At 34.2% G+C, this 117,965-nt stretch overlaps 4 protein-coding genes across 7 annotated transcripts in view; 2 read left to right on the top strand and 2 right to left on the bottom strand.

The window, feature by feature from the left end:
• The first annotated feature begins 564 nt into the window (after positions 1-564).
• LOC138714736 (lopap-like) lies at positions 565-45,405 on the top strand. Of its 2 annotated transcripts, XR_011336070.1 has the most exons (6): positions 565-723; positions 4,695-4,828; positions 11,314-11,396; positions 16,801-16,896; positions 18,339-18,670; positions 45,252-45,405. XR_011336070.1 is itself a non-coding variant. In XM_069846842.1 (5 exons), exons 1-5 carry the CDS (start codon positions 607-609, stop codon positions 18,497-18,499), a joined length of 591 nt encoding a protein of 196 aa, XP_069702943.1. In that variant the 5' UTR covers positions 565-606; the 3' UTR covers positions 18,500-18,854. The 2 variants fall into 2 exon arrangements, 1 of the variants encoding a protein (XP_069702943.1); XM_069846842.1 differs by lacking the exon at positions 45,252-45,405 and having other exon boundaries at positions 18,339-18,854.
• On the top strand, positions 26,597-51,995 carry LOC138714723 (lopap-like). 2 transcript variants are annotated; one of them, XR_011336067.1, is made up of 6 exons: positions 26,597-26,755; positions 29,944-30,077; positions 34,836-34,918; positions 41,951-42,046; positions 49,926-50,055; positions 50,968-51,995. XR_011336067.1 is itself a non-coding variant. In XM_069846812.1 (5 exons), exons 1-5 carry the CDS (start codon positions 26,639-26,641, stop codon positions 45,088-45,090), a joined length of 591 nt encoding a protein of 196 aa, XP_069702913.1. In that variant the 5' UTR covers positions 26,597-26,638; the 3' UTR covers positions 45,091-45,405. The 2 variants fall into 2 exon arrangements, 1 of the variants encoding a protein (XP_069702913.1); XM_069846812.1 differs by lacking the exons at positions 49,926-50,055; positions 50,968-51,995 and adding an exon at positions 44,930-45,405.
• A 2,110-nt stretch (positions 51,996-54,105) lies between these two features.
• Positions 54,106-72,622, bottom strand: LOC138714706 (uncharacterized). The gene is made up of 3 exons (XM_069846782.1): positions 72,051-72,622; positions 66,012-66,090; positions 54,106-62,919 (listed from the first exon to the last, which is right to left on the bottom strand). Exons 2-3 carry the CDS (start codon positions 66,012-66,014, stop codon positions 57,841-57,843), a joined length of 5,082 nt encoding a protein of 1,693 aa, XP_069702883.1. The 5' UTR covers positions 66,015-66,090; positions 72,051-72,622; the 3' UTR covers positions 54,106-57,840.
• Positions 72,623-86,796: 14,174 nt separating this feature from the next.
• LOC138714715 (serine/threonine-protein phosphatase alpha-2 isoform-like) overlaps positions 86,797-117,965 on the bottom strand; it is a 65,053-nt gene continuing 33,884 nt past the window's right edge. The window contains exons 2-9 of one of the 2 annotated variants that reach the window (XR_011336065.1): positions 107,590-107,795; positions 102,620-102,727; positions 97,387-97,475; positions 93,906-93,976; positions 92,861-92,938; positions 90,259-90,516; positions 87,392-87,622; positions 86,797-87,193 (exon numbers count right to left, since the gene is read on the bottom strand). Coding sequence is in view for 1 of the 2 variants with exons in the window: in XM_069846798.1 (XP_069702899.1) it covers positions 87,155-87,193; positions 90,259-90,516; positions 92,861-92,938; positions 93,906-93,976; positions 97,387-97,475; positions 102,620-102,727; positions 107,590-107,795 (849 nt within the window). In the remaining variant the exon portion in view is untranslated. The remainder of the gene's footprint in view (positions 87,194-87,391; positions 87,623-90,258; positions 90,517-92,860; positions 92,939-93,905; positions 93,977-97,386; positions 97,476-102,619; positions 102,728-107,589; positions 107,796-117,965) is intronic. The other variant, XM_069846798.1, reaches the window with a different exon arrangement.

Raw genomic sequence — 117,965 nt, forward strand, 5'->3', positions numbered from 1 at the left:
TACACACAATAAATTTCATCAATAAATGTTGGATAGTTTGTCAGTTATGTGGGAAACGCTTCATCACTGCACAGTGAATTGAATTTTGAAAAAAAAAAAAAAATATATATATATATATTTTTTTTTTAATCGTAATTTTTTTTTTTTTTTCCATATAGCAGAAAGACAGCGTTTTACACATATTAATTTTCATTATTGTACAAGATACAGTAATGGAGAAAAAAAAATGTTAAATATCCTGTATCTAGTGTGAGTTTTAAGTTACATACAGACTTCAGATGTTTGCAACTGCTCATTTCTTGACGATGCAGTCAACATGATGCATAATATCTTGAAATAAAACAAGACAAGATGCAGAATCATGCAAGGGTTCAAAAGTTATCTATCAGGAAGAGCATATCTGTATGCAGCAAGGTGACCCAGTAATTCATCTGCTTCTTTTTTCTAAAAAAAGTGTTGGCTAAGTCCAAGAAACTGTACAGTTATCTCTCTGAACTCACAAGAAGTCAAGGGGATAGTTCTCTATCTGTAACTGGATCAGAAGGTAACTATAAAAGATGAACAGTTTTCAGACTGCAATCATAGCAGCTGCAATCTGCAAATATCATGTACGCGAAATGGGTGGTGGCTCTGCTGTTGTGTTGGTGTGGTGCAGGGGTAGTTGAATCTACTTTGACAGCATGCCCACAACTGACACGCCCATCTGAATACAACATAACAGAAGTAAGTAACAAAGAGTTGCTGTTTAGTGTAGAATAAACTATAAACATTTACACACTGAATTTATCAGTGCATTCTAACAGGGAAAGATAGTATACTCTGCTGCAGAAAAGAATAATACAAATATGTCTTAATAAACCTCTATGACTATCTTTCACAACTGTTGTATTCAGTATTTAAAGTATTTGATATCCGTCAAATGTATAACAATGTCTTATTGAATTTCGTATATAAAAATAAAAAAAAAAAATATATTTAATTTTTATTCACATAAATATAAAAACAAAATATCAGACATCATATGCTTGACAGAATCTAACTATATCACCACTTAGAGTATAATCACAGTAGCAACTTCGGTCCAAGGCTTTGTAACAAGATAATAGCTAAATTCCCGAATATTCAATTTGCTAATGCTCCTTAAAAAAAAAAAATTAAAAATTACTGTATATAGAGAAAATGTAGAGCTCCAATTATTGTGATATCTATGGTTTTCTTTTTTACTTTTCATTTTGTTATTTAATAAAATGTCTTAAAATTATGTGGTATGCCTCCTGAGCATAAGTATGTAACTTACTATTTCTGGGGGTGCTAGAGTGATTTATTTAAGAGATATTTAAGAGAGAGAGAGCAGCCGTTAAGGGGACAGGATGGTATTTTTTAAAACTCTTTTCCTATTTGGTGTAAATTATTAATTTTTTGTATGTAGAGAGCTCATAGCTGTGGCAACTCAACCAAATAAAAATATTTTGAAAAAAAAAAAAAAACTTATTTGGGGGCCCAAATTAAAAAAAAAATATATATACCCAACGTAGGATTGTACTAAACACAATATATCTCAACCGTTTTTAAAGATAGATTCAAACAGTTTTTGCAATATATTTGCAAAAGTATGTTCTACAAACTGTGTGTAACAGAATTTTGATATTAGTCCCTACGTTTGTAAAATAAACAATTAAAATTTAGTAACAATTGTCTGATTTCCTTTCTTGCAAACAAACGGACGTATTTTTAAAATGAAATCAATTAACAAAATTCTGTTACAGAGAAAAGTTTCCTAATAGTCTAAAGAATGTGTGTTCTAAATTTCTTGCATGTATCTTTAATAGTTCAGAAATTATATCCATTTTGTCTGGCAATGTAGCAAAAAAAATTAAGTTACTGGAAACCGATAAAAGCGGGCGTGTGATTTAAAAATCCATAGCGCAGGAAGTTTAAAAATGACGTCTCAACATCCGCTAAGGGCACAAATACCCACAAAATGTTATGCAATGCATTCCACACATATCAAAGGGTATTTTAAAGAAAAAAAAAATTTGAAAATTTAATTTACCGGAAACAACAATAAAAGTGGGTGAGTGATTTAAAAATCCATAATGCAGGAAGTTTAAAAATGCCGATCCACACATATCATTGGGTATTTTAAAGAATTTTTTTTTTTTTAATTTAGTCATTTTACATCAAAAATATCATCCTCTCCCCTTACACAAAATATTGTAATAGGTTCATAATCATAATGATTATTATATAATAAACTATATGTACCTTTGTTCTAGAAATACAGTATTATTATGATTATTTATTATTATTATTATTATTGTTATTATTATTGTTATTATTATTATTGTTATTATTATTATTATTATTATTATTATTATTATTATTATTATTATTATTATTACTTAAGGGAAAATATTTTTTGTAGAAAATTATTCATTTGGTACTAATATGGTATTAGAATTTTTTGTTGTACTCTAACCAAGGAATAAGCTGTTAAAAACTGCACATTATATTACATCCACTCTGTATATATAGAGTGTGACAGTGTCAGTGTATTACTTACTTACTTACTTACTTACAAATGGCTTTTAAGGAACCCGAAGGTTCATTGCCGCCCTCACATAAGCCCGCCATATGTCCCTATCCTGTGCAAGATTAATCCAGTTTCTATCATCACACCCCACCTCCCTCAAATCCATTTTAATATTATCCTCCCATCTACGTCTCGGCCTCCCTAAAGGTCTTTTTCCCTCCGGTCTCCCAACTAACACTATATATGCATTTCTGGATTCGCCCATACGTGCTACATGCCCTGCCCATCTCAAACGTCTGGATTTTAAGTTCCTAATTATGTTAGGTGAAGAATACAATGCGTCAGTGTATTATTTCAATCTAATATTCAGTTACTGTTACAGTAATTTTCTTCAGATTTATATAATATACACTATGTCCACACTAAAAGTATACAGAAATAACAGTTTTACCATGACTTGGATAAGGTTTATAAAATAAACTTATTCTGCATTATATAGAGTGACTGAAGAAGTTTTTATTTCCACTAGTACACTTCAACATGAGCACCATTTATAGCTCGAAAGGTACCAAAACAATACTCAACCTCTCGCCAGGTGTTCACCAACAGATCAGGTGTTATAAGCTCAACTTCGGTCTGTTTCAAATCAATCAAATTACGAACTTTTCTGCTGTATACAAAATTTTTAATAAATCCCCACGTATAAAAATCCAAAGGAGTTAAAACCGGGGATCTAGGAAGTCTGGAAGTTGGTCCACCCCTACCAATGCAATTTCTTGGGAAGGTTACATCCAGAAACGTTTTAGCATTTCGATGTATATGGTGGAGCATCATCTCAGGCGATTTCCCACATCCCAGTTCGTGGACCGTTAGCATTCTGTATGGGTGAAAGTTAAGATTCTGTTGCAAAATTCTCCTAAGGCTGTGATTACTTAATTGCAAAGCTGGTGCATGTTGTGGACTTCTTACGAATGCTTGAGGCACAATTGCAATGTTTTGTGGAGATCGCACTGATCTTGGTCACCTGGTGGTTTCTGTTTTAGTGCTGAAGCCACATTCCGAAATGACGCAATCAACAATTTTATGGTCTTGCGGGTAGGAACACAAAGCACAATGTATTATTACAACAGATTCGCCAGTCTTAAAATAATGTTCCACAATGTAGTTAGTTAGTTTGTAGGGTTTAAAAAGGGCGTGTCAGCGACTATAGCTATTTGCATCCTTATCTAAAATTCTTCACAGAGGTTCACAAATGCAGTTTCAACAAGGTGATGCATTAAAATCATAAAAGTGAGCAGTTCTCAGTCCCTAACTAGTATTTAAAAAGAAACAATAAAATAATAAAACAAATGCTACCAGAAATAAATTATCTGGCGTATTTCCAAAATACTCGGATGTAAAAGGTCCGAATGTTGAGTTTGTTAAAAAACTACTAAATAACATATGTAACCTCCGGATGAAAAGAATCCGGAGGATAGGTAAAAAGGGTCAATAAAAAATAAATAACCCTGTCAAGTCCAGTACTCGATAAAAATCTCAGAACTGCATTTGCACAATTAAAATCATTTCCAAGAGCATCACGTAGAGTCGGCCGAATTCCATATTGCCGAAGAACACGGTCATATTTTCTACAATGCAATAAAAAATGTTCCACTGTGAGAGGAATATGGCATATATCACACTCTGGCTGAGGCTCTCCACGTAGGAGATGGCCATGTGTCAGATGACAGTGGCCAATCCTCAACCGGGTGAGTAAAACTTCTTTGTGTCCACAATGTATGCACAATGTTGTGCAGTCCACCATTCCGTGTTTACTGAACTATGCGGAAAGCACAATTACTGGATTTGTTCGTCTGAACGCTAAAGATAGCACAAATATTGCTTCAGTCACATGTGCACGATAACAATGAATTAATATGCATGCACGAAACAAATGAATTGTGGAACTGAACTGAAGGATAAAATGACATAGCCTACCATAAGGAATAAATTTATATTACTGTTTGATATTTGACTTCAATATTTTCCATTATATGTACAGTTGAAAACAGGGAGATATTTCTGCTCCACTTTATATTCCGAAATGATATAGTGTTAAAAGTTGTGTAATCAAGATGTATAGGCCTATATCATTATGTCTGAATATATGACTTTATTGCAGGCTCTGGGTACTTGGTACGAAATATATCACTTCAAAACTGAATTGGACAATGCCAATGCAACTTGTGGATATGATGTTGCTTCTCTTACCCCTGAGGGCTTGATGAGAGATGATATATATGACTTCAATGTCAGGTAAGCCCAACTAAAGGTGCGTTCACACCAGAAGTTTTCATTAAATTTATTAAAATATTCATGTTTATAATCATTTACTATATTTATTGACATAACTCTATGCATATTAACTTTTTTTGGCTCGCTCATGAAGTTTTCGATAATACTTTTAAATGGAACTATTCATTAACTTTGCAAAGTATAGCGACTTTTTGAATTGCGCATATGGGTAGAGCTGGGGTGTTTAGGCATTTATAACACTTAAAATAGGCAGGGAAAAATGGGCATTAGCAACACGAAAAAGGCACTGTAAATTAAAAAAAATGGCATAATAGGCAGGAAAAAAAAAAGGCAATTGTCATAAAAAAAGCACTGTGTGTTTAAAAAAAAAGCATATTTCTATGAGCTAATTTATATGATATTGCTGTAACACATCTTGTTATTGGTTGCATGTTACCCCAACATACATATTATGTTTAATCTTTATCGAACAGAACAGCTGTTATACCAGAGAAAAAGTTTGTTCTAAACAATTGACATACAGGACCATGTCTGAAGGAAGCTAGTGCAGACATTCTTCTGTCTACCACCTTTCATTGAAAAATAAAATAAATCCGCAGTTCAGCAACCCAATAAGGGAAAGAGCTGACTAGCCGACTGCTGGCCTCATGTCCACATGCCTCCACAAAGGTGAATGATCATCCAACCAGAATGGAGGTACCGTATAGTTAGCACAATGATCCTCCAGCCATTACAGCTGGTTGTTATCACCTTTCATTATTTACTTTATTTCCTATAAGCCCGTATTTAGAAGCAATACACATTTGCTCTTTCCACAAATGGAAATTGGTTGTGCAGGAGAAGACTTTTTTAAGTGTATTAGTAATTCCGTTTTATACAAAGCTTTCACATGAGTTGTCTAATATTATAGTCAGCCACATCCACATTTTTTTCAAATTGAGTTTAATGCTGTATTTGCGATCTCTGTAAATTTTTCTATAGACCTGTGAAGAGTCAAGTTGCAAAATGGGTATCACTCCATTTAAATGAAGATTGAAGTTCTCGGTCAGGTGCAGAATCAGCCACATCCACGTATGCAGATTTGGCGCGCATTTTATATCAAATGCTATTACTTTTCTGCAGCCTGCATTGTTGTCTACTTGAACTCTCTGCTATTTTTAACTAGCAATCATTATTGTAGCCTTTCATTCTGTGTAGTTAACAAATTAATTATCAACAAATTAATTAATTAATTCGAAAGCTATGAAAAATATTCTGAATAATTCAATTTCATTTTTATGTGAGCTTTACCGAAGTAAATATGAATTTTTTTCTTAAATTTAATTATTTTATTTCAACAAATTTGAATTATCCATATGTTGTTTCACTAGATATAATTAAACAGTTCATAAAGAATAATAGGTTGACATTTTGTGAATAAATACATTTCACGATTGCAAAAACAGCTAAATCCAAAATGGGGGGTTCAAAGCCAGCTACATTCAAATAAAAAATGTGTTTCCCACCAAAAATCAGAAAGCTACCAAATTCAAATTTCCAGTATATGTTTGTCTGTATCGTAACTTTATAGTGCCAAAGTAACGAAACTGTTTATAGAAAAGCTGTTGTCAAAATTAGTTTTTGTTTCTCCTGTAAAATTTTATAAAATGGACGTAGCTGACTTTGACATTAGACGACTCTCATAGATCTTCATTTGTTAGTGTGCAGCTGCACATGTGGCTGGAAGCAAGCTGTTTACCAGCAGATTCGGGTATCCATAGCCCCTTAAGTCTAGTGCATAGATTTACTTACTTACAAATGGCTTTTAAGGAGCCCGGAGGTTCATTGCCTCCCTCACATAAGCCTGCCATCGGTCCCTATCCTGAGCAAGATTAATCCCGTCCCTATCATCATATCCCATCTCTCTCAAATCTATTTTAATATTATTCTCCCATCTACGTCTTGGCCTCCCCAAAAGTCTTTTACCCTCAGGTCTCCCAACTAACACTCCATACGCATTTCTGGATTCACCCATATGTGTCCTGCCCATCTCAAACGTCTGGATTTAATGTTCATAATTATGTCAGGTGAAGAATACAATGCGTGCAGTTCTGTGTTGTGTAACTTTCTCCATTCTCCTGTAACTTCATCTCTCTTTGCTCTAAATAGTTTCCTAAGTACCTAATCCTCGAACACCCTTAAACTCTGTTCCTCTCTCAAAGTGAGAATCCAAGTTTCACAACCATAAAGAACCGGTAATATAACTGTTTTATAAATTCTAACTTTGAGCTTTTGTGACAGCAGACTCGATGACAAAAGCTTCTCAACCGAATAATAACAGGCATTTCCCATATTTATTCTGCATTTAATTTACATTTGTTACTATTGCTCCAAGATATTTGATATTTGCATAGATTGCTCATGGAAATTACATTAGCTATCTTCCTTCACCATAAATGATGGAAATGATGTCACTGTCTCGTCACATGTCTCTCACACTTAAAAAAAAAATTACATTCACACATATTCGTTCTTAAATTGCTACAATTTCCCTTCTTATATAAAAGATTGGTATAATTTGATTTTGTTTTCTTAATTGATGCACATTTTCAATTTTTTTTATGTAGAAATGTCATTACTGCAACAACTTAAATTCAAGATTACATTTAGAAATAAAAATTTGGGCCAAAATTTTGAAAAAAAAAAAAAAAAAAAAGTACAGTACCAGGAAATCGTAATTAATTAAAATGGATGTATCTCAGCCATTGTTAAGGATAAATTCAAAATTTCTTTGACATTTTACATATTTAAAAAATGTCTTAAACATAACTTTGATACTGGCTTTCAAAATGTTAACATATACAATTACATTTTAAGAATGAATTTTTGAGTTACTTTTATACAAATACCGAGGGATATTTTCAAATGCAACGAAATAATAAATTTCCATTCCAGAGACAACTTTCCTATTAGCCTAAAGAATATGTGTTCCAAATATAATGCATGTAGCTTCAATAGTTCCGAAAATATGTTGACTTTTTTTACGAGAATAAAGCAAAAAATTAACTTCAAAGGAAATTGTAATCAAAGTTTACTTACTTACTTACTGGCTTTTAAGGAACCCGAAGGTTCATTGCCGCCCTCACATAAGCCCACCATCGGTCCCTATCCTGTGCAAGATTAATCCAGTCTCTATCATCATACCCCACCTCCCTCAAATCCATTTTAATATTATCCTCCCATCTACGTCTCGGCCTTCCTAAAGGTCTTTTTCCCTCCGGTCTCCCAACTAACACTCTATATGCGTTTCTGGATTCGCCCATACGTGCTACATGCCCTGCCCATCTCAAACGTCTGGATTTAATGTTCCTAATTATGTCAGGTGAAGAATACAATGCGTGCAGTTCTGTGTTGTGTAATTAGTGTAATTAAAAAATCCATTGCACCAGATCTTAATAAATAGCATCACAGCAGCTGACAAAGCCATAAATGCGCATTAAATTTTATGTAATGTATTTTTCACATATCAAAGATTGTAAACCATTTTTAGTCATCGTTTCCCCTTGAAAACTCCGTTGACCAGAGCTTTAAAAATAGCGTCGCATCAGCTGATGAGGGCAAAAATGCGCATTAAATTATATTAAATATATTTTTTCATGTCAAAGATTACTGTAAAGCAGAAACTTTTTTTTTTTAATTCACTGGTTTTCTACCATATTAAAACCATGTCGTGTATCTTTCCCTCCTAATTAAGGGGATGCAGAATCTATTTTAACAAATGAGATATAGTTTATGTTCCTCATAATAAAATTGCCATTAATATCTAAAAATTAAGACCGGTAATAAACTGGACATTGTATATTATTACCAGTCCAAGGTAAGTGAGGACCTGGGAGATGAGCGCACCACTTGTTCTATTTACAAACAATGCTCATACTACAGGCGGTACAGTCAGACTATAAAGGGAACTGAAACACCAGATATTAATGCAACGTCATATGATGCGACCGTGCGACATTTTTATCTGGATTTCATGGCATCATTTTGCTTGGACATAATAAAAAAAATCTTGTATCATTACATAAATAAATAAAATTTTAAAAGTTAATAATTATTTGTGATAGACTTAGTTACACATAATTTTAGTTACTTGTTATAAATAATATATTTCACTACACACAATATATAGTGTTCCATCAATGCATTTATACGAGTATAAATATTATACAGTAATTACACTTTGAACATAATTCACTGTAATAATGTTTAATGTTTCTATACAGACACAATAGTTTGTCACAACCAGAATGAAGACAAATTAAGAATTTTATTGCAGTAGAAGAAAATAATTCATATGGAACCTGTTGTATGAAGTAAATAATAATAATAATAATAATAATAATAATAATAATAATAATAATAATAATAATAATAATAATAATAATAATATCAGTCATTAAAAATCATGATTTTATTTTGATTCTAATCTACAGAGCGAGTCAATTTGCCTATGTTATATTAAAAATAGAAATACTTACAGAAAATACTCCTATTAAGAACATTCATTTACCTTTATTGCTTTTGTACAAGAAAAATCATTTTCTTTCTACTATATAGAACATCTTATATAAAATATAATAAACTTAGCTTCCCTTATGAAAAGATTGTCATATTTGACAATACGTATTACAAATAATTTGGAAACAGACCTAAAAGGTAAAATTAAACATTTGAAACGGTTAGGGAATCGAATATGCAAAATGTCAGAAAAATTTACACCTAAGAAGCGTTTGTGGTCATTTACAGTTAAGAAAGTGGGGGGAGGGAATATCATCAGATAGGTTAGAATGATTTGAATGCCATAAACCGCGAGAAAAATAATAGTACGGATTGATTGGCATTGATATCTAAACCAATCCACAGCCATCGTTTAAGGTAACTTGAAATTTCCATTATCACTCCCATACAAATGATTTCTCAATATCTGAACCGATCCTTTGAGGGTACTAATGGCTATTTCCTTCACAATGCCGTGTGTTAGGCCCAGGTTTTTACATTTGTTGGCAAAGAAGGAGGGTATGGTACCTCGTGCTCCCACCATCAGACCTATTACATCAATGTGGGACAGGCTATATTTATCTTTATAGAACGGGATTGTTGGTTCATAGATCCGTTTCTTTTCACTGTCCACCTCATGCAGTTGATCTGCATGTGTCTCGAACCTGATGGTGGGATCGAGAATGTATGCCGAGTTGTTCTTAATGGCAATGATATCAATTCGCCGAACACTTCCTTGTGTGGCTAGTCCCTTCACCTCCTGATGGACTGTAAACCTACTTCCTTCAGTGCCTCGGCCAGCATACAATGGACAGCATGGTGACGGATGTTGCGAAGGGCCTCACTATAGGGGTAGAAGCCAAGGATATGGGGAAGAGTTTCAATCTTGCTGAGACAGCACCTACAGCTATTCTTTCATATTGTAGAATGCAACAACAGTGGAAATCTTACAAGCTCCCTCATTAATACAGTGTTGGTGCCAGTTAATTTAAGTACAGAAGCATAAAAATCGTAAGTGGTCAACATATTTCTCCAGTACATCATATGGTGATGGGCATATGTCGACATAAACCGTTAATACAGAAAAAAGGTTAGAAAATAAGACTTAAAGGAAAATGATCATTTTATTATATTGTGGCATGCATTCCACCCAGACACAAGTCAGCAATACCAAATGAAAACTTAAGTTTTTCTTTTTAATAGCTTTTCAGAAACTAAAAGTTGTACAAAAGAAGTGACATGAGCGCCATTGACCATGCACCGAAGAAATATATATAAAAAGAATAAATAAAAATTTTACTCTAAGTAGGCCTACTCATTCACAATGAAAATTAAACATAACGTAAGCGTTAACTTAAGAATATAAACATTACGGTAAAATCAAGAAGTCATACCATCATTCACGATGGGAACATAAACATAACAGCAAACATACTTGGTAACCATGGAAACATAACAACGACGCCATTTCCTCATATTCTGTCGTATACTTCAGCGCTCTGTTTGCAAATCACGTAAGCATAAGCATGAAAGTTTAGACTTTGCAAACTTTCATGTTAATGTCTTACGGTAATGTTTATGTCAATGCTTATGTGAATCATTGTGAATTATCCCATTTGGTAGCCTGGGCGCAAACTTCTGTGTTTATGTTACGGTTATGTTTAATTTTCATTGTGAATGGGCCTTAGACCTCCTGCGGCTCAGTGAAAAATGTAATCAGAGACCTAATTCTTTACTGGTTATAGTACAGACTACAAGACAACTTTTGTACACCCTTATGTTTTGAAATTCTGATTTTTTTTTCGATATGCCCTAGAGTACAGACCAACTGAAAGGGAATACAAATGTACTCGCAACTTCAGCAGGTAAACAGTTTTGTTCGCAGATCCACTGGGTCCTCACTTGCCTTGGACGGATAATACTATAAAATCTTCTTTATTTATTTACAGCTCAGGAGTGTATGAACACAGATCTCAAGTGCTAAATCTGACAGATCTAAGTAACCTAACTCTGAACCTCGCTTTGGGGGGAAGTAAGTATTATATTTATTTTTTATCAATGCTATTGTCCTTCTATTAAACAATAAAATGATATTTTAAATGGTAATTGTTCAAGGATAAAAAAGGTACTACAATTTATGTCACGCTATTAAAATGTAATTTTTCCAGATTCACAATCTATATCATTAAAATAAAAACAGTGCTATTAGAATGTATTTTTTTTTTTTTTCATATTTTACTTTATTTTACATTTATTTTCATTTACATTACTATCATTTTAATACTTCATTTGTCTTTCTATTATTACTTTTATATCGTCTTCCCTTATGTTTATCAACTTTAACTCCTACTACAATCTCTCTGTGGTTGTCGGGGTGAACGGTTGTGTTTCGTTCCACTAGTCCTTGGCTGACCAGTCCTATGGGTGGAGGTAATCAAGCGAACATAAGCGCGTCTGCTCTGTGTAAATGGTGTAAGAACAGAGTTACTAGTGGAGTTAAATGCATTACCTGTGAAAGTGTCTTTCATCCTAATTGTTCTAAATTAATATGATTAACATCTTCCTCTTCTTTCTTGTTTTCTCTGCTGTAATCCCGATCATTTCTTATCTTCTTCTGTCTGATATTACTTGAAAATATATAACATCTTTGTGACACCAACACTCATATGGAAATGAAATGAGGACAATTAAAGAAACTGATATTTCAAGAATCACGACAACAGAAATTAGATTTTTTAGGAGAACTTGGTAAGATTATAAAATCAATGAGACAATTCTACAGAATTCAACATTAAACTAGTTCCTAAATACAGTTGATTTCAGTCACTTTTTTTTGGTACTATGTCCTGCAATGATTTGTCCAACCATGTTAAATTAAATAAGATCTTTCCTTTGCATGTGACAAATAAATACTCGTACAGTGTTAAATTTGATCCTGAAAATGAGTGTATAAAATGAAAATTCGCTTACTGAAAACTGGTTACAAATAATATTAGTTACAGAATGATTTAGGGTATTTACATCTTGAGAGGGATTTATAATTTTCTGCTCTTTATTCTAATCTGAGATATAAATTTGCAGTATAACTTTCAAGTGAATGCTCTGCGACAACATGGATTACACTACATGTTAGAACAACGATTATTTATTGGCATATTTGTCCTCAAATAAAATAAGTATATTGATAATCAAACTTTCTCTTTTGTTATTGTAGGGTCAGCACTGAGAGATGCCAAGAATCGTACTGAAGTACTTATTTGGAACACCAAAAGTCACACCGTCCAGTCAATCAGAGCCAAGTTTAATATTGAAAAGAACCATATAATGAGACAAAGAGGCAAATATAATACCAAAAGGATTGAAGTATGGTGTCAGTCCAATGCAGAAGCAAAATGCATTCTCTGTAATATAAAAGACGAGGCTAAAAAGAATAAATTCCATGTCTCATTGGGAAGTACATTTAAAGAACGAGAATTAAAACGAAAAGGCAACATTAACGAAAAAGATATAGACACTCTAAAAATTTTACAATGGAACTCTAGGTCTTTAAGAAACAAAATGGATTTATTAAAGCAAGAAGTTCAAGACAAAAAGCCTTCTATAATATGCATACAAGAATCTATTCAGATTGATGACATTTTAAAGTTTTACAAATCTGCTGACTACAAAATTTTGAATCTGTTTCGTGAAGATAGAGGAGGTGGAGGTGTTGTTAGCATGATCCACAACTCCATTCATGTAATTGAATCTAAACAACAATTTAAAGGCCAAATTGAATACATTAGGACAAAATTATTACTTCAGAATAACATTTCATTTTCACTTGTCAATGTATATATACTTCCAGGCCTAAACCCATTCATGGGTGATATAGAACAATGATCCAATCTTATCACTAGTTTATCATAGTTGGTGACTTTAACAGTAAACATCACATCTAATATAATGGACCTTCAAATCAATATGGAAACATAATCTACAGATGGTTACTGAATAATGATATTATTTTACTTAATGACAACAAAACAGCAACATATCAGTGTGCAAGTACAGGATCTACAAGTACTCTAGATCTCTCTTTCTGCTCATAACACATATATGATCAATGATAATTTCAAAAACTGGAGTGTTGGTGAAGTTCTGTCAAGTGACCATCTTCCTGTTTATATTACATTTTCATTCTCTACAAATAACTCGTCAGATAACAAGCTACCTAAAACAAAATGGAAAATAAAGTCCGCAAATCGGTGTAAGTTCAATAATGATACTACAAGATTTAACAATTTTAATGATGCAACAACAGTGTCTCAAAAAACTACTGATTCCAGAACTTCAGAAATTACTGATGTCATCATAACTAGAGCAAAACAGTCTATTCCCACTATCAGACAACAATCTTGTACACCTATGAACATCTGGTGCAATAATGATTTAAATTACATGAGAAAACAACAGCAATCTGCTCGGCGACAATGGATGAAAACGAGGACAGTTGATGACAAGATAAAATGTAGTAAAGCAAGGGCAAATCTCAGAAGAAGTATTCTTGCAGCCAAAAAAACAAGTTGGCAGCAATTTTTTGGGTCCTTAAACCCAAATACTCAGTCTACAACTGTATGGAAAAGATTTAAACCATAGAAGGCAAGAATTATGAACACATCACTCACCTTAAAGATAGTAATCAAACAATAATAACAGAAAATGATAAAAAGGCAGAACTCTTAAATTCACACTATGCCCAAAGGCTGACTAATAATTCATCATGGTCTAAATATATCAACAAAGAAGAACAATATCTTACAAGTAATTTTCAATTCATTTTTCATCATAATGATATGACAGACAATGCTTTTACCACTGAACAAATAAACTTGGTATTATCAGAGCTACACAATTCTGCTACAGAGAAGATGAAATCCATAACAGCATGTTATTAAATTCCTCTGATAAAATTAGGCAAGAAATTCTCTATCTCGTCAATAATATTTGAAAAAAAAAAAAAGGCTTCTATCTTAAAACTTGGAAAAAAATGCAATTGTAATTCCTATTCTCAAACCAGGTAAAGACAAATTGGATCCTAATTCATATAGACCGATATCTTTAACATCCTGCATTTCTAAATTACGTACTGAAACGCATTGTTCACAGAAGATTAAACTGGAGACTTGAAACTTTCAATCTTTTAAGCTCTTATCAGTTTGGCTTTAGACAATCATGTGGCACAACTGAAGCTCTATTATATTTTGCTCAAGAAATTTATAAAAGTTTCACGCGAAAGAAGATCACATTACCTGTAATGATAGACATTGAATCCGCTTTTGATAATACTCCACACAGATCCATTTTATTACAATCTATGAAACTTGGTATCAAAGGCAGAATGCTAAGATTTCTACATTATTTTCTTAATGAAAGAACAATTCAAACCTCAGTAAACAATCATTTATCTTTATCCAAAAAAATTACAGGTGGTATACCTCAGGGTTCTGTTTTAAGCCCAAATTCATTCAATATAATGTTACACGACTTACCAGATGTTGTTCCACCTGAGATAAAAATAAGTATCTATGCAGATGATGTTACAATATGGGCTACAAACAACGATCCAAATGAATCATTAAGAATTATACAAACAGCTGTAAATAATATCAGTAATTGGGCATCCAAATGGAATCTATCTATCTCACAATCAAAAACTGAATTTACTGTCTTCACAAGAAGATATAGCTTAAAAAACTATAAACCTCACATTTATTTTAATAATCAAGAAATTCAGTAAAATCCAACTCTAAGATCCTAGGATTAATTTTTGATGAAAAAATTTTTTATGGAAAACCCATTTAACCAATGTTGCTTCACAGTGTCTATCATGATTAAATCTCTTGCAGATCATAGCTAATAAGGAATGCGAATCAGATATCACGACAATTCGTTGTTTTATAATGCTTATATACGATCAAAATTGACCTATGGATGTGAAATATGGGGAGGAGCATCAGCAACCTATCTACAAAAAATTTCTGTTCTTCGATACTCAGCCTTAAGATTATGCTAAGGAGTGCCAAAAACCACATCAACTGTTGTCCTAGAAATTGAATGTAATATTCAACCAATCAGACACTACATATTACAAAAGGATCTGAAAATACATTTAAAATTGTAAGCCTCATCCAGATCTCAGATGTTCTTCAAACTGTCATATAATATCCTGTGTAATTTCTTAAAATAAACAAAGAAGAAATACCAATGTATATCACAGACACACTCATTGCTATAACTCCAGTTGTGAACGAAATTCCTCTATGAAAATGGGTGATTCCAGAATATAGCGTACAAATACCAGGAAATCATTCCAAAAATGATCCTGCATATATTCTTAAGTTAGATGCCATGGAACTACTCTGCAGCACATATAAGGGTCACCTTCAAATTTATACAAATGGATCTCTAAATCCCAATAATGGGACATCAGCAGCAGGGTTTTATATTCCAAAATATCAAGAAAGTTATTTCATACCATATTCATCCTCCTCCAGTCTTGACACTGAATTGCTAGCTATTGATGCTGCTCTTCAGTGTGTTACTCAAATTTCTGAAAAATCTAATTGCAAACTTACTGACTCCAAGGGGGCTATATTTAATATAATTAAATATGTACCAAACCTATATGCACATAGAATTATTCCAATTTAGAAACAAATAAGTAAACTAAAAAAATCCAAAAGGAAATAACATTTCAATGGATACCTAGTCATTGTGGTATACCTGGAAGCGAGAAAGTCGATAATATTGCAAAACAGGCAACATATTTGCAACCAAGACCTCTTCAAGTGATATCTCTGTCCAGTGCTTTTGCTTCAGTAAAGTCTCATTTTGTAAACCTATGGATCAACAATTCGCTCTCTTCTGACAAAGGAAAAATTTTAGTCTGTACAACAGAAACCAAATGACCTGGAATTGTACAAAAACTTGCCCAGACATGTTCAAACATTTTTAACAAGAGCCAGAACAGGTCACATTGTCACACAATTGTACCTACACCAATTTCACATTTCTGATAATTCTACTTGTCTGTGGTGTAATAATCATGATGAAGATCTGGAACACATTCTCCTATACTGTCCATCCATAAACCACAAAAGAAGTAAATTAAAATCATCAGTACCAGTTGCAGGAGACACAGTCCTGCAGTATATATTGACTACACCCCAACTCTGGCTACTAGCAACAGGCATCTATAATGAACACCGGTCAAAATACCATTCAGTTCTCATTAAAAACAAAAACTGAATATACTATAGTGGATTATAGTGGACTTTATGTTGTCAGCAAACATCACATGCTAAGCTAGCCAAGATAATTCGGCCCTACTTAACAATTATACTTCTAGAGATGTAATAAACATTTTGTAGCAAATATACTACTCCCTTTTTCAGACGTGTATGAAATAACTTCATGGACTGTGGAAACTGACTACATTCGCTACATACTGAGGTGGATGTGCTTAGAAGTCGCGGAAAATATAATTATTGGTAAGTACCAGCAACCATTTACAGCACAGTAAGAAAAACCATTCGTACATAACTAACACAGATTATATCAATGACATTATCACAACTGACCTACGAAGATAAAAAAAAACAATGCTTTAGCATCCACTTACACACAAGGGAGGGTTTTTAGTAGGGCACAATGGATTTGACTGGAAGTGTTAATGTAGACTGATTTAAAGTTTCTGAAAACGATGGTGAAGATCTCTCGTTTCAGAATTGCATATTTGTGAAAATACAGCAATTTAAAAAAAAAAAAAAAAAAAAACCTAGGTTGCATGTCGTTCTTGCACGCAGCTTGCTCATTACCTACATGCAGAGAGCGTTAGAGGCGAAGAAACTACTTTCTTCGATCCCTGTTAGAAATATAGAAGTGGAATATGTTCACATTTGTATTTAAGACGAAATGGATAATTTTTTATTTCTATTTTAGTTGGATATTTAACGACGTTGTATCAACTACTAGGTTATTTAGCATCGATGAGATTGGTGATAGCGAGATGAGGCCAGCGATTCGCCATAGATTACCTTGCATTCACATTACGGTTGGGGAAAACTTTGGAAAAAACCCAACCAGGTAATCATCCCAAGCAGGGATCGAACCTGCGCCTGAACGCAACTTCAGACCAGCAGACAAGTGCCTTAACTGACTGAGCCACACCGGTGGCTGAAATGGATAATATTTAGGGTAAACTCACCTGTTATGTTCATACATGATAATGCAGGATCACCAAAAATTGTTCAGAACACAGCATCTTTTCACAATACAAGCATCTTATAATGGCTGCTTCTTCACACTCATCGACACAACAGACACTATTTCCCATTTGCGACAGTGTTTGAAGTACCTTTTTGAAGGAGTTTATTTTTCTTCCCGTATTGTATCCGCATTTTTGCGAAGCATATAACATATCTTGTAGAAGACGAGAACAGAACTGATGGTAAACAACCAATGTAACTTTAATATAAAACCTGTGTCGTGAAGGTTAGTATCCGAATGTTCCATAACATATTTATACCTGAAACAGTCTTTCAGTGTCGAATGACTAGCTTGTACTGTCAGAAGAAATAGACGTACTATGTCAATGCACTTGTCACTGTCATCAATAATAGCCTAAAAGATGAAAATGAACAAAACTGTCATGATTCCTTTTTAACATTAAAACCTTGCATGCATGGTAAAATTTTAAAGCAGATAAGTTACAATTTGAAATGCGTAAGTACTTATGCCACATTCTGCATAAACTATAAACGGTAGTTTCGCTCAACCATGATGAAGGAATTCAATTGTTATGAAATATGTAAAATGATTAATGAGAAAATAACTGTTATGTTCATGTCAGTTATTTTCTGATCTGGGTTAATTACAAACAAATTTACTTGTAAAGTAATATTTCATATTTTCTTTCCTTTGCAATTCACAGTCAGTTCCAAAATTTATAGCCGACAGAAGACATTAGATGAGGATGCCCTGCCTGAGATAGATGCGATTCTTGCAAGAATTGGAGTGAATCGAAGTCAGTACGAGCTGGAGGTGCAGACAAATTGTCCTGATCCTACCCAAGACAACACCATAAGCTTGTGATATTACCATACTATAGTAGTAGCAGCAGTAGTAGTATCTACTGCCCAGGCACTTGGAAGTTCTCCATTTGCCTTCTAGCTTCCCAGTATAACTTGAGTCCGAATCCAAAAGATTTGATGCCAAAGCTGGACATTTTCGTGAATGTTCTTGATTGATCAAAGAGTCTTCTAGGTTACACAGGATACATTTCGGCAACATAAAAATACCAATTTTAAGCAGCTGTGTTGCTAAACAGTCATGGCCAGTTAGCATTCGCAATTTTGCTACTGCATCATGTTGAGGAGAATCATTATGTGTATTAATAGAATTAAGACTCTGTCACATGTAAGAGCCATAATAAATTTACTTTGCATTACTTGTAATCATGATTCAATGACATAACTTTCCTTATAATCTCCTCCTCAAATTTAGGCTAGAATTTCAAATACGACATTGCCACAACACTCTTCTACTGACAAATGCTGGCCTCATGAGAAATTAGCAGTATTGTAGTAATGTGATGAGTTGCGCAGGAGGAAAATCGGGCAATGTTGCCAACTTAATTTCGAATAGGCTGTACACCCAAACTTCTACTTTATATTTCGAAAAAAATAAGTGCGCGTGGTATTTGACAAAATACGGTAATTCTGTACAAGCATTTACAATGGAATTACAAGAAAACCTTGGATTATGAGTAACTTGGTTTGCGAGTGTTTTGCAAAACGAATGAACAACGAAGAAATATTTTTTTGTTTGTTAAACGAGCGATGTCTTGCAATATGGCTTTGCTTGCCGTGTGTCACGTGATCACAACTTTCCTTCAACAGCACAGTGCAGCGGCACCGTGGAATATCATCGCGTTCTCTGTCTCAGTGTGTAGAAAGGGGAAGCGGTACAAAATTTTGTTCAAATTCACCGCCCTGATATGGTTGTAGCAGTGCGTGCGATAAATCTCTTTAACATTTATTTCTTAGGTTATTTCACGATGCTGTATCAACATCTCAGGCTATTTAGCATCTGAATGAAATGAAGGTGATAATGCTAATGAAATGATGTCGGCGTCCAGCACCGAAAGTTACCCAGCATTTGCTCTCTCTTTAACAACAGTGCAATGCCACCTTTCCGCAAAATCCTGAAAACGAGGCAAAAGCAGGTGTCATTGTATAAGTTCTTAGTCAAAGCAAAAGATTCCAATCAGTCAAGCAATCAGAAGTGATTCCGTTAATGATAGTGAAAACATTTTTTTTTAATGTTCAAGAAATTTACTAAGTAGTAAAACAGGCGAAAGACACTCAAAAACAAAATACAGTAAAGTAATTTGTGTTGCACTGTTTTACATTGAATTTCACCTAAATTATACTGTACTTTATAAGAACAAAAGGTTGTGAAGCGAAATAATCTGAGTTCGCATTTTTTTGTCGGTTTGATATGCGAGTGTTTTGGATTAAGAATACGTTTTGGAAACGAATTATTCTTCTAATTCAAGGTTTTACTACACTGTCTTTCATGTCAATTGATTGGTTCCTTTAGTAGTGTCTGTGTTGTTCTTTAGTCAACTGTCCGAAGACAGGTCTGAACCATACAAGTGATACCAATTATAAGGCAACTAGGTCAGGAGATAATCGGGTATCGTGGCCAGTTCCTTTCCCTCTCCATTGCATTCATCACCGACTAGTTACATATTACACTAATCTGGCTTAAGATGTATACAAACTCTGACACATATCGTCAAATCAGATGTAATGCCTGATAATAGATATACAGTAGTGCCAAAAAACCGGACCAACCCTTGAAGCTGATACAAAAAAATCCTGTGCTGTGTACTGTGTCAAACTGTGGTAATTTCAATAAGGATAGTGAAGCCAGAGGTATGTAGTGCTATAAAAATACGCAGTTATATTTGCCGAATGGTGAATATTGATGCCAGATGAAAATAAAACTCACTAAGTTTTTTCGTGTGTAAGTTTGAGGCACTGAAGGAAACAAAGGATGGTAAGAATCGGACAAATGAAATAAATTTCATTGTTACAATTAATTATACAAGATGGATGTGTTTTGTGACTAGGAAAATTTGAATCTGTGTCTCTGAAATCAGCTATAAGGGTTGATCTGGTTTTTTTTTTTTTGCCACTACTGTACATATCAGCCAGAACCTCAATCAGAAGTAATGTGTCTATGATAAGAGAAATAAATACTCCCCAGGAAAAGGGTCTGAGGGATATTATTTTACAATTAGAGCTAGACCCTTATTCTGCGGGGTGAGGGTGTTTTTGTTACACTTTTTTCAGAGTCCAGTTGTCCGAAGGTTTCGTGATAAAGTTGAAACTGTGTCAAAAATTTAATTTTTTGACAATACATAAAATTCATTGTTCGATGTCAACTTTACAGTGTAATGAAATTGGCGATGTCACAAATAAAAGTATGCATTGTATTTATGTATTTATCACAATATTCTATTTGGATCTGAAGAAATATTTTACACCTGGTGTCACACTTATCCTCCTTATCCCTCTTGAACTCAGTGTTGAAAAAGATCACAAGTTCGTTAAATCGATTCTGCAGGAGAAGGCAAACGTTTACATCAAGTTTCGATTTGTGGTCATTAGACCCTGGATTTTTATGTGATATCGAAGTACGAAATATATACATAAAAATATAGTAAATATCGGGGAAATATGTAATTAAATGTGCAATATTACTAAAATATGTAATTTAAAAATCACTATTTATTAATGCATTAAATTCACAAAATGTCGTCACAATTTAACTGTGTCAGTTGAAGTGGGAGGATGCAGTCTGGAAAGTCGATTTGGCATTTCCACCCCATTGTATAGCTTGCAAATACAACTTATCTCCACCATCTTCTTGTGCGTTAAGATTTCCTGGGAAAATATTTTTTGTGTCGCACACATAATGGTATTTTGACTTACCTGACACCTGACCAAACCCCTCGCTAATAGCCTGCTTTCATTTTGTAACACAGTTAAAAGACCGGCACACCTGACCATCCCAGATTCTGAGAATCAGTGAGGCATACTAACTGTTACTCCACAGCGGTGGACTCTATCGGGTTGTATTGAAATAAGAGCGATACTACTATAGCATGTAGGCCTATTAGGTGTTACACAATATCTTCATTCTTTACTCTGTTTGGAAGTTGATTTATTATTGATAGGATTTAAACACTGCATCATGCATTTTTTCTGGGTAGATCTGGTTGTAATATGATATTATTTTTCCAGAATTTATGAATAACTGAAAGGACATTTCATAATCTAGCAAAAATATAACGAAATTAAAAGTTTAGGCTCTATATATTATATTCTGGATAATTAAATAGTGCTTTGTGAATATTAGTTAAGATTAACAGTTCATTGTTGTTCGTAATAGTCCAAATAAATTGTCATTGTCGTTTGTGGAGTGCAATAACAAACGCTGTGTTGCTGTGCGGAGAGCAAATCCCTTTGTTGACGGGAGTGAAATTAAATTGTAGAAAGTGAAGAGTTATTGTTGAGATAATAAAATTACATTGTTGTTCAGTATAAAAATTTACAATATTATATTCCGGATAATTAGCTTAAATATGAGTATATGAAAAGAAGAAAATCAGTTTATTAGACTGAATTAATTCGAATGTGTAGCCACGTTAAGGGACGCAGTATCATCACCTGCCCTGGATTTCTAATGAGAGAATCTGGCAACCCTGGTTCCAGCAGAGAAGTGCGGACAGGCAGGATCATTCCATCGAGGTGGAAGATGCAGGTGGCAGGGAGGAACAGCATATAATCACTGTCTAGTATATACATTCACGAAGCTTGAGTTGTGAGTAGTGCTAGGAACAATAGACTGTGCCGGTACTAGTCCGCATTGTCTGAAATGAGGCGATATTAGTGATCCTAGTGGTTAGCAACTATCTATGGATGCATATTTACTACGTATTGAGCTTCGTGACTGTATATACTAACTGTGATATAATCTTATTTCTGTGCGTTTCCATATTGATCACAGAGAAAAGACGAGTTATCGTAAGGTCGAATCAGTGACAGGTTAGGTTAGGTTAGGTTAGGTTAGATTAGGCTTTTAGTATGCCTTGCATATAATTACTCACAATTGTCTACGAATGTCACTATCCCACCCAAAGCCCTCCCTCCCATGCTAACCCGTCTTTCGAGAGGGGGAATGCTCTTGCTATACGCCTTCCTTTGGTAACGCTATTGTAAAGAATTACCACAGCAAATCTTATACAAATTTTCTCTGTATTTTAACTTATGAATACTCAGCTTTCTCCAATCTTTCCTCTTTGTCTTCTCATATGATCCATATATATATTAATGTCGTCTATCATCTGATATCTTATTCTGCCCCGAACTTTTCTCCCATTCACCATTCTTTCCAGTACATCCTTCAGTAGGCAGTTTCTTCTCAGCCCGTGACCCAACCAATTCCTTTTCCTCTTCCTGATCAGTTTTAACATCATTCTTTCTTCAACCACTCTTTCCAACACAGCTTCATTTCTTATTGTCTGTCCACTTCACATATTCCATTCTTCTCCATATCCACATATCAAAAATAATCATATATAACTTACTTACTTAGTTACTGGCTTTTAAGGAACCCGGAGGTTCATTGCCGCCCTCACATAAGCCCGCCATTGGTCCCTATCCTCAGCAAGATTAATCCAGTCCCTACCATCATATCCAACCTCCATCAAATACATTTTAATATTATCTTCCCATCTACGTCTCGTCTTCCCTTTGCTCTTTTACTGATGGGGTTCCATTTATATATTTTCTTAACTGTTTTTCCTTCGTCCATACGATTGATATGGCCAAACCATGCCATCCTTTGCGCTTTGATATAGTTTACTATGTGTTGGTTTTGTATTAAAATATTTAACTCTATATTATTTCTAATTCTCCACTCATCGTTTGCATCTTTTATTGGGCCAAATATCCTTCGTAATATTTTCCTTTCAAAAACCAGGAGCTTTTGCTTAGACAATTCAGTTAGGGTCCAGGTTTCACTTGCATATGTTACAATTGGTCTTATTACTGTTAAATTTTGCTTGTTTAGATGCGTATTTGCTTTTGAATAGGTTGAGATTTGCAAAGTATGCTTTATTTGCCATAACAATTCTATTGTTTATTTCTTTCTCGATATTGTTTTCGTAGTTTACTATTGATCCCAAGTACTTGAAGGATTTTATTCCTTCAAAAATAGTATTATCCATCTGTAAGTTTTCTGGTTCATTATTTTTGGCTGAATATTTTAAAAATTTTGTTTTCTTTGCATTTATGATTAATCCATATTTTGCCTATTCCAGCTTTTCAATTAATGCCTTCTTTGATCTTGCTATTAGTAGTACATTGTCTGCATATGCTGTACATTGTACCAATCTTGTGCTTATATTACCTCTAATCTCTAGTTGTTTGATTATCAGGTCCACCAATAGTATGAAAAGGATTGCAGAAAGCGGATCTCCTTGTTTAACTCCTCTGTTAATTTGAAAACTATCACTTAGTTTATTATTTATTTTAACTACCGCTGTTGTATTTGCTAGCGTTATGTTAATCAGTCTGATTATTTTCGCGGGAATTTTATATAGTTGTAATCCTTCAATAATTTTGTTTCTTTTAACTGAGTCGAAGGCTTGTGTATAATCAATAAATACGTTGCATAAATCCGTATTATATTCTCTACATCTTGAGAATATCCATAAAATGCTATTTATGCATCTATATGTGAGTAATGCCAGCTTGTATTAACTCAACTTTATATAGTTACTCATGTATTGTGCACACATCTGTTTCCCGTCCATGTCAAAGCACAACTGAATAACATTATTTATTAAAATATATTGCAATCTTCCCCTATGGATTAAAATAAACTCTTCCAAGTACGTTATAATATATGAGTACATATGGAATCCACCTGTGCATAGAAATGAACTTGTTCACATTGTTCAGTTTATCCGATATGATGTAAGCATTTCCATGGCAACTGAAGTCAAATTTCCTTCTCACAAAATCCTTTCATTTCTTTCTATTAATCTAGATCAAGTATAGACGTTACATCTACTATATTAATATGCGTGGCTAACGAGAAAGACAGGCTACAGTGTGAGTCACATTCTTAGTCATAACATGGAGGGTGTGAATTAACGGAGGGGGGATTTCCCCCCCCCCTCTGTTGGAAAGTTATCCCCCTCTCTGATAAATTCACATTAACATCCCTGCCAGGGATAACTTCTATCCCCCCCCTCACAAATATAATTGTTTTAATACGATTATACTTTATAAAAAACAGTATAAAGTAAGCAAAGAAAATAATACTGATGTATTCTCATCACTGGCAAGCTGACAACAATCAATACCTTAGGAATTATATGACTTATCTTAAGCCTGCTCATAGATATAATTAACTCATTCAAGCAAACAATTTTTAAAAGTGTGATTCAGTTGTGTTACAGAGGTGAGTTTATTCATTACTTTATTATTCTTACTTCCAATCTTTACATTTCAACACAGTAATGTCAACAACAGCAAAAATAATAATAATAATTTTTTGTATGTTATTCTCTATATAGAATTCTATTCCCCCCCCCCCCTTCACCATCAGAAATTTTAATTAGCACCCTGATAACATGGCCAACATTAAACAAGGTTATATTTAAATGCACGTTTTGTTTGTTAGAACTTTGAACATGCATTTATATTAGGTGATTGTCATGATGGCCATGACTAGACCGAGATAACCATGTGACTCCGATTCCCGCCATAGCCTGTCTTTCTCGTTAGCTACGCGATAAATGTGTGTGACGTCATAACACGTACTAAATGTTTTTCTGGGTCAGCTGCACTAGATTATTATTTTTTCTCCTTTTCCTTTCCTAATTCCCGCCAACTGTATGTTCGGTTTCCGTTCTAGAAATGTACTTCTGTGGATTACAACATCACATCTCTTTTTCGCGTTTATCATAGAAATAACAATTAAGCTTAAAATATATTAACGGTACCATCTGTAATAAGGAGATATTCTGATTAAGCCATGTAGTCTTTCCTGCAAATAAGGATCTCAGAATCCATTTAAGGGGTTAGGTACAGCTTACAGCACTAACATTTTTTTAAATATTCAACAATTTTTCCTCCATTACTGTATCTTGTACAATAATGAAAATTGGTATGTGTGAAACACTGTCCTTCTGCCATAAGAAAAAAATATCTTTACGATTTAAAAAAATTTAATTATATATATATTTTTTTTCAAAATTCATAATAGTTGTAGTTCACTGTGCAGTGATGAAGTGTTTCCCTCATAACTCATAAACTTCTTCATGTTCTCTCTCTTTTATTTTATCGCTGAAACCATGTTTACAATATCATGCTCTTTCCACTACATTTCTTAATATATAATATATATTTTTTTATTTTGTGTTAGAAGAAAATACTGACTTTTGACCATTTTTTAAATGAATTTATGTTTATCAGATAATCTATCAAAGATAGACAAATGATCTTGCATCATATTGTAGATATGACATGCATAAATACACACAATAAATTTCATCAATAAATGGTGGATAGTTTGTCAGTTATGTGGGAAACACTTCATCACTGCACAGTGAATTGAATTTTGAAAAAAAATATATATATATATATATATATATATATATATATATATATATTTTTTAATCGTAATTTTTTTTTCCATATAGCAGAAAGACAGTGTTTTACACATATTAATTTTCATTATTGTACAAGATACAGTGCTGGAGGAAAAAAATGTTAAATATCCTGTATCTAGTGTGTGTTTTAAGTTACATACAGACTTCAGATGTTTGCAACTGCTCATTTCTTGACGATGCAGTCAACATGATGCATAATCTCTTGAAATAAAATAAGACAAGATGCAGAAGTCATGCAAAGGTTCAAAAGTTATCTATCAGGAAGAGCATATCTGTATGCAGCAAGGTGACCCAGTACTTCATCTGCTTCTTTTTTCTAAAAAATGTTGGCTAAGTCCAAGAAACTGTACAGTTATCTCTCTGAACTCACAAGAAGTCAAGGGGATTGTTCTCTATCTGTAATTGGATCAGAAGGTAACTATAAAAGATGAACAGTTTTCAGACTGCAATCATAGCAGCTGCAATCTACGAACATCATGTACGCGAAATGGGTGGTGGCTCTGCTGTTGTGTTGGTGTGGTGCAGGGGTAGTTGAATCTACTTTGACAGCATGCCCACAACTGACACGCCCATCTGAATACAACATAACAGAAGTAAGTAACAAAGAGTTTCTGTTTACTGTAGAATATACTATAAACATTCACACACTGAATTTATCAGTACACTCTAACAGGGAAAGATAGTACACTCTGCTGCAGAAAAGAATAATAAAAATATGTCTTAATAAACCTCTTGACTATCGTTCACAACTGTTGTATTCAGTATTTAAAGTATTTGATATCCATCAAATTTATAACAATATCTTATTGAATTTCGTATATAAAAATAAAAAAAATATATTTAATTTTTATTCACATAAATATAAAAACAAAATATCAGACAACATACGCTTGACACAATCTAATTATATCACCACTATAGCGTATAATCACAGTAGCAGCTTCGGTCCAAGGCTTTGTAACAAGATAATAGCTAAATTCCCGAACATTCAATTTGCTAATGCTCATTAAAAAAAAAAAAATTAAAAATTACTGTATATAGAGGAAATTTAGAGCTCCAATTATTGTGATATCTATGGTTTTCTTTTTTACTTTTCATTTTGTTATTTAATAAAATGTCTTAAAATTATGTGGTATGCCTCCTGAGCATAAGTATATAACTTACTATTTCTGGGGGTGCTAGCGTGATTTATTTAAGAGATATTTAAGAGAGAGACAGAGGCCGTTAAGGGGACAGGATGGTATTTTTTAAAACTCTTTTCCTATTTGGTGTAAATTATTAATTTTTTGTATGTAGAGAGCTCATAGCTGTGGCAACTCAACAAAATACAAATATTTTGAAAAAAAAAAAAAACTTATTTGGGGGGCCCAAATTTGAAAAAAAAAAAAAATACCCTATGTAGGATTGTACTAAAAACAATATATCTAAACCGTTTTTAAAGATAGATTCAAACAGTTTTTGCAATATATTTGCAAAAGTATGTTCTACAAACTGCCTGTAACAGAATTTTGATATTAGTCCCTACGTTTGTAAAATAAACAATTAAAATTTAGTAACAATTTTCTGATTTCCTTTCTTGCAAACAAACCGACGTATTTTTAAGATGAAATCAATTAACAAAATTCTGTTACAGAGAAAAGTTTCCTAATAGTCTAAAGAATGTGTGTTCTAAATTTCTTGCATGTATCTTTAATAGTTCAGAAATTATATCCATTTTGTCTGGCAATGTAGCAAAAAGAAATGAAGTTACTGGAAACTGATAAAAGCGGGCGAGTGATTTAAAAATCCATAGTGCAGGAAGTTTAAAAATGACGTCTCAACATCCAATAAGGGCACAAATACCCACAAAATGTTATGCAATGCATTCCACACATATCAAAGGGTATTTTAAAGAAAAAAAAATTTGAAAATTTAATTTACCGGAAACAACAATAAAAGTGGGCGATTTAAAAATCCATAATGCAGGAAGTTTAAAAATGCCGATCCACACATATCACAGGGTATTTTAAAGAATTTTTTTTTTTTGAAAATTTAGTCATTTTTCATCAAAAATACCATCCTCTCCCCTTACACAAAATATTGTAATAGGTTTATAATCATAATGATTATTATATAAAAAACTATATGTACCTTTGTTCTAGAAATACAGTATTATTATTATGATTATTTATTACTATTATTATTATTATTATTATTATTATTATTATTATTATTATTATTATTATTATTATTAATTAAGGGAAAAAATTTTTTTGTAGAAAAGTATTCATTTGGTACTAATATGGTATTAGAATTCTTTTGTTCTACTCTATCCAAGGAATAAGCTGTTAAAAAACTGCATAGTTATATTACTTCAGCTCTGTATATATAGGGTGTGACAGTGTCAGTGTATTATTTCAATCTAATATTCAGTTACTGTTACAGTAATTTTCTTCAGATTTATATAATATACACTGTGTCCACACTAAATAATACAGAAATAACAGCTTATACCGTGACTTGGATAAGGTTTATAAAATAAATTTCTTCTGCATTATATAGAGTGACTGAAGAAGTTTTTATTTCCACTAGTACACTTCAACATGAGCACCATTTATAGCTCGAAAGGTACCAAAACAATACTCAACCTCTCGCCAGGTGTTCACCAACAGACCAGGTGTTATAAGCTCAACTGCTTGAATGATACGCTGTCTCAAATCAATCAAATTACGAACTTTTCTGCTGTACACAACATTTTTAATAAATCCCCACGTATAAAAATCCAAAGGAGTTAAAACCGGGGATCTAGGAAGTCTGGAAGTTGGTCCACCCCTACCAATGCAATTTCTTGGGAAGGTTACATCCAGAAACGTTTTAGCATTTCGATGTATATGGTGGAGCACCATCTCAGGCGATTTCCCATATCCCAGTTCGTGGAGCGTTAGCATTCTGTATGGGTGAAAGTTAAGATCCTGTTGCAAAATTCTCATAAGGCTGTGATTACTTTATTGCAAAGCTGGTGCATGTTGTGGACTTCTTACGAATGCTTGAGGCACAATTGCAATGTTTTGTGGAGATCGCACTGATCCTGGTCACCTGGTGGTTTCTGTTTTAGTGCTGAAGCCACATTCCGAAATGACGCAATCAACAATTTTATGGTCTTGTGGGTAGGAACACAAAGCACAATGTATTATTACAACAGGCTCGCCAGTCTTAAAATAATGTTCCACAATGTAGTTAGTTAGTTAGTAGGGTTTAAAAAGGGAGCGTCAGCGACTATGACTATTTGCACCCTTATCTAAAATTCTTCACAGAGTTTCACAAATGCAGTTTCAACAAGGTGATGCATTAAAATCATAAAAGTGAGCAGTTCTCAGACCCTAACTAGTATTTAAAAAGAAACAATAAAATAAAACAAATGCTACCAGAAATAAATTATCTGGCATATTTCTAAAATACTCGGATGTAAAAGGTCCGAATGTTGAGTTTGTTAAAAAACTACTAAATAACATATGTAATACTGCTTCAGTCACATGTACACGATAACAATGAATTAATATGCATGCACAAAACAATTGAATTGTGGAACTGAACTGAAGGATAAAATGACATAGCCTACCATAAGGAATAAATTTATATTACTGTTTGATATTTGACTTCAATATGTACAGTTGAAAATAGGGAGACATTTCTGCTCAACTTTATATACACTTTATATTCTGAAATGATATAGTGTTAAAAGTTGTGTAATCAAGATGTATAGGCCTATATCATTATGTCTGACTATATGATTTTATTGTAGGCTCTGGGTACTTGGTACGAAATATATCACTTCAAAACTGAATTGGACAATGCCAATGCAACTTGTGGATACGATGTTGCTTCTCTTACCCCTGAGGGCTTGGTTAGAGATGATGTATATGACTTCAATGTCAGGTAAGCCCAACTAAAGGTGCGTCTACACCAGAAGTTTTCATTAAATTTATTAAAATATTCATGTTTATAAACATTTACTATAGTCCCGACGCTGTTATTCCCGGTGTGACTCCTCCTCTTTGCTTACATCTTAGGAAGTCAAGGCTCTATAAAGTCTAGGTAGGTAGTATCGCTCGAAATTTTTGTTCTTTTGATGCCGAGCTACCAGACGAGGGATCTATTTGCCACACCGTTAAACATTATCATGTCGTAGCTCCTATGATAATAAATCAAACGCACTGTAATTCAGCAAATAATTGAGCGGCAAATAACATCCTCGTGTGCTTTCTGCGAATGCCAACGAAAGAGCCTTGCGGTCGATTATATATTAAGCATTTATTCAGCCTTAGGAAATGCTTAACATCTTCAACAGCGAATGTCCACGCCTGTGGAGTAACGGTTAGCACGTCTAGCCGCGAAACCAGGTGGCCAGGGTTCGAATCCCAGTCGGGGCAAGTTACCTGGTTGAGGTTTTTTCCGGGGTTTTCCCTCAACCCAATATGAGAAAATGCTGGGTAACTTACGGTGTTGGACCCAGGACTCATTTCACTGGCATTATCACCTTCAACTCATTCAGACGCTAAATAACCAAAGCTGTTGATAAAGCGTCGTAAAATAACCTACTTAGAGAATCAACAGCAAATCACAAGACGCACACGTTTAAATGTAGCCGACCTGGAACATGATTGGCTGCTGGAAATTAGAGCGACGGGACTATATATTTATTGACATAACTCTGTGCATATTAACTTTTTTTGGCTCGCTCATGAAGTTTTCGATAATATTTTTAAATGGAACTATTCATTAACTTTGCGAAGTATAGCAACTTTATGAACTGCGCATATGTGTAGAACTGGGGTGTTTATGCATTTATAACACTTAAAACAGACAGGAAAAAATGGGCATTAACAGCACGAAAAGCACTGTAAATTAAAGAAAAAATGGCACAATAGGCACTGCATGTTTAAAAAAAGTAGGTATAATATTTTTATCAGCTAATTTATATGACATTGCTGCAACATTCCTTGTTATTGGTTGCAAGTTACCCCAACGTACATATCATATTTAGATTTTCTGAAGTTAATCTTTATCGAATAGAACAGTTATATCACAGAATAAGTTTGTTCTAACCAATTGACATGTTTGAAGGAAGCCAGTGCAGACAGTCTTCTGTCTACCACAACTGTAATACCACCTTTCATTGAAAAACAAAATAAATCCGCGGTTCAGCAACCCATGAAGGGCAAGAGCTGACTAGCCGACTGCTGCTAATGTCCACATGCCTCCACAAAGGTGAATGATCGTCCAACCAGAATGGACAATGATCCTCCAGCCATTACAGCTGGTTGTTATTACCTTTCATTATTTACTTTATTTCCTATAAGCCCGTATTTAGAAGCAATACACATTTGCTCTTTCCACAAATGGAAATTGGTTGTGCAGGAGAAGACTTTTTTAAGTGTATTAGTAATTCCGTTTTATACGAAGCTTTCATATGAGTTGTCTAATATTATAGTCAGCCACATCCACATTTTTTTTCAAATTGAGTTTAATGCTGTATTTACGATCTCTGTAAGTTTTTCTATAGATCTGTGAAGAGTCAAGTTGCAAAATTGGTATAATTCCATTTAAATGGAGGTAGAAGTTCTCGGTCAGGTGCAGAATCAGCCACATCCACTATGCAGATTTGGCGCGCATATTATATCAAATGCTATTAATTTTCTCCAGCCTGCATTGTTGTCTACTTGAACTCTCTGCTATTTTTAACTAGCAATCATTATTGTAGCATTTCATTCTGTGTAGTTAACAAATTAATTAATTAATTCGAAAGCTATGAAAAATATTGTGAATAATTCAATTTCATTTTTGTGTGAGCTTTACAGAAGTAAATTTGTATTCTTTTCTTAAATTTAATTATTTGTATTGAACAAATTTGAATTATCCGTATGTTGTTTCACTTGATATAATTCAGTAGTTCATAAAGGATAATAGGTTGACATTTTGTGAATAATTACATTTCACCATTGCAAAAACAGCTAAATCCAAAATGGGGGGTTCAAAGCCAGCTACATCCAAATGAAAAATGTGTTTCCTACCAAAAATCAGAAAGGTAGCAAATACAAATTTCCAATATATGTTTGTCTGTGTCGTAACTTTATGGTGCCAAAGTAACGAAACTGTTTATAGAAAACCCGTTGTTAAAATTAGCTTTTGTTTCTCCTGTAAAATTTTATAAAATGGATGTATCTCAGCCATTGCTAGGGATAAATTCAAATTTTCTTTGACATTTTACATATTTAAAAAATGTCTGAAGCATAACTTTGATTCTGGCTTTCAAAATGTGAAGACATACGATTATATTTTAAGAATGAATTTTTGAGTTCCTTTAATACAAATACCGAGGGATATTTTTCAAATGCAAAGAAATAATACATTTCTATTCCAGAGACATTTTCCTATTAGCCTAAAGAATACGTGTTCCAAATATCATGCATGTAGCTTTAATAGTTTCGAAAATATGTCGACTTTTTTTACGAGAATAAAGCAAAAAATTAACGTCAAAGGAAATTGTAATCAAAGTTTAGTGTAATTAAAAAATCCAGTGCACCAGACCTTAAAAAATAGCATCTCAGAAGCTGACAAAGCCATAAATGTGCATTAAATTTTATGTAATGTATTTTTCACATATCAAAGATTGTAAACCATTTTTAGTCATCGTTTCCCCTTGAAAACTCCGTTGACCAGAGCTTTAAAAATAGCGTCGCATCAGCTGATAAGGGCAAAAATGCGCATTAAATTATATTAAATATATTTTTTCATGTCAAAGATTACTGTAAAGAAGAAACTTTTTTTTTTAATTCACTGGTTTTCTACCATATTAAAACCATGTCGTGTATCTTTCCCTCCTAATTAAGGGGTTGCAGAATCTATTTTAACAAATGAGATATAGTTTATACTCCTCATTGTAAAATTGCCATTAATATCTAAAAACTAAGACAGGTAATAAACTGGACATTGTATATTATTACCCGTCCAAGGCGAGTGAGGACCTGGGAGATGAGCGCACCACTTGTTCTATTGTCAAACAATGCTCATACTGCAGGCGGTACAGTCAGACTATAAAGGGAACTGAAACACCAGATATTAATGCAACGTCATATGATGCGACCGTGCGACATATTTATCTGGATTTCATGGCATCATTTTTGCTTGGACATAATAAAAGTTAATAATTTTTTTACTTCGTTATTTAATGACGCTGTATGAACTACGAGGTTATTTAGCTCGATGGGATTTGTGATAGCGAGATCATATTTGGCGAGATGAGGCCGAGGATTCGCCATAGATTACCTGACATTTGCCTTATGGTTAGTGAAAACCTCGGAAAAAACCCAACCAGGTAATCACCCCAAGCGGGACTCGAACCCGTGCCCGAATGCAATCCCGGATCGGCAGGCAAGCGCCTTAGCCGACTGGCTGTTAATAATTATTATTAGTGATAGACTTAGTTACACATAATTTTTAGTTACTTGTTATAAATAATATATTTCACTGAACACAATATATAGCGTTCCATCGATGCATTTATACTGTAACACAAATAGAGTATAGGCTATCATTATCAATATTATACAGTAATTACACTTTGAACATAATTCACTGCAATAATGTTTAAAGTTTCTATATAGACACAATAGTTTGTCACAACCAGAACGAAGAGAAATTAAAAATTTTATTGCAGTAGAAGAAAATAATACATAAGGAACCAGTTGTATGAAGTAAATAATAATAATAATAATAATAATAATAATAATAATAATAATAATAATAATAATAATAATAGTCATTAAAATCATGATTTTAGTTTGATTCTAATCTACAGAGCAAGTCAATTTGCCTATTTTATATTAAAAATAGAAATACTTAGAAAATACTCCTATTAAAAACATTCATTTACTTTATTGCTTTTGTACAAGAAAAACTATTTTCTTTCTACTATAGAACATCTTAGTAACACTTTCAGGAACTCGTTAACGCTATTCTTTCATATTCTAGAATGCAACAACAGTGGAAATCTTACAAGCTCTCATTAATACAATGTTGCACCTCTTAATTTAAGTACAGAAGCATAAAAATCGTAAGTGGTCCAGTACATCATATAGTGATGGGCATATGTTGACATAAACCGTTAATACAGACAAAATGTTAGAAAATAAGACTTAAGGCAAAATGATCATTTTATTATATTATGGCTTGCATTCCACCCAGACACAAGTCAGCAATACCAAAAGAAAACTTAAGCTTTTCTTTTTAATAGCTTTTCAGACACTAAAAATTGTAGAAAAGAAGTGACTTGAGCGCCATTGACCATGCACCAAAGAAATATATATATATATATATATATATATATATAAAATAAAAATGTTACTCTAAGTAGGCCTACACGATAATCTTTAGACCTCCTGCAGCTCGGTGAAAAATGTAATCAGAGACCTAGTTCTTTACTGGTTATAGTAGAGACTACAAGACAACTTTTGTACATCCTTATGTTTTGAAATTCTGATTTTTTTTTTTAATAGCCCTAGTGTACAGGCCGACTAAGAGGGAACATGAATATACGCTCAACCTCAGCAGATAAACAGTTTAGTTCGCAGAACTGCTGGGTCCTCACTCGCCTTGGACGGGTATTACTATAAAGTCTTCTTTATTTATTTACAGCTCAGGAGTGTATGAACACAGATTTCAAGTGCTAAATATGACAGACATAAGTGCGCTAACTCTGAGCCTTGCGTTGGAGGGAAGTAAGTATCATATTTATTTTTTATCAATGCTATTGTCCTTCTATTAAACAATAAAATGATACTTTAAATGGTGATCGTTCTTGAATAAGAAAAAAGGTGCTACAATTTACGTCATGCTATTAGAATGTCATTTTTCCAGATTCACAATCTATATCATTAAAATAAAAACAATGTAACTAGAATGGTTTTTTTTTTTTTTTATATTTTACTTTTCTATTAAAAGTTTGTTTGAGATTTGTAAGGAATTGAGAGTGTCATCATAAAAGATTACTTGTCTCCCGATAGAGTTCTTCAGATAAAGGGGATCGCCAACAGAACACATTCAACTCAAGTACAAAAACACACGAGATTGAAAATATAATATGAATATGAATATTTACTGTCAACAGCTGTTACATCTGTCTACATGTAGTGATGTATATCGTGCCATCACTACATTTATTTACATTTACATTACTATCATTTTAACACTTCATTTGTGTTTCTCTTATTACTTTCATATCATCTTCCCTTATGTTTATGAACTTTAACTCCTACTACAATCTCTCTTTGGTTGTCGGGGTGAACGGTTGTGTTTCGCTCCACTAGTCCTTGGCTGACCAATCCTATGGGTGGAGGTAATCAAGTGAACATAAGCGCATCTGCTCTGTGTAAACGATGTAAGAACAAAGTTACTAGTAGAGTTAAATGCGTTCCTGTCAAAGTGTCTTTCATTCTAGTTTTTTCTAAATTAATATGATTATTAACATCTTTCTTATTGTTAGGTTTCGTAACAAGCTGTTTTTTACGGTGATGGGTTGTTAGACTCTCACTTTGAGAGAGGAACAGAGATTGAGGGTTTTTGAGAATAAGGTTCTTAGGAAAATATTTGGGGCTAAGCAGGATGAAGTTACAGGAGAATGGAGAAAGTTACACAATGCAGAGCTGCACGCATTGTATCCTTCACCTGACATAATTAGGAACATTAAATCCAGACGTTTGAGATGGGCAGGGCATGTAGCAAGTATGGGCGAATCCAGAAATGCATATAGAGTGTTAGTTGGGAGGCCAGAGGGGAAAAGACCTTTAGGGAGGCCGAGACGTAGATGGGAAGATAATATTAAAATTGATTTGAGGGAGGTGGGATATGATGGTAGGGACTGGATTAATCTTGCTCAGGATAGGGACCAATGGCGGGCTTATGTGAGGGCGGCAATGAACCTCCGGGTTCCTTAAAAGCCAGTAAGTAAGTAAGTAAGTAAGTATTAACATCTTCCTCTTGTTTCTCGTGTCCCTACTGTAGTCTCGATCGATTCTTATCCCCTTCTGCCTAATATTAATTGAAAATATATAACAATCTTCGTCACACCAACACTCATATGGATGTGAAACCGGGATAATTAAAGAAACTGATACTTCAAGAATCACGGCACAAGAAATGAGATTTTTAAGGAGAATAGCAAACTATTCTTGGTAAGATTATAAAATCAATGAGGCAATTCTACAGAATTCAATGTTAAACCAGTTCCTAAATACAGTTAAAAATTCAATCCAACATGTACAACGCACGGCTAGGAACAGGCTACCAATCCAAATTGTAAAGTATACACCACACGGAAGAAGAACAGATGAAAACACTTCTTGGCAGCTATTGAGATCTGAATAGGCCACTCGGCCTATACCTTGGATGCAATATAATGATGATGATTGAAAGTTCTGTCAAATTAGTGAGTTCCTGTTTAAGTACCTGTATATCCACTTTCAAATGCATTTTTTAAGGGACTTTGTAGCAGACAAATATAAATAACAAGCAAGCATTAACCCTATTTAATTCATATATATTATTATAATGTACCGAAGTACATATGATATTTCCATGCAGATATTCTGCGCCATCATACGATGAAAGAATAATGGAACGGAGAAAAATTCTCTCCGGCGTCGGATAGTGGATAAAGCGTCAGCACGTAGAGCTGAAAACCCGGGTTCAAATTCCGGAGCCGGAGACAATTTTTCTCCATTCCATTACTCTTTCATCGTATGATGACGCAGAATATCTGCATGGAAATATCATATGTACTTCGGTACATTATAATAATATATATGATATGCGTAAATCACTTCGTGATTTAAGACGGCACTTATTCCATCGGATCCCGGCCAACTAGTCACTCATTATGAGTGCACCTCAGCAAATGTGTGGACTTCGGTCCTAGGTTCATAGATATCTATGGCGTAGTGCAGAGGGCGGCCACCAGAGGGAACCCAAGAGTTGGAACTTAAAACTGAGACGATTCTTCCGACGCGGGGTAGAATCTGGTGTGGCTTAGAGGATAAAGCATCAGCACATAGAGCTGAAAACCCGGGTTCAAATCCCGGCGCTGGAGAGAATTTTTCTCCGTTTCATTACTCTTTCAACCTATTTAATTCAGCTTAACTTCTTGATTTCAGTCACTTTTTTTACTATGTCCTGCAACGATTTGTCCAACCATGTTAAATTAAATAAGAGCTATCCTTTGCATGTGACAAATACTCGTACAAGTGTTAAATTTGATCCTGAAAATGAGTGTATAAAATGAAAATTCACTTACTAAAAACTGGTTACAAATAATATTAGTTACAGAATGATTTAGGGTATTTACATCTTGAGAGGGATTTATAATTTTCTGCTCTTTATTCTAGTCTGAGATATAAATTTGCAGCAATAACTTTCAAGTGAATGCTCTATGACAACAAAGAATACAATACATGTTAGAACAATGATTATTTATTGGCATATTTGTCCTCAAATAAAATAAGTATATTGATAATCAAACTTTCTCTTTTGTTATTGTAGGGACTGCACTGAGAGATGCCAGGAATCGTACTGAAGTACTTATTTGGAACACTAAAAGTCACACCGTCCAGTCAATCAGAGCCAAGTTTAATATTGAAAAGAACCATATAATGAGACAAAGAGGCAAATATAATACCAAAAGGATTGAAGTATGGTGTCAGTCCAATGCACCAGCAAAATCCATTCTCTGTAATATAAAAGACGAGGCTAAAAAGAAAAAATTCCATGTCTCATTGGGTAGTACATTTAAAGACCGAGAATTAAAACGAAAAGGCAACGTTAACGAAAAAGATATAGACACTCTAAAAATTTTACAATGGAACTCTAGGTCTTTAAGAAACAAAATGGATTTATTAAAGCAAGAAATTCAAAACAAAAAGCCTTCTATAATATGCATACAAGAATCTTTTCAGATTGATGATATTTTAAAATTTTACAAATTTCCTGAGTACAAAATTTTTAATGATTCGTGAAGATAGAGGAGGTGGAGGTATTGTTACCATGATCCACAACTCCATTCATGTAATTGAATCTAAACAACAATTTTAAGGCCAAATAGAATACATTAGGACAAAATTATTACTTCAGAATAACATTTCATTTTCAGTTGTCAATATATATATACCTCCAGGCCTAAACCTAGTCATGGATAATATAGAACAACTGATCCCATCTGATCACAAATTTATCATAGTTGGTGACTTTAACAGTAAACATCATATATGGAACAATGGACCTTCAAATCAATATGGAAACATAATCTACAAATGGTTACTGAATAACAACAAAACAGCAACATATCAATGTGCAAGTACAGGATCTACAAGTACTCTAGATCTCTCTCTCTGCTCATCAAACATATATGATAATTTCAAAAACTGGAGTGTTGGTGAAGATTTGTCAAGTGATCATCTTCCTGTTTATATTACATTTTCATCCTCTACAAATAACTCGCCAGATAACATGCTACCTAAAACAAAATGGAAAATAAAGTCCGCAAACTGGTGTACGTTCAATAATGATACTACAAGATTTAACAATTTTAAACATTAAACAACAGTGTCTCAAAAAACTATTGGTTCCAGAACTTCGGAAATTACTGATGTCATCATAACTAGAGCAAAACAGTCTCTTCCCACTATCAAACAACAATCTTGTAGACCTATGAAAGTCAGGCAGAATAATGATTTAACTTACATGGGAAAACAACAGCAATCTGCTCGGCAACAATGGGTGAAAACGAGGACAGTTGATGACAAAATAAAATATAATAAAGCAAGGGCAAATCTCATAAGAAGTATTCTTGAAGCCGAAAGAACAAGTTGGCAGCAATTTGTTGGCTCCTTAAATACAAATACTTCATCTAAAACTATACGGAAAAGATTTAAAGCCATAGAAAACAAGAGTTATGAACATATCACTCACCTTAAAGATAGTAATCAAACAATAATAACAGAAAATGATAAAAAGCCAGAACTCTCAAATTCACACTATGCCCAAAGCCTGACTAATAATTCATCATGGCCTAAATATATCTAAAAAGAAGAACAATATCTTACAAGTAATTTTCAACTCATTTTTCATCATAACAATATAACAGACATTGCTTTTACCACTGAAGAAATAAACTTGGCAATATCAGAGCTACACAATTCTGCTACAGGAGAAGATGAAATCCATAACAGCATGTTATTAAATTTCTCTGATAAAATTAGGCAAGAAATTCTCCATCTCTTCAATAATATTTGGAAAACAGGCTTTTATCCTAAAACTTGGAAAAAAATGCAATTGTAATTCCTATTCTCGAACGAGGTAAAGACAAATTGGACCCTAAATCATATAGACCGATATATTTAACATCCTGCATTTCTAAATTACCTACTGAAACGCATTGTTCACAGAAGATTAACCTGGAGACTTGAAACTTTCAATCTTTTAAGCCCTTATCAATTTGGCTTTAGACCATCATGTGGCACAACTGAAGCTCTGTTATATTTTGCTCAAGAAATTTATAAAAGTTTTACAGAAAAGAAGACTATATTAGCTGTAATGATAGACTTAGAAGCCACTTTTGATAAAGCTCCACACAGATCCATTTTATTACAATCTATGAAACCTGGTATCAAAGGCAGAATGCTAAGATTTCTACATTCTTTTCTTAATGAAAGAACAATTCAAACCTCAGTAAATAATCATTTATCTTTATCCAAAAAAATTACAGGTGGTATACCTCAATGTTCTGTTCTAAGCCCAAATTTATTTAATATAATGTTAAAAGACTTACCTAATGTTGTTCCAGCTGAGGTAAAAATAAGTATCTATGCATATAATGTTACAATATGGGCTATGAACAACGATCCAAAAGAATCATTAAGAGTTATACAAACGACTGTAAATAATATCAGTAATTGGGCATCCAAATGGAATCTATCTATCTCACAATCACAAACTGAATATACTGTCTTAACAAGAAGATATAGCTTAAATAACTATAATCCTCACATTTATTTGAATAATCAAGAAATTCAGTACAATCCAACTCCTAAGATCCCAGGACAAATTTTTGATGAAAAACTTTTATGGAAAACCCATTTAACCAATGTTGCTTCACAGTGTCTACCATGATTAAATCTCTTGAAGATCATAGCTAATAAGGAATGGAGATCAGATATCACGACAATTCGTTGTTTTATAATGCTTATATACGATCAAAATTGACCTATGGATGTGAAATATGTGGAGGAGCATCAGCAACCCATTTACAAAAAAATTTTTGTTCTTCAAAGCTTAGCTTTAAGATTATGCCTCGGAGTGCCAAAAACCACATGAACTGTTGCCCTAGAAATTGAATGTAATATTCAACCAATCAAACACTATACATTACAAAAGGATCTAAAAATACATTTAAAATATCAAGCCTCATCCAGATCTCAGATGTTCTTCAAACTGTTAAATAGTATCCTGTGTAATTTCTATAAAATAAACAAAGAAGAAATGCCAATCTATATCACAGACATACTCAATGCTAAAATTACAGTTGTGAACGAAATTCCTCTATGAAAATGGGTGATTCCAGAACATAGCATACAAATTCCAGGAAATCATTCCAAAAATGATCCTTCATACATTCTTAAGTTAGATGCCATGGAACTACTCTGCAGCACATATAAGGATCACCTTCAAATTTATACAAATGGATCTCTAAATCCTAATAATGGGACATTAGGAGCAGGGTATTATATTCCAAAATATCAAGGAAGTTATTTCATACCATGTTCATCCTCCTCCAGTCTTGACATTGAATTGCTGGCTATTGATGCTGCTCTTCAGTGAGTTCTGAAAAATCTATTACCAACTCCAAAGGGGCTATATTTAATATAATTAAATATGTACCAAACCTATACGCACATAGAATTATTCCAATTCAGAAACAACTAAGTAAACTAAAAAAACTCCAAAAGGAAATAACATTTCAATGGATACCTAGTCATTGTGGTATACCTGGAAACGAGAAAGTCGGTAATGTTACAAAACAGGCAACATATTTGCAACCAAGACCTCTTCAAGTGATATTTCTGTCCAGTGCTTTTGCTCCAGTGAAGTCTCATCTTGTAAACCTATGGATCAACAATTGCCTCTCTTCTGACAAAGGAAAAATTCTAGTCTGTACAAAAGAAACCAAATGGCCTGGAAATGCACAAAAACTTGCCCAGACATGTTCAAACATTTTTAACAAGAGCAAGAACAGGTCACATTGTCACACAATTGTACCTACACCGATTTCACATTTCTGATAATCCTACTTGTCTGTGGTGTAATAATCATGATGAAGATCTGGAACACATCCTTCTATACTGACCATCCATAAACCACAAATGAAGTAAATTAAAATCATCAGTACCAGTTGCAGAAGACACAGCCCTGCAGTATATATTGACTACACCCCAACTCTGGCTACCAGCAACAGGCATCTATAATGAACACCGACCAAAATACCCCTCATTTCTCATGAAAAACAAAAACTGAATAGAGTGCAGTGGACTTTATGTTGTCAGGAAACAGCTGGATACATTAAGAAGGTTGATTGATTATTTTATTTTTCAAGCAAGCAGCACATGCTAAGCTAGCACAGAGAATTCGGCCCTACTTAACAATTATACTTCTAGAGATGTAATAAACATTTTGTAGCAAATATACTACCGTACTCCCTTTTTCAGATGTGTATGAAATAACTTCATGGACCGCGGAAACTGACTACACTCGCTACGCGGTGAGGTGGATGTGCTTAGAAGTTGCGGAAAATACAATTATTGGTAAGTACCAGCAGCAATTTAAAGCACACTAAGAAACACCATTCGTACATAAATAACACAGATATATCAATGACGTTATCACAACTGACCTACGAAGATAAAAAAATTCAATGTTTTATCATCCACTTACTCATAAGGGAGGGTTTTTAGTAGGGCACAATGGATTTGACTGGAAGTGTTAATGTAGACTAATTTAAAGTTTCTGAAAACGATGGTGAGGGTCTCTCGTTTCAGAATTGCAAATTTGTAAAAATACAGAAATTTAAAAAATCTGATTTCATGTCGTTCTTGCACGCAGCTTGCTCATAATCTACATGCAGAGAGCAGTAGAGGCGAGGTAACTACTTTCTTCCCTCCCTGTTAGAAATATAGAAGTGGAATATGTTCACATTTGTATTTAAGACGAAATGGATAATTTTTATTTTTATTTTAGTTGGTTATTTAACGATGCTGTATCAACTACTGGGTTATTTAGAGTTGATGAGATTGGTGATAGCGAGATGAGGCCAGGAATTCGCTATAGATTACCTTGCATTCACATTACGGTTGGGGAAAACCTCGGAAAAAACCCAAACAGGTAATCAGCCGAAGCGGGGATCGAACCTGCGTCCGAATGCAAGTTCAGAGCGGCAGGGAAGAGCCTTAACCGACTGAGCCACGCCGGTGGCTGAAATGGATTATATTTAGGGTAAACTCACCTGTTATGTTCACACATGATAATGCAGGTTCATTAAAAAATGTTCAGAACAGAGCATCTTTTCATAATACAGGCATCTTATAATGGCTGTAGCAACCGTGCAGCAAATCAAAACTTCGCTTTACGAGTTTGCTGCACGATCCATCATGGCGGAATGTGTGTTTTGGTCTTTTGCAATGTTTATTATTGTCAAAATCGTCTAGTAATAATAATTCCATGTCATTATCATAGAAGTCGAAATTATTTAACATGTTTGGTTCTTTTAGGGTTAAATTTATTACAGCAGAAATAGAAGCTAATATTAATTGTCCACCATTTTTGAAGGAGTTTATTTTTATTCCTGTATTGTATCCACATTTTTGCCAAGCATATATTAACATATCTTGTAGAAGAGGATCGCAGAACTGATGGTAAACAACTGAATGTAACCTTAATATAAAAACTCTGTTGTGAAGGTTAGTATCTGAATGTTCCATAGTATATTTATACCAGCCGTCGAATAACTAACTTGTGCTGTTGGAAGAAATACATACTAGGTTCAAAAAGTTCCCGGAATTTGCTAGTATCATAGAAACAACGTACCTTAAACACTATTCTACAGCATTCCCTTCGAAATAGTTGCCTTCCGCAACAACACACTTTTGCCAAAGCATGTAGAGTTCCTGGAAGCCATTTTGTGAAACCTGTCTTAGTGCTCTCGTCGCGTTTTCGATAACCTCTTCAGCATTGAATCTCTGTCTTTTCAGATGACTTTTCAGACGGGGAAACAGAAAGTAATCAGGTGGTGAGAGATCAGGAGAGTATGGTGGGTGATCCAAAGCAGTTATGTTGTGCCTGGCAAGAAAATTCTTTACAATAACTGCGCGATGAGCAGGTGCATTGTCATGCATAAGCAACCAGTTGTTTTCTACCCACTTTTCTGGACGTTTCCTTCTCACTGCGTCCCGGAGACGACGGAGGATTTCTACGTACAATTCTTTCGTTACAGTACGACCTTCTGGAATGAACTCATGGTGGATGAGACCCTGAGAGTCGAAGAAAACTTGCAACATAACTTTGCCTTTGGAAGTGTCCCTAGGAAATTTTTGCTTCCGAGGAGATGTTTTCGATCTCCACTCTGATGACTGTCGTTTAGGGACTGGGTCGTACAAGTAGCACCAAGTTTCATCACCAGCAATAATTTTGTTTAAGAAATCACCATCTTCATCAACCATACTGATCATGTCCCCAGCAAGAGTCATTCTTGTTTCTTTCCGTTCTGCCGACAACATTTTCGGAACTAACTTCTGAGACACGTAATGCATGTTGAGATGCTTGTGAAGAACACTGTGTACACTTCCGACTGATATTCCGATCTCTGCTGCTATCTCTTTTATGGTTTTACGTCGGTCGTCCCTCACAACATTACGCACATGCTGAGTGATTGCTTCATTTGTTGCAATTGTTGGTCGGCCGCTGCGTACGTCATCTTTGATGCTATCGCGGCTACCAGAAAAGCGTTTATGCCAGGCATACACTTGAGTTTTTTTCATTGCTGCTTCGCCATATGCTTCTTCGAACAATCTCAATATCTCTGCAGGAGTTTTGTGTAACAAAACACAGAACTTGATGTTTGTACGTTGCTCTGTGGACATAATTACAAAATGCGACGAACAAACAAAACACTATGCTAAACAATTGCCTACAACTCAAAACCAACAATCGCCATTATCAACAAACTTTAAGGAAATGACATCATGAATGTTACCAACAAAACAAATGTATAATATCCCTTGTTATATATTAATACGAAAAATGGTAGTAAAATTCCGGGAACTTTTTGAACCCAGTAGTAGATGTATTATGTCAATGTACCTGTTACTGTCATTAATAATAGCCCCAAAGATGAAAATGAACAAAACTGTCATGATTCTTTTCAACATTAAAACTGGGTGTGCATTGTAAAATTTTAAACAAGAAAAGTTACAATTTGCAGTGTGTCAGTAGTTATGCTACACTCATTATAAACTATAAATGGTAGTTTCGCTCAACCATGGTAAAGGAATTCTATTGTTATGAAATATGTAAAATGTTTAATGAGAAAATAACTGTTATGTTCATGTCAGTTATTTTCTGATCTGGGTTAATTACAAACAAATTTACTTGTAAAGTAATATTTCATGTTTTCTTTCCTTTGCAATTCACAGTCAATTCCAAAATTTTTAGCCGACAGAAGACATTAGATGAGGATGCCCTGCCTGAGATAGATGCGATTCTTGCAAGAATTGGAGTGAATCGAAGTCAGTACGAGCTGGAGGTGCAGACAAATTGTCCTGATCCTACCCAAGACAACACCATAAGCTTGTGATATTACCATAATACAGTAGTAGCAGCAGTAGTAGTATCTATTGCCCAGGCACTTGGAAGTTCTCCATTCGCCTTCTAGCTTTCCACTATAATTTTGAGTCTGAATCCAAAAGATTTTATGCCAAAGCTGGACATTTTCGTAAATGTTCTTGATTCTTCTAGGTTACACAGGATGCATTTTGGCGAGTGCTGCTAAATAGTCATGGCAGTTAGCATTCGAAATTTTGCTAATGCATCATATTGAGAAAAATCATAATGTATAAGAAGCACATGTAAGAAGCATTATTAAGAGCCAAAATAAATTTACTTTGCATTACTTGTAATCATGATTCAAGGTCATAACTTTCCTTATAATCTCCTCCTCAAATTTAGGCTAGAATTTCAAATACGACATTGCCACAGCTCTCTTCTACTGATCGATGCTGGCCTCATGAGAAATCAGCAGTATTGTAGTAATTTGATGATGTGCTACTACCTTAGGAGTTGTGCGGGAGGAAAATCGGGCAATGTTGCCAACTTAATTTCGAATAGGCTGTACACCCAAATATTTTACTTTATATTTGGAAAAAAAAAGTGCGCGTGGTATTCGATAAAATACGGTAAATCTGTACAAGTATTTACAATGGAATTATAATAAAACCTTGGATTATGAGTAACTTGGTTTGCGAGTGTTTTGCAAAATGATCGAACAATGAAGAAACATTTTTTTTGTTAAATGAGCGATGTCTTGCAATATGGCTTTGCTTGCCGTGTGTCACGTGATCACAACTTTCCTTCAACAGCACAGTGCAGCGGCACCGTGGAATATCATCGCGTTCTCTGTCTCAGTGTGTAAAATGGGGAAGCGGTACAAAATTTTGTTCAAATTCACTGCCCTGATATGGTTGTAGCAGTGCCTGTGATAAATCTGTTTAACAACAACACAATATCACATTTCTGCAAAATCCTGAAAACGAGGCAAAAGCAGGTGTCATTCATAGGTTCTTAGTCAAAGGAAAAGATTCCAGTCAGTAAAGCAGTCAGAAGTGATTCCATTAGTGATAGTGAAAATATATTTTTTTTAATGTTCAAGAAATTTAATAAGCAGTAAAACAGGTAAAAGACACTCAAAAACAAAATGCAGTAAAGTAATTTGTGTTGCACTGTTACATTCAATGTAACCTAAATTATACTGTATTTTATATGAATAGAAGGTTGTGAAGCGAAATAATCTGAGTTTGCTTTTTTTTTTTTTTTGTGGCTTTGATATGCGAGTGTTTTGGATTAAGAGCACGTTTTCGAAACGAATTATTCTCGTAATTCAATGTTTTACTGTACTGTCTTTCATCTCAATTGGTTTGTTTCTTTAGTAGTGCCTGTGTTGTTCTTTAGTCAACTGTCTGAAGACAGGTCTGAACCGCACAAGTGATACCAATCTGGCACCACTTATGAGGCAACTAGGTCAGGAGATAATGGGGTATGGTGGCCAGTTCCTTTCCCCCTTCATTGCATTTATCGCTGATTAGTTACATATTACACAATCAGACTTCAGATGTAGACAAACTCTGACACATATCGTCAAATGAGATATACTGCCTGATAATAGATGTACAGTAGTGGCAAAAAAACTGGACCGACCCTTGTAGCTGGTACAAAAGAATCCTGTGCTGTGTATTGTGTCAAACCGTGGTAATTTCAATAAGGATAGTGAAGCAAGAGGTATGTACTGCTATTTAATGTAAAACTGCGCAGTTATCTTTGCCGATAAAGGTAGAAATGTATTATTGATGCCAGATGAAAATAAAACTCTCAAAGATTTTTCGTCTGTAAGTTTGAGGCACTGAAGGAAATAAAAGACGGTAAGAATCGAACAAATGCAATACATTTCATTGTTACAATTAATTATACAAGATGGATGTGTTTTGTGACTAGCAAAATTTGAATCTGTGACTCTGAAATCAGCTACAAGGGTCAGGCTGGTTTTTTTTTTTTGCCACTACTGTACATATCAGCCAGAACCTCAATCAGAAGTAATGTGTCTATGACAAGAGAAAGAAATACTCCCCAGAAAGATATATGATTTTACAATTAGAGCTAGACTCTTATTCTGCGGGGTGGGGGTCATATTCAATTTATTCCTGCAAGAAAATAAAGTCTATCCCTTTAGAGCAAACACGCAAGAGTCAGTTGTTAAGCAAGTGACGTCAGAATAGTGTAATGTAACTCACTGCCATTGCTAAGCAAGTGATGTCAGATGTTGAAACTTCCATAACACTTTATTCGTTTGATCGAGCACAAAAGTTTTGTGTTAAAATGTTGGGATAAATGTGATCCATATCAGTAAAAATGCCTATAGTACAACATTTAATTTCCCCTAATCTATACATCTTCCTTAAGGTACTTGAGTACAATAAAAAATATAGGACATCAATATTTGTAACACTTTTTTTCAGAGTCCAGTTGCCCAAAGGTTTTGTGACAAACTTGAAACTGCGTCAGAAATGTGACTTTTTTACAGTACATAAAATTCATTGTTTGATATCAACTTTACAGTGTAATGCAAGGGGCGTTGTTATAGATGAAAGTATGCATTGTATTTATCATAATATTCTATCTGAATCTGAAGAAACATGTTTACATTAAGTTTCGATTTGTAATCATTAGGCCCCGGCCCTGCAGTATATATTGACTACACCCCACCTCTACTAGCAACAGGCATCTATAATGAACACCGATCAAAATACCCCTCATTTCTCGTGAAAAACAACAACTGAATAGACTACAGTGGACTTTATGTTGTCAGCAAACAGCTGGATACATTAGGAAGATTGATTGATCATTAGGCCCCGGATTTTGATGTAATATCGAAAAGAGAAAAATATATATATATATATATATATATATATATATATATATATATATATATAAATGTAGTAAATATCGGGAAAATATGTAATTAAATGTGCAATATTAATCAAATATGTAATTTAAAAATTACTATTTATTAATGCATTAAATTCACAAAAATGTCACAATTTAACTGGTCAGTTGAAGTCGGAGGGTGCAGTCTGGAAAGTCAATTTGCCATTTCCACCCCATTGTATAGCTTGTAAATACAACTTATCTCTGCCACAATCTATGCTTTTTCTTGTGCCTTAAGATTTCCTAGAAAAATATTTTTGTGTCACAAACATAATGGTATTTTGACTTACCTGACACCTGACCCAAACTCCTCGCTAATAGCCTGCTTTCAATTTGTAACAAAGTTAAATGACCGGCATACCTGACCGTCCCAGATTCTGAGAACACATCAGTGCAAATGTATAGAGTTGAGGCACTCCGAACTACTGTGTTTTACAGACAAAGTGTTGAAATTCACAGTTTTATGTTTATTTTTATTTATAAAAGAACCATTTTCTTAAGCCAGCTTCAGAAATTGAAGTCTTTTTTTTTATTCTAGTAGGTTATTTTACGACGCTTTATCAACATCTTAGGTTAGTCAGCGTCTGAATGAGATGAAGGTGATAATGCCGGTGAAATAAGTCCGGGGTCCAGCACCTAAAGTTACCCAGCATTTGCTCATATTGGGTTGAGGGAAAACCCTGGAAAAAACCTCAACCAGGTAACTTGCCCTGACCGGGAATTGAACCCAGGCCACCTGGTTTCGCGGCCAGACGCACTAGCTATTACTCCACGGGTGTGGACAAATTGAAGTATTTCCTATAGTTACGAACAGAACATAATGACGTCAGTTCCGGGCCCTCCCTCTTTACCAGCATCGTGTACTATAGTGAGGACAAAAGGCGGCCCTCCAAGCGGTGTTATGGGACAGGGACGTTAATATTTATGTCCAAGTATATATGAAAGAAAATGCAATACTTTACTCTGAAAAATAAAACAAATTTAATAAAAAAATTAAAAACTCAACAATTGCATAGATATATACAAAAATTTTTCATTCTTTATATAATATGTAATATTACTAAAAATATGTAAAATGAAACTCAACTATAACCATATCAGAACCACAAAACGCCGACATTTGTCATTTTCAGTAGTATATACGATTACACCTAAGGATGCATAATTTTCTTTTACTTCATTGGCTTCTGTGAAATAGCATATATATATATATATATATATATATATATATATATATATACAGTGATAAACACATGGTTTTAGTTTGAAGGCACAAGTACTTAAAACATAAAATACTTACTTGTATATTCTAAAGCACTGTTGTAGTTCCCTCTTTCCCAACTTGTTACTATAATTACCACATTACCAGCATAATACGAGAGAGGTCCAGGACGAATTACTAGGGAAACTGTCAGTTTCTCTGGTATTGTGTCCTGAACCTCTATTTGTAACAAGGTTAAGTAACAAACAATTTTTATGTTGAAAGCATTTGTGGCTGCAAACTAAATTCACGGTTTTATCACTGTTATACATCTCAGGAAAGCAAATAACGCAAAAGAAAATTGTGCCTTCTTTGGTGTAGATGTTCTGGAAAATTACCAAACACATAAGCATGTATGTTACAAATGTTACATTAAAGGATTTAAATCTGGATAGACACTACTACCCAACATATGATTTTAGCAATTTTACGTTCTCAAACAATGCCTACACTATTACAATATTTACATTATCTTCAATAAATTTAAACTTATGATCATAATATTGTTGAACCTTTCGCTTTTATTATTTACATTATCACTATGTACACTTCAAATTTAAATTTAATAACTTAGCTGCTTCTCTGAAAAAATCATGAATAAATCACTATTTAGATAATAGCCTATACATAGTTACAGCAAGAACATTTCTTTACAATTGCATTACCACATTAAGGTACTTGGCTTCCAGTCGAGGCACATGTACCGTGCATATAAGAAAAACTGAGTGCCAACACAAATAAGGGCAGAGATTTGCTGTGAAAGTGGGGTCCAGCCAGGGCTGCCAGACGTCCTGGATTTTAATGGTATGTTGTGTGTCCTGGATTGAGTTATATTTGTATCAGAATGTAAAAAAAAAAAAAGGATAAAATACAACTTTTTACTCATTTCTTTAGAGTTACAGTAGAACCTCGATTAGCCGTCACCCTATTCACTGATAGGCGGATTATCCGACTGTCTTTCTCTCGCACTTTATTTTCTGCTGTACAAGAAATACGAAATACTGTAAATTATGTTAGTATGTATTTTTTTTCTAGAAAGGGTTGTTACATTCTTTACGTTACACTATGTAGTGGGAATGCTGTCACTACCAACAAGAAAAATGGTCACTTTGTGGGGGAGGGGGACGACTGTTTCTTCTAATTTTTAAAATAGTCACTACCTGGTTTCATATAAATGACCCCAACAACTTCCACACAATTACTGCAAACCCGTCCACCATTCAGTCATTGTCCTTACTAATCAAGTGACCATACTATATAACTTCTATGCATAATATCTTCCAGAAGAAAACGTGCTGACTATGCCAAATATTGGTATCGAAAAAAATAAGTGCAAATAATAGGGCAGTTTGGGAAAGAAAAAAACTATGGCTTATCATTTGCATCAGAAATCGAGGCTGATGTTACAACAGTGCGCAATTTAATGAAATAAAATTAAAAAAAAAAAAAAAAAAGAAAAAAACCAAGGATTTTCCTTGGTCCTTAAAAAAAACAACCAGACATAAATTAGTGAACTTCTGATCCATATCTAGCATGTTAAACACAACATCACGGAGAAAAATACGAAACTTTATGCATTATGCATTTAATTTATGAAAATATTTTATGGTAAGGACTATTCGAGTTTTTCGATTAACTATTCAGTCCATCCCCTTCATTACCATGGATAATAGAGGTTCTACTGTACTTTTAAAATTTCTTATTCATTTTTTCAAGACTCTGTCCAACTACAGTGAATGCCACCTGGTCCCTCCTATTGGATTTTTTTTTACGCCTTCTGAACTGATTTGGTTATGTAGCATCTGAGTGAGATGAAAGTGATAATGCAAGTGAAATGGTGAATGTTACTCATGTCCCGGCCACTACAGGAACTTGATAAAATACCTTCAGAATGCCTTGTATTTAAAGTATTGAGTTGTAGATAATTGATGTGATCACTGGGAGAGCTGTAAGCGATTGGCGACTTTCATAATAATTGCATTTTACATGCTTCGTGATATACTGAATGTGTTAATGTAGTAATAATTCTCTATATATGGTACAGTAAGATTTTGTGTTGTGATTGTGATAAAAGTATTCAAAAATGATCTATAGTGCCACATTGGCAGTGACAAAAGTGTGCAATATTCGTTCAGTGGCCGGTGGATACTCTACATTGACCAAAACCTCAACCAGAAATTGAACATGGTCTTGCTCGTTTCATAGTTAGGGATGCTAACTGTTACTCCACAGCGGTGGACCTTATCAGGTTGTATTGAAATAAAAACGATAATACTATAGCATGTAGGGCTATTAGGTATTAGGTAGGTATCTTTATTCTCTACTCTCTTTGGAAGTCGATTTATTATTGATAGAAATTAAACACTGTATCATGCATTTTTTCTGGGTAGACCAGGCTGTAATATAATATTATTTTTCCAGAATTTATGAATAAAAGGAAGGACAGTTCATAATCTAGCAAAAATATAACAAAATTAAAAGTTCAGGCTCTATATAATTCTGGATAATTAGCTTAAATATGAGTATATGGAAAGAAGAAAATCAGTTGTATCATACTGAATTATTTCAATGTGTAGCCACGTTAAGGGATGCAGTATCATCACCTGCCCAGGATTCCTAATGAGAGAATCTGGCAACCCTGGATCCAACAGAGAGGTGCGGACAGGCAGGATTATTCTATCGAGGTGGAAGATGCAGGTGGCAGGGAGGAACAGCATAAAATCACAGTCTAATATATACATTCACGAAGGTTGAGTTGTGAGGGTGCTAGGAATAATAGACTGTGCCGGTACTATTCCGCATTGTCTGTAATGAGGCGATATTAGCGATCCTAGTGGTTAGCGACTATCTATGGATGCATATTTACTATGCATTGAGCTTCGTACATAATACTAGACTGTGATATAATCTTATTTCTGTGCGTTTCCATATAGATCACAGAGAAAATACGAGTTATCGTAAGGTCGACCAGTTTAGGTTAGTTTAGGCTTTTAGTATGCCTTGCATATAATTACTCACAATTGTCTACGAATGTCACTACCTCACCCAAACCCCTCTCTCCCATGCTAACCCGTCTTTGGAGAGAGGGAAGGTTCTTGCTATACGCCTTCCTTTGGTAACGCTATTGTAAAGATCAAAGAGCAAATCTTAGACATATTTTCGGTGACTTTTACCTTATGAATATGCATTGGACTACAACTCTTCTTGAAAAATCACACAAACTCTTAAAAACAAAACCACACTTCACAAAGTATCATGAACACAAAAATCACCTTTCAAATAGCAAACAAAAATGGTCGATTCTTGTTAGATATATCGATAACAGTAGCGCCAACACAATGAATATTACACTCTTTCAGTTCAATGTATTTTACCTTCTTACGAGATACGTATTTAATAGCGCGAAATTCAATAGAGACCAAAGCTAGATGGGTGTGGCACGACTTACAAAATACTCAATAAAGTGTGTAATTAACCGCAGAAGAATACACACAATGTGTTTTTGGTTATTCAGTTGTGTGATATAATCTTACAATGGAAGTAGTTCACAAGCCGAATAAAATAATAACTATATTAACATACTATAAAAATTGTGATTTCGTTAGCATCGTTGATCCATATTTTTTTCTTTTACGAAGGAGGGTTCCGAAGGCTTGCACGTCAGGCTGAGGCGTATTTTGCTTATCACTCCTGTTCTGTGAACGATATTTGTCGCCGAACGGTCGCGCTCTTCTACGAAACAGCACGCTGCACCGTGAACTTAACCCAGGATATGGTAATGGTGATAATAATGTTTGAATAAATGATGACATTGACGGCGAAATGAGACCGAGATCCCACGCCGTAAGTTACCCAGCAACTCTGCTTCAATTGGTTGATGGAAAACCCCACTCAGGTAACCTGTCTCAACCAGGATTTGAACCCGGGCCCACTCGTTTCACGGTCAAACATGGTAATCGTAACATTAGTTGTTAATGCCAAAATGATCTTGAAGCAGATTAAGAAGGCAAGAGACTGTATTATTGTTTGCAATATCAGTTAGCTAGGTACTCTAAGTATTCAGCAAAATGTAAGATTGTTAACACTATTCTTAATCAGCATTCAACGATGAAACAGTAAAGGGGGATTTGAAGGAGTTAGTAAACTGCATAATACAGAGCGTTCGCCTACGGGTGGGGCCAGGAAAGCGGCCTGCCTGAGGTGTCGCTTGCGGGAATCGTCTATCCGTAAGCTTCTGCTTTCTATACTATACTCTGTAGGGTTTTAATTTTAAAAGTTTAGCAGCCTGATGTTTTTGAAACACTAACTTCCTGTGAAACACGTCTTAGAGATTTATTAGGAGAGCGTATAAATGATGCACTGATTTCATCAATTTTTTCTTCCGTCAATACTCTTCGTTTTCGTTTAGGAATTGTAGCATTTATCGACCCTGTTGTCCTTAATTTGTTAACAAGACGTCTAACAGTTTCTCTACCCTGAATTGGAGCACCCGGATATTTCACTTCAAATTGCCTACGCACCCCTCTACATGACTCTATTTTCACATATGCATCATACATAAAAACTCTCCGTTCAAGCGTGAATTTTGCGTTTTGCATTGTTAACAAATTTTACACACACGCTGAATATTTAAGCAACTGTGTCAGAAACTGCACTATACGTGTTAAATACTGCAACATCTGGCTCACAACTGATAACTTGTCGACCTTGATGTCCTTGATTGTCGAACGTGTCTCAACAACTGCGCGCACAAAGCGGCGTATCAGTACATGCCGCTTTCCTGGCCCCACCCGTAGGCGAACGCTCTGTATTTTATACGGCACTGCTCTGCACTTGATGAGATATTATTATTATTATTATTATTATTATTAGTAGTAGTAGTAGTAGTAGTAGTAGTATTGGTAGTAGTAGTAGTAGTAGTGTACTACAGTTTCCGTTGTAAATTAATAAATTATTGATTTAAATGAAAGATGGGCCTACCATGGGAAAATTATATATTCGTAGCATTCTAAAATTGCAGTGTTATTTCCAACCAGACTTTCTGTACATGCAGCCTCTTTGCTCAGTACTTCCTTTCCACTTATGGTATGCATGTAACTTTCAGGGGCGGACGCAGGATTTTTTTTCGGGGAGGAATTTGAGGACATAGTAAAAATGGAGTAATGAGAAATAAGTTTATATACCGGTACTCACAATTTGTTTCCGAGTCACAAACATTTACAAGTTGGCCTGAGTAGTGTAGTCGGTATAGCCTTCTGTGCTCGAAGTTGCGGGTTCTACCCCAACCCAGCTCGATGGCATTTAAGTGTGTTTAAATGCGACAGGCCTCATATCAGTCGATTTACTGGCATGTAAAAGAAGTCCTGAGGGAAAAAATTCCGGCACACTGGCGACGCTGATATAAACTCGGCAATTGCGAGCGTTGTTAAATAAACCATAATTTTTTAATTTTAACATTTGACTGCAGTACAAAAACAATGACAGAATGACATTTACAGAAGAAGGCGACGAGGCTTCTTAGACATTTCATCCAGTACTTCATGAGCTTTTGCTTTTACATTTTTATGTATATACATCAAGGCCAGTGCATTTAATGTCTGCTCCCATCGTGTTCCTCAAGTAAGTCTTCAAATACCGCAATGTTGAGAACGACCGTTCTGGTGTTGCTGTAGTTACAGGCTACGTGCAGAAAAGTTTCAGCGCCTTGCGAGTGCAGGGAAAAATAATTTCATTGCACCTGTTCAAAGATGATATAAAATCAGTAGGTATTAGGTGAAGATTTTTCTGATCAAGGAAATTTCTTCTCTGCATCCTCAATTCATTGAAGAAAGACTCTGGTGATGCATCAACATCATTGGGCCACTGATTTACTATAGCCTCAACAGCAGTTTCTAAATCTTCATCTGATGCTCGCACTATGTTTTTAGGCAGCAAAGTTTGTATGGACTTTAGGATTCCCTTTTGATTTAAAAACCTGTCCTTGAGCTGACTAATGAAATAGTCTAAGAAGAGAATGAAAATTAAAAGCCTAAAATACTCTTCATGACTCTCTGTCTTGAAGTAAGAACGCTGTGTTTGTCTTCCTGCAGTTCTTGGAATTTAACATTTTAGCAAAGAGAATTTACGTGGAAAACCCTCTAATTCCTATGTACATTCACGAATTAAAATTAATTTTATTTTTGTTTCTTGTTTCGTATTTTTCTCAAAATTTCGGGAGAGGATATATCCCCTTAATCCCCCCTTGCATCCGCCCCTGGTAACTTTGGTAACTCAGACCTTAAGCGTAGGATTGGTAATGGATGTGTTCCTAGTTCGAAAGTAGTCTAATTGGTCTTATGGTTTTAAATCCGATTGTTGTTTTTTAAGTTGATAACACAATTCTGCATGGTTATCTATAGGCTCCGTATTTCAGCTACCTAAAGATGAAGTTATACACACAGGTGATGCAACGGATAAGGATATAAACAAACAGGTCGTCGCTGCGTGTTCGTGGAGTACAGTCAATTCCCGACATTCTGAAGCTATACTAGTAAACACATGCTTGAGCCGTGTTGCAGTGAATAGTAATGTGCATTCGTAAGTTACGGAACTTCAACGAATGCGGATGTCACTTGAAATGATTTTATACTGCAAGAAATTCCTCAAATAGCACATGATGTTATTGGTGCATGATGTAGTACAAGATGTTTATATTGTGTTTCATTAGGATATTGCATATGTCGTTCATCACTGAAAACCCACTAATTTTTTATGTAGGCTACTTTTCTAGAAATTCTCTAAAATGTAGATTATTTAATTTATTAATTGGGATGTTGGCACTGAACATCATGGTAGACTACACAAATTTATGCTAAACACCGAGTTAATATCTTCATAATTTTCAGATTTTGATGGTCCTGGTTCTTTTGGATTAAGTTCAACACACTTTCTGTGCCTTTTGGTATTGCAGTGTCTTTCAGTGCATTGTTTTTTTGTCACTTTACGTTAATTTTACACAATTTACATGTAATTTTGTCTATATTGACAGTGAAAATATTAGTTCAAATATCCTCACTATGCCCTTGCAATATTACACGCTTGAGCGTCTTACCTAAAGCATTTTAACTCTGCAATGAACCTTCAATCAGCCACAAAGATGTATTTATTGAACTAATACGATTAGTAAGAACAGTGCTCGATAAGACTACTCACTATGATTGCGTCCCGGTTTTGACTTTCTAGAGGAAGAGGGCAGAGAATGCGTAACTACATTTTGTATACGAACTGCGCTGTGACGTCACATATACTTCGACCGTGGCTTCGAATCAGGCAATTTCATTCCATTTTATAGATAGCTGGAATACGGAGCCTAATTATTTAGATTTTTCCAGTTAAGTTACATAATTATTTGAATTTAAAATATTTTATTATGTTTTAATTAATCTTATTTATTAAGCCCATGTGTTCACCATTTGTTAAATAAAAATTGGAAATAAAGTTTCATTTCTGATTGTTATAGGTGCTCTTTTTCTTGTTTTGTTATCTTTAGGTGATGTCTGACCTTTCATTTGCATAATATTCAATATACCGACGTTGAGGTAATAGTTATAAATATATTTTATTAATATTATGAAATAAGAGATAAAAATAAAGATATTTAAAATAAATTTATAATATAAACTAATCACATTTCGGATAATTTTTTCAGAATTAATTAATTTTGACCCCACCGTGTTTTCTAGTAGCCTCGAAAATCGATATAAAATTTTACTGAATTTCTAATGAACATGAGTGTACACAGAGGCTAATTAAAAACACGCATGGGATTTCCATTCATCCTATCGATATTGACATTCTAGACGGCAGTGGTCAATATTTCCTATATTGTTGCGGGCTGAATATTGTGAATAATTTCCAAAAGTTACGAGTGAAATAAATAATAGTTCATTAACATTTAGACCGGCATTAGACTATAAAAACACTGAAATTCACAAGGTTCTTCTTTTATTTCATTAGATAAATAAAAGAAGCTAAGCAACCAGAAACTTGATACCCTAGAATAATATGAAATTGCTAAATATACAAAAATACATCCACGTCACAGCCACGATGAACACTCAACTCAATTTCAAAACACACACATTTTTCGACACAATCATGAACACACCCCATCACAACAGGAAACCAGAAGATAGCGCGGGACCTCACTAGGCTTTTCAAAATGAAGAATAACACTTCGAAACTAGTCAAGCAAGGCAAATCCTAAATATTAACACAGGAAAGTAATTGGAAATTTAATCAGTAATAAATATTAATTTGTTCCGTACATTTTTTCCATTGTCTGTCTTCTGTTTCCCTACGAGACCCCGTAAAACAATCAGAAATCACATGCAATATTTTTAATGACTCTCTGCGTACATGATGATCAGTTAATCACTCGCAAGCGGATTACCAGCACTGATTAAATTGTATGTCGAATTGTTTATATTCCTATGGAATTTGTTGTAATCTTTAACCAACTACATAAGTCCACTAGCTGTCATATTATCTTTCAAAATAAAAGACAGAGATACCAAACTTCTTCTTTCACTTGTTCACTTCTGACTGTTGCTACAACAACCACTCAATAACGAATTCACTGTTTCTCAAAATTAATACATGAAGCGGGAATTGGTCGTTTGAGTTCGCGTTGCTCAACAGCACTTCCTTCAGAATTAGCAATTTCACAGTGTCCAAGTGCCCTTTAAATGCTGATATTTTCAGGGGAGTGTGTCCATTTTTGTCTGTTATATTAAAGTTTGCACCGCATGATAGTAAGCACTGTACAACCGATAAATGTCCTTCTCTTGCAGCTAAATACAATGCAGTTTCTCCATTTTTGTTTCGTGCATCTATTTTCACATGATGTTCCAACAAATATTCACACACGCATAAATGTCCTTTGCGGGCTGCTAAATGAAGCGCCGTATTGCCTTGGGAGTCAGCAATGGTTAAAAGTGTTTCTACTTCTAATGAAGGTTTTCCAATGCTCAAATGTCTATCAAATACTGCTGCATGCAAAGGAGGGTTATGGTCTTTTTCAGTTATATTAATGCTTTCACCATACCCCAATAAGTATCCAACAATTGGTGAATAATCTTCACGCGGTCTTGCAGGAGATGAAGTTTCTTGATAAGTCTTACGCTTGTTTACTTCGGAGTTACGCTGTAACAAATATTCAACAATTGAAAGATGATCTCGGAATGCCTTTGCACGGAGAAGAGTAGCGTTGTTTAGGTGTACGGACGATGGCAGTACTTCTTTCTCTACAATGTACTCAACAACACCCAAATGTCCTTTAAATGCTGCTATGTGAAGAGGATTATTTCCATATTTATCAGCTATATTGATGTCTGCATGGTGGTTGAGTAAGCACTGAACAATATCCAGATGTCCCTCACGTGCCGCTATATACAATGCAGTCTGTCCTTCTTTGTTGCACATGTTTATTCTTGCGTGATTCTTCAATAAATACTCAACAACAGATAAGCGTCCTTTCATGATCGCCGCATGAAGTGCAGTAAGTCCAGAATGTGAAATTTCATCGATGAATATTCCATATTGAAGAAGTACTTCAATAACCGGCATGTGTCCCATATACGCTGCAGCATGAAGAGGACTCGTTTCTTCTGTAGAACATTGGTATCGAGTGTATTTCTGCTGTAGTAAGTACTCAACGACTTCGCAATGTCCCTTTGCAGCTGCTACGTAGAGTGGAGTATGTCCATTGTTCTCCAGTGAATTGATGGATACTCCTTGTTTTGTCAAATACTGGACAACGGGTAAGTCACCTTCCAATGCTGCTTTGTGGAACAGGGTGTAGCCATTAGCATCAATTTTGTCAGGACTTACTCCTCCTTCTACTAGATTTTGCACAAGAGATAAGTTCCCATGTGAAGGTACACTTTTCAGACTAGTATTGCTAGACATGTGGCCTGCTTTGACATTGTAAGGCAAGAATTGTCTAAACATACTCTTCAACTGGCAAATCCTGCCGTTGCTATCTTTATCTAACACTATATCTACGATTCCAAATTTTTCATTCATAACAGCGATGTGGAGGGCTGTTTGTTTTCTTGGGTTCAGAACAGTGTTTTTCAGATCCAAGCCGTTTCTCCGGAGATATCTGGCTAATTCCTCGTACCCTTCCTCAGCACTTACCAACAAAGCGTTAAGTCCATAATTTGGATCGGTAATATTTTGATCCAGGAGAACCAGTTTGTCTTTCCTTCGTGTTAGCCAGGATTTCTTCAAGTCCTTGCTGTGTTTCAACAGCAAATCTGCTGTGCCCCAAGACTTGTTCCTGTCACAGTAATCCAAGGCATCGTATCTCAAATAATCAGTGATATCCATATCTGCACCGCTCTTCAACAGTTCTTGTGCAATATCTCTGTGATTATAAAACGATGCAAGGTGTAGAGCAGTTCTCCCATATTTGTCTTGTTGGTCGACGAATATTTCTGCCTTTAAAAGTTTTCTTACTTTATTTATGTCGTTAATAAGGACAGCCATATGTAGATCACAATTTTCAGAGATCATATAATTCATCATCCTCAACATGATTTGTAGTTCTGGCTGACACAAATATTTTCTGAGGAATTTTTTGTTTTCCTTGTAGTTATTCATAAGCCACACAGCAAAGAAATACTCCCCAAAGGAATGATGAATAAAACAAGGTTTATTGTTCACAATACCGTTCAGAATTCCTGTATTTAGATTCCCAGTTTCTATTCTTTCAAGTATATCTTCTAATTTCTTCCAGACTTCCTTGGGTCTGATAGTGCTCTTCAGTGGTTCTGGTACCAAAACTGCCAATGAACACGTGGTGTGGATTTCTTGGAATTCAATATTGTGTTTTTCGTATGTTGATTTCATTGCTACGTTAGTTGGATCACTCTTCATCTTTTGTTTGACAAAAATATCAAATTTTGCTTTCATAAATTGTTTGAAAAGTTCAATCAGATTAATCTTTTCTGGAAGGCCTGCATTGTCAGTATCCTTGAAAGCTTTGAGATGATGTTCAAAGCTTTCAGCCATCATTCTAGCTTGAAGAGGAATTCCCATGAACTGTGAATCTCCGTCTAAAAGATTTTCTATGGTCAACTGTAGAAGCTGTTTAGTAAATTCTTTTATTACATCGATATCAATATCTGAATTATTAGCACTCAAGTAATTCTCTAAGTAAGACAGCTGGTCATCCACGGAGAACGGTAACAGTGTGTATGACAAGATACGAAGTTCCTTCTCCAGCAGGTCTTTGACTATAGGGCGGGAAGTTATCCAAATTTGAGAGATTCCAACTTCTGCCATGCTTCTTATCAAAGCACAAACAGTGTTGGTGTAGTTAGGGCTTATTTCATCCACTCCGTCTAGCAGTACCACGATATTGCCCATGTCATCCATAGCGGTCTCTAATAAGAATTTTCCTATCTGTGTATTATTCACGTCTGCAGCAAAACTCAATAGTTCTTTAATAAATTCCATTGACATCTCTTTGTGTATATGTTTGTCTAATATGTGAGTGTAGTCATTCAGAAGAACTGGTATCACCCACTTGGAAGGAAATATACTCTTTATTAGACAGCACAGCTGTGTGACGAGTGTCGATTTGCCCATCCCTGCACCTGCGGTGATGAGAATTACTCTATCAGAAATAGTGATCATCTGATCTTGGTTGTAATAAACTCCTTCTTTACTATCTATATATTCTTGTATCAAGGAAAAGTCGCCCTGTGATCCCTTCCACACGAAATCCTTATCTTTTTGTAGCTCGATCCAATGAACATTCTGATGTCTTTCACATAGAAGACTGAAGTCTTGACTATTACGTATTAATGTAAACTGACAGAAATTTGGGTCAACTTCCCTTTCCGTATCAAGATTGTGATCGTTTTCCTTATAATTCGTCAGAATTCTTCCATAATTGCTTACATTAACAGCAACACACTTACAGCTGTTATCTGAGTCGTGTTCAACAATGCAGACATCTCGTCGAGGCGTCATTCGTGGTACATCTTCTTTAGGAATGCCGCTAACAGCTAAAATGCCAGATAATTCACCTCTGTTTAAAATGCTGCTCTTCACATAAATGTGATGTTTCAAGGTTCTTGGGATCAAATTATCAATTTCGATTCCAAGATTCTTCCCCACTGTTATATCTGTGGTCGTAAGAATTTCTAACGTAACATCTTCATTCATTGAACATTCCCTCTTTTCAGTAAGAAGAGAGTTAAGAGTCACTTCGAAGCCCTGTAAGACAATTTCCTTCAGTCCAATTGTATATTGAGACAATGCATTAAAGTGACTGAATACTGTTTCATCTGTGAGAAAATATCCACGTTTGATGGGTACCTTAGACACTATAATGAGTCTGCTTTCCGGCTGTTTACTATGTGGAATGTTTACATCTTCTTTTACAAATTCCCAGTCCACTACCAGAGTGGTACACCACTTACTGGGCCAAAGAGCCATCACTTCTTCACGTAATCGCAACAATGTCTTCAGTCCTATAACGATGTGAGGTTTCTCCATTGTTTCGCACACCTTCAAGCAAGTCAGCAATGTTGATTTCGTCACAATGTTTATCTCTGGAGTATTCGGAAGTGACAGTAAGTAATATTTTTGAAAATTTACACCCAAATTTTCCATTTTCTTTCTCCTCTCTTTGCTGAGTACATAGATTCTCTTTTGAATAATCTTCTGCCAGAGTGATTCCGCTTCTGTTAGGAAGTAGTTGCCTTTTTTCCACCACTGTAAAATGCCTTCATACAAATCTCGCCAGATGGCTTTAGTGTCGTCGTCATTAGTACGGAAATACTCATGGATCTCTCTTTCTATTATAGCGTCTAAGTCCTCTTCGGTAGGTTGCTCGACAAATAAAGACAACTTCCGAAGAAACTCGCCAAAATCTGCCATCTCATTTAATTCAGTTTGGACTTGTTGTAGTTCTTCTATTCGCAGGACCGAATTCAATGTCTTTGAAAGTTTATTCGACAAAGACATTTTGAAGTGTTTGATTTTGTTTTCTAATTCTTCTTCTGAAACAGTCTTAAAGTCCAAGGAATCTAACAGTTCTTTCAATCTCATTACATCTTCAAAATATTGACAGATGTCTTTATCAACAGTCTCACTGAACGAAAACACAGAACCTATGTCTTTCTTAGGTTCAAGCAGCTTCTGAGCTGTGCAATATGATTCTTTGAGTCTACTAGACAGATTATCGTCCAATTTGGCGTTCGTAAAGATGACGTATTCCGAATCATTGAAGTCCCCACTGAACACTGGATCGTCGCCTTTACAATTCTGATACCGTGCCTTGATTTCAGTGTAAGATTTGCAGTACTTGATAAGTTTGAAGTCTCCCTTACTCCCTTTGACGTCTATTAGATTGCGGATTGTGATGGGCTTCTTGCTTGTCTTATGTTTCAGTTGTACGAAGCACGTCTTCCATTTTTCAGTGTTGTTGGCCTTGTAGACTATGACAACGTCGTCAAAGGCACCAGCGCCTCCCAAGTTCGTGGCGATGAGGAATTGTTTTGTTTGTTGCAAGGCCCTCATAAACAACAAGGCTGAGACTTTGATCTCATATTCTTGTCCGGCTCCATCTGCAAAACCTGACGTCTTTGTGAAACTGAGACGCTGCCTTCCTTCCTGTAAGAATTATTCATCATCGTTGATATAACAGTTTCAGCTTTCACAATTATTAATGAATTAAATACTATTATAGTCACAATCATGCCATGGAAAGAAAGAAAAATTTCACAACCTCGAGCGGGAATCGAACCTGCGACTTCCTGTTCTCCGGTCAGGTGCTCTACCACTGAGCTATCGAGTTTGTTTCACGCCAAATCCTCGAAATTATCCTTTCATACTGGCGACTCTGTTATGGAGTACTGTCCATAGCGTCTGATCTTAGTCAGCACTGCTTATGGGTGGAAAGAAACTTTACAAATGTAATCTTCATCTTACGATGTTTGGATGACGTAAATAACTTGATAGCTCAATGGTAGAGCACCTGACCGGAGAACAGGAAGTCGCAGGTTCGATTCCCGCTCGAGGTTGTGAAATTTTTCTTTCATTCCATGGCATGATTGTGACTATAATAGTATGTAATTCATTAATATGTCACATCAACGGACGTATTTACGTCATCCAAACATCGTAAGATGAAGATTTCACAATTATTATTATTATTATTATTATTATTATTATTATTATTATTATTATTACTATTATTATCTATAATATAATAAACGAATTAAATTAATTATTTATTACATTATGAATGGCCAAATAGGCCTACTCGGTGATAAAGTTGGTACAGTACAAAAGTGAACAAAAGAATTTACTCAAAAAATAAATTCAAAACACAAGAAGAAGAACAACACAAAAAATACAAATAGAAAACAAAACACAAAAATACACGCAAGTACAAAATAAACCTAATGGCAGAATAAGTATAATAATAATAATAATAATAATAATAATAATAATAATAATAATAATAATAAAGCCAGTGATTTAATTCCCAAAAAAAAAATAATTTTAATTTTGTCCTTTAAATGTGCAGAAATTTGATCCGAACTGATGTAGTTTTTCGTTCTACAAAGAAATTTTACATTATTATTATTATTATTATTATTATTATTATTATTATTATTATTATTATTATTATTATTATTATTATTATTATTATTTATGTGCAATAATTACTAGTTCTCTTGTTATAACAACTAAGTTATTTTTCAATCTTTTGTAATTGTTGATGGAGGGCCTTCAAAAACCGCTGCAGGTAGCTGGTTTCAGTCTATTATAGTAGACTATACTATCTAAAATCGAAAACTAGCCTATATCAGCCTCTGTTCCCTACGTTTAATATTGTGATTATGATTTTCCCTTGAGTAATACGTTGACTTTCGAATTCGATTTCCCATGTACCACCACTCTCTATCCCAGTGGTCAGCAGCAAGGAGGAAGGGTAAGGCATGATCTCCCATCCCTTATCCATCACTTTTTCATTCAACGTTAAGCAGTCCTACCTTCCACTTTGCTGTGTATTGCAGCCTACATTTCATACGACGTAATCTATGCCCTTTACAGGCCTTAAATAGTGCACAAAACCTAGATAATAATACAGAGTTAATCAAAAGTCTGGAACAACTTTACTATATGTCTCAGATTGTCTGTTAAGTGAATATAGATGCTCCTGTTTATTATAACACCAATGAATCAACCACTTGCATACTCTACAATAATTGTATCACTCCATAATTTTGAAAGCCTTCATATGGAATGGAATTTTGAAATCTCAAATTTCCAAATTTTAGGCTTAAAATCGCAATTTTTTTTATCTTCTTTTCTATCAAACTTTCAAAATGTTCAAATGCGTTACATAATATATGAATTTGTTTTGCAAAATAATAACCTCTTCGCTATAAAATAATAGGGCTATTTCAAGATACTGATAATGTATATTAATTTATTAGAGTGCTGGAATGACATATCTGCAATAATAATAATAATAATAATAATAATAATAATAATAATAATAATAATAATAATAATAATTGTACTACAACACCATTAGACATAGTACTACTTTAATGTTATGGATGCACATTTTACCGAATGAATGAACGAACGAATAAATAAATAAATATATATATATATAAATATGTAAATAAACAAATAAATAAATAAATACATAAATATATGAAAAAATAAATAAATATATAAGTAAATACATAAATAAATATATGAAAATAAATAAGTAAATAAATATATAAAAATAAATAAATATATAAGTAAATAAACAAATAAATAAATACATAAATAAATATATATATATATGTGTGTGTGAATAAAAATAAGTAAATACATAAATAAATATATAAAAATAAATAAGTAAATAAATATATAAGTAAATAAACAAATAAATAAATACATAAATGAATAAATTAATGAATAAATGAATGAATAAATAAATAAATATACAAAAACTAATAAATAAATAATAGATAAAGAAATAAATAAATATGTAACTAAACAAATAAATACATAAATAAATAAATGATTGAATAAATAAATAATAGCTAAATAAATACATAAATAAATAAATAAATTCATAAATAAATAAATGCATGAATAAATAAATATAAAAAACAAATAAATATATAAAAACAAATAAATGAATTAATAATAGATAAATAAATAAGTAAATAAATAAATATATAAATAAATGAACAAATAAATACATGCATAAATAAATAAATGAATGAATAAATAAAAACAAATGAATAAATGAGTAATAGGTAAATAAATATATATGTAAATAAACAAATAAATAAATACATAAATAAATGTATAAATAAATAAATAAATAAATACATAAATAAATGAATGAATAAATAAATAAATAAATAAATAAATAAATAAATAAATAAATTATAGATACAAATATTGTAATAACATTTGCTTTCACTTGTCACAAAAGTGAAGTAGACAGTACGAAATGGGAATGAATGTAATGTAACACAATGAGAGAAAGGTTGTGGAAACAAGAATCAAGTATGTTTTGCGATATAGCGGATCGGGGTGGAATTAATCATGAGGAGACTTGGTTATTCAAACATTGATTTTTTTCTGAAACTTGGTAACTCTGTTTAAGAAAGTAATATCTTCAAGGTATTTAATTTGCTGTCACGTTTACAAATAACATCACTGTAGTAAATGTAACTACTCACCATGTTACATTGCTTGTTTCACAGAATTTTTTTCAGGAATTCTGGCAACCGTCTTGTCTCAGCCTCTTGTATCGTTTCACTAAAATTGAAGGAAATTGCTGCATACAGAAGGCTTGAAACTTAAATATCTCATATATCTTAATTATAGAAGGCCATGGAATTTACTGTAGTGATGAAACTAGTATCTCATTCAACAAAATAAATTAAATAACTTCTAATGAATTAGAAACTAACAGAAATCAATGTAATTTCTAAAAATAAATGAAAATAATTAGGACATGATAATGTTGCTGTTTGTTATTATATTTGACTGGTAAGATTATGATTAATTTCATTAAATGACTGCCAGAAAGAGTTTCTCAAAGCTTTTATGTCTTTCACAACAATTCAGTTCCTGTAGCATGAGACAAATGAAATTAATGTTTATAATTTAACAATAACTGTGAAAAAAATATCTGCGCTGTAAGAGGGATACACCGGCACGTAAAATGCGGTATCCAGTTTTGCGAATGAAACTACAGTTGTGTTGGTTTGAATGTTTTATTTTTCTTCCGGTTTACAAATGGAGAGTATGGGTCCATGATAACTGTTTATTTAGACCATGTCCCAAAGCTCAATTCTGTAGGTAAAGGTGCCTAATTCCGTGATGCCCCTAATGCCGTGATAAAATTTCAATTGACTGCCATGGAGTTGTGGTCTGATGCCAGGAGATGTGTTCTTTTCAATTCTATTGACTACCCGCCTTTTGAATAGAAGCAGTCGACTGCAGAAGCTTTTGTTCAGTGAAAGGTGGTTGATCAGTAAGTTTTTCTTTCTCTTGTGACCGCTCCTGAAGAAACATTTTATATTTGAGGTAAGAATTAATATAGCATTATAAAATGATATATTACTGTAGATTATAGTCAGCTGAATCAATGTGTATGATTATTTAAACATTGTGAGACAATAACAATGCTACAGGAGCTTTCCCATTTTCGGATTTATTTTCATATTTCTCCTTCCTGGCTCACTCGACCAGTGACGCCAACGCTAAATTGTGAAAATTAATGTCTATGAAAGAAAATAGTTCGTGGAAATAATAATAGAAATAAGTTATAGAAAACATCAATTATAATTATAATATTTAACTTAATTACTGTTGTTGTTAGGAATATAAATAATGAGAAATAATTGTATTATAATTCAATTTATCCAGATTTAATTTTGTATTGAATTTAACTTTCAGTTTATTTTGTTTATAATATATTAATATGTAATATGTATTCCTGTAGTTACACAAGTATTTTCTATGAAATTTGTCACTTAGGCCCTTTTTCTATGATGTAATTTCTTGCTTATTAAAACAATATACCGTGACTTTAAAGTGTTTCTCTAAATACACGTTTCTTTTCTGAGCAATTAATGAGGATTATTTTAGTATCACGGAATTAGGATATGACTCACGGAATTAGGAAATCACTATCACGGAATTTGGTTCCCTGTCACGGGTTTAGGAGCCACTGTATAACAATGAAGAATCATATATTATATACCAAACTTGTGAAACTGTTGACACTGAATGTTGTAAAAATTGTGGCTAAAGGTCCAAATAACGTCAGTTAGGTGTTATTTGAAAATGTTTAGTACAATTTTGGCATAAATATAGACTTTATTAACCTCTTCCCTTACTATATATTTTATCAGTTTTGTGAAAAAAAGTGTCATATTTTTTTATTTTCGTAAAGAGGTCATTTAATATTGCAGAATCACTGTACATCACTCATTTTCTTACATACCTAAAAATCACTATGAAATGGACATGCATTCATACCTGAATTATTATCCCGAGTTATCTCGTGCACCTTGATTCCAGCTCTGGTAGTTGTCCCACTTTGATTTTCTCCTGAACTATTTACCAACTTATGTTTTTTTTTGTGGATTAGTTTATGAGGTACAATACCAGTGCTGTTATCAAGGTGTTAAATGTTGCTTGTCGTGTGATAGACTCGAAAGCAGGGTATTACGCACAGTGGCACGTTGCATTCCGGACAGTAGTATCTGCTCTCCTATATGAGAGCGTTTTGGGAAGAATGGTGTAGCAGTCACTGAATATTTGTACCAGTACCTACATCTGTTCTTCAGGTTTGTGAATAATGTTCTGCAGTATCACTATGCCCAAAAGTACACGTATTTCAGAGTCTGTAGTAGGCCGCCACGAATTATTTTCAGCATTCTGTGAACACTTATCAGCATGCCGAATCGTCTCCTCGAATATAATGTTGATAAGGTTATTATTAAAGAATAATTTTAAAAATAGAGAATTATCGTTATCAGAAACATGTTAAAATTTCAGGGAATGGGGACCTCGGAGGTGCAGAAGAAATGGTGCCAGATGTCTTCTATTCAAACCACTGTCGAAAAGACGCGACATCAACTGATCTGAATTTCTTTGTTGGTCTATAACTTCGTCTTCTGATACCGATGTTTCATTTCCTAATCTTCTACAGGAATATATTCCTGATCAAAAGTTTCGGAATCACTAACTTGATCCATCTTTACACAAAACAGCACAAAAAACACGAAACACAAACAGAAACCGCCAAAACTAACTAGCATCTACTCACTGCTGTGTGTGAATGCTGTATGAGCAGAGAATTCCACTCGCAAGGAAGAAGTACAAAAAACACCACCAGATATCACTAACTTCTGTAGCCATCTAGTGAGGAAAAGGTTAATGAAAGAATGGAAACGTATATATTCGGGATATAATCCTTAGCAGCGAAAATGGGATTCAAACGAGTTAACTCGGGTTAATAAATTCTTGACACAAGTTAGCAACCCGAGTTAACTCGGGTTAATAAATGTTGACACAAGTTAGCAACCCGAGTTAACTCGGGTTAATAAATGTTGACACAAGTTAGCAACCCGAGTTAACTCGGGTTAATAAATGTTGACACAAGTTAGCAACCCGAGTTAACTCGGGTTAATAAATGTTGACACAAGTTAGCAACCCGAGTTAACTCGGGTTAATAAATGTTGACACAAGTTAGCAACCCGAGTTAACTCGGGTTAATAAGTGTTGATACAAGTTAGCAACCCGAGTTAAGTCGGGTTAATAAATGTTGACACAAGTTAGCAACCCGAGTTAACTCGGGTTAATAAATGTTGACACAAGTTAGCAACCCGAGTTAACTCGGGTTAATAAGTGTTGACACAAGTTAGCAACCCGAGTTAACTCGGGTTAATAAGTGTTGACACAAGTTAGCAACCCGAGTTAACTCGGGTTAATAAGTGTTGACACAAGTTAGCAACCCGAGTTAACTCGGGTTAATAAGTGTTGATACAAGTTAGCAACCCGAGTTAAGTCGGGTTAATAAATGTTGACACAAGTTAGCAACCCGAGTTAACTCGGGTTAATAAATGTTGACACAAGTTAGCAACCCGAGTTAACTCGGGTTAATAAGTGTTGATACAAGTTAGCAACCCGAGTTAAGTCGGGTTAATAAATGTTGACACAAGTTAGCAACCCGAGTTAACTCGGGTTAATAAATGTTGACACAAGTTAGCAACCCGAGTTAACTCGGGTTAATAAGTGTTGATACAAGTTAGCAACCCGAGTTAAGTCGGGTTAATAAATGTTGACACAAGTTAGCAACCCGAGTTAACTCGGGTTAATAAATGTTGACACAAGTTAGCAACCCGAGTTAACTCGGGTTAATAAATGTTGACACAAGTTAGCAACCCGAGTTAACTCGGGTTAATAAATGTTGACACAAGTTAGCAACCCGAGTTAACTCGGGTTAATAAATGTTGACACAAGTTAGCAACCCGAGTTAACTCGGGTTAATAAGTGTTGATACAAGTTAGCAACCGGAGTTAACTCGGGTTAATAAATGATGACACAAATAAGCAACCCGAGTTAACTCGGGTTAATAAATGTTGACACAAGTTAGCAACCCGAGTTAACTCGGGTTAATAAATGTTGACACAAGTTAGCAACCCGAGTTAACATCGGGTTAATAAATGTTGACACAAGTTAGCAACCCGAGTTAACTCGGGTTAATAAATGTTGACACAAGTTAGCAACCGGAGTTAACTCGGGTTAATAAATGATGACACAAGTTAGCAACCCGAGTTAACGCGGATTAATCAGGGAAGTGGTTAAATATATCACGGAATTAGGTAACTTTACCCTACAAACAAAAATCTCCGCAACATCTTGTGCGCAGCCGTTCTGCATAATTACTCGGTTATAATAATTAAATAGAATGTTATAATTGTTAACATTTTTTAACTTGACTTCTTTCGAAAATAAAAATATATAATAGTAGGCCTACATGGTCTCACCGTTATGTAGCACAGCGTGTCGCAAATGTTTCTCCTGGCTACACGTCGCCTACAAATTTGTCACAAACATCTTCAAAATCCAGCTTTTCAACACTATTCTTACATGGTATTCGGTTAGTGGTAGGAGAGACGAATGAAGTGCACACCAAAAATGCATCCTTACTCGTTTTAAAAGATCTGTTATTTATTAATTTCAATACCCAATCCACCACGTAACACAACAAATAATAATATTTATTTATTTATTTATTTATTTATTTATTTATTTATTTATTTATTTATTTATTTATTTATTTATTTATTTATTTATTTATTTATTTATTTATTTATTTATTTATTTATTTATTTATTTATTATTAATATTTGTGTGCTGAACAACAGCCAGAGGCCAATTATAGTTCAGCACAATACACAAACAGAAGATACAAAGGTGCAAAAACAAAATAAATAGTATCTTAAATAACAAAAATATACATAAATAAAATTGAGAACAAGAACAGTAAATACTAATAATCAAAACGAAACTATACCTTAAAAGGATCTAAATTGTGCCCATGCAAATTGGCATATTTTATGCATCTATAGACTGGAGAAAGTGATTTTGAATTTCTGTTATATATATATATATATATATTTTTTTGAAATCTTAAACCTTTTGTAGGAATACGAAGTCTGATATTGTTTATGATAGACTCACAATCAATATCACCCCTGATAACTTTGCAAAAAAATTGATAATCAAGATTTTGACGTCTAGAATAAAGGCTACAACAGTTAAAATAATTACAGGTAATCTCATAGTTAAAGTCAGAGGAATTGGGTATAAATCGAAAAGCACATAAGGAAATAAATTTTCTTTGAATATTTTCCAATTTAACCGAATCAGTTGAAGTAATGGAATTCCAGGCTACAGATGCGTATTCAAGTTTAGATCGAACCAAAGTAAAGTATAGAATTAATAGTGACTCTGGAGTAGAAAAAGAATAAGTTATAGACCTTACTAAACCAAGAATTCTTATTGAATGATTATAATAATAATAATAATAATAATAATAATAATAATAATAATAATAATAATAATAATAATAATAATAATAATAATAATAATTATAATAATAATAATGCTAATGATAATAATAATGACAAATTTTTGGGTGGGCTTTGGCCCCATTGGCCCATATAAGTTGGCACCACTGCATGCAACTACAGGGATTCTACGAATCTTCTGCCATCTTTTTTTTTAATTTACCTGTTATTATTTCCATTACTATTAGACTCGTATATCACACAGTTTCATATCTCCACTGTTACAATGACTGCAAGCTATTTTTGTAGTACATGCTCTCTAAAATGTAGTTGTTTTTCAGACTGTTATCAGTCCGAGAAATTGAACTTTAGCGGCCTAGGTCGCTGAAGTCGTCATGGTAACCTTTAATATGCCAACATTCTTTCATAATGTTTATCAGACGGCGATAAGAATATGACAAATGACTGACTATGCCTTTTATACTTATATTTACTTTTACTTTATTTTATATAATTTAAAGAGCTTTTACTAAAAACTATTGTATGCACCACGTACGCAAAACCTTTAGCGTAGGCCTACGCCTAATCCAAAAACACTGATTTGTCCGCTAAAGCCTTATTATGCGTACTTGATACATAAATAGCTATTTAGTTATTTTAAAGTAATAATAAACGTGGCAAACTTACCATTACTGCATCTTGTTGTCTCACATTTTAAATGTCTTGTAGCTTGATTCATTTACGCTGAATATTTCCTCAATATTCGCATTAGTTACATGACCGGAAGAGTTTCCTGTGGTCTCAGACATCCTGCATGTTTATTTTCTTATGAGATATATTGTCTTGTAGCTTTGATATCGCGGAGAATATGTTTTGAAATCAATTTAGATGAGCACTATCAACCAATTTTAATTTAATAGTTATATAATTTAGTTCATAAAACATATGGATATAGGATCAAAGGTTTTGGTAATAAGTATTAATGGCTTAAGTAAACAAATATTTAAGTAAGTTATTCCATATTTCCTTAACAGAAACGTCAATTATAAGAGCCAACATTGGGGGGAGGGGACAAGGCACTTTCTGCTCCCTCGACTTTTAAATCCAGGGGCGTTTCTCCCAAGTAAAACTAATAGTGGGTCCTCGCCCCTCCAATTAATTCCAAGACAGATTCCTCATGTTAAAAAAAATAACTTATTTGAAAGATGAACTTGGACATAAGCCAAATCCATAGAGATGTACAGCTGTCTCAATGAACATGCCTGTGACGCGACTGACAATATCCCCTCCCTTTCTTTCCTCCTGCATTTGAGATCGGTGAATTCCCACACGTAATGCAACGGTGATTTCACTTCTTTGTCTATGATTCATTTGTTTTTCACTTCTGTTTAAATCTATCAGCTATTGCAATCGAACTGTAACCGTCATAGGCCTAAGTATTACTAAGCAGAAATAATAATACGGAATTAACAGTCCAGTTCAGTTAACGTGTATTCGACTGTGTTTTTATCTATAGTCCCGACGCTGTTATTTCCGGCGTGACTCCGCCTCTTTGCTTATGTCTTAGAAAGTGAAGGCTCTATAAAGTCTAGGTAGGTAGTATCCAGTGGCGTAGCATGAAATTTTGAGCAGGGAAAGCTAACTCAAGTTGTCTTTCATGCATTACAAAAATACAGTCTTAAAATAAATAGTAGTCAATTTCAAGTCAGCAGTCGAAGATTGGTTGGAACATCGTAAGTAACACCAATAAGGCATGACCTCAAATGATACGTAGTAAAATATGATTTCACGGTTTACACATATCTCTAAAAAATAGACACGTATACGTATAACATTAGCTCACTCCCTGTCATACTTAGAGGAATCACAATATTAGTATCATTACGTAAGTATGCCTCTGTCTTTTGGTTGTGTCCTTCATTGGCAGTAAGGGAGTCGGTCATTTGTTTTTTAAATCACACTTTTGTTCGTAAGTCAGTCTTGATAACACAATTGTCCTAAAAAATTCAAGTAAATTAGTGTCAGGAACTGTTATTTCGCTCATTATTTATTATATCAGCCACAATGCACACTAACACTTCAACTGAACACAACTCACGAAAAGGGATAACTCGGAAACTACTTATTTTAAATGTTAAAGCTAGCTTCTTGCGAGCCTTGCGACTAGGGTAGTTTGGTTAGAAAGGGATGGAAAATCTGCGGGGTGGATTACACAAAAGAAACCAGTCTGCTTGGAAGCTGGTGTGTGCAGGCTTCTTGTTTACTGCTGCATCACAAATCATCCTGAGCTGCCGCATCACAATATTTAAAGCGCAAATATAAATTCTATTAAAATTAATAAACAATTTTGTCCATAAACTACAGGTTTATTATGAAATTATTATTAACTGGGGAAGCTAAGCTTTTTAGCTTACATTGACGCTACGCCACTGGTAGTATCGTTCGCCATTTTTGTTCTTACGTTGCCGAGCTACCATACGAGGAATCTATTTGCCACACCATTAAACATTATCATGTCGTAGCACCTATGATAATAAATCAAACGCAATGTAATTCAGCAAATAATTGAGCGGAAAATAACGTCTTCGTGTGCTTTGTACGAACGCCAACGAAAGAGATAAAATGGCAGGCGATTATGTTAAGTATTTATCTAGCCTTAAGAAATGAATCAGCGAATCACAAGACGCACACGTTTAAATGTAGCCGACCTGCAACGCGATTGGCTGCCGGAAATTAGAGCGACGGGACTATAATAACAGTTGACAAATTATTATTAATATTCAGCTTTTATTCATCAACAATTAAATTTGTTACGAAATTAACAATTCAGTTCCAGTAATTGTTTCATCTGACAATCTTCGCCGGTGTGTGCTTGTTAAATGATCAGTGATTACGGTGTAACTATTGTTGTTTTGATTATTCATCATCATCATCATCGTCATCATCATCATCATCATCATCATCATCATCATCATCATCATCGGCATTACGGCCCTTGTAGTTTAGCCTTAGTCTCCCTCAGAACATCCGACCAATCACTCCTGTCTAATGCTAGTGTTCTCCATCTTCTAATTCCAACTTTTGTTAGGTCAGCCTGAACGTCATCCAGCCATTTCAATTTAGGTCGTCCGACTTTACTTCTTTCTACTGGCAACGCATCTAGTAGATCTTTGGGTGTGCGATTGTTCTCTATCCTGGTTACGTGTCCCAGCCACTCTAACCTTCTGAGCTTTATATCAACAACAATGTTAATATCTTTATATAATTCATATAACTCAGCATTTGTTCTGATTCGCCAAAACCCTTGCTCATAAGTAGGCCCAAAGATTTTCCGTAATACTTTCCTTTCCCAGGCATTTAAGGTTGTTTTGATTATTAGAGGAGAAAGATTCACTCCGGCGCTTGAAATCGAACCCGGGTCCTTGTTTCTACGTACCAGGTGCTCTAACCACTGAGCTACGCAAAAGTTCAATCCACAGCATCGGATCGAATCCCTCTCCTGTAGTGTTTTTCCCTTTGTGGCCTGTCTCCAAGTTCGACATATATGTTGACATCAACTGCTATTATACAAGGAGCGCACTCAATTGAGTGATTTGGTGACCGAGATTCCGTAGTAACATGCATTGTTGGGCGAAAAATCTACGTAAAGATTAATTTTTGGTCCTACAGAATTTATCTGTTATGTTTATTTTATTTATTTATTTATTTTATTGGGTTATTTTACGACTCTGTATCAACATCTAGGTTATTTCGCGTCTGAATGAAATGAAGGTGATAATGCCGGTGAAATGAGTCCGGGGTCCAGCACCGAAAGTTACCCAGCATTTGCTCGTATTGGGTTGAGGGAAAACCCGGAAAAACCTCAACCAGGTAACTTGGCCCGACCGGGATTCGAACCCGGGCCACTTGGTTTCGCGGCCAGACGCGCTGACCGTTACTCCAAAGGTGTGGACTATCTGTTATGATAACAATAATTATTACAGAAGAAAAATTCGCTCCGGGGACGGGGATCGAACCCGGGTCCTTGGTTCTCCACCAAGTGCTCTAACTACTGAGCTACGCCGAAGTTCAATCCACAGCACCGGATCGAATTACTCTCATTTATTGTTTTTCCCTTTTGTGGCTTGATTTCAAGTTCGACATATATGTTGACAATATATTAAGTCAACTGCTATTATACAAGAAGCGCACTCAATTGAGTGACTTGGTGGTCGGGATTCCACAGTAATATGCGCTGTTGGGCGAAGAATCTACATAAAGATTAATTTTTTGGTCCTACAGAATTTATCTGTTATGGCAACAATGATTATTACAGGAGAAAAACCCGCTTCGGCACCGGGGATCGAACCCGGGTCCTTGGTTCTACGTAGCAAGTGCTCTAACTACTAAGCTACGCCGAAGTTCAATGCACAGCACCGGATCGAATCCCTCTCCTCTAGTGTTTTTCTCTTTGTGGCCTGACTCCAAGTTCGACATATATGTTTAAGTCAACTGCTATTATATGAGGAGCGCACTCAACTGAGTGACTTAGTGGCCGGGATTCTACTGTAATATGCACTGTTGGGCGAAGAATCTACGTAAAGATTAATTTTTGGTCCTACAAAATATATCTGTTATGGTAACAATGTTTTTTCTCCTCTAATAATCATTGTTACCATAACAGATAGTCTATATAGTCGGCCTGGTTGGCGTAGCTGGTATAGCGCTGGCCTTCTATGCCCGAGGTTGCTGGTTCGATCCCGGGCGAGGTCAATGCATTTAAGGGGACACTCAACTATATTTTGGAACTTTTTCCTATTTGACCAATCTTTTTCAAATTTGGAGAAAAAGTTTAGTATACACATGGAAAGTAACATGCTAAATCTCAGCTCATTAGATCCAATACTTTTCAAAATAAAAAATATTTCAATTTTTAATCAATCATTAATTGAAATATCACTTTTAATTATCATTTTTTTATTTTTTGGCTTTGTGCATTTGACTGTGACTTCTCAATGAATAGGGGAAGAATTCTGCGTATTGATTTAGTTCTGTCACGTAAATTAGTGTAGAAATTTAATTTTTCATTTCTATGACACTTTTTCTGCAATTTTTAAAGTTGAGTGTCCCCTTAAGTGTGCTTAAATGCGACAGGCTCATGTGAGTAGATTTACTGGTATATAAAGGAACTCCTGCTGGACAAAATTCCGACACACGGGCGACGCTGATATGACCTCGGCAGTTGCGAGCGTCGTTAAATAAAACATAACATTTTAACGTAACAGATATATTCTGTAGGAATTAATCTTTACGTATATTTTTTTTTTTTGTTTAGTCAACTATCCGAAGACAGGGCTGAACCTCACAAGTGATACCAACATGGCACCACTTATGAGGCAACTATGCCAGGAGATAATGGGATAGGTGGTCAGTGATAATAGATAAATTCTTAATAAAGAAAACCGTCCAAAATAGAACTGCAGTGAACGGTAACATAATGATAAATCGGGTTGTAGTGGTGCGAGAGCTCTGCATTTCATTAAGACCGACCGAGAGTCATGATAATACGCGCGATCGGTCGTAGGTTGGCTACCACGTGTCCTGATTCCGCTGAAAACAAAACACGCAACCGAAGCGGTTAGTCTATTATTGCGTAACTCCGTCCAAAATATGATGTATGGGAAGAAATGTATTGAACACTTAAATGTATACTAGCCGTACCCGTGCGCTCCGTTGCACCTGTTAGAAATAAATATAAAGTAATTACATAATTAAAATAGGACGTTTGATCCAGGGAACATTCGTGTTTGATAGAAGGATAAATCGTTTAATATCTTACTTAATTTAAATTGTATTTAATACAGTAATTAAAATGCGGTCATTTTGGTCCAGAGAGCAATCGTTTGGTGCAAAGACAATTCCTTTAACATGTTTCTTAATTGTTATTACATGTAACCATAGTTTAATGAAGCCTGACATATCATTTAGTTTTAATGTGTATACTTTATATTATTTGCTATATGTTTCAGAAGTTACTGTAAAAACATTGTAGAATTATGTCCATCTAGAGAAACTACACTTTCCAATGGTGAAATTATAATTAAATTAATTAGCTTCCGATATTACTTCATACAAACACAGAAACATTCTCTGTAGGCTATGTTTCATAGCTTTCGATTTTCGTGTCCAAGGCCCCTTATAGACGAAGTCATTTCTTTTTTATTTCATTACACCGCCTTAGATGGCAGTTACTTTAATTTTAAAACTCATTTATCTAATTAAATATCAGTCCTATCAAAATTTTTCAAACAATAAAACTTATCAGAAATCATTTTTGAAGAAACCTTTGTTATGTAACATTTTTCACAAAAATCAATAATAAGCGAGATATTTCGATTTATTTAATTCAGGCCCCCTTATAACCCCCCTTTTAAATAATGTATTTTGACTGCCATATAGTTAGGCTAAGTTACAACGAACTTAATTTGTATTCCAATTTTCATCGAAATCCATTCAGGTATTATCGCGTGAAAAGGTAACAAACATCCAGACAGACAGACATACAAAAATTAAAAAAAAAACTATTTTCGATTTCAGATGGTTAATTATACATGTTAACACCAATTATTTTTAGAAAATCGAAAATTACCAGAAAAATTTTGGCTACAGATTTATTATTAGTATAGATTTATGCTATAATATTAATGTACATTAGTATATTAATTGACAATAATGTTCTAAAATATATGAATAACCTTTTGAAGTTTTTTCCCTGAAAATTAAAAATATCTGAGTTTTATTTTAAATATTCCTATCCCAATCGTGTTGAAAAGCAATAACAATGGCGGCTGACTGGGTGATTGCGCTACATCCACGGACTACGATGATAAAGTTCATGATTGCGCCATCTGTGTGTTGAGGGAAGTACCACATACTTTATAGGATTACACAAGTGTCAGAACACGTTATAATTCAGCAAATGTATAAAAGGAAAATACGAGTTATATGAAAATAGAAACACAATTTCATTCGCGAGAGAATATAATTTTTCTTCTTATAAAATTTTGTAGGTGGAGAATAAACGATTAGAAAATAGACAGAAGAGTATGACAAATAAATTGAGATTAAATAAATTAGGTAAAACACATTTTATATGGAACACGGTGAAAATAATAGAAATTTAGTTTTGCAAGATGGAAAAGTTCTCATTAAAGAATATAATGAATTTTAATATTCAGGTATCAATATTAATAATAGAATTACTCAAGAAGATGACTTTAAACATAAGATAAATAACGAGAAATCGACAGTCCGGATATTATGGGAGTAAAATATATTTACAGACATCAGAATATTGAAATATATAAGTAGCCTATATAAAGAAAGAACCCTTGCGTTGGCCAAAAGGGTTATTCAGCCTGTAACGCAGGCGGTATGGTTTGATTCCCGGTCAGACCTGGAATTTTTAATTGAAAAATTCATACTGACATTTGTAGAGGACAAGGTCGCAGTTTGGGTTTTTTTTTCGGGGTTCTCCTCTTTCCCCGTATTAGTCATCTACATCATTCCGCCAACAACTCTCCATTTCGTCATCATTTAATAGCATTCCCCGAACGCCAATTGTGAGGCGGCTGGCCTAGGGACGAGTGAATTTGCCTACTCGAAATCTGGGTACACGGCGAACCTTAGGGTAGTCAGTCGGCATGGGTTTGGAATGCGTCTACTTGAGGGTTAGTGCAGTAGATCTTGAAAGGTCGCAGTCCTGGGTCGTAGTACCTCCCTTCCTAAATTAATTGAATTCATACAGAGATGAAATCTGGACAATGAATCAAAATTTGCGGTCAAAATTATTATCAATGGAAATAGATTTTTTAAGACGTTCAGCCAGATATTCTAGATGTGAAAAAATAATAAATAAGGGGTTTGAAAAAAACGAATAGACTTATGGAAAATTTTATTTTGGATTATGTACAATGAATAGGCTACGAAAATTTCACTTTTGATTATGTACAATGAATAGGCCTACGAATAATTTTATTTTGTAACTACAATGAATAGACCTATGGAAAATTTTATTCTGGATTATATATAATGAATAGGCATGTGGAAAATTTTATTTTGGATTATATAGAATGAATAGGCCAACGGAAAATTTTATTTTGGATTATGTAGCTACAATAAATAGATCTATGGAACATTTTATTCTGGATTATATATAATGAATAGGCATGTGGAAAATTTTATTTTGGATTACATAGAATGAATAGGCCAACGGAAAATTTTATTTTGGTTTACGTACAATGAATAAGCCCATGGAAAATTTTATTTTAGATTATTTAGAATGAATAGGCCTATAGAAAATTTTATTTTGGATTATGTGCAATGAATAGGCCTACGGTCCCGCGCCGTGGCGTCGTGGTCTAAGGCATCCTGCCTAGGACTCGAGTTACGGAATGCGTGCTGGTTCGAGTCCTCATGGGGGAAGAAATTCTCTCATGAAATTTCAGCCAGTGTATGGGACCGATACCCACCCAACATCGTGATGCACTTGGGAAGCTACGACAGGTAGCGAATCCGGTTGCGAAAGCCAGCTATAACGGCTGGGGGAACATCGTGCTAACCACACGATAGCTCCATTCTGGTTGGATGATCGTCCACCTCCGCTTCGGCATGTGGACGTGAGGCCAGCAGCCGTCTGGTCTGTCTGGGCCCTTCATGGGCTGTAGCGCTACGGATTATTATTATTATTATTATTATTATTATTATTATTATTATTATTATTACTACCATTACTATTATTATCATCATTATTATTATAGGTCTACGGACAATTTTGTTTTGGATTACGTGCAAAGAATAGGCGTATGGAAAATTTTATTTTGAATTATATACAATGAATAGGCCTGCGAAAAAAATTATTTTGGGTTATGTATAATGAATAGGCCAATGGAAAATTTTATTTTGGATTATTACAAAGAATAGGTATATGGAAAATTTTATTTTGGATTATATACAATGAATAGGTATATGGAAAATTTTATTTTGGATTATATACAATGAATAGGTATATGGAAAATTTTATTTTGGATTATATACAATGAATAGGTATATGGAAAATTTTATTTTGGATTATATACAATGAATAGGTCTATGGAAAATTTTATTTTAGATTATATACAATGAGTAGGCCTATGGAAAATTTTATTTTGTATTATATAGAATGAATAGGCCTATGAAAAATTTTATTTTGGATTATATACAATGAATAGGTCTATGGACAATTTTATTTTGGATTATTACAATGAATAGGTCTATGGAAAATTTTATTTTGGATTGTATACAATCAATAGGCCAATAGAAAATTTTATTTTGGATTATATACAATGAATAGACCCATGGAAAATTTTATTTTGGATTACGTACCTAGAATAGGCCTGTGAAAAATTTTATTTTGGATTATATACAATGAATAGGTATATGGAAAATTTTATTTTGGATTATATAGAATGAATAGGCCTATGTAAAGTTTTATTTTGGATTATTACAATGAATAGGTCTATGGAAAATTTTATTTTGGATTATATACAATGAATAGGCCTATGGAAAATTTTATTTTGGATATATACAATGAATAGGCCTATGAAAGATTTTATTTTGGATTATATACAATGAATAGGCCTATGGAAAATTTTATTTTGGATTACGTACCTATAATAGGCCTATGAAAAATTTTATTTTGGATTATATAGTATGAATAGGCCTATGAAAAATTTTATTTTGGATTATATACAATGAATAGGTCTACGGAAAATTTTATTTTGGATTATACACAATGAATAGGCGTAAAAATTTTTATTTTATATTATATACAATGAATAGGCCTACTTAAAATTTTATTTTGGATTATACAATGAATAGGCCTATGGAAAATTTTATTTTCAATTATATACAATGAATAGGTCTATAGAAAATTTTATTTTGGATTATATACAAACAGTATTGTAGTAGTATGTGCTCGTGAAACAGATGGAAGGTGAAGGTTTGCCAAAGGGAATACTAAAATAGATTCCGTATGAAAGAGGAGTAAGAGACGAATCCCGAAATACACGGATGAAGGAAGCCAAGAAAGCAATGTGTGAAAAAGGTTACAAAAACGGGAATGGGAAGATAGAAAAGGCTGGATAAAGAAGAGATTTAGAGACAAATCCTGCAAATGCATTATAAATATATATAATAACAATAGTAATATACTGAAGAGGCTGATAGTAACAACTTGCATTATAAAAGTTAATACTGATTAATTCAGTTTGAAGTGTTGGAAAAACTCACCTTTCGTGGTACGGTTGTAGACTAGGTCACTTTAAAGACGACTAGAATAGACTGAACGCAAATCAACATTACAGGTTCCATCTCACGTACCTGAAAAAGATGTAGGTAGTGACTGGAAAGGACTTTGTGAGCTTCAAGTCTGTGTGCCACTTGTCTCGAACTTGGGTGTTCCCCGTCTTACTAAACGGATTTGGGAATATAGGAGGAATAAAAGATCACGCATTGCAATAAGTAGCACCTCTATTGTCACGTGGCTACGTTTGAGCCACTTTCTGCGTATAGATAAAATGAGATGATACATTGCTTGTGTTACTCACTTAAACCCAATTGCATGAACTGGGGCGGCAAGTTAGGATAAGCGGCAGCCTACCAAGCTTCCTGCCTGCGACTGCGACTGAAGAATATGAATTAAGTTTATAAACGGACGAGGATCTTGCTTGCTAACAACAACCAACCGAAAGACAAAACTACCAGCTAGTTAACGAATCAACCAATCAATCAATAAATCAATCACCAAATAAATAAAAAATATTATTGAATGAATGAAAGAATGACTGAATGGATGGATGAATAAATAAATAAACCAATCAATCAACCAACCAATCAATCAATCAATCCATCAAGCACTAAATAAATAAATGATTGAGAGAATGAAAGAATGACTGGATCCATGGATGAATGAATGAATAAATAAATAAGTAAATAAATAAGTAAATAAATAAATAAATACGCGAATAAATAAATACATACATAAATAAATAATAAATAAATGAATAGATGAATGAATGAATGAATGAATGAATACATAAATAAATACGTAAATAGATAAAAAAAGTAAATAAATGAGTAAGTGAATAAGTTAGTAAATAAATAAGTGAATATATGAATAAGTGAATAAGTACATAAGTGAATAAATAATTGAATGAATGAATAAATAAGTGAATGAATTAATAGGCTAAGTGAATGAATGAATGAATAAATAAATAAGTGAATAAAAATACGTGAATGATTGAATGAATTAATACATAAGTGAATGAATACATACTTACTTATTTACTTACTTACTTATTGGCTTTTAAGGAACCTGGATGTTCATTGCCGCCCTCACATAAGCCCGCCATTGGTCCCTATCCTGAGAAAGATTAATCCAGTCTCTATCATCATATCCCACCTTCCTCAAATCCATTTTAATATTATCTTCCCATCTACGTCTCGGCCTCCCTAAAGGTCTTTTTCCCTCCGGCCTCCCAACTAACACTCTATATGCATTTCTGGATTCGCCCATACGTGCTACATGTCCTGCCCATCTCAAACGTCTGGATAAATAAATAAATAAGTGAATGCATGAATGAATGAATAAATAAGTGGTAAAAAAGGTAAAGGTATCCCCGTGACATGCCATGAAGGCACTTGGGGGTCATGGAGGTAGAGCCCCATGCTTTCCATGACCTCGGCACTAGAATGAGGTGGTGTGGTCGGCACCACGCTCTGACCGCCTTTTACCCCCGGGAAAGACCCGGTACTCAATTTTATAGAAGGCTGAGTGAACCTTGGGGGCGTTCTGAAAGTTTGCCAACGAGAAAAAATCCTGTCATCACCTGGGATCGAACCCCGGACCTTCCAGTCCGTAGCCAGCTGCTCTACCAACTGAGCTACCCGGCAAATAAGTGGATGAATGAATAAATAAGTGGATGAGTAACAACTGATCAATATGTTATAGCTATGTGATGTGGGTTTCTACTCTGTTACGAAGTAATGCTCGACTGTCCATTAGGGAATTTAGGTCGGATTTCCATTTACTGCCATCTATCAGCCTGTTCGTTGCCAAGAAGTGGCCACATCTGATACATGTCCACCATTAAGTATTGTCAAACAGTGTCTGTGTCACTTCGACAGCTGTCTTTGAAATGTTTAGTTTTCTGATTGTTTTATGGTAGAGGAAACTACTAAAATCCAACATCAGGTCGGCGGGCCCCAAAATTTGAACCCGGTACTCCAGAAAGGGAGTCTACATTCTCTTTTTATTCATCCTCAAAACGTGATTAATTTAACTATTTTTGTATTGATTTTATCAGTCACTAACTCTACTAAAAAGAAATATTCTAGAGTCTTTTCCTTCCGGAAGACCAAGACCAAGTGGACAAAATGCTTTGTTATGGCAAGACATGATGCCACATTTCGTCCACAAATGCAATAGCATGTGACCAACGTAAGTCTGGCAACGTCGCCTCTGTTCATGCGCTTGAGTTTAATAAACGCTATCACTAGCTGTAATACATTGGCTGACATGGATTATAATAAGGCTAGCCAGAAGTGTACGCCGAATGGAGTGATACCAACATCTTTCAACGTCGCATTCGTTCACCAGTTCTAAGTTAGGCGCTCATTTTCAGGAAAAATTTCGTTCGACGCTTTCGGAATTTTATTATAATATCGCTCACTTCTCCGCATTTCCAAATTATAACCAAATAGTGTTGTTATTTACCGATAGAGCACATTATTTCATTGTAATGTTCTGGACTGAACCTGGAAATAAAATAAATAGTTCTGTCACTTAAACTAGAAGAACATACCTAGTTGATTCAATATTTTCTCAATCTCATCTTATATATTTTTTTGCATTTACATTGTTTTAATCCCAGTATGATGAATTGTAAAGCACTTGTTACTGTTGGGCCAACAAAATAGGCCTCACGTCATCCATTTAATTTCTTCGATATCACCGCGATTGGAGGCCTTGCAATCGATATAATTGTCATGACCTGTATTTTCACTATGACTCGTATGGAAATCCGTTTAGAATTCTCTGGACATGCGGACAGAAATGATAAGGCCAAGTGGGCGATGCTCCATTTAAAATAGTGCAAAGAATAAAAATCCGAACGCTCCGAACGAATCCGTTCCGACAAGTGAGCGCCTAATCAATCAAATCTGCTACCTATATTTCTTTATTTTCCTCACGTTTGGAAGCAAGAGGCCGTGGATATCATTTCGCACGTCATCACCATGACAACCAAGTGCTTTTTACAAAATCGAAGAAAAGTTTGAAAAACGATCAGATCGAGTTTTTCAGTTTCCGAGGTTTTTGTAATGCACTTCACAAACGTGTACTGTACAATATTTTTTGCACAATAATATTAAAAAAAATGCAAATACAATATATAGTCTATTTTGCATTGAAAATTTAGAGCACTATTATTCCAAAGCCTTCGCAAAAACTGCACTTTAATGGTAACTAGACTAGACGATATTTCGGAAGGCGGTCAGCTGCTATATGCGCCGTAGCATTTCTGATATGTGACGTCACAAGCTTGTACAGTAGAACCAATCAGAATCAGTCTGTAACAAGTACTTCCAGAGTTCGTTTGTTCACGTGCGAGTGTTTCAATACATTGAATAAGTGAAACTAACATTTACTGTGTGTATGTAAAGTAAATATATGGAAGAAGAGACTGTAAAAAGACAAGTATTGCACAGGCAGGATCGGAAAATAGTGTTTAAGGTGTGTAATTATTTTAAAAACGTTGACGAGCAGAACGCTGCCGGCCATCATGATGCTGGCTGCAACGTTGCCAACGCGCAAGAAACTACTACAGAAGCATGTGGTGTGGGATTGACAACCGTGCAAAGAATATTGTTAGTGAAGGAAACAGGGTTTGTTTGGTGTCATGCTTACAGTAATCAACGGCTAAGGTCATTATTGTCTTTTATTTAAATTCTCTCCTGCGCTATTTGTATTGCACGTGCGCGTGAAGTACGATGTGGCAATGTTGTACGCTGCCTTGCTCTCTCTATCTGTCTCTCTCGACGCAAACGCTAGCAGACTACCGCCTTCCGAATTGGCGTCGACTCTAAGTAACAGTAAGTACACTGTAATGAGTCTATTTCATTTAGTTTATCTGTATATTATGAAGAATGGTTTCCCTAGCAACAAGTTCCTGTGTGGAAATTCTAACTTTCAAGGCCTAACAACAATAGCTGTAAATAAATAAAAAAATACGATCTTGCAAAAAAAATACATATTGCATCCACAGCCTATATGAAAGCAAATGGTTCACACCTGTGGAGTAATAGGTAGCGCGTCTGGCCGCGAAATCAGGTGGCCCGGGTTCGATTCCCGGTCGGGGCAAGTTACCTGGTTGAAGTTTTGTCCTGGGGTTTTCTCTCAACCCAATACGAGCAAATGCTGGGTAACTTTCGGCGCTGAACCCCGGACTCATTTCACCGGCATTATCACCTTCACCTCATTCAGACGCTAAATAACCTAAGATGTTGATAAAGCGTCGTAAAATAACCTACTAAATAAAGGAAAACAAATGGTAGTTGGGGAAAATAACTGTATTATGTTTTTCTTAAAATGGATTCTATGACTTATCTATATGCCTGTCCACACCTGTGGAGTAACGGTTACCCAGGTGGCCCGGGTTCGATTCCCGGTCGGGGCAAGTTTACCTGGTTGAGGTTTTTTCCGGGGTTTTTCCTCGACCCAATATGAGCAAATGCTGGGTAACTTTCGGTGTTGGACCCCGGATTCATTTCACCGGCGTTATCATCTTCATCTCATTCAGACGCTAAATAACCTAAGCTGTTGATAAAGCGTCGTAAAATAACCCACTCTATATAGCTTAGGGATGCGTTTCTGGCTCTATTTCAGAAACATATCGATCGTATTTTTTTATAAATACACAAAATTTATCAGCCCTTTTAAAATGATATTATCTGAAGATAGGGGTGCAATTTGAAATTAAAAAGTGGGGTTGTTGAGAATGAAGAGGTGGAACATAACATTCAATCAGCTATGATTTTTAACTTCCTCCTTGAAAACTAAATCGAAATATTTTCCACTCAAAATCGTGTCCCTGTATATCGAAAATTATTCAAGGTGGGAATTTTTTTTTTAAGTTCCCCATTCCCTCATTTCAGCTGTCACTTCTGGCTAGACCTTTCAGTACAATTATTATAATACGTAAACAATTTATCAGCGTAGAAAATGATAAGTTCTTTGCAATTCTCTTGTCTTCTTCTTATTCCCCTTCCCTGTTCTTGTACATATTTTTATCACAAAGTCACTTGCCAAAATCCATCTTTAATCGACGCAGAATAAACTTTGCACTTTAAATAAAAACGTAACAAAGCACTAAGTACTGTTCTGTCTGTTGTTTCACGTTACACAACACTTGCAGACAGTCCCGTGTGGTTCTTGACTCTCTCACAGCCGACCGACCTTGTAGCTTGCACTTAATAAAACTTTAATTACGAAATAATGTTAAATTAAAAAGTTAGTTGACTTCGTAGCACCTTCTATTTTTTTTTTGGTTGATTACTCGTATATTTCTTCAGATACGCTGTAAACTCATGTTGTTTCTGTTGTAATAGTAGAGATGAAGCAAAACGCTGGGCGTGGTAACTTCTATGAACCACCCTGTATAATGCGTTTCTTTACAAATTCTTCAGATCGTGTACTAAATTTAAGATCATATTCTCTATTTGTATCTCACAACTACTTTCTTTTTACCGGAAGGCTGAAAAAAAGAAGAATGCAATTTTATTAAACACTTGTAAAATATTTACTGTCCGAAATAAAAAAAAAACAAACACTTTTTTTTAGTAATGTCCTCAAAATGCGATTTCTGTTTCTTGCTGTATAATTTGGACTGCTATATATTTCATAATTACATTGTATCGTCTGAACCATCACCCGAAATCTGTGATATCCTCACCTTTTTAGCCAAAAACGTTGTAACAGGCTTCACGTAGGCTAACGGCATGTTAGTTAGGCTATCCTCAATCAAATGTCGCAGTACTTGCAAGCACAATGCATACTGAGGAGCAATGCACACCTGTACTGCTCAACTGTAGGGATTGCAGGGGTAAGTTCTCTTGTGTCATTGAATATTTGCTTCTAGATATGGAACTGTGTAGATCAATATTGCAGCTCGATTCCTAAGCAACTAATTAAATGAAAAAGTGAAAATAAATATGTTATGATATAAGAATTAAGTATACAAAGAAGTGAATAAATAAGTAAATAAGCAATTTATTAATGAAATAAACAAGTAAACAAAACAACGAATAAGCAATCAAATAAATAAACAAGAAAATATACAAAACAATGAATACGTACGTAAATAAACAAGTTAGTAAGTTAGTAAGCTAACAAACAGACAAATCATTATACGTATATACTTATATAAATAGAGAAATAGAAAGATAAATAAATATAAAAAATATATAGGCCAGATAAACAATAAATAAATAAATAAACAAATGAATAATAAATTAATGAGTAAATAAATAAATAATGAATAAAGAAATAAGTAAATAAATGAATGAATGAGTAAAAAATTAATGAATAAAAAATAAATGAGTAAATAAATGAATAAATAAATAAATAAATGAGTAAACAAAGCAATCAGGCAGGTAAATGAATATATAAATACATAGATAGGCTTATAAATAAATAGTTACATAAATAAATAGATAAATAGGTAAGTAAATAAATAAATAAATAAATAAATGGAAGATAAATAAGTAGATAAATAAATAAACAAACAAATAAATATATAATAAATAAAAAAATAAATAACATGAATAAATAAATAAGTAAATAAATGATTGAATGAATAAATAAATAAATACATAAATAATTAAATAAATGAATGAATAAATAAATGAATGTTTAAATTAATAAGTAAATAAACGAAAAAATGAATGAATGAATAGATAAATAAGTAAATATATGAATGAATAAGTAAGTAAATGAATGAATGAAAGAATAAATTAATGATTGAATAAATAAATAAATAAATAAATAAATAAATAAATATAAAAATAAGTAAATAAATGAATGAATGATCGAATGAATGAGTAAAAATATAAGTGAATGAATAAATTAATGACTGAATAAATAAATATATATATATAAATAAGTAAACAAATGAATGAATGAATAAATAAATAAGTGAATAAATGAATATATAAATAAATACATGAGTGAATAAATGAATGAATAAATAAATTAATGATTGAATAAATAAATGAATGAATATAAAAATAAGTAACTAAATGAATGAATGATCGAATGAATTGTGTACAAATATAAGTGAATGAATAAATTAATGACTGAATAAATAAATAAATGAATTAATATAAAAATAAGTAACTAAATGAATGAATGATCGAATGAATGAGTACAAATATAAGTGAATGAATAAATTAATGACTGAATAAATAAATAAACATATATATATATATATATATATATATATATATAAGTAAACAAATGAATGAATGAATGAATGAATAAATAAATAAATAAGTGAATGAATAAATAAATAAATAAATACATAAGTAAATAAATGAATGAATGAAAAAATTAATGATTAGATAAATAAATAAATAAATAAATAAATAAATATAAAAATAATTAACTAAATGAATGAATGATCGAATGAATGAGTACAAATATAAGTGAATGAATAAATTAATGACTGAATAAATAAATAAACATATATATATATATATAAATAAGTAAACAAATGAATGAATGAATAAATAAATAAATAAGTGAATGAATAAATAAATAAATACATAAGTAAATAAATGAATGAATGAAAAAATTAATGATTAGATAAATAAATAAATAAATAAATAAATAAATAAATAAATAAATAAATATAAAAATAAGTAACTAAATGAATGAATGATCGAATGAATGAGGACCAATATAAGTGAATGAATAAATTAATGACTGAATAAATAAATAAATATGTATACATATATAAGTAAATGAATGAATGAATGAATAAATAAATAAGTGAATAAATGAATAAATGAATATACAAGCATACTGGGTGTTCATTTCAAAGTGTGTCATGACGTCACTGTCGTTGGGTCACCGATTTGAAGCGAGTTTCAGCTTATATGTTAGAGAAGTTGCCTATTATTTAAGGCGTTCTTCAATCTGAACTTGAGAACGTGTACGGTATAACTTGAACGTCGTAGCAACAGATGGCGGTCTGTACGGTCTGTGTGCTACCATAACCTCTTTCGAACGGTTTTGCGCCGGCAAGTCGTACGCAGGGTATTTGTTATCATAGGTTGCGTACGGTAACATTCCACAACACAAATCAAATGCTCCGTGTCCATGTTGACCGTCGAAGTTAATGTCAACAAATACGTAAGTAATCGTCTTGACCCTCTCCCCATATCCCGACAGTACGTATTTCCAAACAGTTCACATTCCTGCCACTACCGGCGTTACCGTACGTATCGGTACGTACTCTTCAGAATGAACGCCGTACTTACTAGGCAACTTCTCTGCCTCTTAGGTTATACACCTCTGCGGAAGTGTAGGAAGATTGAATTCTCTAGGCTCATCGGCTAGCCACATGACGGCATACAGCGAGCCATGACACATTTTGAACTGAACACCCAGTAGATATTAATAAGTAAATAGTAGCCTATATGGAATTAAGAATTAACCAATTAAGTATAGAATGTAAATTTATAAACAAGTGAATGAGGATATTAAAATGAAATAAACAATGAGGTATAACGATGTAGACTAGCTAGGCAGGGTACGTACCGAGAGGACGCTGAACCAGCAGGTGAGGTCCTCGGACACGCCCAGGACAGCGCCGGCGTTGTCGAACTCGCCGCAGTAGTTGGGCGCGGAGAACAGGGTGAGCATGGAGCGGTCCGCGAAGAACTGGTAGCCGTCCTCCACCACCTGGTGGGCGCGCACGATGAGCGAGCAGCCGTGCCGCTCCAGGAACCGCCGCACCACGTCGTTGCCGAACACGTAGCTCACGCCGCGGTCGTTCTGTGCCCAGCCCCGCACCCCCTGCGCACAGCGGTTACAAGCTGGATCCAAGTGGCTTAATAATATGACTGTCGATTTAATATAATACACCAAACGAGAAAGATTCGTTCCGGTGCTGTGGATTGAGCCTCGGTGTAGCTCAGCAATTAGAGCATCCAGTTCGATCCCCGAATTTTTTTCATTAATAACCAATGACAACCATAACAAAAAATTCTATAGGATCAAAACATTAATCTTTTTTCTTACTAGGTTATTTTACGACGCTTTATCAACATCTTAGGCTATTTAGCGTCTGAATGAGATGAAGGTGTTAATGCCGCTGAAATGAGTCCGGGATCCAGCACCGAAAGATACCCAGCATTTGCTCATTTTGGGTTGAGGAAAAACTCCGGAAAAAAACCTCAACCAAGTAACTTGCCCCGACCGGGAATCGAACCCGGGCCACCTGGTTTTACGGCTAGACGCGCTAACCGTTACTCCACAGGTGTGGACTAACATTAATCTTTAAATAAGCTTAGCTTAATTCTTCATACATTTGAATCACTAAATGCAGAAAGGTGACATGTCTACTTTCTTTCTTTCTTTCTTTCTTACTTTCTCTTTCTTTCTTTCTTTCTTTCTTTCTTTCTTTCTCTCTTTCTTTCTTTCTTTCTTTCTTTCTTTCTCTTTCTTTCTTTATTTCTCTCTTTCTTTCTTTCTTTCTTTCTCTTTCTTTCTTTCTCTTTCTTTCTTTCTCTCTTTCTTTCTTTCTCTCTTTCTTTCTTTCTTTCTTTCTTTCTTTCTTTCTTTCTTTCTCTTTCTTTCTCTCTTTCTTTCTTTCTCTCTTTCTCTCTTTCTTTCTTTCTCTCTCTTTCTCTTTCTTTCTTTCTCTCTTTCTCTCTCCTTCTCCCCCTCTCCCCCTCTCACCCTCTCCCCCTCTCTCTCTCTTTCTCTCTCTCTTTTTTTTTCTGTCTCTCTCTCTTTTTTTGTATCTATTTCTCTCTCTCTCTTTCTTTCTTTCTTTCTTTCTTCTTTTTTTGTCAAAATGAGTTTTATATTCAATAAGTATCTTCAGAGGTAAAACCCTCGATTTATGCAGAAAAGAGACTTCTTTTGCAACTGTAGTTGCAGCTACAACTACAAGAATTATCAACTTCATGCAGAAACGGGATATATCCTGGACATGTCCCTTTTCTTAGCTTTAGTTCTGCATTACAAACTTTGTCCTACATTATTGTATTTAACAGGCCTATAATACATTACTACAGGGTGATCCGTTTTGGTATGGATAAAATAAAAACACAGTAAAACATTTACTACTGAACTTTATTTGTTGAAACTTTGTGCATACAACACTGAAAGATGGGAGGTTCCTCAGAGCTCAACATGACCCCCATTGCGCACCCTGCACAACTCATAACGGTGATGCAATTCAGCCCATGTCCGTTGTAACATAAGAGGGGTGATTTGTTGAAAAAGCTTGAGTATTTTTACTCTCAGATCATCAATGTTCCTGGGTTTCTGTGAATAGACAATATCTTTAACAAAACCCTACACGAAGAAGTCAGGAGGGGTTAGATCTGGGGAGTTTGGGGACCAAGCCAAGAGATAGCTGCTTCTCGTACTGGGTTTCGCCTGCGACCTCTTGCATGTTTTTAACACAAAACCTGTTTCTACAAATGTTCGATACCACAACATTATGGAATCGTATTTAGGTACATTACGCACACCCTACTCACGTCGAAATTCCCTTTGAACTTTTTTAACACTCTCAAATTTAGCATACCAAAGAACACATTGTGCCCGCTGTTGATTTGTAGTAGCCATTTTAATATCTACGATTTTCATTTGTCCTTTCAAATTATGCATTGTTGATTGTTATATACGGAAACTCCCATCTTTTAATCATAATATAACCAGCAAGAAATTTTTCCTACTATCAAAATAGCTTTATAATAATAAATTAATATTATCCATACCCATACGAATCAGACTGCATTACTTCAATTTTTCACTACTTACTCTCTCTTACATTACTGTATTTCACAGGCTGGTTCATCGGTTGAGAAAGAATTGCCTACTGAAGGATGCACTCGAAGAAATTGTGAACGGGAGAAAAGTTCGGGGCATAAGAAGATATCAGATGATAGACGACATTAAAATAAGCCTATATGGATCATATGCGGAGACTAAGAGGAAGGCAGAAAATAGGAAAGACTGAAGGATGCTGAATTTGCAGTGAAAGACCTGCACTCGGGCAGAACACTGTGCATGAATGATTGAATGAATGAATGAATGAATGAATGAATGAATGAATGAATGAATGAATGAATGAATGAATGAATGAATTCGTTCCACTTGGCCTACTGGTTTACTTCAGACTTACCTCCGCAGGATCTCCCCAGAGTAAATCACAAACAAGTCCAGAATCAGGAACATCTATTGGCCTCGGGATGGATCGGATCTGCAACCAATGTCTACAATTGTAGCATTGAAATAAATAACGAGTTAAGTACCAAAATCATATTTATTCAGGCAAGAAAAAAAACTGTTTCAATTTTTATAATCACGGATACATATAGCCTACAGAAAAATTATGATTTAATCATTAGCTATAATTCTTTAATGCCTATTTGTATTTCCAATAGTATTGAATAGTTCTCCTGCAATTTAAATTGCAAATTGAAAAAAAAGTGAAACGATATAAGTAGGCCTACCAAAATAGGCTATTTATATGAATAGTTGAATGTGTCCACTAGGAACAAAATGAATAATATGATTATGTACCAAAGATATTAATAAAAATAATATTAGAGAAAAAATAATTTCAGCCTATAACACATATTTTAAAGCATTTTTTTGGATAGTTCTCCACCATATTAAAACTATAGCCTACTATCTTCCCTTAAGGGGACACTCAACTTAAAAATTGCAGAAAAAGTGTCATAGAAATGAAAAATTAAATTTATACACTAATTTACGTGACAGAACTAAATCAATATGCAGAACTCTTCCCCTATTCATTGAGAAGGCACAGTCAAATGCACAAAGCCAAAAAATAAAAAAATGATAATTAAAAGTGATATTTCAATTAATGATTGATTAAAAATTGAAATATTTTTATTTTGAAAAGTATTGGATCTAATGAGCTGAGATTTTGCATGCTACTTTCCATGTGTATATTAAACTTTTTCGCCAAATTTGAAAAAGATTGATCAAATAGGAAAAAAAGTTCCAAAATATAGTTGAGTGTCCCCTTAATGTAAGTGTTGCATTCCTCAACGGTAAGTAGACTATTTTTCCCGTCTCGATCAGCAATCATAGGTCCTATCACAGGATCACAATAATTATTACAGTTAACTCAAAATATTCCACTTTGCCCCAACTTCCCCTATTTTTATATTATTTAAAACAGTCCTACATTAACTTACCTGATTTAAATCAGTCAGTTGAGGTGAAAGTCCTCCATGAATACAAAATATTGTTCCCTCGATTAGGGCAGCTGAAAAGTAAGCAAACCGTCAGTAGTCCAAAGGAAATCTTAAAGAAACCTCAAGTAGGCCTCATCTATATTATGATTATTCAACAATCTATACAAAGAGGGAAAAGTAACTAATTGCTTTGGCCAGACTTTACGAGTGCTGAACCTGAGAAGGCCTCGTACTCTTAGGTGTGCTTTGACCCATTGTGTGCCCTAGTACAAGAGCAGTCAATAAGTTTCTGGACTGTCCTGAATGTAAGCAACACACAGGACATAGGAAACTGACAGTATCTAGAATCAAAGAAACGCCTGGAATCTATACTAAATGCATCACTTGAAGGGCAGAGAAGAAGGCTAGCCATAAGGCGTATAGTCCTATGAAGAGATTCTAGGGAAAAAAACGCAATAGGTCTTTGACATGTTTTCACAAAATCACGTGTACAAGCTCAGTTCTTAAAGACAATCTGACGCTGTTTGATAGACTGACTCAACAGACATGGAAGGAATGATCTTCAGTGACAAGCGCATGTAGGCCTATGTTTAACGGTACAATAAATAACTTACAAGTGCAGTTCGGAAATATATTGATTGCACCTTGTAGGTAACTTAAGTTAGGGCCTATAGCCTATGCGTTGAATGTCCAAGTCCGACAGGTGGCCTGGATGGCATTCGTTGATTCTGATGCTGACAGGTGGACCAACTTTCCTCAGCCTCTGATAGTCAGGTCACGCACCAGTCAGTCCTTCGAGTATATCAACATCGGAAACCCTACTACCCAAAGACTTCACGTCAGCATATTTTCAATAGGCCTATTGCAGATGATAGATGAAGTGAGAGGAAGGTGGAGAGTATTGGTGGAATGGTAGAGGGAAACGGAAGTAGCCTACGTGAAGAAAAACGATCTGCAACGCCTGTTTTCTCCACCAAGAATTTCACCATGACCTGGCCTGGGATCGAACCGAGGCCGATTGGATGATAGACCAGGGAGCTAGCACTTGAGCCATAAAAAGGTGCCGACAGGTGGGTTAAAAATTTGTTAAAAGGCCCAGTTTGTTAGACAGACTTACGGAATAGCCTATTTAGTGCAAAAATTTATAATTACACAAGAATGCGTTATTACCGACATCAGTACGTTGTACGGACAAACTTTTCGTTCTACCTCTCTGGCGGCTTACTTATTGTTCTCACTGACATAGACCCTCCATTGTCAATTTTGAGGCGATTTATTACTTCTACAGGAGCCATTTGGTATTTCGTCAAATTTTAAGTCGCAAGACGGCTACTGATTGATGGTAGAGGATATTTATCTTTTGATACTTTTTCGAGATCTTTTGTAGAATCTGTTATAGCCTATTCTTTGCCTATTTGGAACACTCCCAGAATAGTAAACATTTTCATCTGGTATCCGACCAATACAGAGCATACTTCGGCAATATTAATTATATCAAAGAAATTAGGCCTTTTTGGTCAAAAACACTTTTTTTGTAGAACATGCAGCTATGATGCTTACTTTAGGCCTACACTTAGAAGAAGTTTTAGAACCCTACAGCGATTCTGTCATTAATTACGCCATTTTAAAAATGGCTGCGCTCATTAGGACTAAGTTTAAAATACATGAACACTTTTGAACTCATTTTCACAGAGGCGTACTGTTTTTTTGTCCACTTCTCTGCAGTCACGTTCCTAAAGATTCCACAAAATTTATGTTACTGCATGTTCCCTAAAGTATAATTATTTAACAAAATTACGTTGACTTTTTCCTTAAGAAAAAATTATTTTTAATAAAACGTTTAATAAGTGCACTACGTAAATTTTATAAATTTTAATAGGCTATACCTACGAATAGGTTTAATTTTTTCCCTTAGCCTAAGTTATTTTTAAATAATGAAACTAAAAAATGTGAGAAATAGAAACTTTTTAAAGAGATCTAAGATCGGCCTGTTGTGAAAAAAATTCTGACACTGTTATAATTTTTTAATTTAAATAATTTAATAGGCCTATATTAAATAAATGCAAAAATAAATAGATAAATAAATAAATAAATTACGTTGACGTTTTCCTTAAAAAAATTATTTTTAATACAAAATTTAATAAGTGCACTACGTAAATTTTATAAATTTTAATAGGCTATACCTACGAATAGGTTTAATTTTTTCCCTTAGCCTAAGTTATTTTTAAATAATGAAACTAAAAAATGTGAGAAATAGAAACTTTTTAAAGAGATCTAAGATAGGCCTGTTGTGAAAAAAATTCTGACACTGTTATAATTTTTTAATTTAAATAATTTAATAGGCCTATATTAAATAAATGCAAAAATAAATAGATAAATAAATAAATAAATTACGTTGACGTTTTCCTTAAAAAAATTATTTTTAATACAAAATTTAATAAGTGCACTACGTAAATTTTATAAATTTTAATAGGCTATACCTACGAATAGGTTTAATTTTTTCCCTTAAGTTATTTTTAAAAGATGAAACTAAAAAATGTAAGAAATATAAACTTTTTAAAGAGATCTACGATAGGCCTGTTGTAGAAATAAATTCTGACATGATTCTTAAAATTTGGGAAAAAGGAATTATTACAATTTTTAATTTAAATAATATAATAGCCAAATTATATAAATAAATGCATAAATAAATAGATAAGTAAAGAAATAATAAATAAATAAAAAATAAATAAATAGATAAACAAACAGGCAGACAGATAAATAAATAAATAAATAACTAAATAAATACATAAATAAATACCTAAATAAATAACCAACTAATTAAATAAATAAATACATAAATAAATAAATAAATAACTAAATACATAAATAAATAAATAAATAAATAAATAAATAAATAAAATAAATAAACAAATAAACAAACAAACAAACCAACAAACAAACAAATAAATAAGTTATTAGTAGATATTAGCCTATTTCGCTAGATTGCAGAATTTTTAAACGATGGGAGATAACATACAAACCATATTTTTAAATAGGCTATATAATATGCTGAGTGTTCTCAGTCGTTGAAAATATTACCAACAAATGTATTTGGTACGTTTAGTATTTATGGGTGTCACTGTAATATAAAAACAACAATTCCGAAAAAAATAGCCTACTGTTCTTCATTTGAATGTAGTATAGGCCCTAATTTAAAAAGAAACTAGGCCCATACCTACTAAAAGAGGCATTTTTCTGTTTTTTTTTTTTTCACATTAACACCGAGATTGCTAAGCGTGCAATCGAAGTCGGCCTTGGACGGTGGATTTTACGACACGTGGAGGCCACCATCCACTCAACATCGGTAGAAATTACGCCGAAACTTTGGTCTCCAGCCATAGCACTGTCAATTGTTAGGGCCTATGTGTGATTTTTGCTTACACCATTTAGTAATGAGGCCTATAAGGACTCTGCTACGTCAGTATAACCCGGGACTTACCTACAGGAAGGCAGTTAAATAAATCAGTGAATGTCTTCCACAGCTTCACACTATATCTCCTCTTGCATTCGTCGTAGAAACCATACACCCTGCAAAGACAATAATAATAATAATAATAATAATAATAATAATAATAATAATAATAATAATAATAATAATAATAATCCTTGCATGTATTGGGCCTAGTGGCCAGTTATGGTCTCTTGCCAACGCTTGAACGGTCTGCCCAAGGATCTCTTGCCCACAGGATGGTAATTTAAAATTTGGCGTGGAATTCTAGAACGAGGCATTCTGATGACATGTGATCTCCAGTTTTGTCTGTATTCCTGTAGGTATTCCGTAATCGGTTAAATCTGCAGTTCTTTCATAATGTCAAAATTTTTAATGTCATCCATTCTCGTGTATCCCGCTGTACGACGCATAAATCTCATTTCTGCCGCCGTTAATCTTTGTGAATCAATATTACGAATCGTCCAAGCTTCTCTACCAAAACAGAGTATAGGTCTGGCCAATGTTTTATAAATTCTGGTGCGCGTGTGTTTTTGTACTAAGGTTGGTTTGAATATCTGATTATCCCCATTGCTCTGTTGAATTTAATAATTTTCTCATTCAAATCTTTTTCTTCTTCATACGAAATTTGGTAACCGAGATAACTAAAATTTTTGACTTGTTCGATGATCTTATTACTGATGCAAATTTTGCTACGGACTGGTTCCTTTCCTAAAAAAGCCATCACTTTAGATTTGTCAGTTGAAATTTCCATATTGAAACTTTCTGCCATTTGATTAAAGTTGTAAACCAAACATTGTAAATTATCTTCTGAAGTTGCCATGAACACAATATCATCAGCAAATAATAAAGTATCTATTTGGGACAAACGACTTATCGGTATACTTCCATGTGGTAATAATAATAATAATAATAATAATAATAATAATAATAATAATAATAATAATAATAATAATGATGTATTTTTATGGTGCAGTGAAGGCCATCAGGCCTTCTCTTCCACACCACCAGAAAGATTGTGGGAAGAGCTAAAATATGTATAGTCTTAAAAAATATAAAATAAAATGACTATAAAATTTATAATGGGGGTGCTGTAGAATTCATTTCAGCTCCAATGTGATACTGAAGCACGGGAGTTTTGTATCATCATTGTTACCGCATAAAAAACAAAAGAAGTTACTTAGCAACGACCCAATAAACAAAATGCGTAACAACGAGCGAAATGTGTCTTGTGGTTTGCTAAACTTGAAAGTGTAACGTCTGTTCAACGACCATTCATCTTCGCAGAGGAAACAGTTTGATCAGGACCATACCTGGACATGTTGAAAAACGTTTACGAACCACTACTGCAACAGGAATACAACATGGGTATCCTGTTCGAACAGGATGGTGCACCACCTCACTGGACAATAGACGTGAAATAAATATAGTAAAAGCCTATGCAATAGCATATAAAATATAAAATAAAATGACTATAAAATTTATAATGGGGGTGCTGTAGAATTCATTTCAAACTGAAATTAATTGAAATATAAATTATTTCTTAAAACGCATTAGATACAATGCAATTTAGTGCATAAAATCCAATTAAATATTGTATGATTAGTGAAATCTCATTAAAAACCATGTAAAATAAATGATTAATTTTTAATATAGGCCTAATGCAAAGTAATTTACTTTTCGCTTGTTGCATACATAATTGTGTTTATTACCATGACAAAAAAAAAGATGTGTCACCATAGAAACAGAAAGCTATTACTATTAATGCTATAGGCCTATAATAGAGTAGGCCATGATGATTACAATAAAGTTATTTTGTGCGAGATCGTGCGTATTTGCTTGTTTTCCGCACAGAACCAATACGCGGTAAGTGTGAAATATTACATTCAGTATTCCCAACGTAACACACATAACAATTTCCCTCTTCTTACCGCTTAAGCGCCACATTCATTTTACTGCTTTAGGCTTTTAACATATTATTTTTAGAGACGTTTAACATAATAATAATAATTATAAATTGGAAACTTACCACTGCAATTTCACCTAAATTGCAATGTTAATTATTGTTTTTAAATATTTGCAAAAATTAAGTAAAGTCTACTACTCCACGAAACTTATTGCATTCCTGATACAAGTAACATTAAGGAAGCCGTGAAAAAATCAACTAGATTCCAGTTGCCGATGTTATTACTGCAATATGTTATATAAATAATATTGTTAAAATATTAAAATGAAAAATAAATCATTACATAACCTTACCGTTTGTTTTAAGTTCGCATTTATAGACTGGGGGAAAAAAAAGACAGACGTATATCACGGCCTGCTGGAGTATAGTAAACACAGAAAACATTTTATAGCAACAATGTTGAAGAAAGATATTTTGGTGTTCTGAAGTTGCCGTCATTAAACAGAAACCAAGATGGAGATTTCATTGCAACTAATTAGAAATTCGTCTTTCAGGTATGTGATGAAAGATCTTCGCACAAAATAATGTACGATACACGAGCGGTATGTTTGTTTTCATGTTCTCGGAAATTAAAAAAGCTCAACTACGTTTCGCTTTTTCAATCTTTTCCTCGACCATGAAAACGTCAACATACCGCTCTTGTAACGCATATTACTATTACCAGCACGCGTGTGATAAATTTAAATACCTATTTTTCATACAAAAACTGTTTAGAAAAACCATACCATGGTTATAACAAACTTTTTATATAAAATTCTTTACACCTAATACAATGCTATGCAGTATAAGAATAAGATTTATTTTTGTCATTAATCAAATACATGGATAAGAAATAAGCATTGTAAAAAGATGCATAAAACATCACAATTTCATTTTTCAATAAAATTCAATGGCTGGAATCTGGTATAACAGACATTTATGTTATGTACGGTAAGTTATAAGGTTTTATTTTTAACCATTTAGAAATTATTTAGAGATCCTAATTCTCTTACAGTTTATGGAAGATAATTAAAGAATTTAAGTTGTAAATGTTTATGGCTATTTGCTGTCTTACTTAATCTGAAATGTAATATATTTATATCATAATTAAATATTGAATAATATCGCGAACTGAATCTAAGCTTCATGTAATATCGTCCCTTTTATTTTTAGTAGATTCTTTAACGACGCAATACCGGAGAAAATTAAGAAATAATGGCTGATAAAACATTTTAACCTTGTCTGTCTTTAGCATGTATGAATTTCTTTAGACACTGTTCAATAAGACTGATACTCGTAAGATCCGAGATTCACTGCGTTGCATTCAGATGGGGGTAGAGAATAGGATAGCCTACTTCCCTCCAGTCAACACTCTAAAACTAAAGTACAAGAACGCAGAAGTTGTTTCGTTTTTCTACAGAATCCCTATAGATTCCAGTCCACAAAGAACTAAGTGAAAGAGAAAATTTCTGAGAAAAACAATTACTTTCTTTCTACGAAAGATAGAGGTCGTTGCCAGAACTTTATATCTAGAGTTTTTTCCTTGACTTGTTCCGAACAAGTGATATTTGAGCTCTAACTCACTGCTACAGCAACGAAGAGTTAGTATTGACAAAGGAGAAATTCAAAAGCAGAAATATAGAAAAGGTCTCTAGTATTATACAGTACAGTCAAATATTCAGAAAGTATATGCCATTTATATGCCAAATGATGTGTGTGCAAAAAATGAAAACTATAAGTCCAATAAGAAACATACAAAATATATATAACAGTTTTATGAACACTATTAGAATAAAATAATTATTAAAATTAATAAAATTCAGACATGCAAATCAAGATTTCAGGTATAACTCCCTGTAAAGTTGATTTGAATAATTTCGAGGGAAAAATTGTTCCGGAGCCGGGTATCGAACCCGGGACCTTTGGTTTAACGTACCAACGCTCTACCACTGAGCTACCCGGGAACTCTAACCGACACCGATCCAATTTTTCCCTTTATATCCACAGACCTCAAAGTGGGCTGACAACCGTCAAGCAACCAACTTCGAGTGCACACTAACTCCGTGTGACTTAAATTGTGGTTTTCTGTTAACGAACAGTGACGTGTATTATGCAAATCAAGATTTCAGGTATAACTCCCTGTAAAGTTGATTTGAATAATTTCGAGGGAAAAATTGTTCCGGAGCCGAGTATCGAACCTGGGACCTTTGGTTTAACGTACCAACACTCTACCACTGAGATACCCGGGAACTCTAACCGACATAAAGGATATAAAGGGAAAAATTGGATCGGTGTCGGTTAGAGTTCCCGGGTAGCTCAGTGGTAGAGCGTTGGTACGTTAAACCAAAGGTCCCGGGTTCGATACCCGGCTCCGGAACAATTTTTCCCTCGAAATTATTCAAATCAACTTTACAGGGAGTTATACCTGAAATCTTGATTTGCATAATACACGTCACTGTTCGTTAACAGAAAACCACAATTAAGTCACACGGAGTTTGTGTGCACTCGAAGTTGGACGGTTGTCAGCCCACTTTGAGGTCTGTGGATATAGAGGGAAAAATTGGATCGGTGTCGGTTAGAGTTCCCGAGTAGCTCAGTCGTAGAGCGTTGGTACGTTAAACCAAAGGTCCCGGGTTCGATACCCGGCTCCGGAACAATTTTTCCCTCGAAATTATTCAAAATTCAGACATGTTTCGGAGACTGCCTCTCCATCCTCAGTGACTTTACCACGACGACTGGTTCAGGTGATCGGCCGCGTTGTAGCGTGGCTTAAAGGAGACAACGCGGTCGATCACCTGAACCAGCCGTCGTGGTAAAGTCGCTGAGGATGGAGAGGCAGTCTCCGAAACATGTCTGAATTTTATTAAGTTTAATAATTATTTTATTCTAATAGTGTTCATACAACTGTGATATATATTTTGTATGTTTCTTATCTAATCCATGAACACTGTTTAATTGACCCATATGTGCGATTTAAATATAAGTCCAATACTTTAACATTTTAAAATTTCACTTCAGTGTGCCCTAAAGTAATAAAGAAATTTAATATAGTTCTAGTTCTCCATTATTCATAAGCAGAAGTAACTCATTGTAACATGGACTCTTAGATACCGTCAGGCCTTGAACCCCTTCCCAGCAGTTAATTAGATATTGCATCACACAGAGTTGATAGGGAAGCAAACCCTTGCAGGCTATTAAAACTTCCTTAATTACCAATCTCCTTATATGAACTAGTACATAGTAGAATAGCAATTACTTTCGGTGATCAATTTGCTTTACCTGTTGACACTGGCACATTCGTGGTTACCCCTGAGTAAGAAGAAGTTGTTGGGGTATTTCATCTTGTAACCCAGCAGCAGGCAAATTGTCTCCAGAGAGTTCTTCCCCCTAAAAAGAAAAGCAAAAATGTGATTCATGCTGCTGTTTCGAGATGGAAGTTAACTGCATTCTTGTAACCATGAAGGGATAAATCAAATTGCCGTGTTTTACAATGAAAAGTAGAATAGATCGGATGAGAGGAGAAAATATCTCTACAGTCTGAAAGTATCAATTTGTTGTTGTTTTCAAAAAAACAATCATTTAATGACAATGAGCTAACCTGTAACTAGTAGTCCAATAGACATAATATAGATCCTAATGCAAATTAAAGTAAATAAAATAAAAATGAATAAATAAATAACTAAATAAGTAAATAAACGAACGAACGAACGAAGAACAAACAAAAAAAAAACAAAACAAAATAAATAAATAAATAAATAAATAAATAAATAGAAAAACAAATGAGTGAGTGAATAAATAAATGAATGAATGAATAAATAAATAAATAAATAAATAAATAAATAAATAAATAAATAAATAAATAAATGAGTGCGTGAATGAATAAATGAATGAAAGAAAGAATGAATAAATAAGTAAATAAATAAGTGAACAAATAAATAATAATAAATAAATAAATACAAATAAATAAATGTGAATGAATGAAGGAAGGAATGAATAAAATAGTAAATAAATAAACAAATAAGTAAATGGAAGAATTGATAAATGAATGAACAAATAAATGGATAAATAAATACATAAATAAATAAATAAATGCACATACAAATAAATGGATGAATTAATAAATGATTGAATAAATAAATACATATACAAATAAATGGATGAATTAATAAATGAATGAATAAATAAGTAAATAAATAAATAAATACATATATAAGCATAAAAGTGAATATATATATATATATATATATATATATATAAAACTAAGTAGGCCTAAATATATAAATAAGTGATAAGTGAATGAATGAATGAATGAATGAAGAAATAAATAAAAAGTAAATAAATAAATAATAAATAAACAAATAGGTGCATAAATGAATGAATGAATGAATAAATAAATAAATAAGTGAATGAATAACTAAATAAATGCATTAGTGAATGAATAAATAAATAAACAACTAAATTAATATGTAAATAAAAGGATGAATTGATAAAAGAATAAAAAAAATATAGGCTATATAAATAAATAATTAAGCAATTAAATAAATAAATTTATTAAAAATTGATACTTGTATGAGAGTGGGTAAAGACATTGGCACAAAATATATTTTGTTGATTATGATTTCTAATAAAGGGAGAAAGTTGCCTTTAAAATGGTTTGTAAGCTGTACAAAGTGACCTTGATCAAAAGTATTTTTGAGGTACCGCAAGCTACTAGACAGTTCCTATATTATGAGTAGGCCTATTTCAAGATTTTTAATGACGTATTTTTCAGCGTATGAACTTCTTTCCTTTGGTTTCTGTTGAAGTTTTGATGAAATTGAGTTAGGAGTACAGTAATAAGGGACATATTCCCATAAGATGTTTTGTCACATTTATCATAATAATCATTCATCATAATTACTTTTTGTTATTCTTTCGGAAACCTCTAAATTTTACTAAAAGAGTCTTTTCGCGAATAAAGTCATGAATAAGTTAGGCCTAAATGAGGTAGAAAATACTGACATCTCTGAGTAGAATTCTAAAGAAAGAACAATCATTATTACATTAACAATTCCAAAAAAATAACAAAAAATAATTGTAACTCAATGATGGAACTAACAGAAACATTAAAGGAGACAAAATCAGTTCCAGCATTGTAACATCAAAGTTTTATTAAGAACTTTTTACTTTAAACTAGGCCTATTTACTATACACAAAAAAGAGGACGTCAGTTTTTGCGACTCAATGTTGCTGCCATCTATCGCCACGTCTACGAACCATAACGCTAACTGGTTGCCATGCCCACCAAATACAATCAGTAGGAAGAGATTATAATAAACATGTACGTTTGTAGTGGAAAGTGGAACTAAACCTGAATTTAGGTATATGTTTCTTTAAATAACTAAGATATTCTTACTGTTTGACTATGGGATTTGAACCTGAGACCTACCGAATGCATATCCAGTATTTTACCACAAAGTCACGTTGCTTGGTTATGTAATCAGTGTTAAATTTTAATATAAGTTATCGGAATTAATGTGGTCGTTTACAAAGTATCGTGTTTTCTAGTCCTGCAGATGAAAATAACAGGAATAATTTATATGGCTATAGAAAATCGAGACTTCGTTTATGATGCCCCTTGTAAAAGCGGTTCATCCCACATATGCTGGAGGTCTTTACCCTTTAAATCTTTTCGGGCTTTATTTATTTATATAATTGAGGTCAAGATCGTGCTGGGTAGACATTTTGAGTCGTCGTCGGTTCAGTTACCCAGCCTTCGAGGCAAAATGTGTATTGAGCGCCTTCCTTCAGACGTGTTGCGTGCACGCAATCTTAAAACACAATTGAGCCGCGATAAGAATATTTTGTTATGAATTATGTATAATATTGCAGGGGCTCGCATGCACGAAACAATGCTCATATGACGTCAGGAATGGAGGGCTGTTCGATGACGTCATTCTTTATTTCCTGTTCATTTTCTAAGGCGTAGAGACTACCTGGGGTATTTCAAGACAAATTATTCAGTAGACTCTATAAAAAAATACATCAGCCTAACGTTCTCAAGTTATACAGGGTGTTTCATAAGACGTGGACTGCTTTAAGATGGATGTAGGACCTACAAACGATAACTGGAAAGTTAATACACAGTTCCTTGAATGGAGAAAACGATTTTTTTTTTCTTATTATACTGCGTGTTCAGTTCAAAGTGTGTCATGACTCGTTGTATGCTGTCATGTGGCTAGGCGATGAGCCTAGAGAATTCAATCTTCCTACACTTCCGCAAAGGCGTATTACCTATGTGTCAGAGAAGTTGCCTAGCAAGTACGGCGATCATTCTGAAGAGTACTTATTGATATGTACGGTAACGCCTGTAGTGGCAGGAATGTGAACTGTTTGGAAACACGTACTGAGGTGAGTTTTTTTCTTACTGTCAGGATATGGGGAGAAGGTTAAGACGATTACTTACGTATTTGTTGACATTAACTTCGAAGGTCAACATGGACACGGAGCATTTGATTTGTATTATGGAATGTTGCCGTACGCAACCGATGATAACAAGTACCCTGCGTACGACTTGCCGGCGCAAAACACAGTTCGAAAGAGGTTATGCTAGCACACAGACCGTACAGACCGCCATCTGTTGCTACGACGTTCAAGTTATACCGTACACGTTCTCAAGTTCAGATTGAACGCCTTGATTAATAGGCAACTTCTTTGACATAAAAGCTGAAACTCGCTTCGAATAGCTGACTCACAACAGTGACGTCATGACACACTTTGAAATGAACACCCAGTAGTCAACTTTAAACGCAGAATAAATATGGGAAATGCCTGCTATTATTCGGTTGAGAAGCTTTTGCCATCCACTCTGCTGTCAAAAAATCTGAAAATTAGAATTTATAAAACAGTTATATTACCGGTTGTTCTGTATGGTTGTGAAACTTGGACTCTCACTTTGAGAGAGGAACAGTGGTTAAGGGTGTTTGAGAATAAGGTGCTTAGGAAAATATTTGGGACAAAGAGGGATGAAGTTACAGGAGAATGGAGAAAGTTACACAACACAGAACTGCACGCATTGTATTCTTCACCTGACATAATTAGGAACATTAAATCCAGACGTTTGAAATGGGCAGGGCATGTAGCATGTATGGGCGAATCCAGAAATGCATATAGAGTGTTAGTTGGGAGACGGGAGGGAAGAACATCTTTGGACAGGCCGAGACGTAGATGGGAGGATAATATTAAAACGGATTTGAGGGAGGTGGGATATGATGATAGAGAATGGATTGATTTTGCTCAGGATAGGGACCGATGGCGGCTTATGTGAGGGCGGCAATGAACCTCCGGGGTTCCTTAAAAGCCAGAAGTAAGTAAATAAGTAAGTCTTAACCTTAACTCTTGGAAATGTTATAAAAATAAACAAATTCTTAAGTATCTTATTAGTAATTGTGTCTGAATCTGAAACCGGTGTGGCTTAGCTGATAGAGCGTCAGAACGTAGAGCTGAAAACCCGGGTTCAAATCCCGGTGCCGGAGAGAATTTTTCTCCGTTCCATTCATCCTTCATCATACAATGACGCAGAATTTCTGCACGGAAATATCATGTGTACTTCGGTACATCGTAATAATATCTCTTAGACTTACTACTTGGTTAGATTTTCCGAGATTTTTTCAAACTATAAAAGATTTTCAGGTAATCCCATGGCAAACGCTCGGACACATTGCCAGAAACCAACTCGATCCGTTTAGATGTTGAAGAACTTTTGTACCAATTTAACAGACATTGGAATTTCTAACACCTGATATTTTAATTAGCTTATTCTATTTAATATTTCACTTGTAGGGCGCATCTAAAACGAAAGAAGAGGTGAAAATAAATGAAGTTCGTTGCCGCGCTTCTGATTCGTGATTGGATGACGTTCAGCTTACGTTTCTTTGCGTTTGTGGAAGCTAGTCCTTGGCAGTGTCGAATCAGCGCCGTCTTGCGTTCGTTGCCGTAATCAAGTACACAACGGAGCTTGTATCCGTCAAACTTCAACGAACTTCACCGCAAAGAAACGTAACGCAAACGAAAGTTGATCATAATCCCGGCCTCAATTGGAATTTTAAGGGGAATACATATTTATTCCAGTTTTCCAATGTGGAATTAACTAATCTAATAGCAGTAGATATGAATACTGGCCTTGGGTTCCCCAGCTTATTTTTTGGGTAGGCTACTTGGAATCTTCATGAAATATTTTCTTGAAAGAAATAAAAGTTTTTAATACTTACCTGTCAACGTAGTCCCCCAGAAAGAGGTAATTGCACTGAGGGGGGTACCCCAGCTTGTCGAAGTGTCTCAGAAGGTCCTCGTACTGGCCATGGATGTCTCCCACGATGTTGACTGGTGCTTCCAGTTCCAGAAGCATTGGCTGTTCTAGGAAGATTTCTCTGGTCACTAAACATAGCTGTCGAACCTGCCATTCCGCCAAGTTAACCTAAAAAAAAAAATAAACTATCTTGTATGAAATGAGGAACAACTGAAAACTAAAATAATTAATTAATGATTGAAATCTTAACGGCAAAAATTAAAGGCCCCTTAAAGGTAATAGAGATATAACAGCGCTGTCATCCTTGAAATTCAGGGATATTAAAAAAACACAAACGTTTTGAAAGAGCTGTAACTTTTTTCAGACGCAAGTTTACAGAAAAATATTGATACAGCTTTGTTCATAACAAATTTGGGTTATTCAAGTGTGAAATGATTTCTCAGAATTCGCCACACTGTAGTAGTTCATCTGTTGTCACTTAGAAACTTGATTCACACTACATTTTCCATATTCTGAATTTCGTCTAACTTCCTAGCCTTGTAAAACCATAGAAGCATTCACATCCTTTCTACAGACTTCGGTCTATTACAACGTTTTCTCTTCTGTAACGGAGTCTGTCTCTTAAAAATTTTTACAAGCTTCTACAGTGACGACAAACTGCAGAGTTTAAGAATTCTGAATCTCCTCAGTGCGTCGGAACAATATATGTTATTATCTGTTACATTCATAGTAACACTGAAGAAGATCAATAATCGCGTTTGTTTAGGCAAAGCCATAACTTTCTTGTAAAAATTTGCAAAAAAAAGTAGCTAAGCAAGAAAGGAAAGGAAGGAAAGAAAGGAAGAAATAAAGGAAGAAAAAAAGAAAGAAAGGAAAAACGAGAGAAAGAAAGAGAGAAATCAAGAAAGAAAGGGAAAAAGAAAGCAAGGAAGAAAGGAAAAAAGAAAGAAAGGAAGAAAGAAAGAAAGGCAGAAAGGAAGAAAGAAAGGAAGAAAGGAAAAAAGAGAGAGAGAAAGAAAGAAAGGAAAAAGAAGGAAGAAAGAAAGAAAGTAAGAAAGAAAGAAAGAAAGAAAGAAAGAATGAAAGAAAGAAAGAAAGGAAGAAAAAAGAAAGAAAAAAGAAAAAAGAAAGAAAAAAAGGAAAGAAAGGAAGGAAAGAAAGAAAAAAAGAAAGAAAGGAAGGAAAGAAAGAAAGAAAGTAAGAGAAAGAAACAAAAGCAGGAAAAAGAAAGAAAGGAAGAAAGAAAGAAAGAGAAAGAAAGAAAGAAAGGAAGGAAGGAAGGAAAAAAGAGAGAAAGAAAGAAAAAAGAGAGAAAGGCATTTAATATCAAAGTCATTCCCATAACTTAGGCAGTTAGAAAACGCCTTCCTTTAGCGGCAACTTCTCTGACAAACTCGTTTAGCTGGTAGCCGCATAATCAAGGCAATGTTTAATCGAGCTGGTGAGTGAATACAATACAGTATTTGTAAATGATTGATAAAATGGCAAACTTACTAGTGTTAATTATATAAGCACGTGTGGCTTACAGCTGTTTCGGCGTATACTGTACACCATCATCACAGCCTATTAGATCCTAGCATTCGGCGAAGATTCTCCTGCGAATACTGGATCGACGTTTATATTCTAAGATTAAAGAAGGGTTGGAAGAAGAGCAGTTTGACTTCAGGATGGGAAAAGGAACGAGAGATGCAATTGGACTGCTGCGAACAATAGGCGAAAGATGCCTAGAGAAAAATAAAAAAGTGTATGTAGTAAAGGCGTTTGACAGAGTGGACTGGAATAGACTGATGGGGATCCTGAAAAAAATTTATGTGGATTGGAAAGAGAGAAGACTGTTCAGTAATCTTTATATGAAACAACGAGTGAAAGTCAGGATAGGAGAAGAAATGTCAGAAGGAAGTGAAATAGGGAGAGGAGTACGACAATAATCCTTTTATCATCTACTCTGTTCAACATCTACTTCAAGGATTTAGTGAAAAATTGTTTTCAGAACATGGGAGGAGTGATAGTAGGAGGCGTTGTTACCAGAAGAGAAGATGATACTAAGGGATATGCTATTGAAACTAAATGACAGCTGTGAGCAGTATGGAAAGAAGATAAATGCAAACAAGACGAAGACCATGGTTATCGGGAGAAAAATAAAGAAATTAAAGTTGCGAATTCTAATGAGGCAGTAGAGCAAGTGGACAGCTTCAAATACTTAGGATGTACTATAAGCAGTAACATGAGCTGCTGCCAGAAAGTCAAAAGGAGGATAGCAATGACCAAGGAAGATTTTAATAGAAAGAGGAACATCTTCTGCGGACCTCTGGAAAAAGAACTAATGAAGGGACTAGTGAAGTGCTTTGTGTGGAGTGTGGTATTGTATGGGGCAGAAACATGGACATTACGACGAAGTGAAGAGAAGCGAAATGTGGATATGGAGAAGGATGGAGCATGTGAAGTGGACAGACAGAATAAGAAATGAAGCTATGTTGAAAAGAGTGGGTAAAGGAAGGATAATGCTGAAACTGATCAGGAAGAGGAAAAGGAATTGGCTGGGTCACTGGCTGAGAAGAAACTGCCTACTGAAGGATGCACTGGAAGGAATGGTGAACGGGAGAAGAGTTCGGGGCAGAAGAAGATATCAGATGATAGACGACATTAAGATATATGGATCATATGCGGAGACTAAGAGGAAGACAGAACATAGGAAAGATTGGAGAATGCTGGGTTTGCAGTGAAAGGCCTTCCATTTGGCAGAAAACTATGTATGTGTAATTAGTTTATAGAAATCATTAAAATAAAATTAATTAAACGAATTCACTACGGAATTTTTTAACATTCACCTAGAAACCTGTATGCGCTTTCCGTAGAAAGTAAGTAATAGGCTATACACAGACTTTTGGGCGTATGGCAAATTTATGTACTTGCATTACGACAAACAATTCGTTTGCCCTTTCCTGCCGTTAATGTTATCCTTCCCCACAGATATCTATCTCTACACGTTACACGGTGCATGCGGTAGCAAGCGGTTGGTCTTGAATTATCGAGCGCAATAAATGAGTTCTCGAGAGGGCAGGCCCCTTAATGACCGGTAACACTACCTTTCGTGACGACACGAAAGAGGCGGAGCGCTTCGTAAAGAACCCCGAGGTGTGAGTCTAGCACCACTGCCAGCTTTCAACACTTAGGCAAACAAGACATACAGACAGCGATTCCCAACTCCCATGTCGTTACCTGGCAACACAATTCATTCAATTTACTGCTGTCAGCTATGTATGTCACCTAAGTATAAAACAAATGAAGGGGTAGGTAAAAGAAGAATGATGTCTATTCGTAAGAATTCTGTGATTTGGTCAAAATATGGTAACTCCAAAAAACCTGATTTGACAGACAGGTATTTTTATTTTGACTTTTCCTATACAAATTTATTTATTTATTTATTTACTTATTTCATTATTTACGTATTTATTTATTCACTTATTTACTTTTACTTATTTACGTATTTATTTATTTATTTACTTATTTAAGTATATACGTATTTATTTGTTTATTTACTTATTTACTTATTTATTTATTTATTTACTTATTTACTTATTTACGTATGTATGTATTTATTTATTTACTTATTTAATTATTTACGTATTTATTTATTTACTTATTTACTATTTACTAATTTACTTATTTATTTATTTACTTATTTACTTTTTACTTATTTACTTTTAACTTATTTACTTATTTACGTATTTATTTATTTATTTATTTAATCTGACAGGATTAAGACCATAAGGCCTTCTCTTCCATCCTACCAGATAGCACATATAAATACAAAAAAGAAATACAGACGCTGATGAAAATAATACAAATTAAATTAAAACCCTATAGAGGGTCAACAGAGTCAAAAGAACACTACAGAGCTCTCATCGAGCCAATACAAGAAAAAAAAATAAAGTAGAGATAGCAATGATGATAGTGATAATTGATAACTGATAATAATAATAATAATAATAATAATAATAATAATAATAAATACATTACATATTAATTGTAAATTTTACAACAGCATAGTTACAATATTTACTATATTCATGGGTTAAACCGAAGTTGCGCAACCTGACAGGTGTTCAACAAGCAATTCCATGAACTAGAATGTGATTTTTTAATTTAAATTTGAATTTTGATATTGTCCGACAGTCTCTGTCACGGTCACGGAGAGAATTCCAGAGGCGTGGAATCGATATGCTGAAAGATGATGAGTAGAAGGATGTTCTGTGCAGAGGAATAGATAAGGTACATGTTCCGGGTTCGAGGTAGTGAAAGGTAAAGAAAACGAGATGCTAGGTAAGAGGGTGTTCTAGTTCACATACAAATGTGAATTAAAATAATATAAGATTAAATTGCTAAATCAGTCGAAAGGGAACTGTTTTTTATATAGGGCTGCACTTTCAACTCAAAAAGGTCATTTTTGTAATTATCATGTTCTGACCAAACATCACAGAATTTCGCGGTGTAGTTTTTCTTAAGTTTTAAACTTTGTAATTTATTAACAGTGAGGGACGGAAGGGGTTATTCGAGGGGGGATATCTCAACTTAAGGCTCGTAACTCCCCTGGAAATGTTGTCCGTTCTTGTACAGTGTTTACCTTGCCTGTAATTGAATTCGAAATTTACGGCTTCAAACGCTGTCGAGGACGATAAATGTTATTGCATGGCTTTCATGGGGAGAAAAGTACGGTTAGGAGTTGTGTAGTAAATTTATGGACAAATCAGGTTCAGAATAAGGAGAGAACAGAAACAGTTAATTAGTCATTTTTCATCCAAGTCAAAATCAAACTTTAAAACAACAAAATCTTGAGATGTTGTGAAACCTTGTTTCGGTTGGTGTTCTCAGACTTTTTCCATTCCCTTTTAATGTGTTATGTATTAGGTTATGTTCACCTTTCAACTGTTTCCCAACTAAATATTTCAGGTTCCTTCAGTGGAACGCCTACACAATCAGACGAATAGCGTAACGAGTTCAGTTCACGTACTTTCTTATCCACAACCCCAGAACGCCTTGCAAGAATGCACACTCGTGTGTCTTTTTGTTTATTCTTCTTTCCTTTACAATAGCTAATTAATTAATCAATCAGTTCGTCATTTACTTTTCATTCTTAATTCTTCACTTATTCTTTTACTAATTCATTCATTCATCAATAATTTATTCATTTACTCCATTAATTATTCATATATTCGTCAATTTATTAATTCGATTATTCGTTAATTAAATTTAGGAAACTACACAAAACGAAATTTGTTTTTATCCTATAATGAACGACAAAAACAACAATCCATTGCCAGGCGACGATAGAAAACAAAAGATGCGAAAACAAATGAATAAGTTGTATAAACAACTGAATACTAATTTCAAATATAAATAACATAAACGTTTTGGTGTGAGGGGTGAGACCTAATACCTTACTATAATAATACCGGACAGCTAGCAGTTTTGCGTGCGAACGACGATGGTGCTGCTACCTACTGCCGGGATGGAGATACTCGCGAAACAAGCTGTAATCAACTGCAATGTATATTGTTGCTGGGCTAGTTAATTTGTTAATAGTTTTATGAATTAGTACTAGTGTTAAAATGTCAGGGTGTATATGTGCTGTTTATAATTGTGACAATTGCAGCATTACAAATTGCTCCAAATCGTACTTTCGATTTCCGACAGTTCATAAAACGTAAGTCAACAACATTCTTTAGTAGGCCTAATTCCTTCGTCTTTGTGTTGATACAAAATATAAATTAGTTTTTTTTATTTAGACCTAATAAATGAATAGAAGTTAAAATGTATTGGATTTTAAGGTTTTATCAAATTAAGTTTTATTGTTGTCCACATGACTTTACTATTATTACAAGCATCAGATTACTATCAATTTTATCTTTGCAGTTGTCAGCAATGCGTATAAAAAACGTTACTGTAAATTCATTCCTAATATCACATTGATTTTGTCTCGGTAAACCAAAGAAAAAATATATAACAATTAATTACGGAAAATAATATGAAGTATGTAATATTTCTCATAATATGCAGCTTTGATATAAGATAATAATTTTACATTAAATATTATTCAACATTTCTTAAGTGTTTCATATATATTTCCAAATTAGTAACTCACGTTTTAAACAATAGTCCGAATCTTGCTATGTTAATATTTGTATATGTGGACGTAATTCCATCCCTCTCCGCTAGATGTCAGGTCCGCGATATTTCGCACTCACGCCAATGCTGCTAGTATACAGCTGTCCGGTATTATTATAGTAAGGTATTTGGTGAAATATATAAAGCAATGAACACTGGTTTTAAAATTTCTCCTCAATATCTAAAATCCTACTATCATTCATTCGTTTTCATCTTTCGTATCCTAAGTAGGTACAATATGTACCCAGGCCATGTAATTTTATTTCTATACTTATTAATGCTGTGAAGATAAAATTTTGGAAGATCATGTATTTGTTATTTAAGCTCTTCTGAGTATTTTTTAAAATTATGGTTTATTTAACGACGCTCGCAACTGCAGAGGTTGTATCAGCGTCGCCGGTGTGCCAGAATTTTGTCCCGCAGGAGTTCTTTCACGTGCCAGCAAATCTACTGAGATAAGCCTGCCGCATTTAAACACACTTAAATGGCATCGACCTCGGCCGGGATCGAACCCGCAACCTCGAGCATAGAAGGCCAGCGCTATACCAACTACGCTACCGAGGACGACCTTCTGAGTATGTATAAGCTATATATAATATCTAGTAATTTCTTTCTCACATCAATACTTTGTTAAATTATTTAAAATAAAACCCACTTAGTAATAGTTGAATCTATTTATTACTTTAAAATATTTTGTTACTGCTTCAACTAGGAAAACAGACCGGAAATGTAATAAATGCAATTAAGGGATTTGCAAGGATCACTCAGAAAAACTCATCATTATAATTTGCAAGAATTGTTCAAAATAGTTGGTTGTTTTGAAATAAAATTGGTATTTGAAGAAAAAATTAATATTATTGAAAATAAATATATACTAATGGCTTGTGCAGCAAATGCTGCAAACTAAGTTCATTAGACGTTCAAATAAACATTTTTTAGATTTATTTTCAATGAAGAATACCAGACATTCTGAAAGTTATTTGCTTCCATAATAATGAAAGATACTCTCTCTCGAGCCAATACTGAAGAGAACCACACATATAAATATCTACACCACACCGTCATTAAACATATGAAAAAGACCCAATCCCACTTGATTAATAACTATAAAAATATTTGATTTTTAATAATATTATTATCTTACGTAAGTTTTATAGCTTTCAGTAACATATACTATATAGCCGCCACTCAGTAAAATATAGAAATCAAAATCTAATTTAAGTTATTCTCTACATCTACTTATATAACCCCAAAACGTTTCACTTTCATATCATCATAATAGCATTAATATGTATAATTAATGAAAAATAGTCACATCATGGCATTAACTACAATAATATTTCATTTCTAATGGTAATAATGTCATCAAACCACCTGAAGATTTTTAGTTTTTAATATCCAATACACAGCTGTAGCCAGAAAATTACACACCACAGAATCGAACCTGTAAATTATTTTTAGTAAGTTAAGTTTTTAATAACCAATTTAATTTGAGCTCTAAATATGTCAGCATTCTTGCAGATCATGGACTTCGTGTAATATTGTTTACTGAATTGAATTGAAAGAGGTGAATTGGGAGGACAAATTTAAAAGGTACGCAAAACGCGTACTTGCAAGGGGTTCGGGGCTGCAAGAAACTAAATATGTGAACTCCAAGCCTGTTGGCCACTAGTCTCACTCCGGGTTACGCTGCTCCTCTGAAGGAGCTCTAGAAAATTCTGAAGGGGAAAACCGAAAATGGACGTAATCTTTTAGGTGCCACATACGCGAGGGGATTGTTTACTGTAGTGTGTGTTTTGTTTTATTCTGAAATGCAATTAGCTAGTTCTCAAAACTGACGACAGATGGATTTTAGAAAATAGGGAAATTATGTTGAAAAATTGACATTTCACTGAAAACGACTATTTTTCTGAAAAACTTTGAGTTCCAAACTTCAAAATGAGGGGTCATTTATTAAAATCCGTTCAGCCGTTTTCCCGTAATTTCCATTACCAGTTCAAATTATATATATATATATATATATATATATATATATATATATATATACACATACATATTTAGTGTGTTAAGAGTAAAATGTAATGGAATAACATTGTTGTCTTCAAATAAAACTTAAACATTAAATGTTTTAAAAATAAATGGGTCCAAAATGTACCTAGTGAGTAAAACTTGAAAAGAAAAATAGCCCGGTAAATCTTGGTTGATAAGTTATTTCATTTGTTTCATACAAAAGCACTACGGTCATGGTTACCATGGTAACAATCTTACTGTTAACATATTTTGTTAGTTCCTGTATCATGGACTTTTTGACTAGATTACCAAGTCAAGCTGTCTTTGAACCCACGTGCCTAGGAGCACGAGATCCCGGAAGTGGCCTATGGTGAAGCGATGTGGAGCAGAGGGGTCAAGCAATCTCATCGTTAGTGTGAAAATCTTCGGGCTTTGATGTGATTCGTGGCACCCTCTCTGCAGATGCGCTGTCAATAAATTGATCGAGTTGCGCATAGGTCAATGGGGGATTATAAATTTAGGACGTGACCGATATCTATACCAATAAAAGATTCTCTATTACATAGTACCTAAGAAAGGCATTTCGTTCAAAAGTTCTCACTGCTTCACGTCTAACGGAATGCATGATATGGTTTTCACAGATACGAAAATAACGTCAAATAATTAACATATCAGGGGCCTACTCCACCATAGAACTTGTCACTTTGCAGTTTGCACATTTCACTGCAGTTTCTGTCCCACTGTCACATTGTTCGCAAAGTGTAAAGGAAAAGAAAAGGTAGAGGAAAGTTTTCAAATATACAGGGCTTTCCTTTCAAAACTTCCCAGTCTAAATAACTGTATAATTTAAATTAAATTTAATTAAACAGAAATACGTCAATTTAGATATTGAGGGGAAGCTTAAAACCAGTCTTAATTGGATTTTAGGCTTCACCCCCTCACACCAAAACGTTATGAAATATCAAATGGCACCTCTGTATTCACACGTCAACATTCTGGGTAATAAAAACTATGAGAAATAACTCGAAACTATTACAGTAAAACCCGGATAATACACGCCCGTTTATTACGCTATCCCGTACCATACGCTTCTTCTCCGGGTCCGTTGTCATCCCCCATATAAAATCATATGGAATTCATCACTTAAAACGCTCTTCATCTCGTTTAAGACGCTCTTTCATCGTTTGACAATTCTTAAAATATGCATTTATAAGCGGGTAATAATATGTCAGAGAAAATAATTTACAAAACGCTCTACAGCACATCTCATAAAATAATATTTTCTATAAATGTAAAGAGATAGGTTTCAAGTAAATCCCGAAAAGACAAAGTATATGATTATGTCTCGTTACCAGAACATAGTACGAAATGGAAATGTAAAAATTGGAAATTTATCCTTTGAAGAGGTGGAAAAATTTTAATATCTTGGAGCAACAGTAAGAAAGATAAATGACACTCGGGAGGAAATTAAACACAGAATAAATGTGGGAAATGTCTGTTATTATTCGGTTGAGAAGCTTTTGTCATCCAGTCTGCCCTCAAAAAAGCTGTAAGTTAGAATTTATAAAACAGTTATATTACCGGTTGTTCTGTATGGTTGTGAAACTTGGACTCTCACTTTGAGAGAGAAACGGTGGTCCCTATCCTGTGCAAGATTAATTCACTCCCTATCATCATATCCCACCTCCCTCAAATCCATTTTAATATTATCCTCCCATCTACGTCTCGGCCTCCCTAAAGGTCTTTTTCCCTCCGGCCTCCCAACTAACACTCCATATGCATTTCTAGATTCGCCCATACGTGCTACATGCCCTGCCCATCTCAAACGTCTGGATTTAATGTTCCTAATTATATCAGGTGAAGAATACAATGCGTGTAGTTCTGTGTTGTGTAACTTTCTCCATTCTCCTGTAACTTCATCCCGCTTAGCCCCAAATATTTTCCTAAGCACCTTAATCTCAAAGACCCTTAATCTCTGTTCCTCTCTCAAAGTAAGAGTCGGAGTCTCACAACCATACAGAGCAACCGGTAATATAACTGTTTTATAAATTCTAACTTTCAGATTTTCACCTGACATAATTAGGAACATTAAATCCAGACGTTTGAGATGGGCAGGGCACGTAACACGTATGGGCGAATCTAGAAATGCATATGGAGTGTTAG

This window comes from Periplaneta americana, chromosome 2 (genome assembly GCF_040183065.1).
Source record: "Periplaneta americana isolate PAMFEO1 chromosome 2, P.americana_PAMFEO1_priV1, whole genome shotgun sequence".
NCBI classification, from domain to species: Eukaryota; Metazoa; Arthropoda; class Insecta; order Blattodea; family Blattidae; genus Periplaneta; species Periplaneta americana.

Excerpts from the sequence above, each read along its gene's own strand:
- LOC138714736 (XM_069846842.1), top strand. The coding sequence starts at position 607 with ATGTACGCGAAATGGGTGGTGGCTCTGCTGTTGTGTTGGTGTGGTGCA. Across the intron at positions 4,829-11,313 it reads ATATATGACTTCAATGTCAG|CTCAGGAGTGTATGAACACA; the intron begins GTAAGCCCAACT and ends ATTTATTTACAG. Across the intron at positions 16,897-18,338 it reads CGCGGAAAATATAATTATTG|TCAGTTCCAAAATTTATAGC; the intron begins GTAAGTACCAGC and ends TGCAATTCACAG.
- LOC138714723 (XM_069846812.1), top strand. The coding sequence starts at position 26,639 with ATGTACGCGAAATGGGTGGTGGCTCTGCTGTTGTGTTGGTGTGGTGCA. Across the intron at positions 30,078-34,835 it reads GTATATGACTTCAATGTCAG|CTCAGGAGTGTATGAACACA; the intron begins GTAAGCCCAACT and ends ATTTATTTACAG. Across the intron at positions 42,047-44,929 it reads TGCGGAAAATACAATTATTG|TCAATTCCAAAATTTTTAGC; the intron begins GTAAGTACCAGC and ends TGCAATTCACAG.